We start from the raw sequence: 127111 nt of genomic DNA, 5'->3' as shown, positions 1-127111 counted from the left end.
TATTGGGAGCCACCTCGCAGGGGGGGTGAGCCACCCGCCGCGAGGTGCGGACCAATAGCCACCCCCTCTCCCCCCCCTTGGCTATTGGGAGCCACCTCGCAGGGGGGTGAGCCACCCGCCGCGAGGTGCGGACCAATAGCCACCCCCTCTCCCCCCCTTGGCTATTGGGAGCCACCTCGCAGGGGGGTGAGCCACCCGCCGCGAGGTGCGGACCAATAGCCACCCCCCTCTCCCCCCCTTGGCTATTGGGAGCCACCTCGCAGGGGGGTGAGCCACCCGCCGCGAGGTGCGGACCAATAGCCACCCCCTCTCCCCCCCTTGGCTATTGGGAGCCACCTCGCAGGGGGGTGAGCCACCCGCCGCGAGGTGCGGACCAATAGCCACCCCCTCTCCCCCCCTTGGCTATTGGGAGCCACCTCGCAGGGGGGTGAGCCACCCGCCGCGAGGTGCGGACCAATAGCCACCCCCTCTCCCCCCCTTGGCTATTGGGAGCCACCTCGCAGGGGGGTGAGCCACCCGCCGCGAGGTGCGGACCAATAGCCACCCCCCTCTCCCCCCCTTGGCTATTGGGAGCCACCTCGCAGGGGGGTGAGCCACCCGCCGCGAGGTGCGGACCAATAGCCACCCCCTCTCCCCCCTTGGCTATTGGGAGCCACCTCGCAGGGGGGTGAGCCACCCGCCGCGAGGTGCGGACCAATAGCCACCCCCCTCTCCCCCCCTTGGCTATTGGGAGCCACCTCGCAGGGGGTGAGCCACCCGCCGCGAGGTGCGGACCAATAGCCACCCCCTCTCCCCCCTTGGCTATTGGGAGCCACCTCGCAGGGGGGTGAGCCACCGCCGCGAGGTGCGGACCAATAGCCACCCCCTCTCCCCCCCTTGGCTATTGGGAGCCACCTCGCAGGGGGGTGAGCCACCCGCCGCGAGGTGCGGACCAATAGCCACCCCCTCTCCCCCCCTTGGCTATTGGGAGCCACCTCGCAGGGGGGTGAGCCACCCGCCGCGAGGTGCGGACCAATAGCCACCCCCTCTCCCCCCCCTTGGCTATTGGGAGCCACCTCGCAGGGGGGTGAGCCACCCGCCGCGAGGTGCGGACCAATAGCCACCCCCTCTCCCCCCCTTGGCTATTGGGAGCCACCTCGCAGGGGGGTGAGCCACCCGCCGCGAGGTGCGGACCAATAGCCACCCCCTCTCCCCCCCCTTGGCTATTGGGAGCCACCTCGCAGGGGGGTGAGCCACCCGCCGCGAGGTGCGGACCAATAGCCACCCCCTCTCCCCCCCTTGGCTATTGGGAGCCACCCTCGCAGGGGGGTGAGCCACCCGCCGCGAGGTGCGGACCAATAGCCACCCCCTCTCCCCCCCTTGGCTATTGGGAGCCACCTCGCAGGGGGGTGAGCCACCCGCCGCGAGGTGCGGACCAATAGCCACCCCCTCTCCCCCCCTTGGCTATTGGGAGCCACCTCGCAGGGGGGTGAGCCACCCGCCGCGAGGTGCGGACCAATAGCCACCCCCTCTCCCCCCCTTGGCTATTGGGAGCCACCTCGCAGGGGGTGAGCCACCCGCCGCGAGGTGCGGACCAATAGCCACCCCCTCTCCCCCCCTTGGCTATTGGGAGCCACCTCGCAGGGGGGTGAGCCACCCGCCGCGAGGTGCGGACCAATAGCCACCCCCTCTCCCCCCCTTGGCTATTGGGAGCCACCTCGCAGGGGGGTGAGCCACCCGCCGCGAGGTGCGGACCAATAGCCACCCCCTCTCCCCCCCTTGGCTATTGGGAGCCACCTCGCAGGGGGGTGAGCCACCCGCCGCGAGGTGCGGACCAATAGCCACCCCCTCTCCCCCCTTGGCTATTGGGAGCCACCTCGCAGGGGGGTGAGCCACCCGCCGCGAGGTGCGGACCAATAGCCACCCCCTCTCCCCCCCTTGGCTATTGGGAGCCACCTCGCAGGGGGGTGAGCCACCCGCCGCGAGGTGCGGACCAATAGCCACCCCCTCTCCCCCCCTTGGCTATTGGGAGCCACCTCGCAGGGGGGTGAGCCACCCGCCGCGAGGTGCGGACCAATAGCCACCCCCTCTCCCCCCCCTTGGCTATTGGGAGCCACCTCGCAGGGGGGTGAGCCACCCGCCGCGAGGTGCGGACCAATAGCCACCCCCTCTCCCCCCTTGGCTATTGGGAGCCACCTCGCAGGGGGGTGAGCCACCCGCCGCGAGGTGCGGACCAATAGCCACCCCCTCTCCCCCCCTTGGCTATTGGGAGCCACCTCGCAGGGGGTGAGCCACCCGCCGCGAGGTGCGGACCAATAGCCACCCCCTCTCCCCCCTTGGCTATTGGGAGCCACCTCGCAGGGGGGTGAGCCACCCGCCGCGAGGTGCGGACCAATAGCCACCCCCTCTCCCCCCCTTGGCTATTGGGAGCCACCTCGCAGGGGGGTGAGCCACCCGCCGCGAGGTGCGGACCAATAGCCACCCCCTCTCCCCCCTTGGCTATTGGGAGCCAACCTCGCAGGGGGGTGAGCCACCCGCCGCGAGGTGCGGACCAATAGCCACCCCCTCTCCCCCCCTTGGCTATTGGGAGCCACCTCGCAGGGGGGTGAGCCACCCGCCGCGAGGTGCGGACCAATAGCCACCCCCTCTCCCCCCTTGGCTATTGGGAGCCACCTCGCAGGGGGGTGAGCCACCCGCCGCGAGGTGCGGACCAATAGCCACCCCCTCTCCCCCCTTGGCTATTGGGAGCCACCTCGCAGGGGGGTGAGCCACCCGCCGCGAGGTGCGGACCAATAGCCACCCCCTCTCCCCCCTTGGCTATTGGGAGCCACCTCGCAGGGGGTGAGCCACCCGCCGCGAGGTGCGGACCAATAGCCACCCCCTCTCCCCCCTTGGCTATTGGGAGCCACCTCGCAGGGGGGTGAGCCACCCGCCGCGAGGTGCGGACCAATAGCCACCCCCTCTCCCCCCCTTGGCTATTGGGAGCCACCTCGCAGGGGGGTGAGCCACCCGCCGCGAGGTGCGGACCAATAGCCACCCCCTCTCCCCCCTTGGCTATTGGGAGCCACCTCGCAGGGGGTGAGCCACCCGCCGCGAGGTGCGGACCAATAGCCACCCCCTCTCCCCCCCTTGGCTATTGGGAGCCACCTCGCAGGGGGGTGAGCCACCCGCCGCGAGGTGCGGACCAATAGCCACCCCCTCTCCCCCCCTTGGCTATTGGGAGCCACTTCGCAGGGGGGTGAGCCACCCGCCGCGAGGTGCGGACCAATAGCCACCCCCTCTCCCCCCCTTGGCTATTGGGAGCCACCTCGCAGGGGGGTGAGCCACCCGCCGCGAGGTGCGGACCAGTAGCCACCCCCTCTCCCCCCTTGGCTATTGGGAGCCACCTCGCAGGGGGGTGAGCCACCCGCCGCGAGGTGCGGACCAGTAGCCACCCCCTCTCCCCCCCTTGGCTATTGGGAGCCACCTCGCAGGGGGGTGAGCCACCCGCCGCGAGGTGCGGACCAATAGCCACCCCCTCTCCCCCCCTTGGCTATTGGGAGCCACCTCGCAGGGGGGTGAGCCACCCGCCGCGAGGTGGGGACCAATAGCCACCCCCTCTCCCCCCCTTGGCTATTGGGAGCCACCTCGCAGGGGGTGAGCCACCCCCGCGAGGTGGGGACCAATAGCCACCCCCTCTCCCCCCCTTGGCTATTGGGAGCCACCTCGCAGGGGGGTGAGCCACCCCCCGCGAGGTGGGGACCAATAGCCACCCCCTCTCCCCCCCTTGGCTATTGGGAGCCACCTCGCAGGGGGGTGAGCCACCCCCCGCGAGGTGGGGACCAATAGCCACCCCCTCTCCCCCCCTTGGCTATTGGGAGCCACCTCGCAGGGGGGTGAGCCACCCCCCGCGAGGTGGGGACCAATAGCCACCCCCTCTCCCCCCCTTGGCTATTGGGAGCCACCTCGCAGGGGGGTGAGCCACCCGCCGCGAGGTGGGGACCAATAGCCACCCCCTCTCCCCCCCTTGGCTATTGGGAGCCACCTCGCAGGGGGGTGAGCCACCCCCCGCGAGGTGGGGACCAATAGCCACCCCCTCTCCCCCCCTTGGCTATTGGGAGCCACCTCGCAGGGGGGTGAGCCACCCCCCGCGAGGTGGGGACCAATAGCCACCCCCTCTCCCCCCCTTGGCTATTGGGAGCCATTGTGGACTCACATTGTGGACTCACATCCTGTTTTCGATATTGTGAGTAGTATCGTTTCTCTCTCTGGAAATGATTAACTCTTTCACAGACGTGTGTGTATCTTCAGAATATTGCTCAGGGAACAATGATAGAATTATTTATTAAATATGAAGAATCAATTATAATAATTATCAATAATATTATCAATTAATATTTTCTCATTAATATTGATAATTATTTTAAATAGATGATGATGGATGCTGAAAATTAATTTTTAATAATTATGTCATTTATTAATATTAATTCTTAATATTAATTATTGTGTTTTTGCCAGTATCACTTTGTATTCATTTAAATATCATTAGTTATTGATATCATTATATTATTATTAATAGTTTTATGATTATTAATTATTAATACTAATCGTTAACATTTTGAATCAATATTAATATTTAGTATCTTTATTGTCATTATTAATGTTGATGATTAGTATCAATTTCTATTGTATTTATTAATATTAACAATTAATAGGCTTGTTCCTGATATCCGGCATTGAGAAGATGATATTCCTCCCAATATCGAAGAAAGTGTTCACTCCTCTATGATGTTATTCCTAATAAGCAGGGGTTTGTGGCTGACATTAATGAAACTACCGCAGCGTGTATTCATCCTTTCGGTCATCTTGTTCCCTCTATCCAAGGTGCGAGAGGATAATATTACTCCCAATATCACAAACGGCGTCGACCTCCACTGTGATATTTTCCCTCACATCCAGCCGGGGAGAGGAAGATATTATCCCCAATATCACAGGGGTGTACATCCCCTTGTGATATTTTTCCTTATACCCTGGGATGGAGAAGATAATACTAGTGGCAATATCGCAGGGATTGTACACACCCACTGTCCTATTGTTCCGAATAACATCATATGACTCCCAGTATCACCGGGGGTGGGTACATCCTCCTGTGATATGGTTTCTTATATTCAAGGGGAGAGAATGATATTACTCCCAATATCACAGGGGTTGTACACATCTCCTGCGATATTGTTCCTAATATCCCGAAGAGGAGAGCATAATATTACTCTCGATAGCTCAGCGGGTGTATACCTCGTTTCTAATATTTTTCATAATATCCAAGATGGGAGAGGATGATAAGACTCCCAATATGCCAAGAAGTGTACAGCCCCCTGTGATATAGTTCCTGACATCCAGGTGGGGATAGGATGATATTACTGCCCATATCGCACGAGTTGTAAAACCCCTTCGACATTTAGCCTACGATTCTGAGGGGAGAGGATGATATTACTCCGAATATCGAAGAAGGTGTACACCCCGCTGAGACACTTCACCCAATATCCACGTTGGGTGACAATGACTATATGCCCAATATCGCAAGGGATGTACACAAACCCAGGGATATTGTTCCTTATATCTAGAGTGGGAGAAGACGCTACTACTCCCAATAACGCAGGGACTGTGGCTGTACACCCCTCCTGTGATATTGTTCTTAATATCCTAGGCAAGAGAGGAAGATACTACACACAGTATCACAGGGGGACTACCCCCACCCAGTGATGTTGTTCTTAATGTACTCCACCTCCCTCCACCAGGGAGATCGTTTCTAATATCCAGGGGAAGGGAGGATAACTTTATGCCCAATATTGCAGGGGAGTGTACACACCCTCTGTGATATTGTTCCTAGTATCCAAAGGTAGACACGATGATGTTACTGGCCATATTGCAGGGGGTGTACACCCTTCTGTGATATCCTTTTTGACATTCAATGGGGGAGAGGATAACATGAATCCCAATATCGCTGAAAGTGTACAGACCCCTGTGATGTAGTTCCTAATGTACAGGGGAAAGAGTATTGCTCTCAATATCACAGGGGATGTAACCACCCTGCCCCCTTTATGTTGTTTCTGATATTCAGCGGGGTGGAGGCTGATAGTACTCCCAATATCCCAGAAGTTGCACACACACCTGTGATATCGTTCCTAATATCCAGCGGGAAAGAGGCTGATTTTACTTTCGATATCGCAGTGGGTGTGCACCGCCCCCAAACCTCGGGTATCGTTCCTAATATCCAGGCGGGAAGAAGATGACATGGCTGACTATATCGAAGGGGGTGGACAACTCTTCTGTGATATGGTTCCTGATATCCAGGGGGTGAATGGATGATATTACTCCCAATAAAGTAGGAACCGTACAGCCGCCCTGGGATTTTGTCCTTAACCACAGGGGAGAGGTGATATTACTACCAACATTGCAAGGGGTGTACACACCTCCTGTGATATTGCTTCTCATATCCAGGAAAGGAGAAGATGGTATTAGTACCAATATTGAAGAGATATACAACCCCCATGGGATATTGTTCTAAAGTTACAAGTTGAAAGAGGATGAGACTCCATCCAGTATAACAAGGGGTGTACACACCGCCTGTGATGTGAATCGTAAATCCTAGAAGAAGAGAGAATGACGTTGCTTCCAAAAACACACGGGGTGTACACCCACCCTGTGACATCGTTCCTGTTATCTAAAGGAAGAGATGATGATACTACTCCCACTACCAGAGAAGGTACACACCCCCCTGTGATATTGTTCCTCATAACTTGTGAGGCAGAGCATGATATTACTTCCAGTATGACAGTGGCTTGACACCCAGTCTGTGATATTGGTTCTACACACCAACTCTGTGCCCCTCGTTTCCCAGGCGTTCTCTCCACACTTTTGGAACCTCGGAGGAGGCTTTGTCTTTGGTTACAGATGAAGAGACGAAGGGTCTGAGAGCTTAAGCAAGTTTGTTACTGGAAAGCGGTTCCGATCCAGACCCCAAGAGAGGTTTCTTGGATCTCACAGAAGAAAGAATTCGGGACGAGTCCATAAAGTGAAAGCAAGTTTATTAGGAAAGAAAAGGAATAAAAGAATGGCTACTCTGGCCAGGCGCAGTGGCTCACTCCTGTAATCCTATAACTTTGGGATGCCGAGGAAGGTGGATCACCTGAGGTGAGAAGTTCGAGACCAGCCTGGTCCAACATGGCAAAACCCTGTCGCCACTAAAATACAAAACATTAACTGGGCGTGGTGGCAGGTGCCTGTAATCGCACCTACTAGGAAGGCTGAGGCAGGAGAATCGCTTGAACCCAGGAGTTAGAGGATGTAGTGAGCCAAGATCACGCCACTGCATTCTAGTTCGGCCAACAGAGCGAGACTCCATCTCAAAAAAAAAAAAAAAAAAGAAAAAAAGAAAAGAAAGAATGGCTGCTCCATAGGCAGAGTGGCCCCAAAGGCTGCTGGTCGCCCATTTTCATGATTATTTCTTGATCATACGCTAAACAAGGGTTGGACTCTTCATGAGTGTTCCAGGAAAGGGGTGGGCCATTCCCAGAACTGAGAGTTTCTGCCCTCCCTTCTGAGACCATGTAGGGTAACCTCCAGATGTTGCCATGGCATCTGTAAACTGTCATGGCGCTGGTGGGAGTGTCTTGTAGCAGCAAATGCATTATAATTATCACATAATGAGCCATGGGGACAATCAGAGGTCACTCTAGTGGTCATCTTCTGTTTGGTAGGCTTTGCCCGGCTTCTTTACTGCTACTTGCTTTATCAGCAAGGTCTTTATGACCTGTATCTTGTGCCGACCTCCTATCTCATCCTGTGACTAAGAATACCTAGCCTCCTGGGAATGCGGCCCAGCAGGTCTCAGCCTCCCTTTACCCAGCCCCCATTCAAGATGGAGTCGCTCTGGTTCTCGTGCCTCTGACAAGTTGGCCTGGGTAGAGTGTTCTCTAGTGTGTGGTTGTTGGAGCTGTTCCTAGCAGTAAGATGGATTGTCAGTAGGAAACAGGCTTCTGTTAGCCCGGGGGCTGACACTCTGCCCCAGTATGTCGGCCTCATTTTAGTGGTGGCAAAACTGGGGCTCAGAGACATCAACTCCCTCATCCCGAACCCCCAGACTGTCAGTGGTGGGCTGGGGTTTGAATGTGGGGCTTGAAGACCCATCATCTCCTCTGGTCCCCCAGTCTCTGCTGCCCAAGAGGAACAGTATCCCAGGATCCCGGCCCCTCATGGCACCAGCCAGGGTGGGTGGAGATGGGGAGGCACAGTTCCAAAGCCCCCCGTACTCTGAGGCAGGTCGGGGGCCGAGAGCAAGCCGGACCCGCGGACCCCACCCCGAGAAGAATGGCTGCAGACCTGGCCCAGCGGGCAGGAGGTCTGTGTCCTCAGTCAACGTGACAGCGCTTCCCACTCCTCCATCCAGGCCGTGCTGTCTTCACGTTTCCAATCATGCGGCCTCCTCTCCAATTCCCAAGCCCAACCCACAGACAGCGATCTGGGGTCTACATGAGGTTTGTCAGCAGCTCTGACTCGCTGCTTCCCGCCAGCCCCGCGGCTGGTTCTGTAAAGCTGATACCCCCTGGTGGGGAGGCTCGGGGCAGGGCTCTGGCTGCAAGCATGGGGTCCCAGAACCTCCTGGCTCTGTCACCTCTGCTGGGTGGAAAACCAACCCAGGACTGAACCAGTGACACCTGTGGCGCTCGCAGAACCTCCTGGCTCTGTCACCTCTGCTGGGTGGAAAACCAACCCAGGATTGAACCAGCAGATGGGTGCCTGATTCCTTATTATCAGAGCTCCGCCCACTGGCAAGTCTCTCTCCGGACCTCAGTTTCCCCTTCCATTAAACGAGGGGCTTGGGGGATACCAAGGAGGGGTAACTGCTTAGTGAGGATGGGAGGTTTCTTCTGGGGAGATGAACACATTTTGAAACTAGATGGTGTGAGTGGTTGCACAGGAATCTGAATGCACAAATGCCACCACATTAATCGCGTTGAAATAGTTAATTGCATGCGATGTGAAAGTCACCTCATTTAAAGTGTTTAAAAGAGGGGCCTGGGAGAGTGCAGTGTACGTGAGAATCACGTGGGACACCCACAGTCTCTGAACCTCGGTTTCCTTGCCGTAAACTGGCAAAGAGACCGTGTGAGCTGTGTTCCCTGGGGCCATGAGATTCCAAGAAGGAAAACCTGGGATTCCTGGGACTGGGATGAGGGCCGGGGGCCGGAAGGGGAGGGGCATGTAGGGAGGGCTGGGGGGCAGCCCAGATAAGGCTTTCAATACAGGGTAGCAGCGTCTACACAGGCAGAGATCCCAGCGTCTCACTTCCCGCAGGGCTGACCAGTGGCCAGAGGTGGGACTGGCCAGGCTCGGCCCAACCAAGTCTGGGAGCAGAGGACACTGAGTGAGGGATCCCAGGGGCCACCCTCACTGGCCTGTGGCTCTCCTGACACCACAAGAGAGGTCCAGGAGCTGACCTGGGGTCCTAATGGGGGACACCTTCCTGGCTGCAGGCTGGCAGGGTGGTGTGGTGGTCAGTGTACTGGGCTCTGTGTCTCCGCCCCTACCTGCTGTGTGACGGTGGGCCAGACACCTAACCTCTCTGTGCCTCTATTTCTTCAATGGCGAACAGGGACACTAGCAGCCCCCACACCTGATCACAGTGGCCTGAAGGTTAAAGGCAACAGTGGCACGAGACCTAGAGCAAAAGCTCTTAGCAGGGAGAGCAGGGAGCTGCCCAGGGAGTTCCACCACCATCTCCCGTCTGGCCGCCGAGGAAACCGAGGCTCATGGTGACCTGGCCCAGGTCTGTTAGACTCAGGGTCCTTCTCATCCCCAAGATCAGAGGGCTGCCACCAGGGAAGGAGCTGGCCCCTAGACACAGCCCAGGAAGCACACAGAGAAGGATGCCCTGGGGACTTCGGTATGTTATTGCAAAAAAAAAATTTATTGCTATTTGAACTCTGCTTTCATGCCTCCATTTCCCAGAAAATGAGCCACGGGAGACACCAGGAGAGGCAGGAGATCATCCTCCTTGCACAAAACCCGCTCCCTCGGATGCTGTCCTCAGCGAGGGTGGCTGGGGGCCAACCAGGGGGCCCACCGGCAGAGTGGCAGAGGAGGTGGGTTGACCCTGCGGACGTTGAGTTCTGTGGCGAAGGTCCTGGCATTCTGGTAGAAGAAGAGCGACTTCTTGCGGTCCAGGAGGAAGTTGTGGGAGATGGTGGCCGGCCGCGTGTAGATCTTCAGCTGTGCCTTCTTGTTGCCCAGGTCCACGGTAGCTGCCAGTGCCAGCTGGTAGTACCTGGCTGCATCAAACGGGTCCTGAAGGGGACAGGTCATGGTCAGCAAAAGGGGGACTCGGAGCCCGTCTTCCCAGAGGCCGTTCCTGTCTCCAGGTCATTCCACATGTCCAGCCAATGCTGGCTCACCCCATGAGCCCCGAAGCCTGTGACACTGCTGTGGTCTCAGCTGCAGGAGGTGGGGATGACCCTGACACCCCTGGAAGCCTTCCTGACTGCCCCTATGCCCCACTCACCCCACGCCTCCTGCCCCAGTGCCACCCTCTCTGCAGACAGTGGCTGCTTTCCCCATGGGCTGAGGTCAGGGCAGATCCTGCCTGCTCTGAGAGTTCCATGCAGGACCCGTGGCTCCAAGCCACAGCAGGGGCACAGCGTTGAGTGACCCAGGCTCCCCTCTGGCCCCTGTCCATGCTGACCATTTCCAGGCCCTCCACGGGCCAGGCCAGGTACAAAACCATCTCACAGGTGTCCTCTCTGGCAATGTTCCCTGAAATACTGACGGAGTGTGACTCCCCAGACATCCACTCCTGTTTTCAATGCATGTTTGGCTCAAACTCACCATCCCTGGGTTGGGATGCCGTCTCCCAGACCTCCTCCTTGACCCTCCCATCCCCCACCCGGCTTATCCCCAGGCACCTCCTCCACATGGGGGTCACCCAAGGGACCTCTCTAAGACCCATGCCTGGCCTGTTCCTCTTTACCATCTCAAGATGGCTCCCAGGGCCAATGAGAAAGTCCAAGATGCAGCAGTCCATTCCCTCACTGCCCCACCCCACACACGGAGCAGGGGCGTGAGAAGGCCCCGAGTCACCGCCACTGCTCATCCAATGCCCCCCAGCCCAGCCGAACACTGGACTCTGTGCTGGGTGTGTGGCTGAGCCTAACGTCCTTGCTCCCAGTCTGAGGGACCTTTGAGTGAACACTGACCACACAGGGTGGCCCGGGCTGTGGCAGAGGGAAGCCCAGGAGGCCCCAGACTCAGCCGGGGGTGGAAGGCAAAGGCTTCCTGAAGGGGTGGGGGCTTCCCAACTAAACAGGAAGAAGCCAGCCAAAGCATATGTCTCTGCGTGTGCCTGTGCATGTGCTTGTGCATGTTTGTGTGCCTGTGTGCATGGCTGTGTGTGCGCGCCTGTGTGTGCGTGTGCCTGTGTCTGTGTGCATTTGCGTGTGCATTTCCATGTGCCTGTAGTGTGTGAAGCAGCTAGTGAGTGGCAGGCTGAGCCAGGACACACCTAATCCACCCTATTCCAGGGCTCACTCTCATGTGTAGACTAAAGGGGACCCCATTTTAGAGGCAATTGGCAAAGATGCCCATTTACCCCTGCTTCTCTGCCAGCCTTCCAGGCTCCATCCAGCCCGGCTTTTTCTCCCACTCCTCTGGGCCCTGGGTCCAGAGCCTCCTATACAAGGAGGAGGGTGTAGCCTTGGAAAGACAGCCGCCCTTGGGGAATTCCAAGGCGTCCTCCCTGTGGGAAGCTGGCCCGCGCTGACAGCATAGTCACGATGAGGCCCAGAGGGCTGTGCATGGGAAGGAGGTGAAGGAGGACTGTGCACGGGAAGGAGGTGAAGAAAGGTTGTGCACGGGAAGGAGGTGAAGGAAGGTTGTACATGGGAAGGAGGACTGTGCATGGGAAGTAGGTGAAGGAGGCCTCTGCCCCTCGACCCCAACCGTGGACTTTGGCCTCTCAGGTACTACTTGGCCCTTTCCTTTCTCCTGGACAGGCGGAATGGGCGGCAGGCTTGACCAAGAGAGATAAAGGCCTCTTCTGGGAGGCCAGTCCCCCTGGGTCCCAGGCGAGCCCCTGAGCGGTGAGCAGCGTCCCTCTGGGCCTGACACCTGGCACCTCCCTGTCTGGCTGGGACTTGGGAGACCACAGGGACCACTTCTGACCACCAGGTGTCGCCAGCACTGGGCAGAGGCCTCCCGGGCAGCCCCAGGCCTGCGGTGGGGGAAACGGGGCGGGGTCTTAGCGCTGCCGCAGCTCCCCATGTTGTTCTAAGGCCGCCAAGATCTCGGCCCCTGGACTGGAGCGCCCTGGCCCCTCAGCCCATAAGGAGCACTGACGCGGCGCCGGTGCGATGCTGAGGGGGAGCGGTGCCTGCTGGGCAGAGGGGTGGAGACACCCCAGGTCTGAGTCTGCCAGTCCCAGCTCTCCACCCCTGCAGGGCTGGGGGCAGAGGGAGCACAGCACCTTCCCTCGAGACAGACCCGACCCAGCAAGGCCTCAGCCTGGCTGGCTGGGGCCCCGCCCCACTGCACCTGCCCTAAGCTGGGGTTTCCCTGTCTGTGAACCCAATGGTAAGACACTGGGGTCCCACCCCACCCTTCCTGGGTGGTGTGAAGATTCAAGGTGTCTCGGGACTCCAGGAAGGAGTTGCTCAGTGCAGGCTGGCACCCAGGGCAGGCTTCCTAGAGGAGGTGCCAGGATTTGATCTTGCAACGTGGATTCAATGTGAGGATGATGCGGTCCTCCGAAATGTCCTTCTCCCAACCCTGTTTTCTTTGTTAAATGCAACTTGACACTTGACTGTCAAGACTCAGCTTTGGTGTCACCTCCTCCAGGAGGGCCCCCCTGACTACAATCCCCCTTCTTTACTCGGAGGCCACCATTGCACACTCATGTGTCAGCCTCCCTGGCTGTGACTCAGTTTCTGAGGGTGGGGCCTGGCCATCTTGGGAGCTGGGTTGTATCTGCTAAGCTTGCTGGCTCCTCCAGCTGGGTGCAGAGCTCCAGGGAGGCCACTGGGCCATTCCTAAGGAAGGCTGGAACCCAGGCCTCTGGGGTCTGGGTGGAGATCTCACTCCAAGGGGGCCGGGAACACCCCAAGCCCTGCCCCTCCTACCCACCTTCAGGTCGTAGAAGATGATGTCACCGAGCACCAGGTACACCTTCACGTAGTAGAGGGTCTCCTCGTCAAACTCCAGGGGCAAGTTGCAGAGCTACAGGGCCTTGAGGTAGAAGTGCTCCGCCAGCTTGCCATGGCCCAACCGGTGGTGCAGGGCTGCCAGCCGGTGGTAGTCCACGCGTTCGTTCAGCCGGTCCCCTGGGGTGCAGGCCAAAGGGGCAGGTTTGAGGACGCGGCTCCCTGGGGCAGGGAGGGCACAGGCCCCTCAGGAGCAGGTATGCAGACCCCGGGCAGCACACCTGGCTTGCCTCCAGGCACCTGTGGTCACCTGGGCAGCTCTGGCCATTCCCTTCCAGGTTCCCAGACTCACTTTCCCATCTGCAAAGCAGAACTAATAAGGCCTGCCCCTGTCTCCTGTGAGGCTTTGGCAAAGTCGGACTTGGATGGCCCAGCTCTGTGCCTACACATAGCCACCTGCCTTTGCTCACTGGTTTTATGTCTTTTTTTTTTTTTTTTTTCCCTTTTGTGGAGAACGGGGTCTCGCTATATTACCCAGGCCGGTCTCGAACTCCTGGGCTCAAGCTATCCTCCCGCCTCTGCCTCCCTGAGAGCTGGGATTACAGGCGTGAGCCACCGCGCCTGGCTGCTCACTGGTTTTAACCAGGGGAGCCCAAAAGCCATGCAGTCCAGGTGCTCCCGGGACCCCGGCTCCAGGCAACCCAACGACGTGACATCTGACTCCTCCTGGGTGTGTCACGATCAGAACCCCTACCTTGGGGAGTCAGCTGCACACCTACTGTGTACTGGGCCACGGGGCACAAGGCGCTGGGGCATGTGGCCTGCCTAGGGTTCCCTGTCTCTGGAGGGGGACAGACGACCCTGGCACAGCACCAGGGGATGCCTGGCCTTAAGGGGCAGACTGCTGGAAGGGGAACTGGGATTTTATCAGCCAGAGAGCCATGTGGTTGATAAGGGTGGGAAGGGCACAAGAGAAAGGGAATGTGCCACTCAGCCTGACACATACAGGAACCAACGAGATGCCTGGCATGTCTGGAAGGCAGAGGGCACACTGGGCGGCCCTTGTGGTCAGCAGCAGGAACAGGCAGAGGAAGCAGAGCTCAGTCAGGCAGGGAGCTCTGCACTGCGTGAGAGACCTCGGGCTGTGCCACACAGCCGGACGGGGAAGCCAGTTGGGTCGATCTGCCTGCCTGGACAGGAGACCAGGAAAATCCAGCAGCTGTTTCAGCTCCTGGCCTGCAGACCTGGAGGCTGGGCTCTGGCAAAATGTGGGTCCTGGCAGGGTGGGGGCTCAGGGGACTTACCCAGAGTGATGCTGAGTGCTAGGGCCATGTAGGCAAACTCCAAGCCCTCCTGGGGATTCTCCAGTGTGGCCAGGAGTGCCACCAGCTTGTTGCACAGCTGTAGCTGCAGCTCCGCCTCGCGGTTGCCCGTAGTCACTGCCAGGGGCAGGGCCTGGTCCTACCACACAGGCAGGTGGGGTCAGGTTTCCCGCAGCACCCACCTTGCCCACAGCCCTCCTCAGAGCTCAAACATGTACTTGGAGCTTCCCACGCCCCAGCTACCCCTGCACCTCGACACAGCTCTGTGCTCTGGGATAACACACAGTTCAGACACCCAAGTTGGGGGCTGAAGAGTCACCTGAGGCCCATCCAGCTACACTCGACAGCCTCAGACCAGCCTCTCCCACCTGGGCACCGGGGGTCTGACTGGGGGGAGCCAGCACTCCTCTCTGCTCTAAAAACACCACATTTATCTGTGCCCAGGGCTGAGCCACACCGTGAGCTCAGAGGAAGGGAGAAGCCGTCCCACTTCGGGGTACATGCAGACCTGGGCCTCCCACTGATGCTGTGTGTCCTTTGACATGTCCCTGTGCCTCTCTGAGCCTCAGTTTCCTCATCTGGAAGATGGGGACAGGACTTCCCACTCATGGTTGCTTGAGGTCATCAGGTACAAAGGTACAGCCATTGTCACGTCCAGACCCCGAGCGTTTGTCCCGGGCAGGGGCACGGTCAATATCATTCCGGTGAGACCACTTGGAAACTCATCATGTGCATGGGTGGCCCTGCCTCCAGGTGGGAGACCTCTACCGTGCCACACCTGTACCTCAGCCTCCAGGTGCCCCACTGAGGCCCACCCACATCAGCCCACAGGCCAGCTCACCCGGTAGAAGGACATGCCTTCCTCCCGCTCCCAGGCCCCATTGAAGAAGATGTCTCCAGCTGCCTCAAACAGCTCCAGCCCCAGGTTGGGGTCGCCTGTGTACAGGTCCACATTCTGTGCCACCTGAAAGGAGACAGAAGTTCCCTCAAGACCCACACCTAGCGAGGTGGCTACGCGCACCTTTGCCAGCCTCCTTCCTCTCACACACTACAGGTACACCTGAGCATTTTTCAGACCCTGTGCATGAGGGCTGCCCCCACCACTGGCATGAGGACAATGTACTGATGCACCTGAGTGCCAGGAGGTGACTGAGCAGCTGCAGCCCAGGAGCCCGATACCTGTGAATCCTACCAACAAGGCTAGCCCTAGCCCACTCCCCCTGCACTCAAAACAGTCTCCGTGGCCCCCAGATTGCTGGGAGCCCAGCCCCTGGCACCTTTCTGCGTTGCCACATCCCTGCCACATCAGCAGTGTTTGTGGGTGGGCCTGGTCCTCTCTTGGCCATGAGCTCTTGATCCCTCTCCTCAGCTCAAGGAGATATACAGCAGGTGCTCAATAATGAAAGCTTCACCAGGCTCGTGGGCTTCACAATTTGTTCCAGATCACACTGTGTTTGGAAAAGCCTCTGAAAACAGCCACTATGATAGATTCATTTTGTAAGGAGATGTGCCACGTGTCACTTGGAGCAAGCTCTTCTGTGTGTTAACTGAGTGGTCACATTATTTGAGCATGTGCTGTATACCAGCAGGTGCTGTGCACTGTGAGGGGCCACGCCTCTGCCCTCAGGGAGAAGATGCTGGCCACTGGGGGAGGATGTGAGGGAACCAGTTGGAGGGAGGGAAAAGGCACACAACAGGTGCTCAGCAGTGGTTTAGGAATGAGTGGATGGATGGATGAATGGATGAGGAGATGTAGACACATGGATAGATGGATGGGTGTGCGGATAGATGAATGCTTGGATGGATGGATGGGTGGATGGGTGGGTGGATGGTTGGATGGGTGGGTGGGTGGGTGGAATTTTGTGTGTATGTCTGTATGTATGTATGGGTGGGTAGATAATGTATGGATGGGTGGAGGGTAGATGATGTATGTACATGTGGATGGATAGATGGTGGATAGACGAATGTGTGGATAAACAAATGGACAGATAGATGAATGGAGGGATGGATTAATAGGTAGATTGGTGGGTGGATGGATGAATGATGGATGGATGGACGAACGGTGGATGGATGGACGAACGGTGAATGGATGGATGGGAGAAAGGATGGATGATGGAAGGATGGAAGGATGAACAGGTGGATGAATGGATGATGGAAGCATGGATGGATGATGGAAGCATGGATAGATGATGGATGGATGGATGGATGGATGGATGGATGGATGGATGGATAAACAGATATGTGGATGGATGATGGATGGATGGAAGGATGAACAGGTGAATGGATGGATGATGGAAGGATGAATGGACACATGGATGGAACAACAGGTGAATGGATGGATAGACGGGTGAATGGATGGATAAAAGAATGGATGAATGATGGATGGATGAATGGACTGATGGATGAATGGACAGATGGATGGATGATGGATGGATGGATGATGGATGGATGAATGGATGATGGATGGATGGAAGGATGAACAGATGAATGGATGGATGATGGAAGGATGGATGGATGAATGGATAAATGGATAGATGGATGAATGATGGATGGATGGAAGGATGAACAGGAGGTGAGTAGATGGTTGATGGAAGGATGGATGGATGATGGATATATGGACGAATGGATAAATGGATGAATGGATAAATGGATGGATGGATGAATGATGGATGGATGAATGGTGGATGGATGAATGGTGGATGGATGGAAGGATGAACAGGTGGATGGATGGAAGGATGGAAGGATGAACAGGTGAATGGATGGTTGATGGAAGGATGAATGGACGGATGGATGGATGAACAGGTGAATGGATGGATAGACGGGTGAATGGATGGATGATAAATGGATGAAGGATGGATGATAAAAGGATGGATGGATGAATGGACAGATGGATGGATGATGGCTGGATGGATGATGGATGGATGGAAGGATGAATGGATGAATGGATGGATGATGGAAGGATGGATGATGGAAAGATGGATGGATGATGGAAGGATGGAAGGATGGATGGATGGATGAATGGATAAATGGATGGATGGAAGGATGAACAGGAGGTGAGTGGATGGATGATGGAAGGATAGATGGATGATAGATGGATTGATGGATATATGGATGAATGGATAAATGGATGGATGGATGAAGGATGGATGGATGGAAGGATGAACAGGTGAATGGACGGATGATGGAAGGATGGATGGATGAATGGATGAACAGGTGGATGGATGGTGGCTGAATGAATGAATGATGGATGGACGAATGGATGGATGGATGGATGATGGATGGATGAATGGAAGGATGAACAGATGAATGGAACGATTAACAGGTGAATGGATGGATGATAGAAGGATGGATGGATGGATGGAAGGATGAGCAGACGAGTGGATGAATGATGGAAGGATGGATGGATGATGGATGGATGGAAGAATGAAAAGGTGAATGGATGATGGAAGGATGGAAGAATGGATGGAGGGATGGATGAACAGGTGAATGGATGGATGGATGATAAAAGGATGGATGATGAATGAATGGATGGATGGATGGACAGGTGAATGGATGGATCATGGATGGATGGAAGATGGTTGGATGGATAATGGAAAGATGGATGGAAGGATGGATGGAAGGATGGATGGACAGAAGGATGGATGGATGGAAGGATGGATGGATGGACGGACGAAGAGGTGAATGGATGGACGAAGAGGTGAACAGAAGAATGATGGATGGATAGATGGATAGAAGGATGAACAGTTGGATGGATGATGGAAAGATAGATGGAAGGATGGATAGATGGACGAACAGGTGAATGGATGGACGAACAGGTGAATGGATGGATGGATGGACAGGTGAATGAATGGATGATAAAAGGATGGACGGAGGGATGAATGATGGATGGATGGATGGATTCGTGGAAAGACGAACAGATGAATGGATGGATGATGGAAGGATGGAAGGATGGATGGATGGATGGATGATGGATGGATGGATGGAAGGACCCACAGGTGTATGGGAAGATGATGGAAGAATGGATGGATGGATGGATGATGGATTGATGGATAGAAGGATGAGCAGGTAAACAGATAGATGATGGAAGGATGAATGGATGGGTGGATGGACAGGTGAATGGATGGATAGACGGGTGAATAGATGGATGATAAAAGGATGGATGAATGGTGGATGGATGGATGATGGATGGATGGACAGAAGAATGGATGGATGGATGGAAGGATGAACAGGTAAATAAATGATGGAAGGATGAATGGATGGGTGGATGGACAGAGAGTGAACAGCACAGGGGTCCTCCTGCATCCCTTGCCACTCACCTGGATGTGCAGGTCACCAGCTCGCTCTGCCGCAAGATGTAATAGATCTTCCCTGCTTGCAGCCAGGCATACGCCTCCTTCTCTTTCCTCTGGAGGTCAATGAAAATCCCCAGACTTCGTTTGGTGTAGTCCAGAGCAGATTTGTAGGCCCTGGAATCAGACACAGGTGTCAGAACAAGGGCTCTCATCCTCCTGGAACCAGTCTGCCTCCACCCGTGGGTCTGGTGACAGATGAACCTGGAATGTGGGGACTGGGAACGGCCCTCTCGTGTGTGCAGTGTTCTGCCCTTCCCAGGCTGCTGGGAGGGCCAGGGTGAACACACACGGCATGGAAAAGATGAAGGACATCCTTCTGAGGGAATCGAGCATCATGCTGCCCTGTGGCAGGAGGAGTGTGCTAGTCCATCTCCCCTGCCTCCCAGACATGGCCTGTGTCTTCTCCAGATGCACCAGGAGCCGTTAGTGTTCAGAGGCTATCTGGGCCGATGGTTCCCAAGGTGTGCAGGCATCACAGTCACCCGGAGGCCGGTCTGTACAGATTGCTGGCCCTGCCCCCAGAGCTTCTGGTTCCACAGGCCTGGGGCAGGCCCTAGAACTCCCACTTGCCACAAACTCCTAGGTGACATGGATGCTGCTCTACTGGTCCAGGGACTACACTTTGAGAAGCATGACTCTAGCACACTGGCCCGTTTCCTTCTGTGAACCTGAGGCCAAGACTGGAGCCAGTCTCCTGGGTCGCCATGGAATCTGGCTCCTTCCCTGCTCTCTCAGTAAGTCCAACACTCGAGGGGGTGTGACTGCAGCAATGTCACTGGGCCCTATGGGTGGGGTGGCCAGGGCCATGGTTACCCCAACAGGTCAGGATGCTTGGGGGAAGCCGAGTAGGCCACTTATGGGACGTGAGACCTTGGAAACCGTGCCCCAGGGAAGCAGGTGACACAACTGGCTCTGTCTTCTGTGGGAGAGAAGCCACAGGTGGCTGCTGTGGTCACATTTAAGGGGACAGATGAAGGCCAGGAGGGAAGATTCGGGGCAGGCAGAGGTCAGACGACAAAAGCCACCACAGTAGGAAGAACAGCCCAGAGTGCACGTACTGCCTCTGCTGGGGTTGAGATGACCTTTGACCCAACAAGGGAGGCTCAAGCTGGGACTCACGGGCCAGCAGCAGCCCTGGAACGACCCCAGGCCCACCAGCTCAAAGCATCTGATGCCAAAGAACCAAATGATCAAAAGGAGAGGGGCTGCTGGCGCCCTGGGCCAGCTTCCCTGTGCCCCTCTCCCTGCCCTGCCCGCCCCCACCTCCACCACTGCAAAGCCAGCCCTTACTGCTCCATGCCCAGGGACAGGTAGAGCTGACTGATGGTCTTCAGGATGTGCCCCTCCAGCACCTTGTCGGCCACCTTGCGGGCCAGGGAGAGCTGGAGCTCGTGGTAGATGACACACTGGGCCTCGCTGGGCATGACGGCGCTGTAGAAGTAGCACAGCCGCTAGACGGCCTGCAGCTGGCCTGGGCAGAGGACAAAATGGAAGACGTTAGTCTCCCAGCATCGAAGCGAGGCTGGCTGGGGTCGGAGACCCCGGTGCCGTGCTTGCCTCTTTCATACCTCTGTGAGCCTGGGCCCCATAGGCGGGGAGCCTGAGTGCAGACAGGCCATGTACCCGTGCCAGGGCAGACACCGAGCACACCGTGACATGGGCACAGCTTGATGCAGATGCTCATGGTACAGGCCGGCCTTCTTTACAACTCCCAGGGCCGAGGTCCTGGCCAGGCTCGGCCCCTGCACCAGGCCATCTATTTCTGCTTCACAAAGCCCCTCTGGCCAGGAGCAGGGCCGCCTTCAGCCTGAGCTGATGAGGCCAGGGGCACAAGTAGCCCCTGTCGCAGATGGAACCCTGAGAGAGCAAAGCCAAGCGTCATGTCTGCCACACACAGCATCATGTTGGGGGAATGGGGTTCAAAGCCGGCCCCTGGCATTCCCACACATGCTTCTCTCATGGCACCAGGCTCCAAACCCACAGGTTCACTGGCCTCTCCCAAAGCCAGGGCACTGGGAACGGTCAAAAGCTTCTGATTTTCTAGTGTCAGAAACATTCCGGAGATTAACACCGGAAACCAGGTACGCCGAATGGACATCTGTCACACACGCCACCCAACAACAGCTGAATACACCGTCCTCTCGAGCACCCATGGGACATTCCCCATGACAGACCATGTGCCAGGCCACAAAATGAGCCTCAGTGAATGGAGAAGGACTGAGACCAAAGCAGAGGTGTTCTTCAGCCGTACTGGCACGAAACTGGAAATCAACAGTGAAGGAAATGTGGGAGATTCAAAAATACGTGGAAATTACACACTGCTAAACAACCAGTGAGTCAAAGAGACCATCAGGGAAACCGAAAACTAATTTGAGAAGAATGCAAACAAATGCACAGCCCGGGCCAGCGCGGTGGCTCACGCCTCTCATCCCAGCACTGTGGGAGGTCGAGGCGGGAGGATCTCTTGAGTCCAGGAGTTTGAGATCAGCCTGGGAAACATGGTGAAATCCCGTCTCGCTCTATTAAAAAAAAAAAAAAAAATTAGCCAGGTGGGGTGGTGCACATCTGTAATTCCAGCTACTCGGGAGGCTGAGGCATGAGAATGGCTTGAACCTGGGTAGAAGGTGCAGTGAGCCAAGATTGCACCACTGCACCCCAGCCTGGGCAATAGAGCACAACTCTGTCTTTAAAACAAAAAAAAAAATAGCGCAGCATATCAAAAATTCCAAGATGCAGCTAAGGCAGCACTGAAAGGGAAATTTATAACTGTAAATGTCTACATTCAAAGAAAGAAGAAAAATCTCAAGTCAATAACTTAACCTTCCACCTTGAGAAACTAGAAAAAGAACTAAACCCAAAGTGAATAAAAGGAAGAAAATAATAAATGTGAGAGTGGAAATGGGAAGTAAAAATACAGAGAATAGAAAAACAAAAGAGATAATCAACAGAACCGAAGGTGGGTTTTTTGAAGATAATAACAAAATTGACGAATATTTCTCCAGACTGACCAAGAAAAGAAAGACGGGACACAAATGACTAAAATCAGAGACTGAGCACCATGGCTCACGCCTGTCATCCCAGCGCTTTGTGAGGCGGAAGTGGAAGGATCGCTGAGGCCAGCATTCAAGACCAGCCTGGGGGATCATGATGAGACCCCATCCCTAATAAAAATAAATAAATAAAAACCCAAGTTTCTAAAATCAGAAATGAAAGAGGAAACATTATTGCCGACCTGACAGAAATAAAAGGATTCCATGAAAACACTACGAACAATTGTACACCAAGAAATCAGACCATCCAGACACAACAGCCACACTCCTAGAAGGACACAAACTACCGAAAGTGACTCAAAAATGACCCCAAGGAAGCATGTGGGGTATCAGCGGCACCCTCGGTCTCCTCGACTGTTCAGCTCAGGGTGGGGAGACAGGGAAGCATGATCCCCGTTCCCTGGCCTGCATTTCCAAGTCTGAATCCCCCAGCACGCCGGGGAGGGCCTCGTAGGAGGAGGTGCCACAGGCTGTTGTGCCAGGAGCCACCGGAGGCTGCAGTGGGGGCTGGGGCCCTGGGTTCCTGGAGGGTCTCCTTCCAGTCAGAGAATGCCCCTGGGGAAGAAGCCTGGGTCAGAACCCCCCACCCCTCCTTGGGCAGATATGTGGGACCAGGGCCCCTTCACATGGTCCTTTCCAAAATCTCATCCCTCCTAGGGCCAGGAGTGGGTGCCAGGCCTGTGCTGGGAAATGGGCAGGTTTGGTCACAGCCCCTGGGGCTCTGGCCCAGGCCACAGGAGGCACCTCTGAGTGGTCTCACGATGCCATGACAAAGCGCTGCAAGACAGAGGGGACTCAACAGTATCCCTCGACTCAGCCATTTTCCTGGACTCAACTTCCTCATCTATCCTCTGCGGCCTAGATTTCAGACAGCCCTGCCCACCTACTGTCCGTTCACTGCTCAGTCTGCAGTGACTGTTCGATAGCACCCCATGGCTCCCCAGTGCTCTTGGGGAAAAGGCCAAGCCACAGCCTGAGGCCCCAGGCCCTGCTTAGCTCTCCAGAAGAGCTTCTCACCATCCAGCACCCAACCCACCCGCTCCCAACTCTGCACCTCCCTGCATAAGCCCTGCTCACTCACCCCCGCTCATACCCCACTCATCCCTGCTCACACTCCCGCTCACTCACCACCACTCACTCATCCCTGCTCACACCCCACTCATCCCCGCTCACACTCCCGCTCACTCACCCCACTCACTCATCCCCGCTCACTCACCCCACTCACTCATCCCCGCTCACACCCCACTCACTCATCCCCGCTCACACCCCACTCATCCCCGCTCACACTCCTGTTCACTCACACCCCATTCACTCACCCCCACTCACACCCCACTCATCCCCGCTCACACTCCCGCTCACTCACCCCCACTCACACCCCACTCATCCCCGCTCACACTCCCACTCACTCACCCCCACTCACGCACCCCTGCTCACAACCCACTCATCCCCGCTCACACTCCCGCTCGCTCACCCCACTCACGCACCCCTGCTCACAACCCACTCATCCCCGCTCACACTCCCGCTCACTCACCCCCATCACACCTCCGCTCACTCACCCCAACTCACTCACCCCCACTCGCTCATCCCTGGTGCTTCACACAGGCTACACCACCAGCCCCTACCCCACCACCTATTACTTGACTAAATCCTCTCAACCCTCTGGTCCCACACTAAAGAGGCCAACTGGTGCCTAACCCGGGGCCAACTGGTGCCCCGCCATCACGCCACTCACACTTTTGTGGCTTCTCTGGCCTGAAGCTCCCATTCCCACACTCAGTCCCTGCCACCCGAGGACTCCACAAGCCCCATTTGTGGGTGGGGCCTGACACACTCTGCATGAACTGCTCTGCGGCTTTGGGCAATCACCCACCCCCTGTCCCCCGTGAAGTGGGATGACAGGTGCGCAGGCTGCCAACATACCAAGCAGATCACACGGGCACAAGAACTGGTGTCAGGGCCTGGCTCATGGAGGGGCCCCAAGTCCCAGCGCAGCAGAGCCTGCCTTGATCCCAGGGTTATGTCTAGGGATTCCCAGCACGCAGGACTTTCCATGCTCAAGGCAGGATAGTCCCTGGGCAAACCAGGAAGAACTGGCTGCCTCAGTAGGGCACAGAGGGCCTGGCCCTGCATGGGAACCGCCTGTCTCCAGGGCGCTTGCCAACATCTGCTGCTGGCCATGACTCAGCACTTTCGATGGTGGAAAAACCACCCCTTGTTTCTGAATCACAAACCCCAGGTGTGCCCTGACCCGAGTGGCCCCGGAAGGCGCACAGGGGGAACTGGGGCACTCACTCTCCACATGGCCCATCTCCACGGCGACCAGAAGGGCCCACTCATAGTAGCCCTTGTCCTGCTGGGCCGGGCCCTGGCGGGTGCAGAGGTGGCCCAGCTACAGGAGCACGTGGGTGAAGTCCTGGCCACACTCCCTGCAGGGCAGCCTCGAGAACAGCCGAACGGCCTCCAGGAGGTAGTGCTGGGCCAGCCTTCTGGCACCCCAGAGCAGGCACAGGGTCCCGAAGTTGGCCAGCACCACTGCCTGGTTCCTCCGCTGGCCCAGGTACCAAGCCGCCCGTAGGGCGCAGTAGTAGCCCTCGGCTGCCTGCCTCGTCTGGCCTGTCCTCTTCAGAGCCACGGCCACCATGTTGGCAATCATACCCTCCTGGTCCTCGCTGGCCACCACTGCATCCTGGATATACTGCAGGATGTTCAGGGCCACCGGGCTCTGTCCATGAAGCACGTGCAGCCAGGCCAGGGCCACCAGGGGGTCCACGATGGCACAGACTCCGGCAACAGCACTGGCTTCCACCGCCTGTGTCATGAAGGTGATGGCTGGGCCGTGATAGCCACGGTGGCTGTACAGTTGGGCCAGGCTGGTGTGGAGAAGGCCGCGCAGCACGTGGCCTGTGCCTGGGGTTAGGGAGGCCAGCGCTCGCTTGAGGTAGTGGGAAGTCTGGGTGGGGCGGCTGTGGGGCTGGAGGGAGTTCTGGAGCACCAGGTTCACGCTTCTTAGCGAGCCGGCCAGCGAGTCCTGTGTCCTCAATGAGGCCACCATGACACAGGCTCAGCACGAGGTGGGGCAGGCACTTGTGGCCAGGAGTAGGAGCCAGGAGTAGATGTCAGCCAGCAGTAGGGAGCAGTCTGAGAGCCACGCAGCCTCTGGGGCTCCCGAGTCCCTGTGCAAAAGCAGCAGCAGCTCTAGGAAGGGCAGGGCCTCCTCGAGCTGCTTGAGGTGCACATGGTGCCTGGCCAGCAGGAAGCAGGCCCGGGCCGCGGCCTGCAGGCTCTGGCCACCCACCATCTGCTGCAGGGCCAGCTGCAGGAGCTCTCCCTCCACCTCGGTGCTGCAGATGTGACCCGGCGTCCCCAGGAGCAGGGCCATGGCTTTGGGAACCACCTGTGTACACTTCTCCCGTTCTGCTTCCGGTAAATGCTGGCCAGGTTGGCGTACACAGCCACCACCAGGAACAGGTCCCCAAAGCTGCCCTCCAGGGACCCCAGTGCTTCCTCCAAGTACACCCGGGCCTGGGACAGCTTGAGCCTCCTGCTGCACAGCCGCCCCAGGAGGAAGCAGAGTCTGGCCAGGGCCATGAAGAGGCCAGCTTTCTTGGCCACCCCTCAGGCCTGTGCCAGGCGCCCAGTCAGCTCCTCCTCGTCGCTAAAGCTGCAGAACATGCCGCTCAGCCATGGCCATGCCACACCATACAGGCCACAGAAGCTGGCCTTGTACCCGGGGGCGTTCAGGAACACAGCAGTGAGGTCAGGGCCTCTGGGTCCTCCCAGTCGTCCTCAGCTTCCAAGAAGAAGGAAGGCTCCTCGGGGTCCTGCAAGCTCATGTTGCTGGATGCCGCACAGAGACCCCAGGATGCTGGCTCCTGGGGGCAGCCTGGGCAGGTCTTGCATTGTTCTAGAACATTCTTCACCTTCGGCAGGGTCGCCTGTGGCTCCAGGCCCAGGCAAGGTGGAGGTATTTCTGCAAGTCACAAAAACACCTAGACAGATTAGAGTTCAGCATTGAGTCCTTGGTCCACTGGGGACAAGGTCCCCACATCCCCCCTCTCTGTGTCCCTGGCACAGCTTGCCATGAGCCCTTGAGAATTATGTGCAATGCAAACCCGGGCCTGGAGCACACAGGAACTCCGGCACTATGGGGACAGAGAGAACACGCAGGCCCGTGGCCCGACTCTCCTACAAAATCACCCTCCTGTCCTGCTTTGTCGCCCACCTCACAGCATGGTTTTAGGAGACTATGTCAGCTCAGTGATCCCTCAGAGATGCCTTTCCCTTTAGAAAGAATCAAAGCCTTCTAACTGGACCCATGTATATGCAGCACTACAACTACAAATGTAACTTTTGTCAGCATATTGGGCCCCCCGGTGGGGTACAGGAATCCATGAAATCCTCAATAGCCAATCAGAGCTATTGATCAGCTCAAAAGCTGCTATGCAAAATTGGTAAAGCCACTGACGGCACAGGACAGGGCTGTTGTACCCATGTACCCATCTCCGTGCAGGGAAACGGACCATCGCTGCAGGAAGGATGGGAAAGCTTCCAGGCCCCTGTGGCCACCTTCACCTTCAATGGTCTGAAAACCTGAAGCCCACAGTTCCTAAAGGGTTAACAAAGGCCAGCGTGCTCCAGCAGCCCACTGGTGCCTGCTGGCTTTGGTGGATTCCTAGCCAAAGCCCCCTCCCAGAGGTGAGCAAACAAGCGCATTTCCTGTTGGAAAACCTGGGATGAAAGGAGGCATTACTGGGAAGGAAAAAACTAGATTTAAACAGACTCTCTGTTTCAAGCTCACATGTAAAAAATATTTTCAGTACAAACTGCCTCCTTATTCATCTGTAAAGCCTTGGAATTAAAAAAATAAATAAATATGATTTAGAGGCAAATGTCTGACTTGACTACACTAGATTAGCTAAGAAATCTCCCCAATCCGGCAGAGGCACACAGCCCCTCCCAGCCACTACCCTGGCCTCCGGGGCAGCTGGAGAGCCACGTGCCTTTGCTCCAGTGACTTTGGCAGAGGGTGGAACCACCCCCTCCCTGAGGCAAACCTACAACAGCCTTCCCTTCCCCACTGGCTCCCCTCAGGAAGGAGCAGACCCTTCAGGGACCTCAGTTGAGGCCCCTGCAACCTAAAGCTCTGCATTCTGCTACCCGCTGAGGGCAGTGTGGCCTCCCATCTCTGAGGCGGAGCACAGGGTGAACTGCAGCTTCTCCAGGTCATGAAGAAGGAACCCACAGCTACATGTGGTCTCCAGCAGTGGAAAGGATGTCCCACCTCGGTCGGTGACCAGGCAGGGGTCAGCATGTTCATTGGAAGAAGTGTGGGACCCCACGGCCTCCAGTGCCAGAGTAGACGGGAGGTTCAGGCCCACCTCAGGCGATGTCCCTCAAGTCCCCGGCCCACGCCACAGAGGGGTGACAGCCACATCCAATGCCCACTGTACTCAGCTCTGTCCCCTCCCCCGGTGTTACTCCAAGACCCAGCCCATAACCAGAGGAAGCCTGAGCCACGGGCAAAACCTACCTTGTTCCTGCGGCTGCTCGGTCTCAGCTTCCTCTACTGAGTCTGGCAAGGGAGAAAAGAGAAGCAATGAACACCCCCAGCCAGCACCTCTGGTCCCATGTCAGGTTGAGCTGGTGTCGGTGTTGCAGGGTGAGAGCATTGCAGGGTGCAGGGGTTGAAAGTCATATCATCCTCTTCCCTCCTGGATCATGGGAACAACATCACTGGGGGGTGTACACTTTCTGCGATATTGGGAGTAACATCGTCTTCTGTGCCTTGGAATATTAAGGACAATATCATGGGGGAGCGTGTACATCTTCTGCAATATTGGGAATAATATTATCCTCTCTCCCTCTGCATATTAGGAAAGATATCACAAAGTGGGTGTTCACCTCCTGCGATATGGGGATTAATACCATCTTCTCCCCTTCCAGATATCAGGAAGAATATCACATGGGGGTGTACGGTGTCTGCGATACTGGGAGTAGTATCAACCTCTCAGCCTTGGAATATTAAGAAGAATATCACAGGGTGGATGTACACCCCCTGCCATATTGGGAGTAACATCAGCCTCTCCTCTCCATGGATATTAGGAACAATATCCCAGGCTGGGTGTACGCCTCCTGCTCTATGGGGAATCATATCATCCTCTCCCTTCCAGAATATTAATAACAATATCACAGGGCGGGTGAACACAGCCTGTGATACTGGAATTATCATCCTCCTCTCCCCCTCCAGATACTAGGAACCATATCACAGAAGAGCTGTACCCTCCCTGGGATATTGGGAGTAATATCATACGCTTCTTCTGTGTATATTAGGAGTAATATCACCAGGTGGCTGTCCATTCATTGCTATGTTGGGAGTCATGTCATATTCTACCCCCCTGGATATTAGGATCAGTTTCACATGGTGAGTGTACACCTACTGTGATATTAAAACTAAAATCATGCTCTCTGTCCCTGGATATTAGGAACAACATCACAGGTAGGTATACACCCCCTGCAGTATCAGGAGCAATAATATGATTAATTAGTAAACATCAATGATCGATTTTAATAATTATCAGGCTAGTCTCGAACTCTTGACCTCAGGTGATCTGCCTGCCTCAGCCTCCCAAAGTGCTGGAATTACAGGCGTGAGGCACCGCGCCCAGCCAACACTTCTTGATATCCCTTTTTGGACCTCAAATTTAGCATGCCGAAAACACACTTTTGATTCCCCCTGCTATAACCCACTCCTCCCATAGTCTTCCCAATCCCAATAACAGCATCTCTAGTCTTCCAGTTACTCAGGCCAAAATCCTTGACATCATCCTTAAAACTTCTTTTTCTCTCTCTTGTCATCCAACCCATTTAAACTCTCCTTTCAAAATATATGCCAGACCTAACCACTTCTCACCTTTCTCATCATTTCCAACCAGGTCCAGCCCTCATCATAGCGCTCTGGGTTACTGCAAAAGCCTCCCAATCGCCAGCCACAGTGGCTCATGCCTGTAATCCCAGCACTTTGGTAGGCCAAGGCAGGTGGATCATCAGAGGTCAGGAGCTCAAGACCAGCCTGACCAAAATGGTGAAATGCCCCTACTAAAAATACAAAAACTTAGGCAAGCATGCTGGTGGGCGCCTGTAATCCCAGCTATCCCAGAGGCTGAAGCAGGAGAATCACTTGAACTCAGAAGACAGAGGTTACAGTGAGCCAAGATCGTGCCATTGCACTCCAGCCTGGGTGACAAGAGTGAAACGCCATCTCAGAAGGTCAAAAAAAAAAAAAGCCTCCCAACCCACCTCTCTCCTTCCGCCTTTCACCCTGCCTGCATGCTACCTTCCACTCTCAAACATTTTGGAAAAAAAAAATTATATCCACAGAGAAAGAAAGTACAAATGGGGTGAAATGTTTGGGGAATCTGAGGGAAGAGTATATGGGAATTCTCTGTACTATTTTTGCAACTTTTCCATAAGTCTGGATTATTTCGAATTCAAGAGTTAAACAAAGGAAAAAAAACACACTATCTCCCTTTGTGAATCCATCCTGTCTTTCCCCTGGCAACTTAAGGACGCTCTCAACTAACGCATCTATTTTTTCATGAACACTAAAAGAACTCTTGCCTAGTATTGACTTTCTGTGCTTGGCAGTAGAAGTGTGTGTGTGTGTGTGTGTGTGTGTATTTCATATATATGTGTGTATATATATGTGTGTGGTGTGTATGTATATATAGAGAGGGAGAAATATATATATGAGTATATATAAAAATATATAGTATATTTACAATGGTAATGTGTATATATATAAATATATGTGTGTGTGTAGATATATATAATACATACCCCATAGCCTGTCCTTAACCAGTTCTAAATGTAGTCAGAAAAACACATACCTAAGCAGAGAATTTCAAAATAACATGATGAATATTTTGATAGAGGGATAGGTTGCTATGGAACACGCTGCTAAGACACAAAACCTCCTAGATGGGACAATGAATGAACAAGCTTTTGTACCTATAGGCACCCCTCTGATATCCCCTCAAACGTTTATAGTTATATGCATTTGCTTCCCCCAGGACCCCTATTTCATAAGGGTTAGTCCTAGAGCCTAGCAAGTTCCTACTACAGCTGGCACACATATGCCATTCAAGAAACAGTGGCGGAGTGAATGATGAGTTAAGAACCATTTGTCAGCCAGTGCTCAGTAACACAACATGCACTGGTATGCAAATTATATTTTTCTTGAAAGCAACAGCAGGATCACAAATTATCTTTCCAGAGAAAGCAAATCTCAAAAGCTTCTTTACCCTACTAAAGCACATTATAAGAAGCTCCCCTTATATAAAAGAAAACCTCCTCATTTGTTATCAATGGCGTGTAACCCTAATAAGCCTCCGACTCTGATGACACCTCTTCCGTCCCCAGGGCTAGATAAAGGAGGTTCCGGAAACCCTGGTAGATGTGAAGGTGGCTCCCAGCTCTGACACTCTTGAACCCTGTGGGCACGGAGGTCACACAGCAGAAGAACAACCGAGGGAAGCATCATCAGGCTTCGAATATGTTTGAACCAGAGACGGCAAATAGGCTGCAGCCAACTGAAAACACCAGAGATTCATGGTGGCCACCTAAGGGGTTATGCTCTTAAAAAACAAAAATAAAAAATAAAAATTAAAAAATTAAGAAAGGAAGGGGTCAAGAATCCATCAGGTCTGACTGAGACGTGTATCAGTGACTAACACCCCGTATGGCAAAAGTACTCCAGTGCGCTTTGGGTACTCACAGCTTCAGCAGTATTCAAAGGCGTGTGCTGCCCGAAGACTAAGCCACGGGAATACCCCCAGCAACACTGCCGGGAGAAACGTCTCACATGGATTTGGCTAGAAATACAGTTGTCTTTAACAAATTATCACTGAATAAATCCTGACTTATTAGAGCCTGTGAGAATGACATTCTCAATGATAATAGTTATCACTACAATCTCCAAACATCTGGGATCCTGCAGGGAGGAACTGTGACAGCGCAGGCCACATGTCCAGAATGCTTCCCAGACTGCCTGTTAAAGAATAAAAAAAATGAAACCCCCTCTAAGAATGTCTTCACTCACATTTAGCCAGTTGTTCCTTTGTGTGCATCTCTGTGCTAAAATGGCCATTCTTCCCCACAGCCTGAAGTCATATGCTACAATAAATGAGACTCACATGAAGCCAGAAACGTGCAGATGCGAGGAAACCAACACAAACGAAATGGGCTGGAGAGTGTGGCCAGGAGGATGGTACTTCCCAGGAAGCAATTACTTCATCTCTGCCCATGAAGCAGGCAGTTGTCACTGTTCCCCAGGCCCACGCCAGCCACTCGAAGTATGTTCTAACCAAACTACCTCCAACAATCAACGTCAATACACCACACAATTGGCTTCTGAAAGGACACCTTGCAACCAACAAGAAACTGTTAGCACAACTTTGACAAACTGTGCAACTAAGAACCTTGGAAAGGGATAAACACTGCCACATTTTGACTCCAATACTGTTACGTGGTAGCACTGCAATAATTCACTGAAACAAAAGAATGAATGAGGAATACGTTTATATAGGAATCAGAGGAAGCATGACTAATCATTTAAAGAAATAGGTCAAGAAACTGCTAGGTTCAAATGCTACCGTGAGACACTGTCAGGGCCTTAGGGAAATTCACTTCTCTTGGTCCTGTTTCTAGGTTCATCAAAAACCAGCTTTGGACTAGGGAATCTGTTGCTTCCCAAACCTTCCTTCTGTGATTCCAGCCCAGATTTTAGGACTGCTCTCCCGCTTGGTATATGAAAGCCCTTTCTATGTATAATAGCAAGAGTATATTTCTGTGTTGAATGCGGTTTGGGACCTACTCTATGAGGCAGAATATCATCATGTAACTTTAAGCATGACAAGGCGCACTCTAGATAAGGATGACACATAAGATGTGGCCATACACCTGTGCATGCCTGGAAGGGAGGTGGGGAAGTCTCATTTAATGAAGCCGGGGTGCCTGTTGCACCTGAACATCCTCAGTCCACATCAAGTTCACAATGTCCTTCTGACATCAAACCACAGGTATCCCATACTTTTCCATACTTTCTACCCAAGATTAAAATATGCAGAGCACCGTGATAAAGACACCTCCATTCCCAGCATGTTGGCTCTCATTCTGTAGAATTACATACTTTCGGTGCAAATGGTGACCAGGTTCCAGCCGCAAGCAAGACTGGGCTCCGTGGGGACAGCAGGCCCTGCAGGAGCCACCACTCCTGTCGCCACAGTCTGATGCAGCTGCAGAGAAGCTGTGGCTGAGGCCATTCACTTTGTGAGAGAACCGCACAGGAGGGAAAAGGTAGGGAAGGTCGGGAAGAGGGCAATGTCATGCTTCTGAGCCCAAGCCAAGCCATCGCATCCCCTGTGACTTGCACGTATATGCCCAGATGGCCTGAAGTAACTGAAGAATCACAAAAGAAGTGCAAATGCCTTGTCCCACCTTAACTGATGACATTCTACCACAAAAGAAGTGAAAATGACGGGTCCTTGCCTTAAGTGATTATATTATCTTGTGAAATTCCTTTTCCTGGCTCATCCTGGCTCAAAAAGCTCCCACACTGAGCACCTTGTGACCCTCACTCCTGCCCACCACAGAACCCCCTTTTGACTGTAATTTTCCTTTACCTACCCAAACCCTATAAAACGGCCCCACCCTTATCTCCCTTCGCTGACTCTCTTTTTTGGACTCAGCCCGCCTGCACCCAGGTGATTAAAAAGCTTTATTGCTCACACAAAGCCTGTTTGGTGGTCTCTTCGCACAGACGCGCATGACAGGCAGGTGCAGAGCCAGGAAAGGACCAGTGATGAGAACAGAAAGGAATGCGTCTCCCTGTACACACACTCGGATTTTATGACAACGTGCGCAGGGGGCTGAACTGGATGCCTGAGAACATTCCTCCAAGTTCTTTTGCTGATTTTCTAAATATTGATGTAAAATCTGAACTCAGAAAAATTTTTTTTACATCGCTTCAATCAACATCTTTGTCTAGTGCTCAGCATCATATCTACGTGATCATCTAGAGAACCAACTTTTGTTCTAAGGCTCACATACTCCTATAAAGTCCCAGAGATTTTACAAGGGAATGCACCTCTCATTCGCATCAAGAACACACACAACTACCATTACAGAAATGCTTAATTTGCTTACATAATTTTTTAAACACCCAGATTTGAAATACAACAGAGAAGACAACTTTTTGATAGCTCTGCTTTTCAACTGCGAACTGCGGGTGGAGAAAATAACCTGCCATGATTTCTAACCAGTCAACAACCTGTCTTCCCTGGCTGCAGTAGGAGAAATCTTTCTGAGCTCAGGATGAAACAGACCCCAGCTGTTCAGGGGACAGATAGTCATCAGTTCTCAGCGGGCTTCCCGAGTCCCAAATCCCCATGTGATACGTGGAAGTAAAAAGCTATCAATGACCAAGCATCTGAACGCTTATCCCACCTCACCATCTGATTCTCCTGCCATGCAAATTTAAAATTCTTAAGCCTACTATCAGAGAATAGAGTTGGTGCTGCATCTGTCTTCCTAAAATTACGGATAATTACCAGCCCACAATGGCTTCTAATCAGATTTGAGTAGTCCCTTAGACAGGAAGCTAAAGTGCCTCAGCCCTAAACTGAGAAGAAAACAGAAACTGGAATGTTCTAGATTTGATTTTTTCCCTCTTGTTCTAAAGTGGCTGTTCACGAATCTCTTTCTACTGTCTTGTTTATAAAATGTATGAGAAAGAGGGAAATTCAAAGATATGATAGAAATGGCCACGTTTTCTAGGTACAAACTTCGTGAACATTATTTTAGGTGCTGGGCTTTTTCTCCACAAATTGTGAGCCTGGAGGACATTTTCCCCCTCGTGGTTACACATTCAGAGTCAGGGAAAGTGGCTTTAGCAGTAAAGAGGGGAGTGCACTGAGAAGTGACCGGACACTGAGAAGGGCAGACAGGGACTCTACCTCGGTGGCCTACAGCATTCCTGGGCCTCCACCTTTACTTTTCTATCTGTACAAGGGATCTAAAGGCCCGTGATTCTAGGCCACGACAGCTCTTCATACACACATACACTAACATCACACGCCTATGTGAAAAGTTGTGACACCTGGCTGATTTCCTGAAGAGGTTATCTTGTATCATTTCTACTCATGTACTCCACCTCCTTCCAGACAAGTATCTGAGGATGATGGGCTATCCCACAGCCATGTGTGTAACCTCTGCTGCTTACGATCCCTGTTCATATAGCATTTTCCAAAAGCCTATGGTGTGAAGTGACAGAAGAAAGAAGAAGAAGGTTCTTTCAGCCCATTCATTCATTCATTCAACAAATATTGACTGACTATCTACGTGCCAGGCACTGGTGATATAACAGCGAACATATATTTTTGTAGGTAGAGACAGACAACCAAAAAGTATGTTAAAGAGTGATCAACGCTGTAGAGGAAAATACACCAGGAAACAGGAAAGAAGAATACCCCTAGCCACCCTACACTGGGGTGGCGCTAGTGTTTACAAAATGGAAACAGCGGCCGGGCGCGGTGGCTCACACCTGTATTCTCAGCTCTTTGGGAGCCTGAGGCAGGCAGATCACCTGAGTTCAGGAGTTCAAGATCAGCCTGACCAATGCGGCGAAACCTTGTCTCTACTAAAAACATAAAAATTAGCTGGACGTGGTGGCACACGCCTGTAATCTCAGTTACTCAGGAAGCTGAGGCACAAGAATCACTTGAACCTGGGAGGCAGAGGTTGGAGTGAGCCGAGAGCGTGCCACTGCACTCCAGCCTGGGTGACAGAGCAAGACTCTGTCTCAAAAAATGTAAAAAAAAAAAAAAAAAATGTAAACAGAGAATAAGATACCAAAAGAAAGAACATGAACGATTAATTATAACAAAAGCCTTTGTAAACTAATACTTTCCTTCCTGGATCCTTGTCCCTTACAAATGGAAAAAAGGGGCAGAGAGGGGGTAGCATCCAAATGATGTTTTAAGATGGCTTGGGGATTCAGATGTCTGACAGTCATACTCACGTACTTCAAGGAAAAAGCTCTAGCTCTATAAGCCATCTGGGCAATGGTTTAATGTCTTTTTTTTTTTTTCAGAGAGTTTTAAAATACAGGAAAACTTGTGTGTTTATTTGGCTGCTCTGTGCCCACACACGTGCAAACTCTGCTAACAGGTTTTTCCATGTTTTGCTGAATTTGCCAGCTTGCCATAAACAGGCTTCCAAGTCTTAATTGTCTATAAATAGCACAAACACCCAAAAATGCAAATCAAGACAAGCTGTCCCTTCCAATGCTGCTGCCATGATGACGGCGAGCGACCATTGGCCAAATCAATACGCGGAGACTGAAGCTGTCCAGCAGAGAGCACAGGGTCCACTGCTTTTCCCATAGCATTTAAAGAAACAAGCGGAAACGGCTCTCCACACAGGACAGACACATCCTTTGTTCTTTGAATAAATACTGCCAATGCCCAAAATACTTTCTCCATCACACTATCTATATGGAATTCAACTTCCTTCCAATACCATAAGTAACGCCAGTGATAGACTATGTTTAGCCATAGTGACCCATTAGCATTCTTTTTCCTCTAAAATGTTGAAATAATAACATTGAGTGTGCACTCACGAGGTGCCAGGCTCTGAGTTTGATCTCGTCTAGTTCTCATTGAAATCCTGTAAGATCAGTACCATATTCTCTCATTTTTCATAGATGAGGAAACTGAGGCATAGAAAGGCTAAGTAAGTTGTCCATGGTCACAGGTTATTTAGAAACTTTTCTTCAAACTTTCAAAAGTTAACTACTGCCACTATTACAAATGAGTTTTTGTTTGTTTGTTTTTTTGGGGACAAGGTCTTGCTCTGACCAGACTGGAGTGCAGTGGCGTGATGATGGTTCACTGCAGCCTCGACTTCCCAGGCTCAAGTGATTCTCGAACCTCAGACTCTCCAGTAGCTGGGATTACAGGCAGGAGCCACCACATCTGGCTAATTTTTTAATTTTTATTTTTTGTAGGAATGGGGTTTCACCATGTTGCCCAGACTGGTTCCAAACTCTGGGCTCAAGACATCCTCCCAGGTCGGCCTCCCAAAGTGCTGGGATTACAGGTGTAAGCCGCTGTGCACAGCCCTACAAATGTGACTCATACAAAGTCAGAGCAGTGAGCAGGAAGAGAACAGAGACTTCAGCCAGTCTCCTGGCTGTGGCAACACCATATCCCTCCTCCATACCGTAATGTGTCTACACCCACCAAGCTCCTAGACATTGAAGGCAGGCCAGCTCAGAGACGAAACAACAGTCAAGAAAGAGAAGATGCAGACACGCGTCTTGATTTCAGCTCGAGCGTGCCTCTCTGCCCTGCAGCTGCACAGGCAGAAACCAGGGGCCGTGAGTCTCAGGCAGTGTGTTTGGTTCCTGGCAGGTAATCTTTTGGGAGACCATCCCATACAATTAGTGTTACACTTCTCAAAAAGGAAGTGTGACTTTTATAGAAAAATCGATTCCATTTGGGAGAAAGGCCTAATAAAACCACAAAAGGATAATACATTCATACAACAACAAATTCAATTCATCTGTCAAAAACTGAAATCCCAAATCCCTCTGGGCACACAGCTGCTTTTCTGAGCTGAAATTCAACTCCAATTGAGAAACAGGTCAACTTTTCTAAAAAGATTTCTTTTTCACATGCCTTCAATAAAAATTCCTTTCCTTCACTTGTCATTTTCCAGATTTAATGGCTCTGTTGGCCTTCCTCTCATTCAGGCCGTGAACACTGACTGCATGTCTACTACCGCCCGAACTCCAAGGGAGGCACCCTAGGGAACACAGATGACCGCAGCACAGCGACACCCTCAAGGAGCACACACGGGGAAGGCAAGATGATACAATCGCAGACTTCACACAGAAAAGAACGTGCCATCCATACCCCGTCCCATTTCTAGAAAACAACGATGCTGACTTAGTAACATTTACCAAACAGCTTGCAGTGTGGAGGCAGGCACTAGGGGGCCCCGGGGCGTGCAAGCAACGTGGAGACAGGAGACGCCCCCACGCACAAGGGCCAGCCTGGGGGCCTGCAGAAATGCCCATGCATCTGGGAAGAGGGAGAGAGGACAAGATACTTAAATGCTCCAAAATGAATAGAAGCCTCCCAAGAACTTCCCCCGAAATGGGGCAGGGATTTACAAAAGACCAAACCGAGCATGCGCAGTTACCTGAGCATAGCGCCACCAGAGCAAGCTATCAAGGAAGAAACAGGGTCACTAGAAGCCTGAGCCTCTACTCCCAGCTCTGCAACTCATTCACCCTATGACCTTGGTGAAGGCTCTTAGCTTCTGTGAGCCACAAGAGAATCATGGAAAAACAGAAGATATGAAAGTGCTCTACCTTTTTCACAGAACTGCTGAGGGAATAAAATCAGATAACAGATTTTAAAATTCTCTGTGAATTACAAAGCAAAATGCAAACGTATGAAATCATTCTTACCATTAATAACAGCACTGTAAAATTAAGAGCAGAGTTAAGACCACAGCATTTTCCACCCCCCGACTCCCGAGAGAAATAGTGAGTCCAGCTGATGTATTTGGGCAACCCCAGTATCTAGGCTTTGAGAGCCTCAAACCGCTCATGAACTCTGACAGTATCACTCCAGTCCAGTGCTCATTAAGTTCTCCAAGACAGCCAACTGACATAGAATACTACAGCTTTTTCAGCTGGGCTTGAAGCCCTCCAAGCTCACAGCACAGCTAAATAATGAAGAGGTTTTCTGCCACTAGACTCAAAAGCTGGCTTTTGTAAATTCCCATAGAAAGAACATTCAAGGCCAGGCATCGCGGCACATGCCTGTAATCCCAGCAATTTGGGAAGCCGAGGCAGGAGGATCACCTGAGGTCAGAAGTTCAAGAACAGCTTGGCCAATATGGCAAAGCCTCATCTGTACTAAAAATACAAAAATTAGCCAGGCATGCAGGTGGGCACCTGTAATCCCAGCTACTCGGGAGGCTGAGGCAAAAAAATCGCTTGAACTCAGGAGGCCAAGGTTGCAGTGAGCTGAGATCACGCCACTGCACTCCAGCCTGGGCGACAAGAACGAAACTCCATCTCAAAGGAAAAAAAAAGAAAGAGCATTCTTTTTTGCTGATGTTAAATTTCCTGTGCTTAACACAGAGAAATCATACAACACTGAAATCCTGAAAAACATATCATAAAAAGCATTTAGTGACTGAAAAGACATTCAATATAACCTGTAACAGTGAGTTCCCCTCCTCTTTCCAGCCAGCTCCACTAACGCTGTGACCCTCAACAATGCTTTCACTAACACAGAGGAAAATTAATAGGACTGCTTACCCCTCTCAGCTGACAGCTAAACCACTGTTTCTCCCTGGGCTCACTAAAGATGACCTTACCCAAAACCAGGCTGCAATGACCCCGTAGATGTTGACTAACGATTTCAAAATTCCCATATTCTTTGTCCACTCCTAAGGAAGATGAACGGAAGCCAGGTGTCTCCAAGTCAGAACTAACAGAGGCCTTAAACATCAGATGGCCCGTTCCCTTCTTTGACAACCGGGGGATCTAAAGCTGAGATTATGGAATAAAACAGCCCGTTTAATAACAAAGCGAAAACCAAAGCCTAGTCACCCAACCTCTGGTCCAAAACTCCTGCAACAACCCAGCACCCATACAAGATGAGTCTCCCTAACCAGAAACTCTGAAATCCTCAACTTTTGAGTGTCGAGGTGATGCTCAATGAAATGTTCATTGGAACAGCTCAGACTCTGGATTTTTGAATTCAGGATGCTCAACCAGCAGGTATAATGCAAATATTCAAAAATCCAAAAAAGGAAAAAAATCTGAGACACTTCTGATTCCAAGAAGTTTGGATGAGGGATATTCAACCTGCATTTTTTTTTTTCTCTCTAATGAAGGAAATTAAAAACGAGGCCCGAGCAAAGTCATTCAATCCATACTAAAGTCATTCAATAGTTTAATTAGTACCCATTTAAAGTTAAATGCTACCCGCAGATATTTAAAAGGATGAATACATACATGACTATAATCCCAGAACTTTGGAAGACCGAGGCGGGAGGATCACCTGATGTCAGGAGTCCAAGACCAGCCCAGCCAGCATGGTGAAACTCCATCTCTACTATAAATGCAAAAATTAGCCAGGCGTGGTGGCGCACACCTGTTATCCCAGCTACTCGGGAGGCTGAGGTACGAGAATCGCTTGAACCTGGGGGGAGCACGTTGCAGTGAACCGAGATCACACCACTATACTCCAGCCTGGACCACAGAGCAAGACTCTGTCTCAAAAAAAATAAAAATAAAAAGAAAGAAAGAAAAAAGAGAATTTAAATTGTGTTTTCACATGGAGCCCATGTTCCCAGAACACAAGCCCTGCTGTATGCTCCAAGGGCACACAGGGTGCCCCTTTATCTAATACTCACCGTATTCCATGGCAGCCATTAGCACGCATCTGTCCATCGCACTAGACTTCCTGCACATGAGGCAGGGATCATATATTATTACCTTTCTGTCCCCAATGTCTGGCCTAGAAGACACTCAGCAAATGATTCCTGAACTAAGTCAGTTACTAAGATATGTTAAACTTGTATTAACAAAATTGATTTAATAAGTTTGCCAATGCAGCCTTCATACCACACAGCTTAAATCTCAACCTGCGGATTTATCTTGTGTACTGCTAGATTATCACCTATTAACATTCAGGAGGCACCTAGTATGTGCTAGGCATTACTAATTGCTGGGGACCTAGCAGTGACAAAACAACATTCCTTGTTCAAAGAGAAGTTCTAATATAAAGAGGAATAGAAGGAACATGCTAGATTGATGAAAGAGATAAGAAAAGGACAGGCTGCCCTGGGAAGCACCTGGTCTTGTCTGGATGGTACATAGTTAACGAAGTCTGAGTGCTTCATACAGCATAAGGTCATCTCCTCCAAAAAGCGAATGAAGCTTTGATTCCCCAGTACCAAAAGTCATCATAAAGATGTGCACAGCCATATGCTTAGTGTAGGAAGTGAAACCAAACAAACAAAGCTCCAACTTCCACAGGCAACGGTCCAATTATGAAATCCTCTGGTTACGTTCAATTGAAATTCAAGGTATTCAAGAGGCCAATATTTAAGTGATAAATTAACCCAACCACTTAAAACTAAAGTAGTCTTTGGTTCAAGGGGTAAAGGTATAGTACCTTTTACAAATTTATTAGCTCTTAATATTTACATTTAAATATGATGATGATGGTGTAATAATAACTTTACTAAGTAGTTACTATGTGTTAGGCACCAAACTAAGCACTTTACACACACATTTGCATGATCCTGTGAGATGATCATGACCCCCTGTCATCCCATTTCATAGATGAAAGTCATGTTTATATAAGCTTAAAAAGTTGCCCCAAATGACACAGCTAGTTAGCAAAACCCAGGCAGCCTGACTCCATAGGCCTTGTTTAAAGAAGTAATATTTATAAACTGTCCAGCACAGCGGTGGTACAAACAAGAGTTCAATAAATGCCTAAAGAGTACTTCATACCATGAAGAAAAGGTGGAATGGGTAGAGATCAGAGTAGAGTGAGTAACCGGTAAATATACTTCATGACAGGTAGTAACAGGATGTGACATTTAGGCTGTTTCCACATTTGTTTGCATAACACTTTTTCACAGTTCTAAAGCACAAGAACCATTCTAAGCTGGTGAAAGCATAAGGCATGTCTATGATCCAGGACTCCAATTCACTGTGGATCAGGGCATCTCAACCTTTACTCAACCTTTACAGTATATCAGAACCACCTGGGGGTTTTTAACAGCACTATACCTGCCCAGGCTCCATTCCTGCAGATTCTATTTCAACTGGTCGGGAGTAAGCACACATGCTTTTTTCACAGCCCCCAAGATGCAGCTAGGTTTGCAAACCACTGGCCAAGATGCTCTCACACTTCCTCTCAGTTCAACACACACTCACTGAGATTCTAAGCACTATGAATTGGGCTAAGTTAACAAGTCACGCTCCACTCCCTAATAATATAGACAAAGAAACCAAGATCAGAGATTTATTCCAGTCCAAACCAAACAAATTGCCGGGTGAAAAAAATGCCCTGGCATAGTTTGTCATACAAAACAACTTCCTGCATCTTCCCAGTCAGTAGCCTAGAGACTGACTCTGAGCCATGAGAATTCAGAATCAGGGGAAAATGCCAGTCTGAGGCATCTGCCACACTCCTAGCACACCCCCAAAAGCGCCCAGCTACATTTCACATCCACTGTCCTAACAGGGGTCGAAATAGAGAAGAGCAGTGCAATACAGAAAACAGAGCCTGCTGGGCGCCAAAAGGCTGGGGAATTCCAGTCCTAGCCCTGCTACCAATCGGTCTACTCACTTCTCTCTGGTTCTGGTGTGGCCAACAGTTACGCGAGAGGTTGAGACATAAAAGCACAGATGTCAGACAAGCTCCAACATCCAAAATACATAGAAATTAAAAAGCATTAAGGTGATATCAAGGAATGTATAGCATCAACCAGAAAAGTATCTGAAGTATTCGTTTTCCCATTCTTAAGAAATCAAAAGTGGAAGCAGAAAATTGAGCAATCAGCCTACCAAGTTGACTGGGGCAACAGAATACACTCACGGATTCTGCTCACAACAGCGGGGGTGACAGACCAAAAGGAGAACTGCAGAGCGTCCCTCTCTCCTCTGTCCACCCATGCCACCAGTACGTGAGTGCGTCCACACGCAGCGCCCAGTCTCCTGTTCCACTGACGCCAGCGTCCACTCACCGCAAGCCTACTAAGTGCCACATGTGCTACGATGCTCCCTCATCTCATCACCATAGACATCCCTGCTGGAGGTGAGTATGTGACAGACAAAAATCACGGAGGCCTAGGGAGGTTGAGACCCGCGTTCCCACTGCAGTGAGGGTGTGCTTGAGAGGGACACCACGGCTGGGCCCTCCATGCCGCTCCACTCACTAATCACTCCCAGACCAGAGCAGCGAGGGGGAATTTTCTTCCTCTCACTATTTTCAGCCCCTTGGCTGACCCAGCATTCCCCAGAAAGCTATCGAATTCTGGCAGCTCTGAGACCACAAAGCCATAAACGCACGGGACACACAGCCCATCTGTCTCTAATGGGTCTTTTACTTGTCATGCTGGTCATTTCTAAGAGCAGATGGGTTAAGAAAGACTTGGCAAGTTACCACGAAATGACCCCTCCACTCTTCCCTGGGGGAAGGCTGACTAGCGAGCAGTCAGGCCGGCTTTCTTCCCCCACTCCCTGCATTCCTGTCCCCAAGGAGCCACAGACAATCCCACCAAATATAAGCAGGAGACAGCCACCTCCTTCCTACAGCTGGAGGGGGGAAGGGTCCTCTCGGGCCTTTCTAACTGCATGAAAACCAAACTGTGAGCTGTACTGACCCGGGCCTCACCCATGTTGCAGGCGTGTACAACCCAGGTGCCCAGTGGTATCATCAGGCAGAACTACAAATGTGCTTTCCATCGTTTTCATACAATGATTCCAGAACCGCTATCCACACAGCTCCACTTCTCACATATACGACGTGCTTCACGGATTACACAGCATGTTCACCATGGCCCTCATCTGCTCCTCCCAGCAGCCTTGTGTGATCCCTTGAGGATGCTTCCTCATACTGAGGTTTGAAACCAAAACTTTCCCAAGAACATCCAGCTAGTGTTAGAACCAGGATATGAGGGCTTCTGATTCTAGAACCAGTATTTGTTCCACTATTCCACATGGGCCCCTCCAGGGATTTCTGCCTGATCTTAAAATGCAGACAGCAAATCTGTCTCTCTACAGTCCTGGGTTCCCTATAGACAAGAAGTGAAACTTCTAACAGAAAGCTTATACTTATTTGGAAGGCTACCTGGGATATTTCTTTTAAGTTAGTTTGTTCATGTTTTGGAAAGATTGTTCCAATGGCAATGCGGGGCATGAAGTGTAGAAAGGATTCCATGATGAGGCAGAGAAGAGAAACAATTCGGTGGCTCTTACAATGGTTCCAATGAGGCATGAGGCTCAAGCAGAAAGGACAGAGGGAAAATGCATTAGAAAGAAATGCAAAATGAAGTCCACTCAGACCCAGGATGGAAAAAAGGGGATTAAGCATGATGGTGGTTTCGAGGTTGAAAGACTGATGAACAAGGACGTCATTAACTACTGCAGAGTGGTATCTGGGGCCTGGGTGCACCAGTTTGTTTAACCATTCACCTGCTGAGCAGTCTCCGGGCTGTGTCCAGTTTCTAGACTTTATAAATAATGCTGCTATGAACAGATACATATAGGTTTTTGTGTGAACATGAGTCCTCATTTCTCTGGGATAACTGCCCGTGAATGTGAGTGCTGCCTCCTACAGCAATTGCACGTTTAGTTTTTTAAGAAACTGTCAAGCTGTTTTCCAGAATGGCTGTACCATCTTCCATTCCCACCAGCCAAGTGTGAGTGATTCCGTTTCCCCGCATCCTCACCAGCATTGCTCTTGTTACTACTTTTTATTTTAGGCATTCTGATAGGTGTGTAGTGACGTGGCTTTAGTGTGCATTTTTCTGATGGCTCATGATGTTGAACATCTTTTCATGTGCTTATATGTTATCTGAAATGTCTCTTCAGGTTTTTTATTCATTTTCAAACTAGATGACTTGGTTTCACTGCTGAATTTGGATAGTTGTTTATATATTATAGATATGAGTCCTTCATCAGACATGTGGTTTGCAAATAGTTTCTCCCAGTCTCTAGCTCCTCTTTTCATCTTTATTTTGCATTTTACATTTTAGTCCATGATCCATTTTGAGTTAATTTTTGTACGAGGTATGAGGTTTCGATCAGAATTCAGGTTTTTTTTCCTATGAATAATCAGGTAGCCAGTAACTTTTTTTTAAGAGACAAGGTCTACTCTGTCACCCAGGCTGGAGTGCAATGACAGGATCAGAGCTCACTGCAGCCTCGACTCCTAGGCTCAAGTTATCCTCCAGCCTCGACTCCTGGGCTCAAGTTATCCTCCTGCCTCAGCCTCCTGGAGTAGCTGAGACAACAGGCAGGTGCCACCATGACCAGTTAATTTTGTTAGTTTTTGTAGAGACAGGGTCTTGTGCCATGTTCCCCAGGCTGGTCTGGAACTCCTAGGCTCAAGTCATCATCCCACTTATATGGGGCCAGGCAGTGGCACATGCCTGTAATCACAGCACTTTGGGAGGATGAAGCAGGAGAATCACTTGAATCCAGGAATTCCAGACCAGCCTGAGCAACAGACGGAGGCCCTATCTCTGCAAAATATTTTAAACATTAGCTGGGCATGGTGTTGTACACCTGTGGTCCCAGTTACTTGGGAGGCTGAGGTGGGAGGATCTCTCAAGCCTATGGGGCTGAGGCTGCAGTGAGCCGTGATCGCACCACTACACTCCAGCCTGGGAGAAAGTAAGACCCTGTCTCCAAAAAAAAAAAAAAAAAAATAGAGCATCACCCATATTAAAGACACACATTGTCTTTTTGAAAATTTAATTACAGTTATATAATGGACATGTAAAATGTCCAGTTTGAAAGGTTGAAACATATATAACTCTAAGTATTCTTACCTTAAAATTCTGATTCCTCCCTAAGGTATCGCATACTGTTTACATAAGTATCACAATGCCTGGACAACAACTAAAAATGTGTACGAGGGAGAAAAATGATCATATATGCCTATTAATTAAGGTACATTTCCCCCTTATTACATAAAAAAGTCATCACGGCAAACCCCTGTGACTGTATCTAAAGCAAGCCTACAGTTTTACTTCTCCGTATTATAAAATGCAAGGCTACAATTCAAATACTAAACACTTCCTGAAGCCAACTGTAGTTTACTTAAAATAAATGCCTAGGGTCTATATCAAAAATATGAAAAAGCTAGCTACTTCATAGCCATTCCAATCTAAGTTCAGCTTTTCTTTTTTAATTGACACATAATTGTGTACTGTACATATGTATGAAGTACACAGAGTGATGTTATAATACATGTAATGTATGTGATCAGCATAATTAGCATATCCACCATCTCAAACATTTATCATTTCTTTCTGTTGGAACGTTCAATGCCCTTTCTCCAATTATCTGGAACTATATATATATTTTTTTTTGAGACAAAGTCTGGCTCTGTTGCCCAGGCTGGAGTGCAGTGGTGTGATCTCAGCTCACTGCAACATCTGCTTCCTAGGTTGAAGCTATTCTCCTGCCTCGGCCTCCTTGGTAACTGGGGTTACAAGGCACCCACCACTATGCCTGGCTAATTTTTGCATTTTTAGTAGAGACGGGGTTTCTCTACACATTGGCCAGGCTTGTCTCAAACTCCTGACCTCAGGTGATCCACCCACCTCAGACTCCCAAAGTGCTAGGATTACAGGTATGAGCCACCACACCCAGCCTGAAACTATATATTCTTGTTAACTATAGTCATCCTATGTTATAGAACACTAGAACTTTTTCCTATCCAGCTATAATTTTGTATTCTTTAACAAATTTCTCCCTATCTGCCTCTTCCCCGACCCTTCTCACCCTCTAGGATCCTCTGTCTACTTTCAAATTCCATGAGATCCACTCCTTTTTGCCTTCCACATAAGTGAACATGTGCTGTGTAACTTTCTGTCCCTGGCTTATTTCATAATATCTTCCAGTTCCATCCACGTTGCTGAGAATAACAGGACTTCTTCCCGTGTTATGGCTGAATAGTACTCCACTGTGTATAAATACCACATTTTCTCTATCCATCATCTGCTGTTTGACACCGAGGCTGATTCCTTATCTTGGCTATGGTGAACAGTGCTGTAGGAAACAGAGGTGCGGATGCCCCTCCGACACTGATTTCCTTTTCTTTGGGTATCTACACTGTAGTGGGACTGCTGGATCACACTGTAAATTCATTTGCAGTTTTCTGAGGAACCTCCATACTGTTTGCCATAGTGGGTGCCGTAGCTTACTCTTACTCTTTTTCTTTTTTTCTCTTCGAGACAGAGTCTCACTGTTGCCCAGGCTGGAACACAGTGGTGCAATCTCGGCTTGCTCACTGTAGCATCTGCCTCCAGGGTTCCAGTAGTTCTCATGCCTCAGCCTCCTGAGTAGCTGGGATTATGGGTGCCCACCACTGCACCTGGTAAATTTTTGTATTTTTTAGTAAAGATGGGGTTTCACCACGTTGGCCAGGCTGGTCTTGAACTCCTGGTCTCAAGTGACCCACCCACCTCAGCTGCCCAACGGTGCTGGGATTACAGGTATGATCCACCGCTCCCAGCTAATTTTTGTGTTTTTAGTAGAGACGGGGTTTCACCATGTTGGCCAGGCTGGTTCAAACTCCTGACATCAGGTGATCTGCCCGCCTCGGCCTCCCAAAGTGCTGAGATGTCAGCGTGCGCCCCGCGCCCAGCCAGCTGCTCTAGTGCACACCCCCCTACAGTGTGTAAGAGCTCCCTTGTCTCCATAGCCTCACCAGCACTTGCTATTTTTTGTCTTTTTGATAATACTCATCCTAACAGGTGAGATGATACCTCACTGTGGTTTTGATTTGCATTTCTCTGATTATAAGTGATACTGAGCATTTTTCTCACATATTTTTTGGCCATTTGTATGTCTTCTTTAAAGAAATGTCTGTTTTATTGGGTGTGGTGACACAAACCTGTAAGCCCAGCACTCAGAACGCTAAGGCAGGAGGACAGCTTGAGCCTAGACCAGCCTAGGCAGCATAGCGAAACCCTAGCGCAAAAAAAAAAAAAAAAAAAAAAAGAAGAAGAAGAAGAAGAAAAAAGAAATATCTGTGTCTGTTCAGCTTTTTGACCTCCAAAAATTAAGAGCCTATTTTGGAATCTGACAACCTGCCTGATTCAGAGACAATATGTGTTTGGTTCTACTCTGCTACTTCCTATGTGACTTTGGGAAGTTCCCTTAGCCAATTTGAGCTCAACTTCCTCAACATTAACCAGGAATAAGTACCACCTACCTCTGTTGGTTAATGCTGAGGACTGAAAGGAGAACCTCCACAACGCCACTTGACAACGCCGCCTGGCAGAAACCCTTCAATGTGGGACTGGTAGGATCATCTGAAGCTAAGTACAACTTTCCTTTCCACTGTCCTAGGCTCACTCTGCATACGATTAGCAAGGAATAGCGAATAAAGGAAACCAAAATAGTTGCTTAATTTTTAATAAGAAATTTTTCAAAAGTGGGGGTGGTGGCAAAATAGGACGGACAGGAGGGGAAGGAAAAGCAGCCGGTCACAAGTTCTAGTCCAGGGCTCATCCCCGGCCTCCTCACTCAGGCAATCACCAGTCCCCACCTCCTGGGGAGGGGTACTTTCTCGGCTGGCTTCACCCACATGGAAGGCACTGCCACAGGTGTTCAGAAACCAGGAGCACCTTGAAATGGGCAATGTGCTTTGGGTAGGAGACCTACAATTTCCCCAAAGAAACCACGGCACAAAAGTGACCCACACAGGAGGTACCAACGGCTGTAAATACTTGGTGGCAAAAACTGATGTCATACCTTCTGTACAGGAGACACACACCCAAATAAAACTTGCCAAAATAGCAGAGAAAAAAATACAGCAGACAGCCAGTGCCATTCTGTTACAGAAATATTTATATCCCAAAGCCAGGGACCTCTCTGGAACACTGTCTTTATTTCCACGTTTCATGGAAGATGTTTGAGTGCACTCACGTGTGTTTCAACAAACTTCCAGTCCCTGCTCTAAACCCTGTGGCTCCTCAGCAAAACCCAAAAACAAGTATCAGTTTTCCTTCCAAATGGGAAATTTCCTGACCTAGCGAACCCAGCATCAAATCCACTTATTATGAGATAGCTGATTACAGGCGAAGCCCTCTAGTCCCAGGATGACTCCCCTCCTGCAGGAGCGGGAGGGATGGGCATAGCACTGGCCTGCCAGACCACATCTCCAGGCAGTTTGCAACCATGGCTGCTCAGCTGAGCCATGATAAAAATCAAAACCAAGTATCTCTGAAAAGTGTACATGTCAAGAACCAGACCTCGGACCAGACTCAGCAGAAATGGATGTTGCAAGGTTTGTTCAGAGACCTCCTCTCCATGCCCCCTCTCCCCGGGACCTCCCTCCTTGCACTAGGAGCCCAGGGCCAATGGATCGCTCCCTTACCTCTAGCGCAGAGCATTTTCAGAACCAGCTCCCAGACTGTACCAGACCCTGAAATGTATTCACTGAATGCACTATTTCTTGAAATGATCATAAATCAACTGACTATAACAACAACTGTTTTAAAAGTGTTCTCTCTCTCTCTCTCAGGAATCGTGCCATGAGTTTGAGCAAGCAGCTTTGCTTCTCTCTACTGCAATTCTATCATTTGCAAAATGTTAACAATTACTGTGTTCACCCATAGCATTGTTGTAAAAAGCCTTAAGACCCACTTCATGTAGCCTGCCTGGAGCACAGACCCTGTCACGTGGTAAATGCCCACTGAAGGTGAGTTATCTGTAGCTATTATTACCTGCCACTCCAGCGAACAAAAGGAGTCGATCAGGCCTCATCGTATCACCATGAAAGGATGTCCATGTCGACTACGCAGTGAGAATAGGGGAACTTAATGTTGATCACGTACTATTTTGTTTTTTACAGTGTGTACATACATATTTGTAGGCACACTGGAAAAGATCTGGAAGGAAATACACCCAGTGTTAATAGTGACTACCCCAAAGACACATTCATCCAAACACACAACAGAAAAACACTCACTATCTTTCTGACTTCCATATCATTTGAACTATTTTCAATAAGCGTCTATGGCTTTTGTAAAGTTTTTGAAAGGAATTTATTGCATTTTTTTCTGGAGAAACAAGCAGGAGCATGAAAAAGGTGGAAACAGAAGGTAAAATGGAATGGGACTCAATGGAATTGAGTCCCAGCCAGGTTCAGCACGTACAGGAACCACGCACCTCTCACTACAACTCAACACCAGCTCTCTCTTCTCTTGGTCCAACGGCCCAAGACTTAGAGATAAAATGTTTATTGTGATCACATCCATCACACCAAGGAGCTTGGAACCACCCTTCCAAACTCCTCTGGTTCTGTGTTCCTGCCCGGGGCTGTTAGCTTTCCTCCTGTGTCTTTGGCTGGCCTGTAATCCCCTAGTGGTGGAAATGCACCCTGACACTTAGCCATCATCCCCACAACACTCAGCACCACATAGAGACCAGGGCAGTGATGCCCACTCGGACTGTGATTCTACTTATAAAGAAAAGGACCAGGGGCCAGATGCGAATTGTCTTTGGTAACTCACCAGCTGTTGCTTGAACCAGAACAAAGCCAGGTCTCCTGATGCCCAGAAAAGAGCTAGTGCCTGTCCCACTGGAAACGTGGTGAAAATGTTTTGCTTGCTGTGAAAAGATGCACTACTGGAGAAGATGGGTGCAACTTCTCATGGAGACACTCAGCCCAGATCACCAGGAAACAGGGCTGCTGGATGAGACACTTGGCCCAGATCACCAGGAAACAGGGCTGCCGGATGAGACACTCGGCCCAGATCACCAGGAAACAGGACTGTTGGATGAGACATGGGGCCCAGATCACCAGGAAACAGGGCTGCCGAAAGAGACACTCAGCCCAGATCACCAGGAAACAGGGCTGCCGAATGAGACACTCGGCCCAGGTCACTAGGAAACAGGGCTGCCAGATGAGACACTAAGCCCGCCCACCGGAAAGGAAATCTGGATGGGCAATGGAGGGAAATTCACACAGCCCAATGACAGCAACAGCATGAACAAAACAAAAAATACCTGACTGGAAAGCCATAGCCTGGCTAGCAGATTCGAAACAGAGCCACAATCCTAGCAGCACATATCACTGCAACACAGAGCTTCAATCAGTGTATGCACACTTTAAGTAGATATGTAAAATGTCCATGTTTTTGGAACAAGGGGTATTTGTGTGTGTGTGATGTCAAAGAAAACAGCTGAGAAGAAACTGTGGCAAGGAAATAGAAATAGGCGCCCTTACACATTGACAGTGAGATAACGGTATGGCCCTAACGGAAGGGAATCCAGCAACACCCATCAAAATTTAAAATGCGCAGAACCCTGGATCCCTCAATTCCATTTCTAGCAATGCATCCTATGAACATATTCACGCAAATATGCAAGAATTATGTACAACTCAGCATTGATTAATCCAAACGGTTGGGAACAACCTAAATACTTACCGGCGGACAACCGTGTTTATCTTATGCCAACATCTGTGTTTTTAAAAACAAGACACATAGGCTCGGCGCAGTGGCTCACGCGTGTAATCCCAGCACTTTGAGAGGCTGAGGCAGGTGGCTCACGAGGCCAAGATATCCAGACCATCCTGGCCAACATGGTGAAACCCCGTCTCTTCGAAAAATACAAAAATTATCTGGGCGTGGTGGCGCACGCCTGTAGTCCCAGCTACTCAGGAGGTTGAGGCAGGAGAATCCCTTGAAACCGGGAGGCAGAGGTTGCAGAGATCTGAGATCATGCCAGCCTGGTGACAGAGCAAGACTCTGCCTTGGAAAAACAAACAAACAAACAAAAACTGGCAACAGTGGTCACAGGGCAGTGATGGGAGTAGGACTGCCTTTCACTCTCCAGGACCTTTTGAATGTCACTCACATTACATATTCAAAATACATGGCTACAGCAAATATTTTCAAAGAAACTATGAAAAACTGGGAGAATAAGAATATCTAACACACAGGACTGCTGTATAATTAAAGAATGAAAAATATTAAGCACTATCAGAGTTCAAAGGAAGAAAGATTAATTCTAGCTTGGATGTCAGAGTAGGGATCATGTAAAGGAAATGAGTATTTCAAGTCTTGAAGGATAGAGAAGATTTAAAGAGGCGGAAGTGTGGAGATGATGTCCCAGATGGAGATAAGAACATAGGCGAAGACGATGTCCCAGATGGAGTTTAGAACATAGGCGAAGACGATGAAGAGATGAGAAGGTATAAATTCTAAGTGCAGCTCTGAGGCTGGGCTTTAGAACAGGGCTTAGGAAAGAAGCTGGAACGCAAGGCTGATGGTGGGAATGGAAACACTGAAACCCAAACTTGCATATCACGCCCTGATCATGAGCCTTGAATGCCAAGCCAGGGAACCCGCCCTTGATCTTAATAATGAAAAATCACTGGGCTGGGTGTGGCGGCTCATGCCTGTAATCCAGTGCTTTGAGAGGCTGAGGCGAGAGGACTGCTAAGGATAGCACACCTGTAGTCCCAGCTACTCAGGAGGCTGAGGCGGGAGGATCACTTCAGCCCAGGAATTTAGGGTTACAGTGAGCTGTGATGGTACGCCTGCATTCCAGCCTGAGCAACAGAGCAAGGGCATGTCTCAAAAATCAAATCAAATGAAATAAAATCACTAAAAGTTTGTATAGACATGAAGTATAAAATCATACCATATATGATTTAATTCAGATATATAATATAAATTAGAGGGGGAAAAGAGAACTTAGGAAGCTATTATAAGAAAACAAGACTCAACTAAGACATGAGCAAAGGCCCTGGGCTCACAGCGCTATCTTCATATAAAGGAATGAACTACCACATTTATTTTCATGGTATCACCAACTTAGATACAGGCTACAATATTCTGGAACCATCTCTGTATCAGTCAAATCAGATAGCCATAATACCATAGGGAAATACCATAAAAAACGCCATAGGCTGTGTGGTTTAAACATTAGTTTATTTCTCACAGCTCTGGTGGCTGGAAGTCCAAGATCAGAGTGTTGGCCAACTCAGTTCCGGGACAGGGACCTCTTCCTGGCTTGCAGACAGCAACCTTTCTTCTTGTTTCCTCACACCAGGGCAGTGGGAGCTGCCTGCTTTCTCTTTCTTTTTTTTTGAGACAGAGTCTCGCTCTGTCACCAGGCTGGAGTGTAGTGGCACAATCTCAGCTCACTGCAACCTCTGACTCTCTGGTTCAAGCAACTCTCCTGCCTCAGCCGCCCGAGTAGCTGGGATTACAGGCACGTGTCACCAAACCCAACTAATTTTTGTATTTTTAGTAGAAACAGGGTTTCAGGATGGTCTCAATCTCCTGACCTCGTGATCTGCCCACGTCGGCCTCCCAAAGTGCTGGGATTACAGGTGTGAGCCACCACACCCGGCCTGGTTTCTCTTCTTCTAAGGGCACTAATCCTGTGAGACAAGGGCCCATGCTCATGACCTCCTCTAACCCTTATCACCTCCCAAAGGTCCTACCCCCTAATACCATCACACTGGCAGTTAGGGCTCCAGTACAAGAATCTGTTGGAGACATAAACATTCAGTTTAGAACAATGTCTTTTCAATCCTGTTGAAAAAAACAACCAAATGAGTAGGCAAAGAAGTACCTTATATGTAAACAAGTCAGGACTTTTCATATTTCTGCTAACACATTAAGGTCAATTTAAAATGTCTGATAACAAGAGTCAGAAGCAGAGATAAATGAAAGTTAGTTACTCTGCATTTTAGACCCACATTGAGCTGTCTTTCAATGACATTGTGGCACAAAGAACACTGCTTTCTATTCCTGGTTTTGCCACCAAAAAAGCTGGAACATTTCCCTGTATTTCCGTTTATCTTGAAAATCACTGGGCTGACCTAGCGGACCTCCAAGGTCCCTTCCATTCACAAATTCCACAAATAACTTCCTACCAACAGATGCTACACAAATAAACTACACTGACGAAGGGGAAAGCTAACACTAGCAAACAATGACATGCACACAAGACAAGACGTATAGAGAACTGGATCAACCACAAACTGGTGGACGATGAGCCGGCGGTGGATAAAAACACATTCCCTAATGACGGACAGAGAGGCAATGGCGCCGAGGTAGTATTGTGGAAGATTTCCTATTTTAAATCTTAAGATAAATGCCCAATTGTTTATATTCATTCTGATTAAATGTGAACATGAAAACTTCCTCCAGGGGACACAGACATCTAAAAAGTTCCCAATGTATCCAATTTGTCATTTGATATTTTTACTGACAAGAAAAATGAGGGACTGAATATACAAACAGACCATGCCTGATCATATGTATAAAGACAGAACTCAGACCACAACCTGTAGCTGCCCACCCAGGAAACCAATCCCCTATCTACAGTCAACAGCCAGGAGGCCAGCCAGGCTAGCACATCAGACAGGAAGCCAGACTGCTCTCTCTCCACAACCCAGAAGCTAAACCACAACTCTGTCCATGTGGCCAGGACTTGACTCAAAACTGACAGCTACCCTAATTTTGGCCCCTGTTTCCAGTTAGGATCATTCAGAGAAAGCCAAATACGCCCCTAACCAATCACATAGGACAACCCACTTCTGCACAGCCGCCTCCAGTCCCCACAACAGCCTCCACTGGGAGCCGTTCTTTTCCATCCTGAAATTTCCCCACTCTTCATCAGCCACTCACTTGCATGTCAGTCTCTGCCACACGCAAGTAATGGTGCTGACTCTCTTGCCACAGCAGTTCTGAGAAAATCACCTCTGCCTGTCTCATGCGGGCGGCCTTCCTTTATTTTCCCCAAAGAATAAGTCTTAAATGAGGGGCTTCTCTCTATATGGCCAAGCTATACAATTCAGAAGCCCAGCATGGCAGATTCCAAGCCTGGAAAGACCATACACCCCTCAGGTCTTCTTTCCACAAAACACAGCTTCCTTGAGTTCTTCAGTCACTCCCACCAACCAGGGAAGGAACCACGTGTTATGGAAAGATGAAGGGCCTTGAAGTCAAACTTCTGAGTTCATCAAGTACTTCATCTTTCCACTTAAGAAATTACATGGCCTCGGCCAGGTGTGGTGGCTCACACCTGTAATCCCAGCAGTTGGGGAGTCCCAGTTGGGCAGATCACTCATGGTTGGGAGTTCAAGGCCAGCCTAACCAACATGAAAAAACCCCGTCCCTACTAAAAATACAAAATCAGCCTGGCGTGGTGGCGCATGCCTGTCATCCCAGCTACTCAGGAGGCTGAGGCAGGAGAATCACTTGAACCAGGGAAGTAGAGGTTGTGGTGAGCCGAGATCGCGCCATTGCACTCCAGCCTGGGCAAGAAGAGCAAAACTCTGCCTCAAAACAAAACAAAACAAAACAAATGACGTGACATTGAACAATTTTCTTAACTTCTCTAAGCCTCTATCTTCATCTTCAATAAAATCATTTTACCTCCAAGATTGCATTAAATGGAATCCCACATGTAAACCAGCTGACAAATATTAGGGGCCCAACAGCTGTGCGCTCCTACTGCCGCCCCACTTTACCCCAAGGGAGAAGCACAAGATGTCCAGAAAAAGCCTGTTGGTCCCTACACCTCAGCATCCTGTGTTCACACAAGGCGCAGTGGCATCCAGACTTACCGGGGTCACCCAAATACAAGACATGTTTTGATTTTTCAACTTAGGTACACATGGCTTCTAACGTTCACCATATATGATCCATAATTTAGAAGAGATTCTCCTACACTACCCCGTGGTTCTATTTTAGCAGACTTAGATGTGCCATAATAGCTCACTCTCTTAAGCCCTCTTCAGTATCAAAAACAAAACTTTAATCTGTAACACAGTTATCAGCAGTGAAAGTGGAAAAGGTACCTATGAGTCAAAATCACCCTCTGCCCCGCCCCGCCCCACCCTACAAAAAGCTGTTCAGGAGTATTTGGGCTGCTTATGAGAATGCTGTCTGTATTCCCAGGGACAAACGCCTACCCTGGTTGGAAGCTGCGCTGCTCAGCCTCCAGGGTAGAAAGCTCCCCACACCCTCTACCCAAGGAGAGGAGAAGCAAATGGGGTGGCCAGGCTCCAGGATGTGGATGTTTAGTGTGGTTTCTGCAGTCCAGGTCACCGCCATGGGTGAAGCTCTTCCTTACTTCTTTTCCACCCAAGTGGCCAAGGTCCTACGGCCGCTGTAGGGCCTCTACCCTATGAGTTAGCCCAGCCATCATTCTCTCTTCTTTTCTTCTTTCTTCTTTCTTCTTTCTTCTTTCTTCTTTCTTCTTTCTTCTTCTTCTTCTTCTTCTTCTTCTTCTTCTTCTTCTTCTTCTTTTCTTCTTCTTCTTCTTCTTCTTCTTCTTTTTCTTCTTCTTCTTTTCTTCTTCTTCTTCTTTTCTTCTTCTTCTTTCTTCTTCTTCTTCTTCTTCTTCTTCTTCTTCTTCTTCTTCTTCTTCTTCTTCTTCTTCTTCTTCTTCTTCTTTTCTTCTTCTTTCTTCTTTCTTCTTTCTTCTTCTTCTTCTTTTCTTCTTCTTCTTCTTCCTCTTCTTCTTCTCTTCTTCTTCTTCTTCTTCTTCTTCTTCTTCTTCTTCTTCTTCTTCTTCTTCCTCTTCTTCTTCTTTTCTTCTTCTTTCTTCTTTCTTCTTTCTTCTTTCTTCCTTCTGCTTCTGCTTCTGCTTCTGCTTCTGCTTCTGCTTCTGCTTCTCCTTCTCCTTCTCCTGCTCCTCCTCCTCCTCCTCCTCCTCCTCCTCCTCCTTCTCCTTCTCCTTCTCCTCCTTCTCCTTCTCCTTCTCCTTTTTTTTTTTTTTTGAAATGGAGTCTCACTCTGTCACCTAAGCTGGATGCAGTGGCATAATCTTAGCTCACTACCACCTCTGTAAACCGGGTTAAAGCAATTCTCCTGCCTCAGTCTCCCAAGTACCTGGGATTACAGACACCCGATACCACGCCCAGCTAATTTTTATATTTTTAGTAGAGACGGAGTTTCAACTTGTTGGCCAGGCTGCTCTCGAACACCCGACCTCAGGTAATCCACCTGCTTTGGCCTCCCAAATTGCTGGGATTACAGGCATGAGCCACTGCATCTGGCCGAGTCAGCCCAGCCATCCTGACATTTTGTTCTGGCAAAATTACTCTCTTCTACATCTACCTTCCAAGTAGCTAAATCAGAGATCTGGCCCTTGGGGCAGGCTTGAAGAATCCCTGTTTTTGGTCCTCAAGAGGTCCTTCCAGGGTCTGGGACAATTTCAAGACTTGTGTTCTTAAAGAGGAAAGAAACCTCACGTACATGGCTCTCGCAGAGCTCAGGCGAGCCCGTATCGGAGGCAAGGCTTGGGAGGTGGCCCTAAGGTTTGGGTGTGCCATCTATGATAACAGCTAAGAGATCTGAAGCCAGCTGTCTGGGTTCAAACCTCAATTCCAACAGCACTGGCTGTGTGATGTTAGACAACGTCCCCAGCCTCTCTGTGGTTCAGTTTCCTCACTGTAAAAGGGCCACAATAATAGAGCTGCTCTAAAAATTAAGTGAATTGGTGCATATAAGGTATTCAGAACAATGCTTGGCACATGGGGAGTTCAATAGACACGTATTGAACAGAGTAACTTAGCAATTAGTAAATATACTCATGCAGGCCAGGCGCTGTGGCTCACGCCTGTAATTCCAAAACTTTGGGAGACTAAGGCGAGAGGGTCCCTTGAGCCCAGGAGTTTGAGACTAGCATGGGCAACACAGCAATATTCCATCTCTAAAAATGTGTGTAACATACATGTATATATACACTCAAATGTTCACAGTGTATTTATAATATACAAAATAGCTGGAATACAGAGTTAACTATTCACAATGGTTACTTCTAGAGAAGGGGGAATGCAAATTTCAGCTTTTTACACCACACATATATTCTTGTATCATCTGAAATATTTAAGCAAATTGTATGCATAAATTTGCCCCGAAACACATACCAGAACAATGTAGTTTTAACTCCAAAATCTTCAAATCATGATGGAATTGTCCTGTGAAAGCAAATTTATAGAGATGAAAAGTCTCCCTGCAGCCTAAATGCTCTTTCATGTGACCTATATTACACAAACCAATGCAGAGGCCCAATCCTTGTCCCACTGTCATACGAATTTTTCAGTGAACTGCATTCCCCTTTACAAACTAGATGATAATTAGAGTTACCAGGCAAGAACGTGGATCCAGTTCTGCTTTTTCAAAGCCCAATGTTCCTCACATAATAGCAATGCATTCTTCAACCGGTCAACTGCCCCCAACACCTGAGCTCTCTGTTGTACACAATTCAGCAAGGCCTGGGAGAAAGCAGGTGCAAATTTCACTTACTCAGTAACAACACATCCCGCCTGATTCTTCTGCTGGGCTAGTTCTCAAGTCATCTTTTTCTAAGCTTTCATTTGGCTCTGCCACACGTACCTAGGCTGGGTAAAACACTTTACCAGATTTTTTTTTTTTTTCGAGACAGAGTTTCACTCTGTCGCCCAGGCTGGAGTGCAGTGACGCCATCTCGGCTCACTATAACCTCTGCCTCCTGGGTTCAAATGATTCTCCTGTTTCAACCTCCCAAGTACCTGGGACTACAGGCATGCCACCACACCCAGCTAGTTTTTGTATTCTTAGTAAAGATGGGGTTTCACCATATTGGTCAGGCTGGTCTCAAACTCCTGACCTCATGATCCACCTGCCTCGGCCTCCCAAAGTGGTGGGATTACAGGCGGGAGTCACTGCACCTGGCGTACTTTACCGGTTTTGTTCCTGAATGAAACCTGTTATTACTATCAATAATGTCAATCAGTGCCATTTCATTCACCGTGTGACACACACACAAAGCACTTCATACTCGCTCCACCTATCTGCTTTTCTGCAATGGCCGCAGTGTTCCCCATCTTACATGAGAGGCACAGAGAAAGACAATGACTTCTCCAAGGTTTTGTAATTCACAATCAGTGGCAGAACCAACATATCCAACCCGGTCTGGCCAAGGCCTGTGTTTCAGCCACACCACTTGGTTGCTGCCCCTAAGGCTCAATGGGCAAGTGACAGATCACTCCAATTGCAGAGGCTGCAGAAATGCCTTCCGCCATAGTACAATGGACGGTTCGCTCTCAGGAGGGGAGGCAGGGGTGGGAATCAGCACACGGTTCTGCTCGGTTTCTCATGCAGGGCACAGACTATGTATTTTGTGCCTTGCTTTGGAGATGAAATGTCTCCTGCCCCCTGTACCACAGCTTTCTTTGGCCTCTCCACATAAAAGTACAACTGAGTTCCTCAGGGGCAGGCAGTGATCACTGCCCTGTGCCACACCTGACTGCTGTCCCAATAGGTGGACACACAGGCTCTTCTCTTATGGCCCAGGCTGCCCCCATCTGCTAAGCATCGAAAACTACACACAGGATTTGCAGAACATTAATGACATGGAGGTGACTGCTTCATCTCTGTTGAAAACTTACTGCAGTGTTGTAAAGAAGAGAATTCAGGAAAAGCTGAACATTTGAGGCTGGCTGGCTGTAATCTTCAGCTGCTGAGAAAGCCTCAGCTGCTCGGTTCCACTGTGGAAATGCAACTCCTCCCTCAAAGTCCAACTCACGTACACCTCCTCTGCGGTGCCTGCCCCTTCCTCCCTTTCAGAAGCACGTGCTCCCTCTGCAGTCCCAGAGCATTCTATCGCCACCTCTGGAGCCACACTGTCCCAGCCGACAGCCAGCTCAGTGCACAGCTGCCTCTCCCTGTGTGTACCTGCAGGCCCCACCTGGGCTGGAAGGCTGCCTCCTTCTCCTCCACATGGAGGCGGCACTCAGGACCTACTGAATGAGGGAGGGAGTGGATGAGCAAGATAGCCAAGGGCCACAGGGAATGAATGGCCTGCGGCTCCCAGCAGGAACAGCCCCTGCCCTGCCAATCCGGAGGTGCTGGCTCTGTTCTCAGCAGGGCTGCTAAAAGCTCCCTTATAACAGCTCTAGGCCACAACGACCAACTTGGTGTCAGGCCCTAAAGACACCAAAAATCCTAACAAATAAAGAGGCGGCTATGCAGCATGCTGGTTAAAAGCACAGGCTTTGGAGTCAGAGCTTGAATTCCACTTATTATGTGACCTTGAGCAAGTTACTCAAGGCATCAATCTCATTTTGTCACCAGCAAAATGAGGACATTATCCGCCACACAGTGTTGCTGAAAAAGTAAGAGAGGTGACAGACGCAAAGTGCTTGGCACTTACTTACTCTTACTGGTTTATTACAAAGAAGAGAACACAGGAACAGCCAAATGCAAGAGATGCACAGGGCACACCACGGGGCAGAGAGGTCGGGGCTCCCATGCCGTCCCTGGAAGTGCCACCTCCCCAGCACCAAATGAGTTCACCAAACCAGAAGCTCTCCAAACCCAGTATTTAGAGGGTTTTATGGAGTTTTCATAACATAGACATGATGAAGTCATTGGCCACCTGTGACTAGCTCAATCTCCAGCCTGTCTCATCTCCCCTCCCAGAGGTAGGGGTGGGGCTGGTATGTCCAACTCTTTACTCATGACTCATCTTTCTGGCAACCAGCCCCAATCCTGAACCTGTCCAGGGGCCCGAAGCCACCTGTCATCTCATTATCATACAAAAGACACTCCTATCACCCCAGAGATTCCAAAAGTCTTAGAAGCTCTTGTGTCAGGTATTGAAACCTAAGACCAAATATTATAACCAATGATGTTCCTATCACTCAGGAAATTACAAGGGTTTTAGAAGCTCTGGGCCAAAAACCAGGAAGAATACTAAATATATACACTATTGTACTATGTATCCCACTATCACGATACTTTTTTTTTTTGAGACAGCGTCGACCTCTGTTGCCCAGGTTGGAGTACAGTGGCGTGTACAGCTTATGATGCGATCTCAGCTCACTGCAACCTCCACCTCCCAGGTTCAAGCAATTCTTGTGCCTCACGCTCCTGAGTAGCTGGGACTACAGGTGTGCGACACTACAACTGACGAATTTTTGTATTTTTTAGTAGGACAGGGTTTCACTGTGTTGGCCAGGCTGGCCTTCAACTCCTGGCCTCAAGTGATTTGCCTGCCTCGGCCTCCCAAAAATCTGGGATAAGTCACAAGCCACCATGCCTGGCCTCACTATCACAATAATTATACTGAGAGGATGGGGGAGAAAAACGTGGGCAACAGGAGGAGGGGAGAGGGTAAGCAACCTGAATCCTTGTCTTCCACACAATCTAGAAGAACCAGCTAAAACATAAACATAGTAACCTCCAAGGAGCAGGGATTAGGGTGGAGAAGGGTAAGGTGGGGGATTGCTGGGTTTTATTGTAAGCCTTGTTAATTTCTGACTCTTAGAGCTGTATGCCTGTACAACTTTGCAAAAATGAGTATTTACCTGTAATCCCAGCACTTTGGGAAGCCAAGGTGGGCGGATCACGAGGTCAGGAGATCGAGACCGTCCTGGCTAACACGGCGAAACTCCATCTCTACTAAAAATACAAAATATTAGCCAGGCATGGTGGTGGGCACCTGTAATCCCAGCTACTCAGGAGGCTCAGGCAGGAGAATGGTGCGAACCCAGGAGGCAGAGCTTGCAGTGAGCTCAGACCATGCCACTGCAATCCAGCCTGGGCGACACAGCGAGACTCCATCTCAAAAAAAAAGAAAGAGTATTTAATTTTTAAACAAAATCTGATACTTGACCCACAACAATAGTATATTAAGTGATATAGTTTTTTGTTTTTGTTTGAGAGGGTCTTGCTCTGTTGCCCAGGGAGGAGTGCCGTGGTGTAATTCTAACTCACCACAGCCTCAGATTATTGGGATCAGGTGATCAACCTCCCGAGCAGCTAGAACCACAGGTATGCACCCCCACGTCCAGCATTTTTTTTTTTTTTTGGTAGAGGTGGAGGTCTCGTTATGTTGCTGGTCTTAAACTCCTGATCTCAGTGGATCCTACTGCCTCAGCCTCCCTAAGTGCTGGGATTACAGATGTGAGTCACCACACCAGGCCCAAGTGGCGTATTCTAAAATTTTTTGGAATCCAACCACTTCGAAAATGTATGGAGAGCTATAAATCGTCTCCCCATAAACACACATGGATGCATATACACAAAATTGTTGCACAGGATTTTGGGGACTTCATAAATTTCTGAAAGCCAGGTTAAAAACCTTAGGATTATAGATTCTGGTTTCTTTTTTTTTTTTCTTTTTTTTTTTTTTTTTGAGACAGAGTCTCGCTTTGTCGTCCAGGCTGGAGTGCAGTGGCGTGATCTCGGCTCACTGCAAGCTCCGCCTCATGGGTTTACACCATTCTCCTGCCTCAGCCTCCTGAGTAGCTGGGACTACAGGCGCCCACCACCATGCCCGGCTAATTTTTTGTATTTTTAATAGAGGCAGGGTTTCACCATAGCCAGGTTGGTCTCAATCTCCTGACCTCGTGATCTGCCCTCCTCGGCCTCCCAAAGTCTGGGATTACAGGCGTAGCCACCGCGCCCAGCCCTAGATTCTGGTTTATTAAAGGAAATGTATTTCAAGTCAGAGCTTGTCATTTATTGCACAGGAAAATAAAAACTTCATTTAAAAAATCAAAAACACCCACATGATAAAATGAGGTCCTGCTTGGTTTTAAACTACTTGGCCACCATCAGTTGTTTTCTTGACCACAGGATGCACCTAAGTCCTAACTATGAATAAAGGTACAAACATTGTTTATTGGGCTTTTGGCTTCAGCCTTGAAATAGTCAGATTCTCTCAAACTCAGGAATGTGAATCGCTGTTGGGCTGATGCAGCTGTTTCCATTCTAGAAATGGACCTGGAATCACGTACTTTTCACTCATAGAGAGTCCTTTGTGTAAAACTTGAAAAGGCAAGGTCCCAAATTCCCCATATGGGTGTTTCTTCCAGTAGAGGAATGACTCTAATGACTTCTTAGCAAAACTTACATAATCAGGGCAGGCCATCAAAATACTCCAAAACACAAAGTTTAGCTCCATTTCTGATGGACCTGTCTCCATTGCTATCAATCTCACCAACAGCCTCACATCAAGTCAGAGGAACGGTTTTTTCACTTAAGAAGGATCTTCATGGCTGGGTGTGGTGGCTCACGCCTGTAATCCCAGCACTTTGGGAGGCCAAGGTGGGCAAATCACAAGTTAACGAGTTTGTGACCAGCCCGGCCAACATAGTGAAACCCTGTCTCTACTAAAAATACAAAAATTAGCCGGGTCTGGTGGCACATGTCTGTAGTCCCAGCTACTCATGAGGCTGAGGCAGGAGAACTGCTTGAACCCGGGAGGTGGAAATTGTGGTGAGCCAAGATTGCACCACTGCACTCCAGCCTGGGCAAGAGAATGAGACTCCGTCTGGAAAAAAAAAAAAAAGAGGGATCTTCATGTTCTTGCCAATTTGCAAAAATGAAAAAAAAATTGGTATCTGTTAACCAGAGGCAATGAAAAGCACCTCCCAGGCTGCTGTAGTAACTGGATCAGTAACTGTGATGGGAGATTCCAACCCCCGAGACCTGTGACTATGTCACACAGCAAAAGGGCTTTGCCACAGGCCTTAGAAGGAGTATCCTGGGCTATCCAGGGAGGTCCAGTCTAATCCCATGAGCCTCTAAGAGCATAGAACTGGCCAGGCACGGTGGCTCTTGCCTGTAATCTCCACACATTGGGAGGCTAAGGCAGGCGGATCACGAGATCAAGAGATGGAAACCATCCTGGCTAAAATGGTGAAACCCCATCTCTACTAAAAATACAAAAATTAGTCGGGTGTTGTGGCGGGCACCTGTAGTTCCAGCTACTCAGGAGGCTGAAGCAGGAGAATCACTTGAACCTAGGAAGTAGAGGTTGCAGTGAGCTGAGATCACGCCACTGCACTCCAGCCTGGGCAACAGTGTGAGACTCCATCTCAAAAAAAATTTTAAAATAGGGCATAGAACTTTCTCCGAGTGGAAGAAGAGAAATGCACACAGGGGAACTGGAGAGGCTGACCAGGTCCCTGGCCTAGCTAGTCCTGAGCTGATGGGACCACGTGCAAAGACCAGATAGAGGTCTCAGGAGCTGAGGGCAGCCCCCAACAGATGGCCAGCAAGGGAACAGACACCTCAGTCCTGCAACCACAAAGAACTATGTTTGGCCAAAAGTGCTTGGAAACAATTCTCCAGTGAGGAATGCAGCCCAGCCCACATGGTGATATTTGCCCAGTGACACCCACGTCAGACTTCTGTCCCACAGAACTGTGAGATGATACAATTTCAATTGTTTTAAGCCCCGAAATTTGTGGAAATGTGGTAAAGCAGCAACAGAAATGAATACAGTGATTTACATGGAAACCCCTAGAAGAGTGTCTGGCACGGTGTTGACACCTGACAGGCGTTTCCGGACTTCCTTACATCGCAAGACAGGGCTGGCCACACTCCATCCAAAACAATAGATGATAGACTTGTTCTGACAAAACAGATTCAGTGAATTATAAATGGCCCAGAACACCTACAAATTTCAGGTTTCAGGTAAGTGATTGCCTTTCCTTTCACTTAGAAACCTCCCAATGCTCATCTTACTGATAAACTCTAAGTACCAAGCAGGAGACTAAACACCAGACAAACCCAGCCCCAGATGCCCCGAGGGAGCCCATCCCAGCACTCACTCCGCTGCACTGAAATGATGTCCAGGTCAGTTTATCCCAATAGACCAAGAACTCCAGCTCTCCATGTGTGAGTCACCAGTGCTGCCTCTGCATCTCTGCTTCCAGGATGGTGCTTCTGCACTTCACAGGAAATCTGTATCAACGTCTGTCAACACTATATATGACAGTGTAACTTAATGTCTGAACAGAAAACATCAATCCTTTGAGGACCAGGGCCCGGTTTATTAGCCTTTGTCCTCCCACTGCCACTGTCTGGGACACCAGAGGCACTCGGTAGAAGTTGGTGAAGAGAAGGAAAAGGCAGAGGAGAGACAGGAAAGCAGGACCAACACTGCAGACACAGATTCCGAGGTGGCTGGAGGAGAGACAGGGCAGAGAAACTTCCTGGATGCTGGAATGGGGTTCACTGTGATACCTGCTGCTGAATTTCAAATGTCAAAGGTGGTGCTTTGCTGACCTTGACCTCTGACTGCCCTTTAGCTTTCCCGACCTCAACACAGGGCACTTAGAAACTGCAATGTCAAGAAATGATGCTTCATTAAAGCATGGGAATGTTATTTACATGGACGTCCATTACTGCATTTTTTACATGGGAATGTAAATAATTGAAGAGATTGGTAAAGACTAAATCATGCACATTCAGTGACTTTGTAAAATATTAATGATAACTGAAACACAAATTTTGATGTTCCCCAAAAATGCTAAAATATAAAACAATACTGGCCAGTTAAAGATAGAAAACAATCCTAATGAAGTCCCCAACAGACACATTAAAACTTCTCTGTACATTAAACATTTGGGATTTCAAAGGAAAACCCAGATTCATTCCATTCTTAATACGGCATTAAAAAAAAAAAAAAACTTAGGTAATACAATATTTCATTTAAAATTTACAAAATTCCATTACATTTATGATTTCATTTGATCCTCAAAACAATCTCCTGAGTTAGGCAGAACAGGTATTACTAACAACTAACTCCATTCTACAGGTAAGGGAATTGAAGTTCAGAAAGCACTTGGACTTAACAAAAGCTTTAATAGGGCCACATATAGAAACCAAATCCTCTGCTCAAAAGAACTAGAAGTTATCTTTTACATATTATTCATACTTATATCCTGTCAATATCCAAAAACGTTTTGAGGTAGCCTGCAATAATAGACACCTATCCAATAAAAACATTAAAATGAAAAACGGGGGGAAAAACAGCAGGTAACATGGGAGACAGACAAAGGTACATAGCAAAGACTGAGACTTACAATCTAAGAAAACTTCATCTCTGACCTTCCAGTTCCAGGGAGATAATATTAAAGGAAACAAGATGGTTTATAGACTCATCAACTGACAAAAGAGAGGTTGCATCAGTTCTTAACTATGAAACACTCCTAGCAGCCATACCAAATCTCTAGGACAACATATCAATGGTATCAAAGCAAGAGAATACTTCAGTGATAGAGTGAATTAAGTTCCCTGCTTGGGACCCAGGCCAGGGCTAGAGAAAAGAACTCTGAAATGTAGAGCTCAAAAATATATCCTCTGTCGGCCAGGCACAGTGGCTCACACCTGTCGTCCCCAGCGCTCTGGAAGGCCGAGGCGGGAAGATCACGAAGTCAGGAGATGGAGACCATCCTGGCTAGTAAAGTGAAATCCTGTTTCTACTAAAAATACAAAAAATTAGCCGGGCGTGGTGGCAGGCGCCTATAGTCCCAGCTGCTTGGGAGGCTGAGGTAGGAGAACGGAGTGAATCCAGGAGGCGGAGCTTGCAGTGAGCCTAGATCCTGCCACTGCACTCCAGCCTGGGCAACAGAGCAAAACTCTGTCTCCAAAAAAAAAAAAAAAGAAAAAAAAAAACCAAAAAAACATATATATATATGTTTTTATATATATATATATATATATATATATATATATCCTCTGTCTTCTCCATACCCATGTGTTCCCTTCTGTGAGAGAATTCCTTACACCATTACGGGGAAGAGAATTTTTCTCTGCTCTATTTGCTTGAAAGAATTAAAGGTGTAGGGCAAAAATCTTGGAAATTATGTAGTTTACGATCCTCAAAAGTGAGAAAAATGAAGCCCAGAAGAGAAGGCCTTCCAGGAAAATTCCAGAGCCGGAGGTAGACCCCGTACATTGTTTTTGTTTTTGTTTAGAGAGAAAGTTAAACTATATGGCCCAGGCTGGAGTGCAGTGGAGCCATTTCACTCACTGCAACCTCCGCCTCCTGGGTTCAAGCTATTCTCCTGCCTCAGCCTCCTGAGTAGCTGCGATTACAGGCGCCCACCACCACGCCCAACTCATTTTTGTATTTTTAGTAGAGACAGGGTTTCATCATGTTGGCCATGTTGGTCTCGAACTCCTGATCTCAAGTGATCCGCCTGCCTAGACCTCCCAAAGTCCTCGGATTACAGGCGTGAGCCCCCGTGCCCGGCCGACCTGGTAAGTTTTAATCAAGTACTCTGAATTATGCAACAAACACTAGGAAGTAACAGAAAAAAAAATTAATCTAAAAATCCTCTGGAGAGTCAAAGAATTGCAGATTTAAAATAGCATGAATACTTGGATTCATGGTTTTGAAAATGGACCTCGCATTTACCCGCATGTACAAACTGCCTGCCCACCTCTATCAGAGCATTTTTCAAGCTGTGCTACAGTTAATTATGTACTGCCCAAATCCAATCTATCCCTGCAGATCATAAGCTCTTCAAGACCAGGACTTCAGGAGAAAGAGCAAAACTTCAGAGAGAAGAGAGCCACCGAAACAGAGTTCATAGCAATGGGTCGGCAGGAGCTGATGACTGGAGGTGCGCGGTAGCGTTGGGGTCTGGGACAGCGGAGGGCAGAGAAGGCAAAAGGGCCTGCATGACACGCTACAGGGCTAGGAGCCACAGCTGCGGTGATTAGTTCAGGTTTGTCTCGTATGCCTGTTACTTATACACCATCTCTTGTTCAGAAAGAACTTCAGGTTGAGTATTTGGACTCCTTGAGCCTTCTGCTGTTTGTCTCCGGGACGTTTAACAGTCTTAAAAGGGGAAAACTGTCCAGTTCGATTTTCCTTCCTGGAACATTACAGGTTTTTCAAAAGTTTGATGAAAGCATTCACTAAGGAGTGATTCCACTTTCTCTGGTGGCTGAGAAATAGGCGTCTGAGGGGCAGCATCACGTCTTCTTATCAAGCTGAGGTCAGAATCTCCCCACCCACGGACCTCACCCTCGCTCTCCCCTCATAAATCTGACCTCTAACTGTAACTGCCTTGGCCTCATTCCATGGGTGTGGATGCTCCTGCTTGAAACGCATTTTCCAGCCCGCCAAATTTTTGGGAGAGCTTCTTCCACTCTCCAAGCGCCGAGAGTTACAAAGTTCAATCTACCTTTCCAGATTTTTTTTTCTTCCCATTACTAACGGAAGAAATCAAGAAGCGCCCGGCAGAAGGGCCCTGCTCCCTCCAATCAGAGCCCAGCCCGGGGCCAGAGCAGGAAGTGCGGCGGTGGGACGCCTGGTGACAGCCCCTCGCCCACCGGGACCCGTCGGCCAGGACAGAGGTCGGTGCGGCCGCTGTGCGACAGCTCCGGGCCCGCGCCTCTCGCTTCCTCCCTCCGGGCAAGTGAGAGGACAAACCATGCGGCGGGGGCGGTGCGACCCCACCAACCGCGACCCTCGCGCACGGACCCCCACTACACCCGCGTCCCAGGCGGGGTCGACCTAGACGAGCCACGGGGCGGCGCACAGCCCCACTAGCAGGGCGGCCAGGACCCAAGCGCGTGGGTCCACGCAGCCACCTATATAGGTGACAAAACAGGAAACTGTCATGCGGGGCCAGGAAAAAGCCCCCACCCAGAGTCACGGTCTCCTTCGTCCGAGGGTCCGCGAAGTCCCCTCGGTGAGTCTAGCTAAGCAGTCTCGCTGAGAGGGAAGGCGGGGAGGGTGGCGGAGTCTCCCACTCGCGGTGACGCGGGCCCCGCCCCACGAGTGGGTTCTCGCAGGGCCCCCTCTGCGCACGCGGGGACCAGCCACGCCGCGGAGGACCGGGCAGAAGCCAGCGCCCGGGTCCATGAAGTCCCCTCCGCGGCAGTCGCGGGGAGCCGGGGAGCAGCGGGGACCGGCCCCCACCCGCAGGGCGACCGGCACCGCCGCGCGGGCCCACGCTTTATCGCAGCAGGGGCGAAGCCCCCGGTGCCACACGAGGCCGAGACAAAGCCCAGGCGCAAGGACTCCGGATCCCGAACTCGGACCCTGCGGAGCCCAGCTCGGAGCCGCCACGCCCGGGGCAGAGACCCCCGCCCGGTCCAGAGAACCCGTCGCCCTTCGCGCCCTCTCACCTCAGGCCGCCGCCTCGCATCGCTCGCTCCTGGCCGCGGAGCCTGGGCCCACTGGAGCGCAGCTGAGCAGCCGACAGAGACGCGGCAGCCTCAACAATGGAGCCCCGGGGAGGGGCCGCCGCGCCGCTTCAGCCCGTGTTCCCCGTTCAGGATCCGGCTCGGATCAAGGAGCTGCAGCTGGCTCGGGGCTGCGGCCAGGAAACACACCATACAGGTGCACATGGACCCGCCCACCGCCCGCCGCCCCGCCCCCAGCGGAGCCGGGCGCCTAGGGCCCCCTCGGGCCAATGGGGAGCAAGCCGCGCGGAGAGGGCGGGGCCTGGGGGAACAAAGGCAAGTTGGGCGGGGCGGCGCTGGGATTGGGCGTGCGGGGTCCCGCGGGAGGACCGGACCCAAGAGCTGGCCGGATCCTGGCCCCCTAGAAGACCCAGCTCAACGTCCACCTGCAGTCTGCTCTACAGGACGCACTCATCTCAAGGCCAGAACTCAGGCTTTTAGGGCAGACAGCGAGAGACAGGCTTGCTTTACAAAAAGTGAAACTGAGGTCCAAGGAATAGGATTGCCTGTTGCCCGAAGTCACATAGTCCCATTCACTCCTTCACCTTCTCATTCAGCAAACACTTGGAAGCACGTATGGTGGGCGTTAGGAGTGAAGTAGGGCCGGGCGCGGTGGCTCCCGCCTGTAATCCCAGCACTTTGTGGGGCCGAGGCAGGTGGATCACTTGAGGCCAGGAGTTTGAAACCAGCCTGGCCAACAAGATGGAACCCCATCTCTGCTAAAAATACAAAAACTTAGCCGATCGTGGTGGCGCGTACCTGTGGTCCCAGCTACTGGGAAGGCTGAGGCAGGAGAATCGTTTGAACCCTGGATGTGGAGGTTGCAGTGAGCTGAGATGGTGCCACTGCATGCGCTCCAGCCTGGGCGACAGAGTGAGACTCTGTCTCCAAAAAAAAAAAAATTAATAGATGGGAAGTAGAAGCGAACTTAGGCCTTCCCTGAAGGAGCTCGGCCAAGGAGTACCTGAAATGTCTCTGCATCTCTTTAAGGTCTGATAAAGGAACCAGGAGCGAGCACTAATCACTTCCCTTTCCTGCCTCAGAGCTTTCATATGTTTGCTGTTCCCCGCCTGAAATGCCAAGTACCAATGGTATTTATTTATTTATAGAAATGGGGTCTCCCTATGTTGCCCAGGGTGGTCTCAAACTCCTGGCCTCAAGCTATCCTCTCGTCTCAGCCTCCCAAAGTGTTGGGATTACAGGCATGAACCACTGTCCCCAGCCCTGATCGTCTTTCAAACCTCTTTCCTCATCTTATTTGAGCTTCCTGCTTCATGTGCCCCCACACCCTTGGTTTTCCTGTACTTCCATAGCTACTCTGCCAAACTTGTATATGTCTGGGCTCAGGCCAAATGCCCTTCCATTTGCAGTGGGCACTGCCACAGGAAATCTCATGCCCTTCCGGGCTTCACAAACCATCCACATGCTCTGCTGCCTGCTAGAGACATCCATCCCAGTCAGATGCCCAGCCCTGACCTTTCCCAAAGCCCCAGCTGGACACAGGGAAGCATCTCAAATTTTCCGTGGGCCAAAACAGAGTGCTTTATTAGTGCCCTAACCTGCTCATCCACATTCTCGTGATTCTCTGTAAACAGCCCCTCCATCCACCCAGTTGCTCAGGTGAAAATCTCAAATCCTCCTCCAGTCCTTCCTCCCCAAACCTCTCATGCAGCCCTCTGCCTTCCTAGGACGCTGAGCACCCCTCACTCCCAGCACCAGCTGGGGTGCTGTCTGAGTCGCTGCCACCCACTTGGAATGAAGTGTGACCTCTCGCCCGGTGTGGTGGCTTACGCCTGTAGTCACAGCACTTTGGGAGGCTGAGGCGGGCAGATCGCTTGAGGCCAGGAGACTGGGACCAGCCTGGTCAATACGGTGAAACTAAAATACAACAATTAGCCAGGCATGGTAATGCGTGCCTATCATCCCAGCTACCCTACCCAGGAGGCTGAGGCAGGAAAATTGCTTGAACCTGGGAGGCAGAGCTGGCAGTGAGCCACCGTCACACCACTGCATTCCAGGCTGGGCAACAGAGTGAGACTCTGTTGTAAATTAAATAGAAAGAAGAAGAAGAAGAAGGAGGAGAAGTGTGAGCTCTCTAAGGCAAGGCAGTGTCCCACTCTGATTCACTTCCATGTGCAAAACAGGACCTGCACCCTGAAGGCATTCACTCACGGACGCTGCTGGGATGGGTGGATGCACGGTTAAGGTCTTCATGGTGGCTGGGGCTGACCCCATCCCCATCGCTCTTCCCACACACACCTGCACACTCATCACTCCCACGCTCGCACCCACCACTGAAAGCCTGGCCCCTAATCTGATTTGCCTAACAAGGTCCCCAGATGAACAACACAGGCTTCCCTACCTCTCCCCTGCTAGGGCCCCACCATGTTCTGGGATGTACTCAGGGATCAGGAGAACAAAACCTCAGGGAGTGAAAGGACATTCCAGGGTGCAGGCCTCTGCATCCCCCTCCATGCCCTCACCCCTGCCTGACACACCATCACCCCTGTACCTGGCCAGCTCCTACCAGCCCTTAAATTCTCACCAAGTTCTGTGGTGGCAGCCACACCCTAAAGTGACTGACCCCCCAATGACCTATGCCCTTGCATAGTCTTCCTGACCTTAGATATGAGCAAAACCGGTGACTGGCTTCTAAGCCATAGGCCCTGGCAAAAGCAATGGGATGTCACTGTCACAGTGCATCACCTTCGCACACTAGAGAGAAATGTTCCACCTGCAGGCGCTGCCGGAGGGAGATGCTGTGCTGAGAAAGACCTTTGGAGGGGCCCCGTAGGCAAGGAAGCAAAAAGCTGGGCCCTTGCCAAGCGGGTCTGAGGAAATGAATTCTGCCAGTAACCTCAGCGGACCTGAAAATGGATTCTGCACTGGGGGAGCCTCAGATGAGGATGCAGCCCAGCTGCTTAGCATGAGATCCCAAGCACAGGACCCGCTTAAATAGGCTCAACTCCTAGCTTGCCATAGTTGGCTTTAAGGTGTCTGTTGTTTTAAGCTTCTACATTTTTAGTTATTGCCTATGAAAGTGTTAAAATGTGAGACAATAACTTAGGTCCCCTCCCCATCACACACATTCTTCCTTCTGGCATTCATCCCAATTCTCCTTATTGATTTAAAATCTCCCTCTTGACTGGGTGCAGTGGCTCAGGAGTTCCAGACCAGCCTGGCCAACATGGTGAAACCCCATCTCTACTAAAAATACAAAAATTAGCTAGATGTGGTGGTGCAATCCTGTAATCCCAGCTACTCCGAAGGCTGAGGCAGGAGAATTGCTTGAATCCAGGAGGCAGAGGTTTCAGTGAGCCATGATGACACCATTGCACTCCAGCCTGAGTGACAAGAACAAAACTCTGTCTCAAAAAAAAAAAAAAAAAAAGTCTCTTGCCACTAGCATGAAGGTCCCATGAGAAGAAAAATGGAAACTCTTGCTCATAACAGTGTCCCAAATGCCCAGCACGGTGTAGTTCTAGGGCAGTTGGTCGATGGTGGACGCTGCTGGTTGGAGGGCCCAGCTGGCCCTCCCAGCTGCCTTCTCCCTGGTCAGGTTCCATTATAGAAAACAGAATAGTTTCATGCCTTTCCAGAGTCCCTCTTAGTGGGGATTGGCCAAGTGACATTGTCCTGCCCTGGGAGACATAAGTGGAAGTTGGCTGAAAGGTTTGTAGCCGTGGTGTGCTGGGGAGATTTGAACCAGGACATGAGAGCTGACCGTCCATTGTTCAGGAATTCTGCAAGTTGATTGTTCAACACATTCAGTACTTAAAAATATCAAATAATATAAACTCGCAAATTAAAAAATGCATTAAACCAGATGCAGTGGCCCACGTCTAACACATTGGAAGCCTGAGGCAGGAAGATCACTTGAGCCCAGGAGTTCAAGACCAGCTTAGGCAAAAAAGGAAGAGCCTGTCTCCACAAAAAATTTAAAATTAGCTAGGCATGGTGGTGTGTGCATGCAATCCTAGCCACTCAGGAGGAGCTACTCAGGAGGCTGAGGTGGGAGGATCGCTTGAGCCACCTGTTCAAGGCTCCAATGAGCTATGATAGTGCCACTGCACTCCAGTCTGGGTGACAGAACCAGACCCTGTCTCAGAACTAAACATATTTCATATATTAACAAATTTATAATAAATGTATATTTACATATACATGTATGTATTATAATTATATATTTAGACATAAATATATATTTCTTGTTTTATTTATTTATTTATTTATTTATTTTGAGTTGGAGTTTAACCCTTGTCACCCAGGCTGGAGTGCAATGACACAATCTGGGCTCACCGCAACCTCCACCTCCTGGGTTCAAGGGATTTTCCTGCTTCAGTCTCCTGAGTAGCTGGGATTACAGACACACACCACCATGCCTGGCTAATTTTTGTATCTTTAGTAGAGATGGGATTTCTCCATGTTGGTCAGGTTAGTCTCGAACTCCTGACCTCAGGTGATCTGCCCACCTCGGCCTCCCAAATTGCTGGGATTACAGGTGTAAGCCACTGTGCCCAGCCTATATGATATATTTATATATTATAATTATGTTTATTAATTTTATATAATTATATATAAATATCAATATAAAACCTTTCCTTGCCTTCTCTTGTTTCTACCTTCAGTCAGTCCCATGACTTCAAATACTATCTACATGTAGTAATTTTAAATGTATGTTTATATATATATATATATATATATTTTGTTGTTGTTGAGACGGAGTCTTGCCCTGTCGTCAGCCTGGAGTGCAATGGCGCAGTCTCAGCTCACTGCAACCTCTGACTCCCGGGTTCAAGCGATTCTCCTGCCTTAGTCTGCCAAGTAGCTGGGCTTATAAGCGCCCACCACCACGTTCAGCTAATTTTTGTATTTTTAGTAGAGACAGGGTTTTGCCATGTTGGTTAGGTTGGTTTTGAACTCCTGACCTTAACTGATCGCCCACCTCGGCCTCTTAAAGCGCTGGGAATGCATGCGAGAGCCACCTTGTCCAAAATATTTTTCTGTTTCCAAACATTTTACAAGAGAGGAAAGCGGAGAATAAATCATCTGACATACTACTATAAAAAGAAAATCTTTGTGCCTCTCTTCATCTTTCCTAAGTGTACATATTACCAAAATGTCTTTAGGTTGAGGTCCCCCCGTGAAAACTTTACAGGGTGTTGTGTCCTCAGACACCCTCCTGTCTTTTCCTAGTCCTGGCATTTTAGAACTGTCTGGAGATGATCCAGGATACCCGCTGTGGCCATGTCTATCGGAGGGTCTAGTGAGTATCAGCCCCGGGGTCATCTCATCCCCAAGGACAGCCTGAGGTAGGGGGTAGAGTCTCTCAGGGGAGCAGCTGGATGCTCTTGGCCTTAGAGGAATCTCCTGGTATAGTTTCATCTAAAATGGTGACCCCTTAGGGTTATTAAAATTTTACGACATTAAAATGAATGGACAATACAACGTAATGTCATTAAAGCTAGGTCATTAAAACTGTTCCTCCAGCCGGAGCTTTTATTCCTCGGAGACACATTGACGGTCTGCCAATGGGATGCTGATATTGAAGGGAAAAGGCAGAAATGATTTCTGCTCTCTAGATTGTCTCAGATTTGTGAAGAGAGAAAAACTGTCCCAAAGGACAAGGAAAACCCACCCCAGAGAGGATGTGCAAAAACCTGAATATGAAAATGCACTCAAGGCACACAGGAGGACAAAGAGCAGTGCCAGTGCCTCCTAGGTGGTCACTGAGTACTTTACTGAACAGGATGGGTGTCCCGAGGGATAGAAGGGCCTGCCGTGACACTTAGAAAGGTCTGTGTTGGAGTCAGCACTGCCTCTCCCTGAGTTTGTTACCTTGATAAGGCTTGTCCCCTTATATGAGTTTCAGTTTTTCATTGACTGTAATATACATGTTGTCAGTACAGTTTGAAAGATAAAGGTATTATTTCCAAAGTAGCAAGGTAAAATGACGTATTTTATTTGCTAAAAGTTCATATTTATTTCTTCCCCAGAGTGAGTGTAGTAAGATTTAAAGGTCTGTTCTTTTCAAGGGTAATTTCAAATGGAATTGTAGGACTTAGCTTTGTGAATGCTACTGGTGAAATAAAAGTATGATAGATAAATTGATGACTTACAAGGATTCACCAAAATGTCAGTTCCCCTCTTGTAGCATGGTGAAGAATTTATGACAGTGGACACATCTGTGTCCTCTTATCTGGATATCTGAGGGGTTTTTTGGTGTTGTTTTATGTTTTTTTTTTTTTGGAGACACTGTCTTGCTCTGTAGCCCGGCTGAAGGGCAGTGGCACTATCTCTGCTTACTGCGACCTCTGCCTCCCGGGTTCAAGTGATTCTCCTGTGTCAGCCTCCCGAGTTACTGGGATTATAGGCACCCACCATCACACCCAGCTAATTTTTGTATTTTTAGTAAACACGGGGTTTTAGGCCTGGCACTGTGGCTCAGGCCTGTAATCCCAGCAATTTGGGAGGCCAAGGTGGGCGGATCACGAGGTCAGGAGTTCCAGAGCAGCCTGGCCAACATGGTGAAACCCTGTCTCTACTAAAAATACAAAAAAAAAAAAAAAAATTAGCTGTAATCCCAGCTACTTGGGAGGCTGAGGCAAGAGAATTGCTTGAACCCGGGAGGTGGAGGTTGCAGTGAACCAAGATCTTGCCACTGCACCTCAGCCCAAGTGACAATGGAAGACTCCGTCTCAAAAAACAAAAAATACAAACAGCAAAAAGGCGGGGTTTTGCCATGTTGGCCAGGCTGGTCTCAACATCCTGACATCAGATGATTGCTCACCTCATCCTCCCAAGGTGCTGGGATTACAGGCGTGAGCCACCATGCCCTGCCCACACTATTTTCTTTTTATTCCCAAATTTTAATATATTTGAGTTTGTCTGTTCCTTTATCACTGTTTTCTTACATAAAATAAATTCTGCCTAATCCTTCGTTAAAAAAAAAAAATCTTTCTGTGACTTCTGAAAGTGTTCTGGTTTTATCTTTCATATTTGAATATATAATAAGTTGATTATGGATCATGGAATAGAGAAGAATGCAATGCATCTTCCTAAGCAGATGCCAGCCTGGTTTGCCTCATATTTTAAAGTGCATGTGATTTCTTTTTCTATTCTACAGTGCCTACTCTATCATTCATCAACTTTCCATTTAAATGCTGGGTCATTAAGACTTTTCTTCCCGTTGGTCTGCTTGCTCATCTCTCTGCTAATACTGTGCTGTCCTGAGTATTTTCGTTTGAAAATCTTAGAAGTATGTTAGACAAGCCATCACTCTTTTTTTAGATGACTAAAAAGCATTAGACATTTGTCATTTTTACTATGCATGAAAAAGTAATTTTTCCTGCCTAAAAACAACCTGATTTGGGAATTTATGTGATTTCATAGGAATAGCATCTGGAAGTGGTGACATTAATGTCCTTTTTTAAAAACAGGTGTCGTATTTCCTCTTATTCCTTTCTACCTTGACATTGTGCAATAGAAATTTGAAAAATTATTGTATTAATATTGTCAAATATCAATTATTGGTTTTATTTACTACTCAATTAAATTTAATAAGCCTACTCTCTTTTGGTATAATCACATGGAATGGGCTCAACTCCCCAGTTAATAAGTGACAGCACATGTAAAATATTGTCTACCAGGGAAACTCATTGAACACTTAGTGTTCAAACTGTGTTTTGGTGTCTGGTTCCCTAAGCACCACTGCAGTGAAAATAATAGACCTTCGGCAGAAAAAGTTTTGGCAAATATATTGCATAAGCCATTTAGAGCAGTGAGTCATTCTTATTACTTGGGTTGGTGGAATCCCTTTCAAAATGTAAGTTATTAATACAAACAAAGATGGAATTTTATGAGCAGGCATTTTTAAGAATAAGTAGTCTCAGGACTGATAATATTAACTCCTTTATGCACATCAGGTAGAACTTTATTATGACAGATACTAGAAATGTACAAAGTGAAGTTAAAAGGTGACTCCTAGCAGCACATCTTACTCCCTGGATTTTCTAATGAGATGGGTGTTTCTACTTTGCTGTTGCCTTTTTGAATAGTTCAATTCTCGCATTAGTACTGCTGTGTGGGAGGGAGTATGTGTGAACAGAGTAAGAGTTGTGACAATCAAGTCATAGAATAAATGCTTGGAAATTTTAGAATCATGTAAACAGCTTATGGATTGAGTATAGATTCCCAGTGCTGTCAGTCTCACCCGTCCTACTATCCACATATGTGGAATGTTCTAGGATTCCATGGCTTTTGAGGATGTGGCTCTGAACTTTACCCAGGAGGAATGGGCTTTGGTAGATTCTTCTCAGAAGAATCTCTGCAGAGAAGTGATGCAGGAAACCTGCAGGAACCTGGCTTCTGTAGGTAAGAATGACAACACATTTCACTTAATTACAGAAGTATTTCCCTATCATCAGTGCTATTTGTGATTTGGAATGTGGCAAGGGAATGATTTGGTGAAGAAATCAGGCATGGGCACTGTGTACAATGAACATGAAATCTAGTAATGTTTCTGTAGTTTGTAATAATTCATGATAATTTTGTGGGTCTGCATTTTAGGAAACAAATGGAAAGACCAGAATATTGAAGATCACTTTGAAAAACTTGGGAAAGATATAAGATAATTTGCACTGAGAAGAGGAAATAAAGTCCTCTGAAGGAATCTTAGCTTGTCATGAACTTAAAAACAAGCAATCAAAACAAATAGAGTCACTTGAAATTTATTTTTTTTAGAAAAATTTCACCCAAAATGTAACGTACTTCAAGGTAGCAGTCAGTGTTTGGAAAACAGTTTACTTGAAAATAGCACTACAAAATTGTGTATATGAATGTTACTAATTTGGTCATAGCCATGCAGGTGGTAGCTGTGTTTTCAGTAGTAACCCATTTACTTTCAAATAATTCAGTCATGGCAATAATAATAATAATAATAATAATAATAACAATGCATTTTCCTTGGTATTGGTTGCAGTGTAAGGCCAAGACCTATTAGTAAGTAGAAAGTTATTAAACCAACCAATAATAATGTGCTTGTCATTTTTTACAGAAATCATGTGGTACAGAGACTGTGTGAAAGCAAAGAAGGTAGACAGTATGGACAAGTAGTCAGCCAAATTCCAAATCTTGATCTGAATGAGAACATTTCTACTGGATTAAAACAATGTGAAAGCAGTGTTTGTGGAAAAGTCTTTGTACATCATTCCCTCCTTAATAGGCACATCCTGGCTCACTCAGGATACAAACCATACGGAGAGAAGCAATATAAATGTGAACAATGTGGGAAATTCTTCGTTTCTGTTCCAGGTGTTAGAAGACACATGATAATGTACAGTGGAAATCCAGTTATAAATGTACGATACGTGGGAAAATGTTTTATTTTCTCAATTCATTTGAAAGACATCAGATCCGGGGCCTATCATGGGGAGGGGGGAGAGGGGAGGGATTGCATTGGGAGTTATACCTGATGCAAATGACGAGTTGATGGGTGCAGCACACCAACATGGCACAAGTATACATATGTAACAAACCTGCACGTTATGCACATGTACCCTACAACTTAAAGTATAATAATAATAAATAAATTAAAAAAAACATTAACCATTAATGAAAAAAAAAAAGAAATCACTGGCCAACAGTTAATAAACTTCTATTTTACAAAAAAAAAAAAAAGAAAGAAAGACATCAGAGAACTCACACAGGAGAAAAACCCTATAAATGTAAACAGTGTGGTAAAGCGTTCACTGTTTCCGGTTGTTGTGTAATACATGAACGAACTCACACTGGAGAGAAACCCTAGGAATGTAAGGAATGTGGGAAAACATTTAGATTTTCTTGTTGTTTTAAGATGCGTGAAAGGACTCACACTAGAGAAAGATCCGATACATGTACCAAATGTGATAAAGCCTTCAGCTGTCCCACTTCCCTTCGTAACCATGGAAGCATTCATACTGGAGAGAGACCCTATGAATGTAAACAATGTGGCGAAGCCTTTAGTCATTTGAGTTCCCTTTGTAACCATAGAAGTACTCATACTGGAGAGAAAGCCTATGAATGTAAACAATGTGACCAAGCCTTCAGTCGTCTCAGTTCCCCTCACCTCCACGAAAGAATTCATACTGGAGAAAAACCCTATGAATGTAAGAGATGCGGTAAAGACTACGCTCGTTCCAGTCATCTTACTCGCCATGAAAGAAGTCATGATATAGAGGCTGGGTATAGTGACTCGGCCTATAATCCCAGCACTTTGGGAGGCCAAGGTGTGTGTATTGCTTGAGCCCAGGAGTTCATAACCAGCCCGGATTAAAACAATGTGAAACAACCTGGGCAACACGGTGAAACCCTGTCTCTAGAAAAAATAAAATAATGCCAGGCACGCTGGCTCAAGCCAGCTACTCGGGAGGCTGAGACAGGAGAAGGGTGTGAACCTGGGAGGCAGAGCTTGCAGTGAGCCAAGATCGCACAACTGCATGCCAGCCTGCGCGACAGAGCGAGACTCCATCTCAAAAAGAAAAAAAAAAAAAAAAGAAAAAAGAAAATAATTAACTGGGCATGGTGGCACATTTCAGTTGTCTTAGTTCTTTTTAAAGGACATAAAAAGCCACAGGGGGTTGGGGGAAAGCCCTGTGCATGCGGATCACGAGGTCAGGAGATCGAGACCATCCTGGCCATCATGGTGAAACCTCGTCTCTACTAGAAATACAAAAATTAGCTGGGTGTGGTAGCATATGTTTGTAATCCCAGGTACTCAGGAGGCTGAGGCAGGAGAATCACTTGAACCCAGGAGGCGGAGGTTGCAGGGAGCCGAGATTGTGCCACTGCACTCCAGCCTGGTTACAGAGTGAGATTCCATCTCAAAATTAAAGAAAATAAATAAATAAATAAATAAATAAATAAGTAAATAAAGCCCCTTGAATGTAAGAAATGTGGTAAAACATATACTCTTTCCCATTCCCTCATAAGCATGAAAAGGCTCACATTGCACAGAAACCTTAAGAATGTAGGAAATGTGGTCAGGCCTTCAGATTTTCCTGTTTTTGAAGATTTGGGAGGACTCAGAGTGGAGAAAAGCCTTTTGAATCTAAATTTGTGGTAAGGCCTTCAGTTATGTTAGTTCCATTTGAAGACATCAGCTGATTCCTGAGAAAAACCCTATGAATGTCCAGAATGTGGGAATGTTTCATTTCTCTCATACCCACTCAAGGACATATGAAAATGCACACTGTAGCTGGCTGGACCTTGTAAATACAAGAACGTACACAGGATTAAAACTCTAATAGTTTAGAAACTGCAAGAATATTTTCAGTTTGCACATTTACTTGAAAAGTCATGTGAAAACTCCCATGGGAAAGAAGTTCTATAAGTGAAGCTTTTCTAATTTGGAAAGCCTGATGCAAATTAATTATGGTGCAGTGCTTGAAAAAAATGTATGAAATGTTACACAAGTTACAAGTATATTGTTTTTATCAGTGGCTCATTCTTAAAGAGTCTTGAGTATGCATTTCACTTTGTTTTGCGGGAAACCTTGAGGTGAGAGTTCCGTAAATGCTCTTTAAGCAGTAGTACTTGAGTTTCATAGATAATGATATTAAGTTTGTTGATAGAATTTTTGTCTATTCATTTGATAATGTGCTGGATTCATGGTTGAATTTAATTTTTCTAATATGTAGGTACATTTAATTTTTTTTATTTCTTTTTTTTTTTTTTTTTGAGATGGAATCTCCCTCTGTTGCCCAGGCTGGAGTACAGTGGTGCAATCTCAGCTCACTGCAACCTCCGCCTCCTGGGTTTAAGTGATTCTCCTGCCTCAGCCTCCCGAGTAGCTGGGACTACAGGTGCCCACCACTATGTCCAGCTAATTCTTTGTATTTTTGGTAAAGACAGGATTTCACCATGTTGGCTAGGCTGGTCTTGAACTCCTGGCCTCATGATTTGCCCACTTTGGCCTCCCAACGTGCTGGGATTACAGACATGAGCCACTGCACCCGTTCAGGTAAGTTTCATTTGTATGTATTGTCCTGTGATTAATGGACCAGTGAATAATGATTGTGAATTGTTGGGATTGTCTTACTAGCCTCATTTGACAAATTTTGATTATCCCTTGTTCATTATACACATTCCACCTTTCTTTATTAAAGGAAAAACTACTCTTTATGTAAAGATGTTTATGTTTTGCTAATAATGAGTTAGTATTAATTCCTAAGTACATAAATTTTACCATGGATTATCATCTCGTGAGTTCTTTGCATGTGTTGCCCTTTATTCTTTATTATTTCTGTCTATTATTTGGATCATTCACTTTGAATGAAGGAGAGAGGACTGTGATAGCACAACATGTTGTAACCAATCTGAGGGAGGAAGCATTCAATCTCTCAGTCACATATGATATCATTCGGCTTTTCATCGATGCCTTTCTCATTGTAGTAGATAGTATTGCACCATTATGATATGATAGTTTATATATTGTTTTTTAGAGTATTACAGTCTTACCAGTCTGTGTGACATGATTCAGTTCCCTACCAGCCAACAGACAAAGCAATCACATAGTCCTGTAGGAACAAAGGAACATCCTCGGCCGGGTGCAGTGGATCACGCCTGTAATCCCAGCACTTAGGGAGGCCGAGGCCGGTGAATCATGAGGTCAGGAGATCCAGACCATCCTGGCTGACACGGTGAAACCCCGTCTCTACTAAAAATACAAAAAATTAGCCATGTGTGGTGGTATGTGCCTGTAGTCCCAGCTTCTAGAGAGGCTGAGGCAGGAGAATGTTGTGAACCCCGGAGACGGAGCTTGCAGTGAGCTGAGATCAAACCACTGCGCTCCAGCAAGGGTGACAGAGAGAGATTCTGTCTCCAAAAAAAAAAAAAAAAAAAGGAACATCCTCACTTTTTTCATGCTATACCACTCTCTGCTCCTAAGTTAATCCCTGTTTGGGCCTATGGGAGCTTACACCATCCTCCTATATGTAATTAATAACTGATGTCTGGTTTTTCTGTTTAGTAATAGATGTTATGTGTTTAACGGTGCCAGTAAACGTAGGGTGCTCATTCCTTCCTCACCAGTGGGGTGCATGAGATGCTATTGAAATAATTGGCAACACAAATGGAATGGACCAGCCCTCATGCAGGACACCTGCTCAACTTGACCTACCTGCTGTCCGCTGACGGTTCCGTAACACATCAGCAGTCACCTGAGTCAGAACCGTGAGCTGATGATGGGCTTTCCCTTTGGTCTGCACAGCGTTCTGTCATCTTCAGGTGTTTTCATCTTCTCCCACACTAAAATGCTCTCATCTCCTAGACATGAATGTTTCATTGCACCCCAGCATGACATTTGGCCTTTGCTTAGCAGGCAGTTTTGAGGCCCTGACTTATTAATGCACAGAAGCGCAGCACATAAGCCAACACTTAAGTCCTAATTAGCAAGGATCAGGCTGTATCTCTGTAGTCCCTGCATCTACTCTGGTCACCATCTCTGTATGCTGAGGGCAACCATGTGAACATTATTAATTATTGTACACTCCAAGATAATAGTTATTATGTAGGCAGAAGTAGTGGCCTTGTTTGTTTCTTGTGCTGCTGCTCCCCTTGCCGCCGTCCCATACACCCTCCTGATGAGGTGTACATCTATGGTTCCTCATGGTTCAGGCACTGATGAGTACAGAAATTGGGAAGAAAGAGTTTGACATTAGCCCCTATCGAGGGATATGAAGAAGAGTCTCAGTTGCTTGCACTGAAAAATTCCTAGCGAGTGTGTGGGCTTCTCTTATCACTGCTGCTTATCAGCATGTCAAAAGTCGAATCTTTGGATGGCAAGTCTTGCCGGCCTTAGACATAATGGCCTTACTGCGTGTGGAGCTAACCCCAGGAAGATGAAGTGACAGTCTCTGGAGGATTAGGTGGTCTCCTCCAATGTGACTTGATGGGTTCCTGAACTCTTTCCTGTAACCATGCAGAGAGTCTACACTGCCAGTGATCATGTGCCTCAACTCTGTAGATGTAGAAACTCAAAATATTCAACATATTCTGAAACAGTTTCCATTGAAAGGAAAGAGAAAGACAGTTAGGTGCCACGCTCCGGTCAAGAGAACTAGTACATGGCTCACAAGAACACTCTGTTGCTACTGTCTGTGCTTCTGTCACAACAAATATCCTGATCCTTCAGTTTTAAGGGCGTAGGGCCATTTTCCTTCCTTTCTTACTGGTAGTTCTCAAGATAACTGTATGATATGCTGAGAAGACAATATCCTGATAATCAGGTGACATTGGTCAGAACAGCCCAGGCTCTGTTATAGTCCCTGCTCAAAACAGAATGGCCTTTAACACTTGTGTCCAGCAAACCACATCATTTGAGAAAACCCAAGGTGGGCTTCTTTCTGGGGTCCCTCAGTTGTGGTGCAAGTGAAGCATTTACAGTCAAAACTCCATCCATCTGCTCTGGGTAGCCTTCGTGATCTTGTGGTAGCAGATCATATTGAATCCTAGACTTCTGTTGTCTTTTGTTTGCTATTTGTAAGTAATAAATTCACTTCATGGAATTTATGTATGAATGTGTTTGGTCTCATTGTACTCAGAAAAGTTGGTAGCCATTGCACAGTGAACCCGCTTCATAATTGGTGAAAACACCTATGGCCCCCTTGTGTCACAGTAAGGAGGTTAATTCAGCCAAACATAAACTTCATGTTTGTAAAACCCTGTAGCACAATTATTACCATGCGGGAGGCCTTTAACAATGGTGATGCTGATTTGAAGAACTCTGAAGGAAGAAATTTACACAAATAGGTTGGGTACACGGGAGTCCCTCCTAACTTAAAGAAAACCTTACTCCCCTCTGCCTAAAAGAGTGGAGAGGCGAGGCACCGTGGCTCAGACCTGTAATCCGAGCACTCTAGGAGGCCGAGGTGGCCAGATAATAAGATATCAGGGGTTCAAGACCAGCCTGACCAACATGGGGAAGCCACATCTCTACTAAAAATACAAAAATTAGCCGGGCATGGTGGTGGGCACCCGTAATCCCAGCTACTTGGGAGGCTGAGGCAGGAGAATTGCTTGAACCTGGGAGGCGGAAGTTGAAGTGAGTTAAGACCACGTCACTGCACTCCAGCCTGGGTGACAGGGCAAGACTCCATCTCAGGGAAAAAAAAAAAAAGTGGATAAGAACTGAAACAGGTTTAAAATTTCACCTAATTGGAAATGCAAACTTTACAAAAATAGTATTTCAAATAAAATGCTAAATGAGTGCTCATTGAATTTTATGCCTCCACAAAGTAGGTTGTGAATTAACTTCCACATCTGTTGCAAGCCACCAAAGTTGGGCAGCCTCCGTGTCTGAAATTCACATGTGGCTCAAATAAGAATTATACCTGGGGATACCCCAAAATTTAAATATGGTATCCCCTGTGATATTATGAGGAATTACTGTACATAAAACAGGTTGTCTTCCTTTAACTCTGAAAATCATATTATCTTGCTAAATTCTCCAAAACACATCGCTCTGCAGTATCCTATGGTGGACATAGGTTTCCTGACCAATGAGCAGTAAAAGTCAGTGTGTGCGACTCACCTATGTTCTTATCAAAATGGAAATCCCCGAATCCTACCAGTTAGAATAACATGTCAGAATGTCAGATTTTTGGAATATATAGGTTTTCTGTAAGGTTATTAGGTATTGATTCCATTTTTAAAATAGTTATCAATATATTTAGATGACCTATTTCTCCTATGTTTTAGTATTAATAGATTGTGTCTTTTAATTCATCCAGTTGGTCTAAGTTACCAAGTTTGTGGGTTATGGAGATTGTAATATTCTTTATTATTTTATCATCCATGGGTTCTCTAATATAAAGGCCTCTTTTAATTCTTCTATTATTAGGTTGGTGCCAAAGTAATTGTGGTTTTGGACCGTGAATTTTAAATTTTTATAATTAGGCTGCAACACATCTTTATTAATCAAAATAGAACCCATTACAATGGACTGGACACAGTGGCTCACGCCTGTAATCCCAGCACTTTGGGAGGCTGAGGCGGGCGGATCACGAGGTCAGGAGTTTGAGACCAGCCTGACCAACGTGGTGAAATCCCGTCTCTACTAAAAACACAAAAAGTAGCCGGGTGTGGTGGCATGTGCCTGTAATCCCAGCTACTCAAGAGGCTAGGCAGGAGAATCTCTTGAACCCAGGAGGCAGAGGTTGCAGTGAGCCGAGATTGCACCTTTGCACTCTGGCCTGGGTGACAGAGTGAGACTCGGTCTTAAAAAAAGAAAAGAAACCATTACATTGAACACATTTTTGTCAATGAGAAATAAACTTGTTTATTCCGTGCTTTCAGGGTTCGATGAACTCTTGGAAAGCATTTTCTTCATCCTGCTGGTTGTGTAAGTGTTTTCCCTGCAAAAAGTTGTCAAGATGCTTCAAGAAGTGGTAGTTGGTTGGCGAGAGGTCAGATGAATATGGCAGATGAGACAAAACTTCATAGCCCAGTTTATTCAACTTTTGAAGCCCTGGTTGTATGACATGTGGTCATGGGTTGTGGAGAACTGGGCCCTTCATGTTGACCAGTGCCAGCTCCAGGTGCTGCAGTTTTCCATGCATCTCATCGATTAACTTGGCATACTTCTCAGATGTAATGATTTCACCAGGATTCAAAAACTGTAGTGGATTCAAAAACTGCCAGAAGGCTGGCAGCTGACCACCCAACAGTGACCATGACCTTTTTTTGGTACAAGTTTGACTTTGGGAAGTGGTTTGGAGCTTCTTCTTAGTCCAACCAGTGAGCTGGCAGTTGTATGAAATCCACTTTTCATGGCATGTCACAATCTGATCAAGAAATGTTTCATTGTTTCATAGAATAAGAAAAGATGACACTCCAAAGGATGATTTTTAAAATATTTGGTCAGCTCATGAGGCACCCACTTATCAAGATTTTTCAGCTTTCCAATTGGCTTCAAATGCTGGATGACCATAGAATGGTCGACATTCAGTTTTTCGCCAACTTCTCGTGTATCTGTAAGAGGATTGAATTCAGTGGTTGCTCTGAATTGGTCGTTATCAACTTCTGGCCCAGAGCCTGGGACTGAGGCTGCCATGACCACCCTGTTCTCTTCCTTCTGGGGTCCCCAGGAAGCTCCCAGGACTGAATGATCCCCACAAAATACAGTGGCCAGGATGGGAGGGCTGGAGGTCAACTACTCCCCCGCCCCTGCCACCACAACCAAGAGGCCCCCATGGAGGTAGACCCCCAGATGTGAGTCCCTGTGGGATGCAGGCTCCCACGGATATTTCAGGGGATGAGCACTGGTCCTCCTGGCTGACAGGAGCCTGGTGGGCACTGGGTGTGTGGGGCCTGTATAGGTGGGTTGGACAGAACTGGGCCTAACCAGGGAGCCAGAGACTGGTGTGTCTTCCAGATTTCCTAGGAGATCCCCTATCTGGTCATAGATGATGGTGATTTCTCTTCAAGTACTGAATCCCTGCAAGGTGTTAGGCACTCCGTTCTTACTAAGTTTATTTTGTTACCTGGTAGAACTTGGCTCATAAAGAAGAAAATGGTGAAGAGGAGGACAGGAATCCTCATGGCTGAAGAAAGAAGAAAGTTTGGCTTCATTTCCAGGAGGCAGAGAAAACTTCCGTCTGTGGCTCTCCAGCACCAGTGGAATGTCTCTGTTTGGATAATAAGAGTCTTTCTGTACCTTATTAGGGATATTCATAGATAGAGGTGTTCTATGCATGCAAAATTGCTTTTATGGGAGGACTGACGTGGGTGCACAGTTTTGGCCGGAAAACCTTGTTAAATGGGAATATAAGCTACAAACATTTTGGCAAAAGATGAAATTTTATGAACAAACAACCATTTATATTGTTACAATAAGTTAGACTGTGTTGAGAAACCAGTTGCTTTCGTTAATGATCAGACATTTTTTTAGTGAACACTTCCCAGACTTTACTAGCCCTGCTAAGAATTAATCAACCCCACTTGCTCCTGGTCTGAAACCCCAAAGTGCTTTGTTGATGTTACGGTGCTTACTGCCTTGTATGTTAGATTAGTGAATGTATATTTGCCTCTTCCACTACTGTATGAGCTTCTTGCTTGCTAGGACAAGGCTATATTCCTCAGAGCAGAGGAGGGATTTGAATCATGAGGCCATTTATTCTCAAATCCTCTTCACCAAGTGGAACAAAACAGAACAGCGAAAGACCACTGCACATGGAAGCAGGAGGTCTGGATTTGGGTTCTAGATCTCCAGATCTATTACTAACTGGAGATATGGATAGAGTCAGGAAAATTGTCTTCCTTAGGTGCTTCCTTGATAGCACCTATAAAGGTTGAGATCTATTGGATCAAGATCAGGGGATTCTCAATCATTACTATGCATAAAACAACTGGGAGAGTTGCTTTGCAATATAGATGCGTAGTTCCATCTCATGATATTTTTACTGTTTTTTAAAATTGATCTAGTATTTTTCATTAAATAATGTAAACTTTCTTAGTCTACATCTAATAAAACTCCCACCGGGATACAAATACATTGAATGATATTAGCAGCAGAATCTTTAAATAAAGTATCTATATACAACTATTAACCCAAACCACTTTTTTTCATTCCTTATTATTTCATGCTGTTTGTCACCATTGTCATCATAATCAGGATCATCCTACATTGCTGAACACCCATTATGAACCATATGGCATAAACATTTTTCCTACTCGTAAGGAGCATATATTCTCTATATGCATATGAAATTAATGTCTGAACAAAGTGGCTTAAACGAGGCAGAAGTTTATTTCTTTCTCACTTAAATCTATAGTTACCCCTATCATGGCTGGTACAGATGCTTGCCAAATTCATTAGGGACGCAGGCCCCTTCCAGCTGTCTGCTCTGCTGTACTTTAGAAGAGGCTCCAGTTTGGCTGCTAAATACCCACCTATCATTTTTTAATTCCAGACAGCAGGAAAGAAAATAGCCAAGAGATAAAAACAAGGGAACATCTACCCCTCCTTTTAAATTTTTTAACCAACCCCCCCTTTTTTTAACCCAATTTGTTGAGTTATGATTACATTTAACAAGCTGTGCATGTTTAAGGTATGCATCTCAGTGAGTCTGGGGATAAGTATACATCATGAACACCACTACCCTTAAGATTATAAACATATCCTTCACCTCCCAAAGTCCCCCCCATCATTATTGTTATTATTATTACTGGTAAGAAATTTTGGTAAGAACACAAAATCCACCCTTTTAGCAAATTTTCAGTATGCAATACAGTATTCTTAGCTATAAGCACTGTGCTGTAAATGAGACCTCCAGAACTTACTTACATGGTATATGTGAAACTTTGTGCTCTAACCACATCTACCCATTTCCCCTGCACCACGGCCCCTGGCAACCACCATTCTACTCTCTGCTTTTGTGAGTTTGTCTATTTTAGATTTCAAATGCAAGTGAAATCATATAGTAATTGTCATTCTGTGGCTGGCCTATTTCATATAACGTAATGCCCTCGAAGTCTACCCATGTTGTCATAAATGACAGGGATTCATTATTATGTAACACTGAATAATATTCCAATGCATATATGTATTACCCATTTATCCTGATACTCTCCCTCCACCTGCCTCCCAACAGACCCCAGTGTGTGTTGTTCCCCTCTCAGTATCCATGTGTTCTCATTGTTCTGCTTCCACTTGTCAGTGAGAACATGCAGTGTTTGATTTTCTGTTCCCAGGTGAGTTTGCTGAGGATAATGGCTTCCAGCTCCATCTATGTCCCTGCAAAGGACATGATCTCATTCCCTTTTACGGCTGCATAGTATTTCATGGTGTATATGTACCACATTTTCTTTATCCAGTCTGTCATTGAGGGACATTTGGATTGATTCCATGTCTTTGCTGTTGTGACTAGTGCTGCAATGAACATGTGTGTGCATGCATCTTTATAACAGAATGATTTATATTCCTTTGGGTATATACACAGTAATGAGATTGCTGGATCAAGTGATATTTCTGGTTCTAGGTCTTTGAGGAATCACCATACTGTCTTCCACAATGGTTGAACTAATTTACATTCCACCAACAGTGTAGAAGTGTTCCTATATCTCAACAGCCTCATCAGCAGGTAGTTTTATTTAACAATTTTTTGAGAAACCTTCATACTATTATCCAAAATGGCCATAGTAGTTTGTATTTCCGCCACGAGTATACAAGGGTTATCTTTTATCCACATCCTCACTAATACTTGCTATTCATCTTTTCGATAACAGCTATTCTAAGAGGTGTCAGGTGACATTTCATGGTGGTTTTTATTTGCATCCCCCTGACAATTAGAGATGGTAAGAATTTTGTCATATATTTGTTGGCCATTTGTATCTCTTCTTCTGGGAAACGTTTATTCAGATCTTCGCCTATTTAAAAATAATTTCAACTTTTATTTTAGATTCACTGAATGCATGTGCAGGGTTTTACATTGGCACATTGTGTGATGCTGAGGCTTGGAGTATGAATGATCTTGTAACCCAGGTAGAAAACATAATATTTCATGGTGTATATATTTTTCAGGTCTTGGTCCCCACCTTCCCTTCCCCTTCTTGTAGTCCCCAGTATCCATGTTCCCATCTTTACATCCATGTGCAATCAGTGCTTTGTTCTTACTTATAACTAAGAACATATGGTATTTGGTTTTTTCTTCCTGCATTATTTTAGAATAATGGCCTCTAGCTGCATCCATGTTGGTGCAAAGGACATAATTTTTTAAATGGTTGCATAGTATTCCATGGTGTACATACACTACATTTTCTCTATCCAATGATAGAGGAAATATTCATGTCTTTGCTATTGCAAATAATTCTATAATAAATATATGAGTGCACATGTCTTTATGGTAGAACAATTTATTTTCTTTTGGATACAAGTGTCAGTCCCCATGGCTGCTGTCAAGGGCTAGCGTTGAGTGCCTGCAGCTTTTCCAGGCTCAGGGTGCAAGCTGTCAGTGGATCTATCATTCTGGGGTCTGGAGGATGGTGGCCGTCTTCTCAGAGCTCCACTAGGCAGTGCCCCAGTGGGGACTCTGTGGGGGCTCCTACCCCATATTCTCCCTCTGCACTGCTGTAGTAGACATTTGCCATGAGGTCTCCACCCCAGCAGGCTTCTACTGGACATACAGGCTTTTCCATACATCTTTTGAAATCCAGGTGAAGGCTTCTGATATGGTTTGGCTCTGTGTCCCCGCCCAAATCTCACCTCAAATTGTACTCCCACAATTCCCACATGTTGTGGGGGGACCCAGTGGGAAATAATTGAATCATGGGGACAGTTTCTCCCATATCGTTCTCGTCGTAGTGAATAAGTCTTATGAGTTCTGATGGTTTGATAAGGCGAAACCAGTTTTGCTTGGCTCTCATTCTCTCACTTGCCTGCTGTGATGTACGACATGCCTTTCGCCTTCTGCCTCCCCCAGCCATGTGGAACTGTAAGTCCAATTAAGCTTCTTTCTTTTGTAAATTGCCCAGTCTCGGGTATGTCTTTATCAGCAGCGCACTCCTGTACTTTGTGCAACTGCAGGTTTAATATCCCATGGAAATTGCCAAGGCTTATGGCTTGCACCCTCAAAGCAGTGACCCAAACTGTGTTTGGGGCCTTCTTAGCCATGGCTGGAGCTGGAGGGGTTGGTAGGTAGAATGCTGTGAGCACTGTCCTGCGCTTGCCTGGGGTGGTGCAGCCCTAGGCCCAGCCCACAAAACCAGTCTTCCCTTATAAGCCTCCCGACCTTTGAAGGGAGGGGCTGCCACCAGCCAAGGTCTCTGAAATGCCTTTCAGGCTCTTCACTGTCTTCTATTAGTATCTGCTTTCCTTTTAGTTATGCAAATGTCTTCAGCCTGCTTGAATTTCAGAGGATACCAATGGACTTAAAAGTACCATGTGACCCCTAACACTTCCTGATTTCATTTCTACAATATATTTTATTTTTTTACATCATCATGAATATTGAAACTTTTTATATCTATTCACTTTCCATTTGTTTTCAAGTCCAGTTTACTTCCAAATAATTTTAGAATATAGAGTCTCCATAAGACTCTAGTTTGTCTGGTTTCTTGCTGTACCCCATGACTGCGAATGCTTTCTAGTACATACAATACACTCAAAAGTACTTATGAGGCCGGATGCAGTGGCCCACGCCTGTAATCCCAGCACTTTGGGAGGCCGAGGTGAGCGGATCACGAGGTCAGGAGATGGAGATCACTCCGGCTAACACGGGTGAAACCCCGTCTCTATTAAAAAAAATACAAAAAAATAGCCGGACGTGGTATCAGGCGCCTGTAGTCCCAGCTACTTGGGAGGCTGAGGCAGGAGAATGGCGTGAACCCGGGAGGTGGAGCTTGCAGAGAGCCGAGATGGTACCACTGCGCTCTAGCCTGGGCAACAGAACAAGACTCCATCTCAAAAAAAAAAAAAAAGTACTTATGAATGAAAAAAAGGAATGAATCTTCCTATTTTTCCTTCAAAATAGCCTTAACTCTTTGGTTTCCAAGTTTATGTGGGGTTTTTAGTAGCTGTCTCAAAAATCCAATCAAATTGACCCGGGTGTGTCTCCAGAATGAAGTTTTGATTAGGTTCAATATCTGTGCAGTCAGGGCATGTCTCTTGGAATGTAGTGCTAATTAGGTTTATTAATTGTTTTTTCCTATATAAGGGGAAGCCAATCAGAGGATGCGTTTTCCCAGAGAAGGAGCATCAGAAGAGTTTAAGACCTTGGGGGAAGAGAGTTTTACTGCTTGCTTGTGGGACTTGCCTTGGAAGGTAGATAAATTCACAGCATCCTCCAACTTTTTATTTTTGGTGAGTTCTCCGAGCACTGAGAAGTGAACTGGCCTCATTCCCTTACAATGATACTGTTACTAGTAGAAGAGATTTGAGTTACTGGCAGCATATCTGCATGGGTCCATAAGCAACTTCAGTCCTTGCCTCCTCAGAAGAAAGAATTCGACTGAGGGGCATACAGCGGAAAAAGAGACTAAGTTTCAGAGCAGGAGTGGAAGTTTATTTCAAAAGGCTTTAGAACAGAAAGGAAAGGAAAATTCTCTTGGAAGAGACCCAAGTGGATGCCTGAAGGTCCAAGAGAGAAAAGAGAAGGGCCTTTAACCTTGATCCTGGGATGGCCTTGCCTCTTTCCCATGATTCTTTCTTTAGGGAGAGTTTCCGGCAGGCACAGTGCTTTCCTTACCCTTCGGAATTGAGCATGCACGGTGTGTTTAGGGAGTTATATGCGTGTCCATCTGAGGCTTTCTTTCCTCTTCCAGTGGAGTGTGTCCCCGGAAGATTATACTTTGCCATTTTTGTCTCTTAACATGCATGCCCAAGAAGTTGCTTCTTCCTGGGGTCTGCATTTAATTAACGTTTTTGATGTTAACAGGTGTAGACCACCATGAAATGGCCTTTCTCTGGCGCTGCCTAATTATCGTTTTTAGAGAGGCAAAGTGATCATTAACAGGCCATCACCTGACATTTCTAGTGGGTAGGGGAAGAGCCCTCTCCTGCCCTGCTCCTGCTCTTCTACCTGTAACAAGACAAGCCTTGAATATCATTAGACATGTGTCCCATCAAGGCAGCATCTCATTAGTAAATTTTACTGTGTGAATTGTTACTTCACATTCTCATATTCTGTGTTCACTATTTGGGTGCCTTTTCCATTTTTGTTTTGACCATATCTCATTATTTTAACTGCCTTCTCCAAGATTCTAGATCTGCATTGACCAATAGAGTAACTACTAGTCACATGTGGCTATAAACTGTAAATTAATTATAATTAAATAACTAAATGGCATGTCTTTAGTAGTAATAGCCAAATTGGTAGCCAAATTAGAAATTCTGTAACTACATATGTGTGGTAGTTACTGCATTGGATAATGTAGATGCAGAGAATTTCTTTCATCACAGATAATCATGTTGGGCATGTTGGCTGCCACTTATTTTTATTTTTATTTTTATTTTTTATTTCTTTGAGACAGAGTTTTGCTCTTGTTGCCCAGGCTGGAGTGCAATGGCGTGATCTCAGCTCACCGCAACCTCCACCTCCCAGGTTCAAGCGATTCTCCTGCCTAAGCCTCCCTAGTAGCTGGGATTACAGGCATGTGCCACCACGCCCGCCTGGTTTTGTGTGTGTGTGTGTGTTTTTTTTCTATTTTTAGTAGAGACGGGGTTTCTCCATGTTGGTCAGGCTGATCTCAAACTCCTGACCTCAGGTGATCCGCCTGCCTCTGCCTCCCAAAGTGCTGGAATTACAGGTATGAGCCACTGTGCCCGGCCTTATTTTTAAATTCTATTTGTGTGCTTTATAGTTAAATTATATTCTGCTTCTCTATATTCATTTCCTTTCACAGAATTTCTCAGGCAATTTTAAAATTTCATTCATCTACCTTCTTGAGGAAAGTACTTAGATCATTTTTTAAAAATAATATACAGCAAATAATTTTTCCATGGATATTGTTTTAGCTTTATTGTGTTGGTACTTTTACATACTATATTCAGGTATTACTATTTTTCATAACTTACTTTAAAAATTGTGCCAAGTTTATTTAAAAGAGATTTCTCCCTTGATTTTCAGAGATCAGATTGTGTCTTCCATTGCTGTTATTTTAGTTTAATTTTATTTTATTATATGTAAATATGTTGCATATTCCTTTTTTAAAAATGTGAGATTTTTTTCTCTCTCTTGTTACACAAACTTTGTATGCAGTGTTCATTATGCACTTTAAAAATAAATATTTTGTTTCAGGGCATGGTGCTTTCACACATGCAACCTTAGAATAATTTTAAATTCCATTCCACTTTCACCATTCCTGAACTGCTTTGAATATATTGGATGTTGGAGGCCATGAGAGGTTTTGACTTGCAATCCAGTCAAGATAATAGGATTTTCCATTTATAGTGTAATCTGATATATATTCGTTTTGGTTTCATACTTTTAAAAAATCTATTCTCTTTTACTCTGTGGTGATCTTTTCTTTTCTATTTGTGCATTGCTAGAATGTCAGCTGCTGTTTACCTAGCACCTGAGATGTTACTCAACACTGTATAGTGCTGGTGGTGAGAATTGAGAGAATCTACTAAATAATAGCACTTTTCGAGACCACAATTCTGAATTAAAAGGAAGGGAAAAGACAGGCAAAAGAATATAGACATCAGCTATTTTTACCGAAGATCTGTTGGAGAACATGGTTTTGGTGTCCAGAAACTTGAGACCTAACACTGCATTCCTAATACTTCACTAAGGTGTGCCTAAATAGCCCTGAAAGGGCTAGGAAGTCGCAAGTCAGCCTCTTAATTGTTATGGGTGTCCTTAAAATATTAAGGTAATATTGAGGATGCAGAATGGATCCTTCCTCATGTCTTTTTAAGAGATCTGGGCCGGGCGCTGTGGCTCACGCCTGTAATCCCAGCACTTTGAGAGGCTGAGTTGGGTGGATCACCTGAGGTCAGGAGTTCCAGACCAGCCTGACCAAAATGGAGAAACCCTATCTCGACTGAAAATACAAAATTAGCCAAGCGTGGTGGCGCATGCCTGTCGTCCCAGCTACTTGGAAGGCTGAGGCAGGAGAATAGCTTGAACCTGGGAGGTGGAGGTGGCAGTGAGCTGAGATTTCACCATTGCACTCCAGCCTGGGCAACAAAAGCGAAACTCTGTCAAAAAACAAAAAAGGAGAGAGAGAGAGAGAGATCTGGAGGGAGATACTAAGCTGTGCAGGCTCTCATCTTGCAGTCACCAAATACGTAAGTTGTTATTCCTGCTCTGGTGAGAAGTTTGTCAATACATTTTTTCCATGAATTAATGAAAATTTTAGACCCATAACATAAGTTTGAAAAAATTTATCCTAAAGATTGCTTGTGTATGTATGTGTTTTGAAATATATTTAATCTCTATATCTTGAAATAGTTTTTATAGATTCCACACAAGACTCCTTTAGGAAATAAGTGTACTTTAATTTTCTTATAATATTTGTCCTTTTTTGTCCCTGGCACAGTCTGTATATGACCATTTAAATTACTTTTAGTTCATGTTTGGATTATAATCACACACAAATATTCTCTAAAGTCCAAATCTTATTTTGATATTCGAGGAAGATTTTACATGGTAATAATATTAAGGGTTACAGCTGGTTTCACTGAAGCTTTGTAGGCATTCTCTAATACCTTATTTTTTTGAAGGAATATCTGTTCTGCTTGAATTATAGACAACATAATACATGTACTGTCAGGTACATTCATGGAAGGGACAGGCAGATGGAGTCGTATGTTACTGGAGTCTTGATGAACAGATGTAGGAAATAGTCCAAGGAATAAGAAAAAAGTTGATACTGAAAAGTGCTTGTTGAAGTCTGAAAATGTGCATTAAAATGTGGCAGTAAAAATAGACACAGTGAAGTTTGGGAACTGGGGTCTAAATCCTGGAGTCCCCAGAATCACAGAGAACCTTGGTTAGGGGAGTAATTTTGTAAAAAAGCAAGAAGAGGCAGTGACAAGGCAGAATATAATTAAAAGTATTGCTGTGTCATTTTCTAATTTTGTAATTTTGTCATATTTTTCAAACTTTGTTGATCATTTATTAAACTAGTAAATAAACTATAATCAGCAGGGTTATTATAAGGGTTAATAAGGGAATTTATGTATATCTGTAAGCACAATGTCACAATTAATACAAAGTTACCCTTTTCATTTTTCCTGGACTTCATGTACAAATGGGTCAGTTAATTTTTTATGACACATAATTATCAGTTGTACATAAAATATATTTAATTATTTTTATATTTTTAGCAGGGAAATAATACATGCATGTTTTCCGCCATCTCAAACACATGCGTTCATATAAACATACCCATCTATATACCTACATATCTATGTATGAATATACACACGGACATCAGTATTTCTCAGCAAATATGTATCATGATAATCAGAGAAATTGCAACTAACGGAGACTAATATGAATCATGATTGCAGGAATTTTAGATACCACCTTAGTAAAATATCAGACTGAGCTGCTAAATTTCTCTCAGCCCTAAGTCATTTTGTATTTTCTGAGCATCGTAGAGGATTGTGACTGTATACACAGGATAGAAACACCATGACCCAAGGTACTGCTGTGAATTTCTGATGCAGGGGATTTTAAGGGCCACATCAGCAGGATGGGAGTGTTGACCCTCCAAGTGAAATAAATTCCTGAATTGATTATCCCCATTATAAAACAGATTTTTTTTTTTTTTTTTTTTTTTTTTTTTTTTTTTTTTTTTTTTGGTGATACAGAGTGTTGCTCTGTCGCCCTGGCTGGAGTGCAGGGTTAGGATCTGGACTCACCGTAATTGTCTCCTGGGTTCAAGCAATTCTTCTGCTTCAGCCTCCTGAGTAGCTGGGATTACAGGCAAGCACCACCATGCCCAGCTAATTTGTGTATTTGTAGTAGAAATGGGGTTTCACCATTTTGGCCAGGCTGGTCTCAAACTCCTAACCTCAGCTGATCCACCTGCCTTGGACTCCCAAAGTGCTGGAATTACAGGTGAGAGCAACCGCACTTGACCCTAAAACAGATTCTTACTTGATTGATTTCCGAGTTCCAAGGGGAAATACAAAAGTCGAAATTGAGAGAAAGTAAAAGTCGAGTAAGGCTTCAGAAGGCTGTGATTGGTGTTGGAGAAACATTGCTAGGGCATAAAGCTGAGATAATACATTCTGAGAAATCCCACAGTGTTTATATACAGGTAGAAATCATATTCCACATGTGGGCAGAGTCAGGGATCCCTGTGTTTTAAAATCAGTGAGGGAATTGAATATCTGGACTTGTGTCAATTAACATACAAAACTCAGTGCTTTTGATGTTCTCATTCACAAGATATCTGTGTTCCTTCTTTGTCAGAAACCATCGTCATAGGCTTCCTAATTTTGACCATGGGAAAAGAGGAGAGGCCTCTGCGTGTTTGTGTCTGTTGGTTAGGCTGTGGTGCAGGTGGTGTCACACTTCAGTGAAGGTCCGACTTTTCATCACAGGTTGGTCTGAAAATGATGTACAAGGCTGGTGTCTCACGTGTTCTTTCTCCAACCTCAGCTTTTCTTAGTGCCTGAGGTGTCTGCAAGTGGAAATCCAGAAGAAGACAGAGAGAAACTGAGTTCTTGACAATGCATTCACTAGTGAGTAGGGGATGCCTCTTTCTACTGAAATTATACCCATATTGCTGGCAAATGGGCAGTTTTCTCCAGTTTGCATGGGTGTTTCTTTTTTTTGTTTGTTTGTTTTTGTTTTTATGATGCAAAATCCACCCAGCCTGGGTGTTCCAATTGCAATCAGGAGACTTTCAGGTATCTGGCCTCCAATTAAGTTTTCTAAGGACTCTAGGTTGGGTATCATGTGTCAAAGATTCCTAAACTATCAATATAATTTCTACTATTACACTACTTTATTCCAGCCTCTATGGAGGGCGCGTGTGATGTGAGCTTCCATCGTACACAGCATGCAGAACTTGTGACGATGACAAAGTTGAGAGTGCTCCCGGGACAACATGTAGTTGGCAAGGGGTGGTGTGTATGTCAGGCACTGCAGGGAAGCATTCACATAGCAAGTATTTCCCATATTCTGGAGCCCAGCCCCCACCGCAGCAGGTCTCCTGCTACTGAGAGGAAGCTTCTCCCCAGGGGCAGGCTGTCTTGCCACAGGAGCCAAACCATCACAGAGGTCGACATGGGTCTCAGATGACAGTGGTGACTTCTCAGGTAGAGAAGTCCGCTGGATTTCAGCAAAAGCTGCATCTGGCCGAGAAGATGTGAGTTTTGAAAAGTGGTTGAACTGCCACTCACCTCCCAAGTGGAGTGAATCGGCCTCCATGTCGCCAGGAGCAAGGATCACAAGCTTTCTCTGCTGGGACTGCACGTTGCAGAAAGACGCTATCTCTTCCGAGAGAGTCTTCAAATGACGCGCCATCTGGCCGCATCAGCCGTTGTATAACTCACTCCCGCCTACCGCGAACACCCCACCCACCCATCAGGTACGCGATCCACCAATCAAACCTCAGCACTCAATTAAGGAATGAGTCATAGGGTGTGTCCCCTTGTATTCCCCAGAGAGTTCAACAGACACAGCCCACATCGTGATTTACAGAACACCTGAAGCAAATTGACGTCTCAGGATGATAAGCACATATAATAGGAGTGCAACCAAGGCTTAGGACAGTGGCCACACATTTGCCTTAGTTTAGGTAAAACAATGCCAGGGAAGAATTGTGTACATATGAAACAGTGTGTGTATGCTTGCGTGTGTGTGTGTGCGTGTGTGCGCGCAGGCGAGAGCACACGAGCACTATCAAGCAGGCCCGCGTGAGTGTGTCTCTGTGTGTGTTTATGTCTGTGTGTGTGTGTGTTTGTGCTGGGATGTACTTCCATGTATGTGCATTTGGCAGATACCATCATCCTTTCGGCGACTGAAGGACAGGAAGTCGGACGTGCGCTTTCTGACTTGAGTACTGTCAAGGAAGTACAGTAATTAACACAGCGTATTTTCTTCCTTAATAACAATGGAGGGATCCGAGGAATCCAATAGACATTGCAGCCTCTTGATTTTTTCCATGTTCAGCCTCTTGATTCTATATCCCAGTGAAATGACTTGCCAATGCGGAACAAGATAAGTTCTTTGCAGGAAGTGTTCTGGTGGGAGCTAGATACCCAAATTATAAAGCATCGAGTGTTGGAAACATGCACTGAAGTTAGACGAAATACTGAGTGCACAATTTAGACGGTGAAAGTCTTTCGGGTAATCATGTGATCACTGAGAGGCTGATTGATGACATTCCCCGAATTTATGATTGCAAGAAGAGAGAAATACTCATGACATTCTATTTCCGGTGGTTGGGGACGTACGAAGGCAATTGAAGAAATCATGAAATGAAGAAACTTGAGTAATCGGAAGCTATGTCAACTAAAACCTTCGGTTCCTTTAACAAAGTATGAAAATAAAAACCACATATCACACAGCATGGGAGATGACGTTTTCATATGTATGTGATAATGGATCAACATTTGAGAGAGATGCAATAAAAAGTTGTAAATTTGACAAAAGCAAACAACCAGAATTAAACACTGGAAAAGCCTGGGTGACGGGAGTGGGGCGCCCTGTCTCAAGAAGAAACAGAGAGATTTAAAAGCAGGGAGTGGAACAGAGGTTTGTACACCATTGTTACTACTGGCCCTTGTTTCAGGAGGAAAAGGCGAAAAGAAGGCTTTTATCTCATGGATTCTTGCATGGATTGTTCAGGATCTGCGATGTTGCCTCCGTTTCCAGTTAGGCATTGTGTGGTGGACTGGCAGTTGCCACATTTGGTGCAAAATTTAAAGCTGATGAACATAGACAGGATCCCCAAACTAGGAGGGGCAGAATTTGGGTGTGTCTTCAGGTCCTTTGGCTTACCAGGAATGAAGATCCTGGCTCCAGGGATTTTGTCCAAATGTCTTAGAGAGTGAGAAACGGGGCAGATTTTAGGCCCGGCGCCAAGGCCTCAGCGAGGTGTAAAGAAACACGCTGGCCTCAGGGCCCATGAAATCAGGATGATTTTAGGGAGGATGGTGGAATGAGAGGACTGTGACCTTTGGCCCCGTTTCTTTCCATTGTCTTTTCATGGGGCAGGTGTGTTGAATCAGAAGGCTTCCCGGGCCCGATGAAATGAGTCCTGGGGGAGGAAAGAAGCGCTGCGTAGAGCGTTGCTCCACAGGGAGAAAGGAGCCACCATTTTCAGGAGAATGATCCCCAGAAGCATGAGCAGTCCAGATGCTGAGGCTTCACACAAAATGCTGGAGGGTGTTATGTCTGAAGCGGGGACCTGGGCTTCGGTGTTCTTTCATGCTCATAACTGATTTTCAGGTGAGCCCAATGGATCACCTGTCTGCCAGTCATGCTCATCACACTGTACTTTGCACACACGTCACACAGAGACACTGTTAATACGCGCATTTGTGTGCTTGAGCAGGGTTGCACCCAAGATTCTGTGGTTGTATGGAGCCCTGAGTTATGCCCTGGACATCTTTCCTCTCGGGTTGGTCAACTTGGATCACTGTACCGAACGAGAAACGGAGCCCAAAATCCAATCAGCGAATACACAAAAGGAAGGGGCCATTTCCCACAATCATTTCCACTGCAACACCACCTCAGATGAACAAGTCTCATTGCAGGTCAGGGACTGTGCTTCAGAGATGCACCTTTCGCAGCTGGACGATTGACCCGGAATCTCCCAAATGCCATTTTGATACACACCGAATGAGATTTATTTCAGTGCTTGCTGATTTTATTTTAGTTGAATACACACACGCTCCTGCGTTTGATTTCCTTTATCAATACGACTTATTTCCAAATGACTCACATACCAGTGGGATGATTTTCTGCTTCAATTCATTGGAAATGGACACCATTCAATAGGCAAGTGTGTCTGTCTGTCTGTCTCCAGCATTCTGTGGGTTCCACCAAAGGCACAAGTCCTAGGGCGCCTGACGTCCATTCAACAAGCAATGTAAAAACGGCGAGGCAGGTTCAAAAGAAGAACACCCTTCCTCTCTTCAAATGCGTTCCAGTTTCCACTACTCAAGGTAGCGAGAAGGATCCACAGAAGTCCCACGTTCGCAAAATTTCAACTTCTGGTGCTCACCAACAACTAAAGAATGAAACACACCCCAAGAGAAAATAGTCAACCCCGTCCCCTGCAATAACCTCTCACGCAACCCTACACCGCAATATGTCATATTCAGAAATTCACACTGAATGACACCTACCGTGAACACAAACACGCAGACAATCCCTCCACAGGTTCACAAGACTCACGACTGCAAAACTCGATGTTTCCCATGTCTGGGCTCATCCTGAAACGCAGCCATCACTATCCAGTTGTCCCTCTTGTGTAGACAGAAACCTGGGCTCCTCATTACTTTATGTCGGATTGACTGTGTATGTGATGGTGTGTGTGTGTGTGTGCGCGCGAACCCCCTCGTGGGTGTGTGTGTGAGTACGTGTATGTGTGTGTGTGTCAGTGTGTGTGCGCATGCACTCCTGCGTTTGCATGGAGACTTTTCCTGAGATCACTGGCACACAAACAGAGCCCTCTTGCTGTGTTTGTTCCTCCCTTTGGATCTCCTGGTCCTCCCTTGCAGAGAAGTGAGTGTGCCAGTGCTCATGGACTCCTGAGGTGTCAGGTTCCTTGAAGAGAGGTTCAGCAGGGAGCTTTGCTGTTCAGGATGACGGTTGTTCATCCCACTCTTGTATTTTGATGGATGAATCACAAGCACGTTGGGAGGAAGGGTACACTCGACTTTTCTGACGTTGAAGTCAGGCTTGGTTTTGTTTTGCTCTTGGAGGAACTTCCAGTGGTCTAAGGTGCTTTCCTGAGTGGCTCTTTCCACCAAGGGCTCCTCCAAGTCGGTTACCTGGAGGCAGGGTTCTCTCTGGAGCTCTCCTTGCGTTGCTCGCCTGTCTTTGTGTTCAGCGCCAAGGGCTCCTGGTTCCCTGCCTATTGACACACTCTCACTGCACCTTTCCAGTTGACTCTTCTGGATGTAAAAGAGGACATAGGCCTGTTGACTCAGGACAGAAGCGATGCTGCAGGCAGTGACCTCGGCATCATCCATTTTATACCACTGGCCTCCTGGAGCTTTGACAAAAGAGAGGTAATGTCCGTTGTGACAACTCCACCCAGCGTGGACCAGCACAGCATAGAGGACATAGACAAGAGGTCCTGTGTTCTGCTGAGACATGTATGGCTGCATGGCAAGGCACTCAGGGTATTGCACATTCTTGGCAAGTTTGTTGCCTGTGACATCGGAGAATCTCTTCAATACAAGGATGAGGACCTTGGCAGAAGTGTGTAGAGTGAACGTCTTGGAGGCAGGCGCCTTCTGGAGACAAAGACCACAATGATAGGCATTCTCTCCATTGAGTTCTTCGGGCTTCACCACCTGTTCCAAAGCTTGCTTCACACTCTGAGCTGCCTGGATATCCAGGGCAATGTCCAGGTAAGGGTCAAAGGTGTCCGAAACGCCCTGGCAGTGGAGACACTTGATTTGAGATCTCCAGCAGCCTCCAAATATCTGGTGGATGAGGGTGGTGTCCTCAGAGTCATGATCTACCTGCTTGTGCCCGGGAAGGCATGCCTTTTTCATGGCATCCACAATGAACATCAGAAATTCATGGGCATCTTCCTGCTTGCCTCGATGGAAGCCAGCAACCAATGCCTGTGAGGGCTGGATGACGTGGCCAGGACGGTGGAGGGCCCGTGTGATGTGAGCTTCCATCGTACACAGCATGCAGCACTTGTGATGATGACAAAGTTGAGAGTGCTCCCGGGACAGCATGTAGTTGGCAAGGGGTGGTGTGTATGTCAGGCACTGCAGGGAAGCATTCACATAGCAAGTATTTCCCATATTCTGGAGCCCAGCCCCCACCGCAGCAGGTCTCCTGCTACTGAGAGGAAGCTTCTCCCCAGGGGCAGGCTGTCTTGCCACAGGAGCCAAACCATCACAGAGGTCGACATGGGTCTCAGATGACAGTGGTGACTTCTCAGGTAGAGAAGTCCGCTGGATTTCAGCAAAAGCTGCATCTGGCCGAGAAGATGTGAGTTTTGAAAAGTGGTTGAACTGCCACTCACCTCCCAAGTGGAGTGAATCGGCCTCCATGTCGCCAGGAGCAAGGATCACAAGCTTTCTCTGCTGGGACTGCACGTTGCAGAAAGATGCTATCTCTTCCGAGAGAGTCTTCAAATGACACGCCATCTGGCCGCATCAGCCCTTATATAACTCAACCCCGCCTACCGCGAACACCCCACCCACCCATCAGGTACGCGGTCCACCAATCCAATATCAGCACTCAGTTAAAGAATGAATCATAGGGTGTGTCCCCTTGTATTCCCCAGGGAGTTCACTTAAAACTCCTGGAAAATGCGTTAGTTTACTTAAAACAGTGGTGTTTACTTAAAACAGTAAACTTAAGTGGTAGTTTACTTAAAATGCGTTAGTTTACTTAAAACATGCAGAATCATGCCCATGTGAGTGTTTCTTTGTGTTTGTTCATATTTCTGGGTGTGTGTGTGTTTGAGCTGCGATGTGCTTCTTACTATGTGCTTTTGGCAGATACGATCATCCTTTCAGGCATTGAAGGACAGGAAGTCAGACCTGTACTTCCTGACTTGAGAATCATCAATGAAGTACAGTTAATAACACGGTGTATTTGTTTCCTTAATATCAAAGAATAGATCCATGCAGTCTAATAAGTATTCTAGCAGTAACCTTTCCATGTTCAGCCTATTGGTTCTGTGTTCGAGTGAAATGACTTACCAGTGGGGACCAAGACATGTCTTTGCAGGAAATGCTCTTGTGGAAGCTGTATACCCAAATCATAAAGCATCAAGTGTTGGAAACATGCACTGAACCTAGACGAAATACTTAGTGCCCAAATTAGACTGTGAAAGACTTTCAGGAAATCATGCAATCACCGACATACCAATTGATGACATTCCCCGAATTTATGATTGCAAGTAAAGAGAAATACTCATGACATTCTATTTCCAGTGATTGAGGTCGTATGACCGCAATTTAAGAAATCATGAAATCAGAAAACTTGACTAATCACAATCTAATCCAACTAAAACCTTTGGTTCATTTAAGAAAGGATGAATATAAAAACAACATATCACGCAGCATGGGAGATAATATTTTAATACGTATGTGATAATAGATCAACATTTGAGAGAGATGAAATAAATAGTTGTAAATTTGAGAATAGCATATAACCAGAATTAAACACTGTAAATGCCTGGGTGGTGGGAATGAGTCCCTGTCTCAGGAAGAAACATAGAGATTTAAAAGCAGGGCGTCTAAAAGAGATTTGCATACCATTGTTAATACTGGCAGTTGTTTTAGTAAGAAAGGGAAAAATAAACCATTTGTCTTAGGGATTCTTGCATGTATTTTTCATCGTCTGAGATGTTGCTTCCAATTCCAGTTAAGCATTGTGTGGTGGACTTGCAGTTACCACATTTGGTGGAAAATGTCATGCTGATGAAGGTAGACTTGTTTCCCAAACTAAGAGGGACAGAATTTGGGTGTTTCTCTGGGACTTTCGGCTTACTAGGAATAAAGATCCTGGCTCTAGGGATTTTCTTAAAATTTTTCAGATAATGAGAAAGAGAATAGAATTTGGGCCAGGCGCCAAGGCCTCGAGGTGTACAGAAGCATCCCCGGTCTCAGGGCCCATGAAATCAGGATGATTTTAGGGAGGATGGTGGAATGAGGAGAGTGTGACCTTTGGCCTCCTTTCTTTCCCTTTTCTTTTCATGGGTCAGGTGTGCTCTATCAGAAGGCTTCCCCTTTCTGTTGGACAGAGTTCTGGAAGAAGAAATGAGCGCTGCTGAGAAAGATGCTCTACAAGGAGGAAGGAGTCACCGTTTTCAGGAGCATGATCCCCAGAAGCATGAGAAATCCAGATGCCGTGGCTTTACACAGGATGCTGGAGTTTCTTTCCTCTGGATCTGGGAACTTGGCATCAGTGTTCTGTAATGCCCATAACTGATTTTGAGGTGAGTCCACTTGATAACCTGTCTGTGTGTTGTGCTCATTACACTGCAGTTCACACACGTGTCAAACCGAAACACTCTGAATGAGCATATTTATGTGCTTGAACAGTGTTGCACCCAATATTCTGTGATTCTACAGAGTCCTGAGTTCTGTCCTGGACATCTCTACTCTTGCGTAGGTCAACTTTGATCACTATACCTAATGATAAATGTACCATTAAATCTAATCAGCAAATACACTAAAGGAAGAGGCCATTCTCCACAATTGTTTAACTCTGGTAGGTCAATTTTAATAACTGTACCTAAGAAGAAATTGATCCGCGATGATTCCACATCAAAGAACCTGTTGATTTTTTGCCATTTGAATGAATTATGTTAACATTTAAATAGAGTTTAAAACCCCAGATTTCCCATGAAATCTAATCAGCCATGAAATCTAATCAGCAGATACACAAAAGGAAGGGGCCATTCTCCAAAATCGTTTCCACTGGAACACCACCACCAATAAACAAGTCTCATTGCAGGAAAGGGATCCTGCTTCCAAGATCCAGTTTGCACACTTGGACGATTGACCCAGAATCTCCCCTCATGCTATTTTTTTACACCCCAAGTGAGATTTATTTCTGGGTTTTCTAATTTTATTTCAGCTGAATACACACACTCCTGTGTTTCAATTTCTTTCAAACACCTTTTAATAATGATGTATCTTGCTGCTTCACCCCTTATATTACTAATGCCCACCCACCGGTTCTGAAAGGAGCTGGGCACATTCCTCAGCCCCGGGCTCAAAACTCCCTGAGCCTAGCACAAACACATCCCATCCTCCCATCCCACCACCATATATCTCTCAAACTCCCTGAGCCCAGTATAAACACCACCTGGAAAGTCTCCGATAAGGGGACAGCCGTTCAAGGTTACTGAAAGCGCAGGAGCCAAAAGAATTTCTTTCTTCCCCTACAACTTTCGGGCTATAAAAAGCAAACGCTCGCATTGTTCGGGGCCCTCTTGTATACTGTGTAAAGGAGGGACCAGGTTCGAACTTGTAATAAAGATCCTTGCCGCCTGGCTTTGACTCTGGACTCTGGTGGTCTTCTTTGGGGAACAAACAGTCTGGGCATAACAGTTCCACTACATTTACCCACCAATTACCCAATTTAGCAATGAAATATCAGCAGTCAATTAAGTTTTGTGTCTTAGGTTGTATCCTTTTGAATTCCTCAGGGAATTTAATGGACACAGCTTAAATTGTGATTATAGAACGGTTGAATCAGATTTACTAATCAGTGTTATGGGCAAATATGATAGGAGTGGAAGTGGGTTAGGACAGTGCCTACACATTTGCCTTATTTCATGTAAAACAATGCCAGTTAACAATTGTGTACATATTAAACAGTTTGTGTCTGTGTGTGTATTTGTATCTTTGTGTCTGGATGTGAGTGTGTGTGTGTGTTGAGAAGTACTTCCAAGCATGTGCATCTGGGAGATAAGATCATTCTTTCCGCGATTGAAGGACAAGAAGTTGGAACTACACTTTCTGATTTGAGAATGTGCAGCAATGTTATGAAATCAACACAGCATATTCTGTCTTAATTAAAATGGAGAGATCAATGGAGTCAAATAGACATTCCAGAGATAACCTTCCCACTTTTGACCAATTGATTCTATATCATGTTGCAATGATCTGGCTGTGGGGACAAGACAAGTCTTTGCATGAAATGGTCTTGTGGAAGCAATATATGCAAATAATAAAGCATCAAAAGGGACTATTCCTTCGATTTGTAGAAATATTCACTTAAGTTTGATGAAATTCTCAATGCCCAAAATAGACTGTGGAACACTTTCAAGAAAACATGCTATAACCCAGAGATTAATTGATGACATCCACCGAAGTTATGACTGCAAGAAAAGAGAAATATTCATGGAATTTTATATCCAAGGGTTTCTTGTATATGACAGCATATTTTGAAAAGTCAAAATCAGAAAAATTTGACAAACAGGAAGATATCTAAGCTAAAACCTTTTGTTCATTAAAGGAGCGATGAGAGGCAGTTCCAAGATGGTCGAATAGGAACAGATCCAGCCTCCAGCTCCCAGCGTGAGCAACACAGGAGACGGGTGATTTCTGCATTTCCAACTGAGGTACCGGGTTCATCTCACTGGGGCTTGTTGGACAGTGGGGGCAGGACAGTGAATGCAGCACACAGAGCAACAACCAAAGCAGGGCGAGCCATCACCTCACCCAGGAAGTGCAAGGGGGAAGGGAATTCCCTTTCCTAGCCAAGGGAAACCGTGATAGACAACACCTGGAAAATTGGGTTACTCCCACCCTAACACTGTCCTTTATCAAGGGTCTCAGCAAACGTCACACCAGGAGATTATATCCCGCATCTGGCTTGGAGAGTCCCACGCCCACAGAGCCTCCCTCATTGCTAGCACAGTAGTCCAAGACCTAACTGCAAGGAGGCTGCAAGGCTGGGGGAGGGGTGCTCGCCATTGCTGAGGCTTGAGTAGGTAAACAAAGTGGTGGGGAAGCTCGAACTGGGTGGAGCCCACCACAGCTCAAAGAGGCCTGCCTGCCTCTGTAGACTCCACTTCTGGGGAGAGGGCATAGCCAAACAAAAGGCAGCAGAAACCTCTGCAGATTTAAATGTCCCTGTCTGACAGCTTTGAAGAGAGTAGTGGTTCTCCCAGCATGCAGTTTGAGATCTGAGAACAGACAGACTGCCTGCTCAAGTGGGACCCTGACCCTGGAGTAGCCTAAATGGGAGACACCCCCACTAGGGTCAGATTGACCCCTCACACCTCACAAAACCGGGTACCCCTCTGAGATGAAGCTTCCAGAGGATAATCAGGCAGAAACATTCGCTGTTCAGCAATATTCACTCTTCTGTAGCCTCCACTGCTGCCACCCAGGCAAACAGGGTCTGGAGTGGACCTTGAGCAAACTCCAACAGACCTGCAACTGAGGGTCATGACTATTAGAAAGAAAGCTAACAAACAAACAGAAAGGACATCCACACCAAAACCCCATCTGTACATCAACATCATCAAAGACAAAAGGTAGATAAAATCACAAAGATGGGGAAAAAGAAGTGCAGAAAAACTGAAAATTCTAAAAATCTGAGCACCACTCCCCCTCCAAAGGAATGCAGCTCCTCTCCAGCAATGGAACAAAGCTGAACAGAGGATGACTTTGACGAGTTGAGAGAAGAAGGCTTCAGACGATCAAACTTCTCCGAGCTAAAGGAGGAAGTTCGAACCCATAGCAAAGAAGCTAAAAACCTTGAAAAAATATTTCCTGAATGGCTAACTAGAAAAACCAATGTAAAGAAGTCCTTAAATGACCTGAGAGAGCTGAAAACCATGACACAAGAACTATATGACAAATGCGCAAGCTTCAATAACCGACTCGGTCAACTGGAAGAAAGTGCGTCAGTGATTGAAGATCAAATAAATAAAATGAAGTGAGAAGAGAACTTTAGAGAAAAAAGAGTAAAAAGAAATGAACAAAGCCTCCAAGAAATATGGGACTATGGGAAAAGGCACAATTTACGTCTGATTTGTGTACCTGAAAGTGAGGGGGAGAATGGAACCAAGTTGGAAAACATCTGCAGGATATTATCCAGGAGAACTCCCCCAACCTAGCAAGGCAGGCCGAAATTCAAATTCAGGAAATACAGAGAACGCCACAAAGATACTCCTCTAGAAGAGCAACTCCAAGACATATAATTGTCAGATTCACCAAAGTTGAAATGAAGGAAAAAATGTTAAGGGCAGCCAGAAAGAAAGGTCGGGTTACCCACAAAGGGAAGCCCATGAGACTAACAGTGGATCTCTCGGCAGAAACTCTACAAGCCAGAAGGGAGGCGTGGGGCAATATTCAACATGCTTAAAGAAAAGAATTTTCAACCCAGAATTTCATATCGAGCCAAATTAAGTTTCATAAGTGAGGGAGAAATAAAATCCTTACAGACAAGCAAACGCTGAGAGATTTTGTCACCACCAGGCCTGCCTTACAAGAGCTCCTGAAGGAAGCACTAAACATGGAAATGAACAACTGGTACCGGCCACTGCAAAAACATGCCAAAATGTAAAGACCATCGATGCTAGGAAGAAACCGCATCAACTAATGAGCAAAATAACCAGCTAACATCATAATGACAGGATCAAGTTCACATGTAACAATATTAACCTAAATGTAAATGGGCTAAATATTCCAATTAAAAGACACAGACTGGCAAGTTGGATAAAGAGTCAGGAGCTCTTGTAGGGCAGGCCTGGTGGTGACAAGACCCATCAGTTTGCTGTATTCAGGAGACCCATCTCATATGCAGAGACACACATAGGCTCAAAATAAAGGGATGGAGGAAGATCTACCAAGCAAATGGAAAACAAAAAACGGCAGGGGTTGCAATCCTAGTCGCTGGTAAAGCAGAGTTTAAACCAACAAAGATCAAAAGAGACAAAGAAGGCCATTACATAATCGTAAAGGGATCAATTCAAGAAGAAGAGCTAACTATCCAAAATATATATGCACCCAATTCAGGAGCACCCAGATGCATAAAGCAAGTCCTTAGAGACTTACAAAGAGACTTAGACTCCCACACAATGATAATGGGAGACTTTAATACCCCACTGTCCACATTAGACAGATCAAAGAGACAGAAAGTTAAGAATATACAGGAATTGAACCCAACTCTGCACCAAGCAGACCTAATAGACATCTACAGAACTCTCCACCCCAAACCAACAAAATATACATTCTTCTCAGCACCACATCACACTTATTCCAAAATTGACCACATAGTTGGAAGTAAAGCACTCCTCAGGAAATATAAAAGAACAGAAATTATAACAAACTGTCTCTCAGACCACAGTGCAATCAAACAAGAACTCAGGATTAAGAAACTCAATCAAAACTTCTCAACTAAATGGAAACTAAACAACCTGCTCCTGAATGACTACTGGTTACATAAAGAAATGAAGGCAGAAATAAAGATGTTCTTTGAAACCAATGAGAACAAAGATATGTCATACCAGAATCTCTGGACACATTTAAAGCAGTGTGTAGAGGGAAATTTATAGCAATAAATGCCCACAAGAGAAAGCAGGAAAGATCTAAAATTGACATCCTAATATCACAACTAAAAGAACCAGAGAAGCAAGAGCAAATACATTCAAAAGCTAGCAGAAGGCAAGAAATAACTAAGATCAGAGCGGAACTCAAGGAGACAGAGACGCAAAAAACCCTCCAAAAAATCAATGAATCCAGAAGCTGGTTTTTTGAAAAGATTAACAAAATTGATAGACAGCTAGCAAGACTAATAAAGAAGAAAAAAGAGAAGAATCCAATAGATGCAATAAAAAATGATAAAGGGGATATCACCACTGACCCCACAGAAATACAAACTACCATCAGAGAATACTAAAAACACCTCTACATAAATAAGCTAGAAAACCTAGAATAAATGGATGAATTGCTGGACACATACATTCTCTCAAGACTAAACCAGGAAGAAGTTGAATCCCTGAATAGACCAATAACAGGCTCTGAAATGGAGGAAATAATTAATAGCCTACCAACGAAAAAAGTCCAGGACAAGAAAGATTCATAGCCCAATTCTACCAGAGGTACAAGGAGGAGCTGGTACCATTCCTTCTGAAACTATTCCAATGAATAGAAAAAGAGGGAATCCTCCTTAACTCATTTTATAAGGCCAACATCATCCTGATACCAAAGCCTGGCAGAGACACAACAAAAAAAAGGGAATTTTAGACCAATATCCCTGATGAACATCCATGCAAAAATCCTCAATAAAATACTGGTAAACCAAATCCACAGCACTTCAAAAAGCTTATCCACCATGATCAACTGGGCTTCATCCCTGGGATGCAAGACTGGTTCAACATACACAAATCAATAAACGTAATCCAGCATATAAACAGAACCAAAGACAAAAACCACATGATTATCTCAATAGATGCAGAAAAGGCCTTTGACAAAATTCAACAGCTCTTCATGCTAAAAACTTAATAAATTCGGAATTGATGGAACATATCTCCAAATAATAAGAGCTATTTATGACAAACCCACAGCCAATATCATATTGAATAGGCAAAAACTGGAAGCATTCCCCTTGAAAGCTAGCACAAGACAGGGATGCCCTCTTTCACCACTCCTATTCAACATCGTGTTGAACTTCTGGCCAGGGCAACCAGGCAAGAGAAAGAAATAAAGGGTATTCAATTAGGAAAAGAGGAAATCAAATTGTCCCTGTTTGCAGATGACATGATTGTATATTTAGAAAACCTCATCATCTCAGCCCAAAATCTCCTTAAGCTGATAAGCAACTTCAGCAAAGTCTCAGGATACAAAATCAATTTGCAAAAATCACAAGCATTCTTATACACCAATGACAGACAAACAGAGAACCAAATCATAAGTGAACTTCCATTCACAATTGCTTCAAAGAGAATAAAATATCTAGGAATCCAACTTACAAGGGATGTGAAGGACCTCTTTGAGGAGAACTACAAACCACTGCTCAATGAAATAAAAGAGGACAGAAACAAATGGGAGAACATTCCATACATTCCATGCTCATGGATAGGAAGAATCAATATAGTGAAAATGGCCATACTGTGCAAGGTAATTTATAGATTCAATGCCATCCCCATTAAGCTACCAGTGACTTTCTTCACAGAATTGGAAAAAACTACTTTAAAGTTCATATGGAACCAAAAAAGAGCCCGCATTGCCAAGACAATCTTAAGTCAAAAGAACAAAGCTGGAGTCATCACGCTACCTGAATTAAAACTATACTACAAGGCTACAGTAACCAAAACAGCATGGTACTAGTACCAAAACAGAGCTATAGACCAATGGAACAGAACAGAGCCCTCAGAAATAATACCACACTTCTACAACTATCTGATCTTTGACAAACCTGACAAAAACAAGAAATGGAGAAAGGATTCCCTATTTAATAAATGCTGCTGGGAAAAGTGGCTAGCCATAAGTAGAAAGCTGAAACTGTATCCATTCCTTACACCTTATACAAACATTAATTCAAGATGGATTAGAGACTTAAATGTTAGGACTAAAGCCATAAAAACCCTAGAAGAAAACCTAGGCGATACCATTCAGGACACAAGCGTGGGCAAGGATTTCATGTCTAAAACAACAAAAGCAATGGCAACAGAAGCCAAAATTGACAAATGGGATCTAATTAAACTAAAGAGCTTCTGCACAGCAGAAGAAACTACCATCAGATTAAACAGGCAACCTACAGAATGGGAGAAAATTTTTGCAATCTACTCATCTGACAAAGGGCTAATATCCAGAACCTACAAAGAACTCAAAGAAATTTACAAGAAAAAAAAAAAATCCCATCAAAAAGTGGGCAAAGGATATGAACAACCACTTCTCAAAAGAAGACATTTATGCAGTCAACAGACACATGAAAAAATGCTCATCATCACTAGCCATCAAAGAAATGCAAATCAAGACCACAATGAGATACTGTCTCACACCAGTTAGAATGGTGATTATTAAAAACTCAGGAAACAACAGGTGCTGGAGAGGATGTGGAGAAATAGGAACACTTTTACACTGTTGGTGGAACTGTCAACCAGTTCAACCATTGTGGAAAACAGCATGGTGATTCCTTAAGGATCTAGAACTAGAAATACCATTTGACCCAGACATCCCATTACTGGCTATATCCCCAAAGGATTATAAATCATGCTGCTATAAAGACACATGCACACATATGTTTATTGCATCACTATTCACAACAGTAAAGACTTGGAGCCAACCCAAATGTTCATCAATGATAGACTGGATTAAGACAATGTGGCACATATACACCATGGAATACTATGCAGCCATAAAAGAGGATGAGTTCATGTCCTTTGTAGGGACATGGATGCAGCTGGAAACCATCATTCTCAGCAAACTACTGCAAGAACAGAAAACCAAACACCACATGTTCTCACTCATGGATGGGAACTGAACAATGAGAAAACCTGGGCACAGGAAGGGGAATATCACACACCCGGGCCTGTTGTGGGGTGGGGGGAGGAGGGAAGGATAGCATTACGAGATACACCTAATGTATATGACGAGTTAATGGGTGCAGCACACCAACATGGCACATGTATACATATGTAACAAACCTGCACTTTGTGCATATATTCCCTAGAATATAAACTAAACTAAAATAAAATAATAAAATAAAAAAGGGACGATGAAAATAAATGAAATGTAACACACAGCATGTGAGATAATGTTTTAATACATATCTAAAAATGCCTTAAAATTCAATAGAAGTTAAATAAAATCTTCTAAAACTTGACAAAAGGAAACAACATAAATTACAGACTGGAAAAGCCTGGCTGACTGGAGTGATGTCCTGTCTCAAGAAAGAACAAACAAACACACAAACAAACAAACAAAGGATTCTGAAAGCAGAGAATCAAACAGATATTTGTACACCGTTCTTCCTTCTTCCTACTAGCACTCTTCATAGTAGGAAAAGGCAAAAACAACCCAAATGTGTCATGAATTGCTTCATCAGTTTTTTAGGATCTGAAATACTGCCTCAATTTTCAGTTACTCATTGTGGGGTGGACCTGTAGTTACCACATTTGGTCCAAAATTTTATGCTGATGAAGGTAGACCTGTCCTGCATTTTCAGAGGGACAGAATTCTGGTGTTTCTCCAGGTTCCTTGGCTTACCAGGAATGAAGATCTGGGAAGAATGTATGTGCGTATGTATGTATGTATGTACATAATTATTTCCTGTTTTTAAATTTAAAAAATACAGGATACATGTGCAGAACGTACAGGTTTGTTATATAGGTATCCTTTGCCATGGTGGTTTGTTGCACCTATTGGCTCATCCTCTAAGTTCTCTTCCCTCACCCCCAGTCCCCAGCGGGCCGTGTTGTGTGTTGTTCCCCTCATTGTGTCCTTGTTTTCTCAATGTTCAACTTTCACTTATTAGTGAGAACATGCGGTGTTTGATTTTTTTGTTACTGTGTTAGTTTGCTCAGTATGATGGCTTCATCCATTTGTCTGCAAAAGACATGATCTCATTCCTTTTTATGACTGCATAGTATTTTATGGTGTAAATGTACCACATATTCTTTATCCAGTCTAGCACTGAAGGGCATTTGGGTTGGTTTAATGTCTTTGCTATTGTATATAGTGCTGCAATAAACATACATGTGCATGTGTCTTTATAGTGGAATGATTTATATTCCTTTAGGTATATAGCCAGTAATGGGATTACTGGGTCAAATGGTGTTTCTGGTTCTAGATCCTTGAGGAATCACCATACTGTCTTCCACAATGGTTGAACTAATTTACAGTTTCCCCAACAGTGTGAAAGCGTTCCTCTTTCTTCTCTGCCTCACCAGCATCTATTGTTTCTTAACTTTTTAAAAATCACCATTCTGATGGGTGTGAGATGGTATCTCATTGTAGTTTTGATTTTCACTTCTCGGATGATCAGTACTATTGAGCTTATAAAAAATATATTTGTTGGTTAGATAAATGTCTTCTTTTGATAAGTTTCTATTCATATCCTTTGCTCACTTTTGATGGGGTTGTTTGTTTTTTTGCTTGTAAATATGTTTAAGTTCCTTGTCAATTTTTGTTATTAGACCTTTGTCAGATGGGTAGGTTGCAATAATTTTCTCCCATCCTGTAGGTTGATTGCTCATGCTGATGATAGTTTCTTTGCTGTGCAGGTCTTTAGTTCAATTAGATCCGATCTGTCAATTTTGGCTTTTGTTGCAATTGCTTTTGACATTTTTGTCATGAAGTCTTTGTCCTTGCCTGTGTCCTGAATGGTATTGCCTAGGTTTTCTTCTAGGGTTTTTATGGTTTTGGATTTTACATTTAAGTCTTTAATCCATCTTGAGTTAATTATTGTATAAGGTGTAAGGAAGGGGTCAAGATTTGGTTTTCTGTATATGGCAAGCCAGTTTTCCCAGCATCATTTACTGAGTAGGAGATCCTTTCTCCCTTGCTTGTTTTTGTCAGGTTTGTCAAAGATCAGGTGGACATAGATGTGTGGTGTTATTTCTGAGGTCTTTGTTCTGCTCCATTTGTCTATATGTCTGTTTTGGCAGCAGTAGCCTGCTGTTTTGGTACCATAGCCTTCTAGTACAGTTTGAAGTTAGAGTAATGCCTCCAGCTTTGTTATTTTTGTTTATCATTGTCTTGGCTATATAGGGTATTCTTTGATTCCATATGACATTTAAAATAGTTCTTTCTAATTCTGTGAAAAATGTCAACGGTATTTTGATGGATACAGCATTGAATCTATAATGTTTGGGCAGTATGGCCATTTTCACAATATTGATTCTTCCTATTCATGAGGATGGAATGTTTTTCCATTCATCTGTGTCCTCTCTTATTACCTTGAGCAGTGGTTTGCAGTTGTCCTTGAAGAGGTCCTTCACATCCCTTGTACTCCTAGTTGTATTCCTAGGTATTTTACTCTCTTTGTAGCAATTGTGAATGGGAGTTCATTCTTGATTTGGCTCTCTGCTTGAGTATTGTTGGTGTAATGGAATGCTTGTGATTTTTGCACAATGATTTTGTATCTTGAGACCTTGGTGAAGTTGCTTATCAGTTCAAGAAGTTTTTCAGTTGAGATGATGGGGTTTTCTAAATATGAAGTCATGTCATCTGCAAACAGAGACAAGTTGACTTTCTCTCTTCCTATTTGAATACCCTTTATTTCTTTCTATTGCCTGATTGCCCTGGCAAGAACTTCCAATACTATGTTGAATAGAAGTGGTTACAGAGGGCTTCCTTGTCTTGTACCAGTTTTCAAATGGAATGCTTCCAGCTTTTGCCTATTCTTTATGATATTGGCTGTATGAAATAGCTCTTATTATTTTAAGGTATGTTCCATCAATACCTAGTTTATTGAGAGTTTTTAACAGGAAGGGATGTTGAATTTTATCAGAGGCATTTTTGCATATATCAAAATAATTGTCTGGTGTTTGCCTTTGGTTCTGTTTATGTGATCAATTACATTTATTGATTTGTGTATGTTGAATCAGCCTTTCATCCCAAAGATGCAGCCCACTTGATCGTGGTGGAGAAGCTTTTTGATGTGCTGCTGGATTCGGTTTGCCAGTATTTTATTGAGAATTTTTGCATCGATGTTCATCAGGGATAATGGCCTGAATTGAGCAGGTGTGTGTGTGTGTGTGTGTTTTTACCTCGGTTTGCCAGGAGGTTGATGTGTGTGTGTGACGTGTGTGTGTGTGTGTGTGAATGTGTGATAGAAAGCCAAATTAGGGCAGAGGAGGCTCCCCGGCCTGCCATGACATTGAATGTTCTGAATTCAAGATGCTCTAATGGACTGTGTCAGTTGGCCTTCAGCCAGGAGGTGGTGCTTGCAAAAGACTGGCAGCTGTGGTGGTAGTGGTGAGATTTGGACTTGCCTTATGTTACCCATGGGAGGTACTCTGGTGTCTCAGGGAACGGGTAGAGCCAAAGGGCTTCTAAAAGTTTCTTCTGTTATTTGTGTTAATCTACCAGGGTAGGTGGTTGAGCAAAACCAGGTGGGAACTAGGTCAGGTAAAGTGATGCTCTGGCTCTCTACATGTGGGACAAGCAGTGGCTCCAGTGGGAATTGGAAGGCAGTTCTTGGGCCACTGGGGTAATTTTCCAGAGAGAAGTGAAGCTGCCTCTGCCTCTGTACAAGGAGAGTCCATATGAAGAATGGGGAGTAGCAGCTTGGCAGTAAGCCCCATCCAGCTCCCACACCCTTGGCAAGGCAGGTCTCACACCCACAGTGTTCCACTGGGAGTAGCTAGCTAAGTTTCAAGAAGTCTGAACTCAGAGCTCAAAACTGACCCATACCATAAGCCTCTCCTATGGAGACAGCAACTGCAGCTTTCAGGCCACATCCCTCCTGATCCACCTGCAGAGCAGGGGCATCCAGCTCCTGTGCTTGCTGCTGCATCACACGTCCCACTCACCTCTCAGTTCTGCCCTGGGGAGTTTGTCCCCTCACAAGATTATATCAAACATTTCAGTTGGAAGGTTCTCTCAACCTGTGACCACCATTTGAGTTAGCTGGCAGACTTCTGGGAGGTCCTCCCTGAGGTAGAATCAGAAATGGCTTCCCTCCATCCTGCCAGAAACTGGGAACGCGCTGGAGACTCAAAGCACATCCCAATGCCACTCCTCATATACTCATCACTCTTCACTAAATCAAGTCCAGCCCTGAGCAGGATTAAGGCCTTCCCCTATGGCCTAGATTGATAGGTTTCCCAATGGAAGTGTATATCTTACAGTCAGTTTATCCCCCTCTCACACCCTGGAAACTCAAAATTTTCTGCCTAGCTTATGGTGTAAGCTGCATCCTGCTGCTTCTTTCAAATTGTCTGTGGCTTATTTCAATTTTCCTGTTAAGTTCCTGTGTTGCTTCTTGAAAGAAAGTTCAGTGTGAATCTCTACACACCACTTTGTCTTTCCAAGTGCAAGAGGCAGGCTAACAATGCCTTCAATCCACCATCTTGGAAAACAAAAATAACAGTTTTCTCTTTTTTTTTTTTTTTTTTTTTTTTTTTTTTGAGGCAGAGTCTGCACTCTGTCGCCCAGGCTGGAGTGCAGTGGCGCGATCTCGGCTCACTGCAAGCTCTGCCTCCCGGGTTCGCGCCATTCTCCTGCCTCAGCCTCCCGAGTAGCTGGGACTATAGGCACCCGCCACCGCGCCCGGCTAATTTTTTTTTTTTTTTTTTTTTGTATTTTAGTAGAGACGGGGTTTCACTGTGTTAGCCAGGATGGTCTCGATCTCCTGACCTCGTGATCCGCCCGCCTCGGCCTCCCAAAGTGCAGGGATTACAGGCGTGAGCCACCGCGCCCGGCCTCAGTTTTCTCATTTTTAAAGGTTTTGTTAAGATCTGTTAATGACTCACAAAGAAAACATATTGGGTATATTTGAAATTAGTATTTATTCATTCATGTTGATAAGTGAAAATACAAGATGGTTATCAAGATGGAAGTACTTAATATGTATATTTCAATATTCTTAGATGCAAAGAACTTCACTTTTGATGTATTTTTATTTTACGTCAGTTTCATTTCAACTTTGGTTTAAGGGGTTCTTGATAATCTGACATGATAAGTGGTGTTGGAATTGGCATTAAAATCCACCATGCTCTACAGCACTTCATCCTTCTTCGGCAGGCACCAATTTGATCTTCTACTACTTTGCAGACATCTCTTCTGCAAACACCAGACAAATTGAGACAATGACCTTCAGCAGCACCCAAACCACCTCTCACTGCAGGAAAGAAGATCCAGTGAGATCTACATAGTCCACAAATGGAATGTAAATCCATAAACACTCTTAAGTAAGAGAATAAATTTAGTATGAGCATTTTTACGTGGGAGCTTTTGAACTGGTTGCTGCTCACATGTCAGAGACACATGCAGATTAAGAAAGGTAGTAGTTCCGATCCTGGTTTGGCACAACAGTCGCGGTCTTTTTGGTGGGAGAAAAGGGATGTGGGAGGGGATGGTACATCTTCATCTTTTCCTCTAGGTTTTCTCTCAGAAATGGCTGTTGCTTACCGCAGGGCAAAAATGCCAGTGTCTTCTGCCAGAGTGGGTTACTGAGGGCCATGGTGGTTCCACCTTGTGGCTGATACTGATAGTCCCTTTCTGCTTTTTTTCGTTCCTAGCCAAAAAAGATGTTTCTGCAGTCTCAGGTATGCTGATTTCAGCAGTTGTTTTTTCTATATGGTTATTCGGTTTTTTTTTTTCTTTCACTCTCTCTCTCTCTCTCTCTCTTTTTTTTCTTTCTTTTTTTTTTTTTTTTTTTTGGCTTCACTGTGTTGCCATAGTTTCTTAAGTGGTCCCTTGAACCCTCCCAGTGCTATTTTGGTTTGTACATAGCTATCTATTTATTTTTTCTTGGGGGAAGTATAGAGTTAAAGGCTGGTGTATCCTGCTCTTGCTCCCCCAGGTGATTTCATTCCCCCAAGCTAATATTTCAGGCTTTCAATTTATCCGTGCTTTTATCTGTCCAAACGTAAGTGGAAATTACTTTTTCTCTCCACATTTAGATTTGCTCTGTCTACTTTAATTGCTAATAGTGTCTTAGTCATAGGATAGTTTAGTTAGAAAAAAGTATATTTTTGACATTATAAATGATCCTTTCAATTTGTGTCTAAAAGTGTAAAATATTAGAAAGCTTAACATTTATTATTGTGTCCAGACCAGTATTTCCTCCAGATGACCTTTATTACAACAAAGATAATTTAATGAAGATCTCTCTAATGGTAAAGCTGATGGCTTTGTGCTATTATAATATCCTTAAAATAAAGTGACAGTCTAGTGGAAAGACCAACTAAAGCAAGGGTTAGGAAAAAATCAGTTATTACCTTCATTTTGGTCTCACTCTGCATTAAGAGTTTTCATTGTGTCAAAGATTTATTATTCATTAAGTAACCAAAAGTTCATTTAATAGTAAATGGATCCTATTAAAGATGATTTTTAAAATTATAATCACATTACTTTTATTCACATCTACTGATGCCATTCACAGATGAGAATGGTATAACGTTATTTTATTTTTTTCATTTTGTCACATCTTTATTTACTTAGGTTTATGCTGTATCAAACAATGTATGTGTGGGAGTAATGGGTGATTCAGGAATGCATGAGGGGGAGGTTTAAGCTCTTTAACTTTGAACAATTAAAATTAGCAACATAATATTGAAATACATGCATAACACTCAAGTAGTACTTTCAAAATAGTGTATATTTCCTCTGTTTATTTGTAGCTTTTAAACCCAACTATAAGTATTCTATTTCTTTTAGGCACCATAAGTCTGAAAGTCTGTAGTGAATGCTACAAGTAGTAAATGATTCTAATTCATGTGCTCCCACCTGTGGAAGAATTGAATGTCTTAGATAAAAAAAGATGGTGCAATTGGTGTACCAAGTATCTTAGAATATAATTTGGTGGTGGCTTTTCTGTTTCTGTAACAGAGTAACATATATAATATATCCAAGTCATCAAGTTATTTAAATATGCCTTTAAACAGGGAGAACTGAAAATAATACTGTGAGTCCTGGTAAGCATTTAAAAATAATGAGGAGAATATTGCCTTTACAAAGTCAAAATTTGTCTGAATACAACCCATATAGCAATTTCATAGCAAAACATTTCCTTCAATCCTATTAAAGTCAGAAGGAAAAGAAGAATGTCCACTGTCAATGCTGTATTAATATAGTTCTAAAAGTATTGAACAATGAAACATATTGTAAGAAGAGAAGTCAGAGGAGACTTGAGCCCATTGTTTTTCCTCTCCTTCTATACCTCCCAAAATACCATTGGAATGTTGTAACATTTTGAAGAATCTGTAGTAGTGTCCCAAATCATAGAATACTATGAATGCATCTGAATCTGAGATATCCCCAAAAGGTACAAAATAGGTGTGACTAGAATGAAAGAAAGATTTAGGCTTTTGGCCATGACTGCAGGTTAGCTGCTCTCAAGTGACTGCTGCTATAGAACAAATATATAGTAGAGGATCTCTTTGAAACACTTCTATCCCTGAAAATGGTTAGGCAAGTTCCTAAAATATCTCCTCTTGCAAACACAAAAATAGTCTGTGAACTGGAGCTTGAGCAGTGGGCACTTTGTATTGGATAGCTGATGGAGGGGGATGAGGGTTTCCCAGATCTTCTGGGAAGATCTGCTATGATCAATAATGCTAATGATGGTACTACTGACTCTTGAGCCATCAGAAATTCCAGTTTGTTAATGCTGAAACTTCTATATTGAGTTAAAGCATTGTGTCAGCTTCCCAGAGGAAGTCTGGATAATAGCATTCTCATTTCAGACCATAAAATGATGTCAGGTTCAGGATGAACAATGAGTTCAGTATTAAAAATGATCAGGTAAGCAAGACACCATGAATAAAAGTTAATGAAATGAATAGCATATCTAGACCCTTTAAAACTAAATATATTGAAATCATCAATGTGGAGAAATAATTAAGCAGGAATGTATCAATTGTTTAAAGAAACAATCTACTATTACAAAGATGTAAAAACAATAGTAAAACAATATAGATGATAGAAAAAATGGGCAGGTCTGGCTGGGCATGGTGGCTCATGCCTGTAATCCCAGAACTTTGGGAGGCCAAGATGGGTGGATCACGAGGTCAGGAGTTCAAGACCAGCATGCCCAAGATGGTGAAACCTTGTCTCTACTAAAATACATATATATATAAATTAGCTGAGCATGGTGGTGGGTGCCTGTACTCCCAGCTACTCAGGAGGCTGAGATAGAATAATCGCTTGAACCCAGGAGGTGGAGGTTGCAGTGAGCCAAGATCAGGTAAGAGGATAACTAGTGAAGAAGAAAAAATGTTTACATGATATACCCAGAATGTAGCATGGAAACACAAGGTCTAACATTTATTTAATTCAAATATGGGGGGAGAGAAGTGTAAAAGGATTCACCATTTCAAGAGATTCTCAGAAAGAAATTAAGAAAAGGTATAAATCCATTGATTCAAAGAATATATTTCTAACAGATGATATAAAAATCAACTCACTTTAGTTAAATTATAAAACATTAAAACCAAACACCAGACCATACAAACATTGAAAAAAGGATAATTTATAATGAAATAATATTTATCTGATTATTAAAGAAAGAAAGAAACAAAGAGAAAGAAGGAAAGAAAGAAAGAAACAAAGAGAAAGAAGGAAAGAAAGAAAGAAAGAAAGAAAGAAAGAAAGAAAGAAAGAAAGAAAGAAAGAAAGAAAGAAAGAAAGAAAAAAAAAGCATTAGTGAGGGAGAGTGAGCGAGAGTGAGTGTGTTTGGGCCCCTACTGATGATGCTAAACTATCACAAGCCCACACTCAGCCTTTCAACATTTGCTGGAGATTCACTTGTTCACTCATTCACTAAAAATGAGTAAACTAGTATCAACAAATGTCGAGAGAAAATAACTGTTAATATAGAATTGGGTACTCAGTAATGCTGTCTTTCAAGATCAAAAATAACAAAATGAAATTGACAGATAAAAATTAAAATTGTTCACTACCAAGAGATCTGCAGCAAATAAAATTTCAAAGGCTACATATCAGAAAGAAAGAATTTAACCCAAAAGCTGATACTAGAGTCAACTTGGAATTCCATAAATATCACTAAACTGATGATAATAGTAACACTTTCTGACACGTGGGGATTCTGAAAAGAAGTGAACTTTTACTTTTGTTTAGAATTTAGAAAGTTGGGCCGGGCGCGGTGGCTCACGCCTGTAATCCCAGCACTTTGGGAGGCCGAGGCGGGCGGATCACAAGGTCAGGAGATCGAGACCACGGTGAAACCCCGTCTCTACTAAAAATACAAAAAATTCGCCGGGCGCGGTTGTGGGCGCCTGTAGTCCCAGCTACTCGGGAGGCTGAGGCAGGAGAATGGCGTGAACCCGGGAGGCGGAGCTTGCAGTGAGCCGAGATCGCGCCACTGCACTCCAGCCTGGGCGACAGAGCGAGACTCCGTCTCAAAAAAAAAAAAAAAAAAAAAGAATTTAGAAAGTTGTAGAAAAATGCTCTTGCCCTGACAAAGAGAATAAGCTGGATAATCTATAGATCATAGATTTCATTTTGAAACACAGAACTGAGGTCTCAAAAAAAGCTAATTAACTTAAATTCAGAGTGATGAAGCCCTGCTGAAAAAAGAACGGATCCACAGATGCTTTGTGCCTAGCTGAGTTGCAGCAGCAGAAGCAGGAGGAAGCTGCCCTTGATGGAGATAACAAGGAAACAAGTGAATCTCCAGCAAATGTTGAAAGGCTGAGTGTGGGCTTGTGATAGTTTAGCATCATCAGTAGGGGTCCAAACACACTCACTCTCACTCACTCTCCCTCCCTAATGCTTCTTTCTTTCTTTCTTTCTTTCTTTCTTTCTTTCTTTCTTTCTTTCTTTCTTTCTTTCTTTCTTTCTTTCTTTCTTTCTTTCTTTTTCTTTCTTTCTTTCTTTCTTTCTTTCCTTCTTTCTTTCCTTCCTTCCTTCTTTCCTTCCTTCCTTCCTTCTTTCTTTCTTTCTCTCTCTCTCCTTCTCCTTCCCTCCTTCCTTCCTTCCTTCCTCCCTCCCTCCTTCCCTCCCTCCCTCCCTCTCTTCCTTTCTCTCTCTCTCTCTCTCTCTTTCTTTCTTTGGAGTCTCACTCTGTCGCCCAGGCTGGAGTGCAATGGCGCGACCTTGTCTCACTGCATCCTCCGCCTCCAGGGTTCAAGCGATTCTCCTGACTCAGCCTCCCAAGTAGCTGGGACTACAGGCGCATGCCACCATGCCCGGCTAATTTTTTGTATTTAGTAGAGACGGGGTTTGACCGTGTTAGCCACTGACCTCGTGATCTGCCCACCTCGGCCTCCCAAAGTGCTGGGATTACAAGCGTGAGCCACAGCGCCCGGCCCCACTAATGGTTTTTTCATGACCTATCTTGTGTGCTCCTAGGTAAGATCGGATGGAGAGCAGAACTACCAGATGCACTTTTGAGGGACAGCCATGTAGGAACTGCTGCAATTTGAGGTGAGAGCAAGGTAAAGGTCTTACTGTGAGAATCAGGTAAAATCTTCTGTTACTGGGGAGTGGGTGAGGGAGCTGAGACAATCCCCCTTCACTCTCTTTTCTCACAGGTGCATAAGCAGAGGGGCCTGATGAGGTCTGAAGGCAGGGCAGGGCAGGTAGATGAGAGAAGCAGATTCTCTGGTCTTTCTTTGAGTGTGAGGCAGCTACTGCCCAAGGCTGGGCAAGGGATGGGAGCCCTGAGAGATTCTTGAGGTGCAGAGATAGAGGCTTGCTGAGGATGAAAGTGTACAGGAGAGCTAAGAGAGGCTCCAGTGCTGACCATGGCATTCTGCAAGAAGAGAAAATCTGTATGTAGTGGTTTATGAGGGAAAATCATGAGTTCAATTTCGGATATCTATGACTTTTGAAATTCAGTGTCCAAGTAGATATACCAGTTATGCAGTTGGATAATTTATTATAAGCCTGCAGTTCAAAAGGAGGTCCAAAAGGAGAATTGAAAAGGATGAGACTTGCTGAGCCCCTCCAGAGTGTGTGGTGAGGGAGAAGAGAAGAGAATCAGGCACTGAGCTCTGGAGCTCTCCAATAGGAAGTGTGATGGGAAAAGATGAGGAAGAAACAAAGAAAGCCGAAGTGGTAGCTCCAGTGAGATAGGCTGAGAATCAAGTGAATGTGCTGTCCTGGAAACCAAGTGAAGAAAGTATACTATGAAGAAGGAAGTGATTATTTGTGTCAAATGCTGCTAATAGGCCAATTAAAGTTGTAGTGAAAAATGATCATTGGACCTAGCAATATGGAGATTATTGGTCACTTTGACAAAAGTGGTGTCAATAACATGATTGAAAAAAGGGGAGAGAGCCCGACTGGGATATATTTAAGAGACAATGAGAGGAGAGGAATTGAAGACAGAGAGTATGAACAACTATTTTAAGATTTTTACTGAAAACTAGAGCAAAAAATAGGATGACAGCTGGCATCAGAAGAAAAGCAAGGACATACTTAACAGCATATTTGTATGCTGATGGTAATAATTTACTAGCATAAAAATTGATGACACAGTCACAATTGATGACACATGATATAGTGAACTGCAACAGGAAAATCCCCAGGGTACACAGCAAAGAGGGAATATAATACACAAATATATTTTTTAAAAAATGATTTGAATCTCTGAAACATCTGTTTTGACATTAACCTTTCATTCCTGCAATAGTTATTTTAAGCATGTTCTCATTTGTCCAGTGTTGCCAGGTTATTATAAAGTATATTAGACTTTATGAAAAACATTTTTTAAAATACTAGTTTTTTTCTCATTTGTTTCATTAATTTATATTTTGTATTTATAACTTTCCCTTTATCTTCTTTAGGTTGATTATGCTTTTTTTTCCCCAAAAGCCCTCAAAATGCATGCTTAGACCATTAAATTTTATCTGGTTTAGTATTGAAAGTGATGTTACCCATTTCTGTGTGGTTACCTGTAATATACCATGAGCTTGGGGTCTTTACTTATTATTAATTCACTTGTCTGAAGTTCCTTTAACTCTCCTTTCTAGTCCTAAGTTTCACTTTGCAAATCATTATTTATTCATAGCCACATAAAATAGAATTTATTTTGAAAAGTCTCTCATAAAATTTTCACTTATTCTAGGATTATAATTTTTCTGTTTGTCTCTTTGAATAAAACTTTCAGATTTCTCAACACTCATTTAGCAGTAGCTCCTATTGATAGAATTCCAAACATCTCTTTTGACCTAGTGAGCAAATATAATAATAAATGCTGCTGAAATTCAATCCTGTCAGATCTAACTGCCTGCATATAAATTTCCAGGTCCCACAAAGGCATCTCATTGAGGTCACATTCTGTTGTATCCTTACTTTGTATCTTGAGATGCCTTAGTGGGGCATGGAAATTGATATGTAGGCAGTTTGATCTGACAGGACTGAATTTCAGCAGCATCCATTATTATATCCACTCACTAGATCAAAAAACATGGATTGAATTATCAACAGGAGCTACTGCTAAATGAGTCTCTTTTCTATTTTTCCCTATTATAATCCTAGTGAAGCTGTAAATATTAGGTTCTTGAACCCACAGGACTGATTCTAGGATCTTGTCTGGCCAGGGATATAGCCTTCTAATCTGCAGAACCTTATAGTAATCAGCTACCAACTTACCTGGGGATAAAAGAATTGAAAAAAGAAGGAGAATAAGAAGAAGTAAATGGAGTCTCATGGCTGAAGGGCCAGCATCAATGTGGGTTGAGCCTGGAGTCTCTGGACATCGTGGGTCTGGGCCTTTTTGTGATGCCGTCTGAGTCTGTGATTTGTTCTTGGTTAGTAGAGACTAACGAAAAAAGAATAAATCTCCCACAAGAAACTTCCAGGGACACACAAGTACATAAATGTGGTGATATCTCAATGGATGAGAAAGCAGGTGAATGCTATTTATTTCCAAAAGACTCAGGATGTCTTATTGTCACCTGCTTTCTTTATTATTTTCAACATGCACATGCAATAATCATTGCTCTTACTTTAAGTATAAAGTATTGTTTGCCAGGCAATATAGTAGGAACTGAAGTAAAGTTGTTACACAAAAACTCTACGTAATTAATGGATATAGTTTGGCAAATTTGCACATATATATTACTCTTGTTACCACAACCAATATCCAGGTAATAATATATCCATCACCTCCAAATGTTTCCTACGTCCCTTTATTGTTGTTGTTGTTGTTGTCAGAACCCCTAAGATCGACCCTCTTAACAAATTGTTACATACAAAATACCTCAGTAATAACTATAGGTACTATGTTTTAGAGCCTATCTCTGTAATTGACTCATTTTGCATAGCTTTAACCCTTGAACAATAACTCCCCGTATTGTTCTTTCCCACTCAATAAAATACCAAACTCTTTTAAAGCACATTCTATATAATCCACTTTATGAAGCTTTTCCTAACATTCTTTTGTCTGCCCCCCTTCAGTAAAGGGAACTACTAACATAACAATTACCTATTTTGGATTTTTGTGTCTCTTACATATATTCCTGCATGAACCATTTAACACTTTATCTCCCATTATCTTAATATGAAGTAAAATAAAACTTGAAATGATTTTAAAAATGAAATCACAGAAGGGCTTTGTAAAAGTATGATGTACCATTGCTTATTTGTAAGAATTCAAGTGACATTAGGGGTTTTAAAACATCTTTTGTTTTGATTGGTTCTTTGCTTGTAACCTTGTGTCTTGCATATTGTGGGCACAGGGTCTTTCCCAGCTATTTGCTTGGGGAAGATTAGTTAGAGTTACAATGAACACCAAAGGCTATCTTGTCTAGTAACTTACCTTCCAGATGAGGAAATGAGCTGAGGGAAAGGAAGAAACTTGCCCAAGATCACCCAGTGATCAAGTGAGGAAGGTGATAGGGACAGCACTAACGCTTGGTATTCTGAGCCTCATTCTATTTTCCACTCTTGCCCCTTCTCTGTTTCCTCCTCTCTTCCCCAGCCTTCTAAAGAAAACTTTGCAGTTCTGCTGCAATGTCTACCTAAGGACATCCTGAGGAGACCCCACTTTTCCTTAGACTGCTTTTTTAAGCACTGTCCTGCATTTTCTTCTTCAGTCTTGTTGCATCCCATTTTTGGCTATAAGTAATGCTTCTGCTGTGCTGTTCTATCCAATTAGTTTTTTTCTATTTTCATTGAGTGAAAATTAAAACAACAAAAAACATGAGTTTATCTAAATTTGGAAGTTTTAAAACTTGATTAAAATTTCCTGGGGATATGGATGTAAGACATATATTCTAAAATATTTTTCATTTTCAAAATTAAAAATCAAACCTATATATTTAGCCAGGGTGACTACTCGATAACTACTAATCAGATGGGTCTTCAGTAATGCCACAAGGTTAATACTCTTATAAATCAATTCCCTGGTGTTTTGTGCTACTGAGTTAATACAATTTGATACAGTATCACCTTTAACCAGGCTTTGAGGAGTCACACAAAGGAACAGCACAACAGAGCCATAGGGTGGGATGTGTGGGAAAACCGAGATGTAAAACACAGCCTTGACTCTGACATTTACTCCACTGTTGGGAAAAGTACTTCAATTCCCAGGGCCTTAATATTTTCCTGTATAAAACAGGAAAAATAGAGCCATCTTTAAGGTTTTGTCAAATCTTGTTGCTGAGTGATTTTAGTGTCTGCAGCTATCCTCTCTGCTAATCACGACAAGGTTAACTAACTGTTCTTTTGTTTAGTTAGATATTTTTGCATTTGTTTAAAAATACTTATTCTTCCTTTCACAAAAAAGGAAACATTTTAAAGATAATTTATAAGATGTTCAGAGTCTCTTACATATCAACTCTTCACAATGTGGTAGAGTAGCTTAACCCCGTTCCTAAGAGTATAGATTCAGATCAGCCTGTATGTAATTAACCCCCAAACCTATGTGGAGTGTGGGATAGATAATATATTTCAAACACATGAAAAGGCACAAGCACATACACACACACACAGGCACGCACACACACACAGTATTACCAATGCAGAGGTGCAGATGAAAATATTGGATAGACAGCTCAAAACTCTTAATACTAAAATAATCCTAATAATAACTTTCCTTCCAAAGTCACCACCGACAATCAGATCTCTTAAAGGTTGGTGCCTTAGGTTTGTGAACTTTGTGTAACTTTTGACTTTCTTATTTGGTTGTATGCTATTTACCTCATAGAAAGAAACTTCTTCTTCATCCTATGCCAGTGCTGTATTGTAGGGGCTTGTGGAAGTTTTTCTGGTCTATAGCAATCCAGGTTACTGGCCTCTGGTTTCTTAGGAGCAAGCCCATCACATGCTTTTGTTCTTTGCTTGCTTCCTTGTAAGGGCCCGACATACAGTGGGTGCCAAACAAATATTTGATCAACTGAACTCATTTTCCACCTCCGTTCTCTCCCACTTCAATCTCTCCCTTTTACTTCTTCCAGATTAGTTTTCCTACAGCAAAATGGGAATTGTCCAAAAACTGCCCTTCATCTTTACAACTTGAAGGATTCATTACCCTAAGCAGTCCTTCGAAACTGACTATCAGAGACTTGATAAAAAGTCTGGGTTCACCAAGAATAGACATGTGTGCCATTATATTTTCTGTTGAAAGCTTTGGAAAATGTCTTTTAGCAAACAATATAAAGCATAGAATTTGACCGTTCCTGACAATGTAAAAAGATCATCCACATTTTCACATGTCCATGGCTACTTTCCCACTCCTTCCCCAACCTTGAAATCT

The 127111-nt window shown here is 46.2% G+C and overlaps 2 pseudogenes; one reads left to right on the top strand and one right to left on the bottom strand.

The window, feature by feature from the left end:
- Window positions 1–9904: 9904 nt before the first annotated feature.
- LOC139361078 (SH3 domain and tetratricopeptide repeat-containing protein 1-like) lies at window positions 9905–39402 on the bottom strand (annotated as a pseudogene).
- Window positions 39403–41745: 2343 nt separating this feature from the next.
- LOC139361077 (zinc finger protein 669-like) lies at window positions 41746–77946 on the top strand (annotated as a pseudogene).
- Window positions 77947–127111: the final 49165 nt, after the last annotated feature.

The sequence above is a fragment of the Macaca nemestrina genome (assembly GCF_043159975.1).
Source record: "Macaca nemestrina isolate mMacNem1 chromosome 4 unlocalized genomic scaffold, mMacNem.hap1 SUPER_4_unloc_8, whole genome shotgun sequence".
In the NCBI taxonomy this organism is placed as follows: domain Eukaryota; kingdom Metazoa; phylum Chordata; class Mammalia; order Primates; family Cercopithecidae; genus Macaca; species Macaca nemestrina.
The sequence above is the reverse complement of the archived record's forward strand: the minus strand, read 5'-3'. Positions and strand labels throughout refer to the sequence as shown.